At 44.5% G+C, this 106,389-nt stretch overlaps 3 protein-coding genes across 9 annotated transcripts; 1 reads left to right on the top strand and 2 right to left on the bottom strand.

Moving 5' to 3' along the window:
* Nucleotides 1–797: 797 nt before the first annotated feature.
* On the bottom strand, nucleotides 798–18,969 carry rilpl2 (Rab interacting lysosomal protein-like 2). 2 transcript variants are annotated; one of them, XM_068055533.1, is made up of 4 exons: nucleotides 18,457–18,969; nucleotides 4,435–4,586; nucleotides 3,087–3,179; nucleotides 798–1,067 (listed from the first exon to the last, which is right to left on the bottom strand). In XM_068055533.1, exons 1-4 carry the CDS (start codon nucleotides 18,763–18,765, stop codon nucleotides 1,040–1,042), a joined length of 582 nt encoding a protein of 193 aa, XP_067911634.1. In that variant the 5' UTR covers nucleotides 18,766–18,969; the 3' UTR covers nucleotides 798–1,039. The 2 variants fall into 2 exon arrangements, with proteins under 2 accessions (XP_067911634.1, XP_067911633.1); XM_068055532.1 differs by having other exon boundaries at nucleotides 799–1,453.
* Nucleotides 18,970–24,490: 5,521 nt separating this feature from the next.
* Nucleotides 24,491–80,962, bottom strand: rilpl1 (Rab interacting lysosomal protein-like 1). 3 transcript variants are annotated; one of them, XM_068054519.1, is made up of 8 exons: nucleotides 80,355–80,962; nucleotides 68,471–68,621; nucleotides 55,420–55,541; nucleotides 52,373–52,594; nucleotides 43,306–43,475; nucleotides 43,080–43,178; nucleotides 31,290–31,377; nucleotides 27,218–27,306 (listed from the first exon to the last, which is right to left on the bottom strand). In XM_068054519.1, the coding sequence occupies exons 1-8, from the start codon at nucleotides 80,640–80,642 to the stop codon at nucleotides 27,301–27,303; spliced, it is 1,146 nt and encodes a 381-aa protein (XP_067910620.1). In that variant the 5' UTR covers nucleotides 80,643–80,962; the 3' UTR covers nucleotides 27,218–27,300. The 3 variants fall into 3 exon arrangements, with proteins under 3 accessions (XP_067910619.1, XP_067910621.1, XP_067910620.1); XM_068054518.1 differs by lacking the exon at nucleotides 31,290–31,377 and having other exon boundaries at nucleotides 24,491–27,306; XM_068054520.1 differs by lacking the exons at nucleotides 31,290–31,377; nucleotides 43,080–43,178 and having other exon boundaries at nucleotides 24,491–27,306.
* A 5,099-nt stretch (nucleotides 80,963–86,061) lies between these two features.
* tmed2 (transmembrane p24 trafficking protein 2) lies at nucleotides 86,062–104,122 on the top strand. 4 transcript variants are annotated; one of them, XM_068054516.1, is made up of 5 exons: nucleotides 86,062–86,327; nucleotides 95,707–95,899; nucleotides 97,932–97,952; nucleotides 98,848–98,955; nucleotides 103,790–104,122. In XM_068054516.1, the coding sequence occupies exons 1-5, from the start codon at nucleotides 86,142–86,144 to the stop codon at nucleotides 103,852–103,854; spliced, it is 573 nt and encodes a 190-aa protein (XP_067910617.1). In that variant the 5' UTR covers nucleotides 86,062–86,141; the 3' UTR covers nucleotides 103,855–104,122. The 4 variants fall into 4 exon arrangements, with proteins under 4 accessions (XP_067910617.1, XP_067910618.1, XP_067910615.1 ...); XM_068054517.1 differs by lacking the exon at nucleotides 103,790–104,122 and adding an exon at nucleotides 100,842–101,107; XM_068054514.1 differs by having other exon boundaries at nucleotides 86,066–86,327; nucleotides 101,132–103,966.
* The last annotated feature ends 2,267 nt before the right edge of the window (nucleotides 104,123–106,389 follow it).

Here is a 106,389-nt window from a genome sequence, read left to right as displayed (position 1 = left end):
CACTTAGCCAGCTTCTGGAGCCTGTTTAAAGCGGCTCGAGCGAAGACTTTCCCCACTATGCTGAGCAGTGAGATTCCACGGTATTTGTTGCAGTCACTGCGGTCACCCTTGTTCTTAGAGGGTGATGATATTGGCATCAAGGATTGAACAAGGGTATAACGTTTGCAATTCTCCAGTCCTTGGGCACCACCCGAGTCTAAGGAAGACAGAAAAATCATAGCCAGTGCCTCTGATTTCCACCCTCACCTCCCTCAGTATCCCTGGATGCATCTCAAAGTTAGAGTTTTCCAGCACAGAAACAGGCCAGCCGTCAAACACCTAACTATTCTAGTCCCATATCTCATCTGGCCCTGGTGCTTTATCCACTTTAAGTTCAGACAGCCTATCTAATATTTCCTCTATCAATTTTCAACCCCTCTAGTGTCGGACTTTCCTCCTCCTTCAACGTTGCCTGGGTTGCATCATCTTCCTTGGTAAAGACAGATGCAAACTTTTCATTTAATACCTCAGCTATGGCCTCTGCCTCCATGTCTCTGATCAGCCCCACTCTTCCTTTTACCACCCCTTTATTATTTATATGCATATAGAAAACTTTGGGATTTCCTTTAATGCTAGCTGCCAGCCTCCCCTCATGCTCTCTCTTTATTGACCAGGACTACCCTCCTCCAAGTCACAGTTTTTTCCCCCTGGTGCTAATTAATGGAACTGAAATACAAGTCACTGCTATATTGTAAATCAATATAGTTAGCAGCTTGTGAGAAATTAAATATTTTGGGTCAAGAAAATACACATTTTAGGTAATTTAAATATGTAATTTAATTTTTGTTTTTATTTTATTCAGTCTCTGAGCATGTCATTGGGGTTAAAATTCAGTAAAATGGAAGAATAATACAAAGTTTTTCCATGGTTTGCACAAAACAAGCATTCAGGTAGCTTAATCCCAAGTTGATGGAGAACAGATTCGATGGGCTGACTGACCTCTGTGCTGTATGATTGAGTGCTTTATTTTCCATTAACTTTCTTGTCCACCTTCAGGGGTTTATTTGAAGCTAAACTCTTTCATATCTCTGGAGTTAATTACAAGAAACATGTATTAATGCTGTACAAATTCTGAAAAATTGATACACATCCAAATCAGGAGGTTTTTCTACACAATGAGTGATCAATAAATGCAATGGGCATCTCCATAGAGTAGTGGGGAAGAAAACATAGGTATTGTTTGAGTCAATCCCTAATTTGGTGGGTGGGATGCTGTATGATAGATCAGTTGAGATGGGCTGAATGGACTTCCTCCTCCTTCGTGCTGCTGTTTTGTGAATGGCCCCAATTTGGATTCATAAATTACTCAAGTCCATTCTGTTGCCAAGTTCCCAAAAAAATCCTTCCCAAATAGTCTTGTCGCATTTTTTTTTTTGCAAACTCTTTTCATTCAGCGTCTCTTTCAAAGGAAAATCTAATTATTGAAGAGAAAAAGTATTAGATCACAGTCAAATGTTTCTGCAATGGTATTGTGCCAACTCATAAACAAGTAAAACCCACATATATTGAATCCAAATTAAGTAACTTTCCAATGATTAGAAACCAAATTTTCCGAGTGCTAATTTGTTACACAGGTCATGAATGAGCCAATCCAGTGATTTGTAAATTATGTTCAAAGTTTATTCTTTGCCTGTTGAAGCCGATACTGCAGACAACTCTATTTTTATTACATATAAATGATTTGGATATAGACATGAGAAATTTGTTACCAAATTAGGGGCTAGTAAACTATGTATGTAATTATACACATCAGGTTAGTGGAGTGTGTAGATAGGTTTTTTTTTTAAATCAGTTAACAAAACTTACCCTAAATTCTTGAGTGGAAGAACAGACAGATCTAGGGATCTGTATGGATGAATCCTTAAAGGTGAGAGTGCCAATAGAAAAGATCATGTAAAGGCAAATGGGATTCTAGGTTTACTTACATAGGACATTGAACACAGAAGCAAGGGAGAAAGACTTTGTATGAAATATTGGATAATAGAGTATTGTGTGCAGTTTTGGAAACTCCATTACATATTTGTGACATGGAAAGGAGGGCTTGAGGATTAACTGGAATGAAATTAGGATCTGATTGAGGGTTTCAAGATTCTGAAAGATTTTGAGGGGGAAATAGTGAAATGTTGTTTCCAATGGTTAACAAATCTGTAACAAGGGGACACAGACTGAGGGTTATCACACAATGAATGAAAGGGAACATTTATTTTCACATGGGCATAATCTGCACTCTAAACATTAGCATGTCATTTTCCTTTTGATGACTGACCTGTGTATTTCCATTGATTTCTGTTTCTATTTTAGATTCCTGATGTATTTAAGTCTAGACCCGCAGATAATTTTTTTTCATAAATATTTTTTGTTGGTTTAAGCTGTATTGACTAGATGAACAAATGTCGTCCATGGCTCGGAGTAGCACTGTCTCAACTGAGTTGGAATTATAATACTATAAACTCTGTGCACATCTGCATTTCCAAATATAAAGTTTATCAGTGTCCTGATGAAGGGACTTGCATGAAATTTTGCCAGGGCTGTCTGATCTAGTGAACATTGATGCAGTTGATGTGAAAACCTTGAATCTCCCTTCAGCTGAAAGGTAACGCTGCAGGTTCAGTAACATACCAATTAAATTCTTCACCACACCACACCACACCTCCCTGCTCTTCCTGGAGTGGGATCAGGCTTGGTGGTTCCTGTTAGGAACACTGGCACTGTTTCAAATTTATTTCTTCATTGTCTTCCTATTCACTGCACAGCTACTGAGTATTTCAGGGTTTTATTCCTCCCACTCTGCTGTTTACTGGTTTGTCTGCACTGGAATAGTGCTGACACACTTCCTAGTATGCAGCATTTGTCATCGGAACACTGCTCGGAACTGGAACCATGGCTTTAGTCTGAGTCCAGGAAATTAAAATAACTGCCAAAAGCACTCGCTTGATCTACACTGTCTTAGTAATGAGCCCTGTTGTCGTTATTTTATGGACTGTAGTTTGAGAACCACTGCTATATTAGGCATCTGATTAGAACTGGATACAAATATATCTACTCACAGTCCGGCAAGTGTAGTTTGTCCATTTCCACCACTAGCACTTGATTCGTTGTCAATCTCCAGTACCTGCGGCTCCTCTCGAGCAATGATTCCACTGAGACAAGCACATAAACATCACCTCAACATAACTGACGAAAGATACATTTATTGTACTTCGTGACTGAAGCATAAAAGTGAAGTTTTTGTACTTATAAACATTAATCCTGATCATTAAAGACTTTAAAAAAAAAAAACTTTTCTACTGGCAGTTTCATCTTTAAAGATCCCTGCATCCATTTCCCAAGATAGTTCTGTCCCTCCACTCTAGAATTGGCAGTTCAATATATAGCTAAATGTTTAAATTAAAATTACAGAAAGTGAGACAATATAGTACCCCATCTCAACTGAGTACTAATGACTATCAAGTTCTTTTTGATTTGTTCATGGGATGTAGGCATTGCTGGCAAGGCCAGCATTTATTGCCCACTTCAAGTTGCCTGTGGAGGAGGTGGTGGTGAGCTGCTGCCTTGAATTGCTGCAGTCTGTGCCGGGAAGGTGCTCCCACAGTGCTGTTGAATCGAGGCGTTTCCAGGACTTTGACCAAGTGATGATGAAGAAATACTGATATGTCCAAGTCACAATGGTGTGTAACTCTGGAAATGTGGAGGTGTTGGTGTACCTGTTGCCCTGATCCTTTTATGTGATGGTGCTGTCAAAGAAACTTTGGCAAGTTATATGAACAATTTTTTAATTATTAGCAAATTTGCACCGTGTGCTCAGATCTCAGCCACTGGACTTGATAGTCACCTGCTCCTGCATGATTTTCCAGCAGGGGTCACTATTCTGAACAGGAAGCCAGGACAACTTTCCCCTCTTCAGGAAAAGGTGTTTGAGGTTTTGCACAGTTCCAGTGGGTCTGATCGTAGCAGCAACCTCATCAGCCCTATTCATCAAAATCTGCTCCAGCATACAGAGTTTGCACTCAGAAAGGTGTTAAAATGACAATCCTGCAGCAGAGAAAGTAAAAGAATAATTTGTACTTGGTGATGGGATTCCAAACTTGGGGATAAGCAGCAGGGACCCAAGCAGCGCAAGACCATCTCACTGCCATACACCATGACCTATTAGAGAAAATACTCGCCAGGGCAGACAGTATTAATAATGGGGCCACAGGCTTTTCCTGGTTTCAGAGCCTGTGTATTAAAGCTAATAATGAACTGAAGCCAAATACTGCAGATGGTGGAAATACTTTGCAGGTCAGGCAGCATCTATGAAGAGAGAACCAGTTAACATTTCAGGTCACTGATTTTTCAACACTGTACTGAAGGTCACTGACCTGAATCCTTATTGGTAATAAAGCTTGTACCTACCTTCCATAACACTGGATTTCCTCTTGTGTAACAAGTAGTTGAGCTTTCAGATGATTGCGTTCCTGCAGTACGTCTCTCAGTTCCTGTAATGTGAATCGTGGACGATTTGGGTCCTGCAGATCTATGAGAAGCTTGTCTGGTCCAACACTTTGCTGCATTCAGAAATCAAACTTTATTCAACTGATGAAAATGGCATATGAAAGCTCATAAGTTCAAAAGGACCGGTCAACTCACAATGGTCGAGGGTTGTTTTTGCGAGTGGAAGCCTGTGACCAGAGGTGTGCCACAGGGATCAGTGCTGAGACCCTTGCTGTTTGTAGTGTACATTAATGATTTAGATGTGAATAAAGGAGGTATGATCAGTAAGTTCGCAGATGACCCAAAAATTGGTGGTGTCGTAAACAGTGAGAAGGAAAGCCTTAGATTACAGGATGATATAGATGGGCTGGTAAGATGGGCAGAGCAGTGGCAAATGGAATTTAATCCTGAGAAGTGTGAGGTGATGCATTTTGGGAGGACTAACAAGGCAAGGGAATATACAATGGATGGTAGGACCCTAGGAAGTACAGAGGGTCAGAAGGTCCTTGGTGTACTTGTCCAGAGATCACTGAAGGCAGCTGCACAGGTTGATAAGGTGGTTAGGAAGGCATATGGGATACTTGCCTTTATTAGCCGAGGCATAGGATATAAGAGCAGGGAGGTTATGATGGAGCTGTATAAAATGCTAGTTAGGCCACAGCTGGAGTACTGTGTACAGTTCTGGTCACCACACTGTACGAAGGATCTGATTGCACTGGAGAGGGTGCAGAGGAGATTCACCAGGATGTTGCCTGGGCTGGAGCATTTCAGCTATGAAGAGAGACTGAAAAGGCTAGGGTTGTTTTCCATTGAGCAGAGAAGGCTGAGGAGGGACATGATTGAGGTATACTAAATTATATGGGGCATTGAGAGGTTAGATAGAAAGTAAGGAACTTTTTCCCTTAGTGGAGGGGTCAATAACCAGGGGGCATTGATTTAAGGTAAGAGGCAGGAGGTTTAGAGCGGATTTGAGGAAAAATGTTCTCACTGAGGCTGGTTGGAATCTGGAACACACTGCCTGAAGAGGTGGTAGAGGCAGGAACCCTCACAACATTTAGGAAGTATTTAGATGAGCACTTGAAACGCCATAGCATACAAGGCTACGGGCCAAGTGCTGGAAAATGGGATTAGAATAGTAAGGTGCTTGATGACTGGCACAGACACGATAGGCCGAAGGGCCTGTTTCTGTGCTGTATAACTCTATGACTTTAACAGTCCAGCACACAGGTCAATGGAGTAACAGCAGACGGTTTATTCAAACATAGAGCAAGGAGACATTCTATTTAATGTTTAAAAAAATTACCTATTGAGACACGTGAAGAGTGAAACACAGACTGTCAACTAGAAATTCCAATTCTGAGTCTCAACCTCATCTTGCAGTTGCAGTCAGGGTTTCTCAAGAAATCAAGTATGCTGTGTTTAGCCTGGTTTCCCTAAGGAGGGAGGGGGAAACTCACCATAGTGATATTCCTTACCATATCATGTTAGCACATAGTGGGTGAACAAGGTACAGTAGTGACATTGGTGGACATGTCTCTGTTCTGGACCATTCTACCTTCTGGATCCCTACCAAAAAACAGAATGTGGATGAAGGGTGTTGACTTCAGGTGTGGGCAAAAGAATATATTTTAGGTGTTAAAGGAGAGTTAGATGTAGTCCATAAACCAGAAGACACGGATTTAAGGTAATTGGCAAAAGAACCGGGGGAAGATGTGGGAAATTTATTTATTTTTTAATTATTTTTTCTTAGACTCCTCTGCCTGTCCCTTCTACCCTCACTTCTGACATGTAGGAGGAGCTCATGGATTTCTTCAATAAGATTGAGACCATTCAATCAGCTTCCTCTGCCACTTCCCTCCCTTCTCCTAGCCCACCAGACAAAACCCCCAAACTCGCATCATCCTCTATTTACTCTCCTATCTGCCCTCATGCCCTCTCCGAGCTCACCTTATCCATGAGACCCACCTCCTGCTTCCTCAACATTATTCCCTCTAAACTGCTGACTGCCTAACTTCCCCTCCTGGTTCCCATATTAGCTGTTATTGTTAATTGTTCTCTCTCTTTAGGTACTGTCCCTCTCTCCTTTCAATCTGCCATCATCAACACCCCCAACTTCAAAAAAACAACACTTGACCCCACTGTCTCTCAGCTCCATGTTTGAATCCCTCCAGTCAGGTTTCTGCTCCTGTCACATTACTAAACCGGCTCTGATCAAAGTCCCAAATGGCATCCTCTGTGACTGTGACAAAGGTAAACTTTCCTTCCTCATCCTTCTTGACCTGCCCGCAGCCTTTGACATGGTTGACCACACCATCCTCCTCCAACGCCTCTCCATCGTCTTCCACTGAATGGGACTATCCTTGCCTGGTTCCATTCTTCTCTACCTAATCGTAGCCAGAGTATCACTTGCAATGGCTTCTCTTCCCCCTCCCACATTGTTACCTCTCGTGTCCCCCAGGATCTATCCTTGGCCCCTCCTATTTCTCACCTTCATGCTGTCCATGAAGGCGACATCCAAAAATACGTGTTTTCACATGTACATTGATGACACCCAGCTCTACCTTACCACCACCTCCCACAACTCCTCCACTGTCTCTAAGTTATCAGGCTGCTTGTCTGACGTCCAGCACTGGATGAGCAGAAATTTCGTCCAATTAAATATTGGGAAGACTGAAGCCATTGCCTTCAGTCAATGCTACAAACTCCATTCCCTAGCTACTGACTCCATCTCTCTCCCTGGCAACAGTCTGAGGTTGAACCAGACTGTTTGCAACCTTGGTTTCCCCCAAGATGAGCTTCCGACCATATATCCACTCCACTACCAAGACTGCCTAATTCCACCTCCATAACATTGCCCGACTCCACCCCTGCCTCAGCTCATCTGCTGCTGAAACTCTCATTTATGCCTTTGTCACCTGCAGACTTGACTCTTCCCATGCACACCTGGCCAGCCTCCCACATTCTACCCTCTGTAAGCTTCAGCTCATCCAAAACTCTGCTGACTGTGTCCTTACCCCAAGTCTCATTAACCTATCAGCCCTGTACTCATTGACCTACATTCACTCCCGGTTAAACAAAGCCTCAATTGTAAAATTCTCATCTTTGTTTTCAACTTGCCCCTCCCTATCTCTGTAATCTCTTATAGCCCCACAATCCTCCAAGATCTCTGTGCTGCTCTAATTCTGCCCTCTCATGCATCCTCAATTTCAATCACTCCATTGGCAGCCGTCCCTTCAGTTGTCTTGACCCCAAGCCTTGGAATTCCCTCCCTAAACCTCTCCACCTCGCTACCATTTTTGCCTCCTTTTAAGGTGCTCCTTAAAACCTCTCTGACCAAACATTTGGTAATCTGCCCTAATATCTCCTTGAGTGTCCCAATGTAAAATTTTGGTTCATAATACCCCTGTGAGGTGGCTTGGGGCATTTTATTACATTTAAGGTGCTTTATAAATATAATTGTTTACGCAGCAAGTTGTTGCGATTTGGAATGCACCGAATGAGTGGTGGAAGCCAATTCAATAGTAATTTTCAAAAGGAAATTGGGTAAATACTAGCAAAAGAGAAATTTGCAGGGCTATGGGTGAAAAGCAGGGGTAGTGGGGCGAATGGGATATCTGTTTCAGAGAGGTGGCACAGGCATGATTGATCTCATGGCCCTCCCTCTTTGCTGTATTATTCTATTGATATACAGACAAAATTTTTACATTTCAATCTCCTTTGAGGTGTTAAAGTATATATACAAAATAAGGAAACTAGCTATATTCTGTTTTGTTTTACATGCCCTTTTTTATTTTAAATACACTCATCTCATCATTCAATGTCATGTCTACCTGTTCTATCTCCCTGGTAAATACCAAAGTAAAATAATTACTTAATATTTCTGCCATATCTCTATTGTTACCTGTGGTATTATCATGTCTTAATGGTCTTATTCCAATCCCAGCCTTCCTTCATTTATTGCTGTGTCTCTAAAATATTTTACTGTTTTATGTTCCTTGGTAACTTAATTTCGTAGTTCTTCTTTGCCTTTCTAATTATTTTTGACTTCTCTCCTAATCTCTTTAGATTATCTTATCATGCACTCCTCTGCTGTCTATGTACTTAATGTAAGCCTCTTTCCTAACCCTCAGTTGTTCCCTTATGTCTTTATTCATCCATGGAGTCTCACTGGAGTTCAGTTTGTTATTTCCTTTTAGTGGGATATATTTTTCCTGAACTCAACACCATTTTAAATGTTTCCCATTGGTGTTCTGCATTGTTGTTGGCCAAAGTCTTTGGAATACTCTTCCTCAAAAGGCGGTGGAAGCAGAATCTTTGAATATTTTTAAGGCAGAGGTAGATAGATTCTTGATAAGCAAGGGGGTGCAAGATTATCAGGGGTAGGTGGAAATGTGGAGTAATCAGTTCAGCCATGAACTTATTGAATAGCAGAGCAGGCTCGAAGGACCGAGTGGCCTACTCCTGCTCCTAATTCGTATGTTGGTAATATTGTTTCTCATTTTTATTTTCCCAAGTTTTATTTTTAGCCCCTCAAAATCAACTTTTCTCCAATCTATTAACCTGGTTTTTGTCATATTTATGTCCTTCTCTATTATCATAAAGTATATTATATTATTGTCAAGAAATGCTGGAAATATTCAGCAGGTTTGGCATCATCGGTGGAGAGAGAAGCAGAGTTAACGTTTCAGGTCAGTGACCCTTCTTCAGAACCAGCTTGTCTATGTCCTCTTGAAGTCTATCACTCTCCTCCTCATAGTTCACAATACTTTCACACAATGGATTCATTTGGAAGCCTGAAGAAATGCTGCACTTTGTTTTACACTAGGATCATTAGACACTTGATTGAAAACACATTGGAAGAATCAAGGGGTGCTAAAAGCAACCTCTATTGGAGATCACCTGCCTTAAGAGAAATGAACAACAGGAACCTTGGACTAAGGGGTGATGTTTACAGAGAAGCCACATGTCAAGGTTCAGAGATGTCAAGAGGTTGGTTTTCTGTTGGGGTTTGGATTGTTTTCGGTTCAGTTGGGGTGTGAACTGTATTAAAGACACTTGGTGTTTTGCCTGCCATAGAAAAAGACACCCCCAGCTCATCTTTCCTGCACCTCTCTAAGAGACCCTGAGAAGTCCAATGTGTCAACTCCTCTTTGCTCCTGTCTTTGGAAAAACCCTGTGATTCGTGTGTGCTGGTTGAAACCCCTGATGCCACATTTCTCCAGGAAAAACCTGCCAGATTATTTCTTGGTGTCGCCTGAAAAGAACTGCTCCAGAAAAGATCCCAGTGACCTGTCACCGTATACCCGGATGCCAGACCAAAAGGGACAATTGGCATCCTTCCATTTTTTTCTTCAAGAATTAGCAGTTATTTGGCCAAAGTATTCTTTTTTGTCTTTTTTTTGTAAAAGGCCTCTGCAGAGAGAATTTCTTTATTTTTTTCAGTGTGTGTGTGAGTTTGTGTGTGGGGTATTTAAAAAGGGAACTTTCATATTTCAATCTGCATGTTAATGCTTTGCTTCGTTACTGGATAAGTCTTGTTTTTATAATAAAATGATAATTTTGTTGTTTATTAAAGAAACCTGTTTGGTGTATTTTATTCTGGGTAAAGAGTAGAGTTTATGATTGACCTTATCGGTAACTGGGTAAACATTTAAATATATGTTGTGACCTCTGGAGAAGTGGAACGAGAAAAGACAGTGCACTCCGCCCACCTCGGCCGTAACAATATGGGTTCTATTTTTGTCTTGCTGATAGCTGTGTCCCTTTTCTCTATGACTTCTTCTTCTTCTTTGGCCTCCTTGTCTCGAGAGACAATGGGTAAGCGCCTGGAGGTGGTCAGTGGTTTGTGAAGCAGCGCCTGGAGTGGCAATAAAGGCCAATTCCAGAGTGACAGACTCTTCCACAGGCGCAGCAGATAAAATTGGTTGTCGGGGCTGTTACACAGTTAGCTCTCCCCTTGCGCTTGTCTCTTTATTCCTGCCAACTGCTAATTCTCTTTAACTCGCCACTCTTTAGCCCCGCCTTTATGGCTGTCCGCCAGCTCTGGCGATCACTGGCAACTGACTCCCACGACTTGTGATCAATGTCACAGGACTTCATGTCGCGTTTGCAGATGTTTTTAAAGCGGAGACATGGACGGCCGGTGGGTCTGATACCAGTGGCGAGCTCGCTGTACAATGCAATCTCGGGGAACCTGCCATCTTCCATGTGGCTCACATGGCCAAGCCATCTCAAGTGCCGTTGGCTCAATAGGGTCTATATGCTGGGGATGTTGGCCACCTCGAGGACGTCTGCGTTGGAGATACAGTCCTGCCACCTGATGCCAAGGATTCTCCGGAGGCAGCGAAGATGGAATGAATTGAGACCTTGCTCTTGGCTGACATACGTTGTCCAGGCTTCGCTGCCATAGAGCAAGGTACTGAGGACACAGGCTTGATACACTCGGACTTTTGTGTTCCGTGTCAGTGCGCCATTTTCCCACACTCTATTGGCCAGTCTGGACATAGCAGTGGAAGCCTGTCCCATGCACTTGTTGATTTCTGCATCGAGAGACAGGTTACTGGTGATAGTTGAGCCTAGGTAGGTGAACTCTTGAACCACTTCCAGAGCGTGGTCGCCGATATTGATGGATGGAGCATTTCTGACGTCCTGCCCCATGATGTTCGTTTTCTTGAGGCTGATGGTTAAGCCAAATTCGTTGCAGGCAGCCACAATCCTGTCGATGAGTATTTGCAGACATTCTTCAGTGTGAGATGTTAAAGCAGCATCGTCAGCAAAGAGGAGTTCTCTGATGAGGACTTTCTGTACTTTGGTCTTCGTTCTAAGATGGACAAGGCTGAACAACCTGCCACCTGATCTTGTGTGGAGGAAAATTCCTTCTTCTGAAGACTTGAACGCATGTGAGAGCAGCAGTGAGAAGAAGATCCCAAACAATGTAGGTGCGTGAACACAACCCTGTTTCACGCAACTCAGGATAGGAAAGAGGTCTGATGAGGCACCACCATGCTGAATTGTGCCTTTCATATTGTCATGGAATGAGGTGATGATACTTAGTAGCTTTGGTGGACATCCGATCTTTTCTAGTAGTCTGAAGAGACCACGTCTGCTGACGAGGTCAAAGGCTTTGGTGAGATCAATGAAGCAACGTAGAGGGGCATCTGTTGTTCGCGGCATTTCTCCTGTAGCTGGCGAAGGGAGAACAGCATGTCAACGGTGGATCTCTGCTTGAAAGCCACACTGTGCCTCTGGGTAGACATGCTCAGCCAGCTTCTGGAGCCTGTTTAAAACGACACGAGTGAAGACTTTCCCCACTTTGCTGAGCAGGGAGATTCCACGGTAGTTGTTGCAGTCACTGCGATCACCCTTGTTCTTATAGAGGGTGATGATATTGGCATCGCGCATGTCCTGTGGTACTGCTCCCTCGTCCCATCACAGGCAAAGCAGTCATGGAGTGCTGAGAGTATAGCAGGCTTGGCACTCTTGATTATTTCAGGGGTAATGCCGTCCTTTCCAAGGGCTTTTCCACCGGCTAGAGAATCAATGGCATCACTGAGTTCTGATTTTGTTGGCTGTTCGTCCAGCTCATCCATGACTGGCAGAGACTGGGCTGCATTGAGGGCAGTCTCAGTGACAACATTTTCCCTGGAGTACAGTTCTAGGTAGTGCTCCACCCAACGGTCCATTTGCTTGCGTTGGTCAGTGATCGTGTTCCCTGATTTAGACTTGAAAGGGGCGATCTTCTTGATGGCTGGCCCAAAAGCTCTCTTAATGCTGTCATGAGTCAGCTTTGACCACCTACGGCAAAAGTGCGAAGAGAAATGCAGACTGGTTTCAATCTCATAATGAAGAGCTGGAACCTGTCATAGCCGCTAAGCGCATTGCACTTTTGAACTACAAGAAAGCCCCCAGCGATTTAACATCCGCAGCACTTAAAGCAGCCAGAAGTACTGCACAAAGAACAGCTAGGCGTTGCGCAAACGACTACTGGCAACACCTATGCAGTCATATTCAGCTGGCCTCAGACACCGGAAACATCAGAGGAATGTATGATGGCATGAAGAGAGCTCTTGGGCCAACCATCAAGAAGATCACCCCCCTCAAATCTAAATCGGGGGACATAATCACTGACCAACGCAAACAGATGGACCGCTGGGTTGAGCACTACCTAGAACTGTACTCCAGGGAGAATGCTGTCACTGAGACTGCCCTCAATGCAGCCCAGCCTCTACCAGTCATGGATGAGCTGGACATACAGCCAACCAAATCGGAACTCAGTGATGCCATTGATTCCCTAGCCAGCGGAAAAGCCCCTGGGAAGGACAGCATTACCCCTGAAATAATCAAGAGTGCCAAGCCTGCTATACTCTCAGCACTACATGAACTGCTATGCCTGTGCTGGGACGAGGGAGCAGTACCCCAGGACATGCGCGATGCCAACATCATCACCCTCTATAAAAACAAAGGTGACCGCGGTGACTGCAACAACTACCGTGGAATCTCCCTGCTCAGCATAGTGGGGAAAGTCTTTGCTCGAGTCGCTCTGAACAGGCTCCAGAAGCTGGCCGAGCGCGTCTACCCTGAGGCACAGTGTGGCTTTCGTGCAGAGAGATCGACTATTGACATGCTGTTCTCCCTTCGTCAGATACAGGAGAAATGCCGTGAACAACAGATGCCCCTCTACATTGCTTTCATTGATCTCACCAAAGCCTTTGACCTCGTCAGCAGACGTGGTCTCTTCAGACTACTAGAAAAGATCGGATGTCCACCAAAGCTACTAAGTATCATCACCTCATTCCATGACAATATGAAAGGCACAATTCAACATGGTTGCTCCTCATCAGAGCCCTTTCCTATCCTGAGTGGTGTGAAACAGGGCTGTGTTCTCGCACCCACACTTTTTGGGATTTTCTTCTCCCTGCTGCTTTCACATGCGTTCAAATCCTCTGAAGAAGGAATTTTCCTCCACACAAGATCAGGGGGCAGGTTGTTCAACCTTGCCCGTCTAAGAGCGAAGTCCAAAGTACGGAAAGTCCTCATCAGAGAACTCCTCTTTGCTGACGATGCTGCTTTAACATCTCACACTGAAGAATGCCTGCAGAGTCTCATCGACAGGTTTGCGTCTGCCTGCAATGAATTTGGCCTAACCATCAGCCTCAAGAAAACGAACATCATGGGGCAGGATGTCATAAATGCTCCATCCATCAATATTGGCGACCACGCTCTGGAAGTGGTTCAAGAGTTCACCTACCTAGGCTCAACTATCACCAGTAACCTGTCTCTAGATGCAGAAATCAACAAGCGCATGGGTAAGGCTTCCACTGCTTTGTCCAGACTGGCCAAGAGAGTGTGGGAAAATGGTGCACTGACACGGAACACAAAAGTCCGAGTGTATCAGGCCTGTGTCCTCAGTACCTTGCTCTACGGCAGCGAGGCCTGGACAACGTATGCCAGCCAAGAGCGACGTCTCAATTCATTCCATCTTCGCTGCCTTCGGAGAATACTTGGCATCAGGTGGCAGGACTATATCTCCAACACAGAAGTCCTTGAAGCGGCCAACACCCCCAGCTTATACACACTACTGAGTCAGCGGCGCTTGAGATGGCTTGGCCATGTGAGCCGCATGAAAGATGGCAGGATCCCCAAAGACACATTGTACAGCGAGCTCGCCACTGGTATCAGACCCACCGGCCGTCCATGTCTCCGTTATAAAGACGTCTGCAAACGCGACATGAAATCGTGTGACATTGATCACAAGTCGTGGGAGTCAGTTGCCAGCATTCGCCAGAGCTGGCGGGCAGCCATAAAGACAGGGCTAAATTGTGGCGAGTCGAAGAGACTTAGTAGTTGGCAGGAAAAAAGACAGAGGCGCAAGGGGAGAGCCAACTGTGCAACAGCCCCAACAAACAAATTTCTCTGCAGCACCTGTGGAAGAGCCTGTCACTCCAGAATTGGCCTTTATAGCCACTCCAGGCGCTGCTTCACAAACCACTGACCACCTCCAGGCGCGTATCCATTGTCTCTCGAGATAAGGAGACCCAAAAGAAAGAAACATTCCTCTGATGTTTCCAGTGTCGGAGGCCAGCTGAATACGACTGCATAGGTGTTGCCAGTAGTCATTTGCACAGTGCGTGGCTGTTCTTTGTGCAGCGCTTCTGGCTACTTTAAGTGCTATGGATGTTAAGTCGTTGGGGGCTTTCTTGTAGTTCAACAGTGCAATGCGCTTAGCGGCTATGACAGGTTCCAGCTCTTCAAAGTGAGATTGAAACCAGTCTGCATTCTGCTTCACACGTTTGCCATAGGTGGTCATTGCTAAGTCATAGATGGCGTCTCTGATGTGGGCCCACTTGGTCTCTGCATCCCCTGTAGGAGTGTTTTGAGGACATTTTCAAGTGAATTTAGAAAGCTATGTAACAGCTGTGGATAAGAAATTCTGTTAGTGTTGACACGCGGGGGGCCCTTCTGCTTGGAGTGATGCAGCTTCTTTGGTTTGAGTCTAACCTTGCTACACACCAGGGAGTGGTCAGTGTCACAGTCTGCACTGTGGAAGCTGCGTGTGATTTGAACACTGTTTATAGAGGCTCGCCTTGTGACGATGAGGTCCAGCTGGTGCCAACGACGTGATCTTGGGTGTCTCCATGAAACCTGGTGACAGGGTTTAGTGTGAAAGAACGAGTTGGTGATGCAGAGGTTGTGATAGGTACACAACTCAAGCAGTCTCTGTCCATTCTCATTCATCCTTCCAATGCCACAGCACCCAAGGCAGGAGGGCCATGAGTCATGGTCGGTCCCAACCCTGGCATTAAAGTCCCCCAGCAGGAACAGGTGTTCGGTATTGGGGATGCTACTAATGATATTATGGAGTTCCTTGTAGAACTGGTCTTTAACTTCAGGTGGGAAGCAGAATGTTGGAGCATAGATGCTGAGTAGGTGTACTGGACCAGAGGCGGTGAACAGTCGGATGGACAGTATGCGTTCTGAGCCATTTGAAGGTGGCTCTATCATGCTGAGCAAAGAGTTTCTGATGGTGAAGCCCACTCCTTGCTGTCTTGGTTCTTCAGGACCCCTACCCTGCCAGTAGAAGGTGTAGTCTTGCTCTGTTAGAGATCCGCTCGCGGGGAGGCGTGTCTCCTGAAGTGCTGCAATGTCCACATTGAGTCTACTGAGCTCGTTGTTAATGATGGCAGTCTTCTGAGAGTCGTTGATTTGTGTAAGGTCTTTCGACAGGCCAGGACACATAGTTCTGACGTTCCAGCTTGCAAAAGGGTCAAGGATTTTCCATACGAGACCAGCGGAGGTGGGCCGAGGCCTCGCTGGGCCTTTGGCATGCACTGATTGTCGCCCCAATCCGGGCACTTCATATGGCCTGGGAACGAAAGCAGGGTGAATCTGCTGTACTCCAAAAGCGAAACCTGGTTGCAGATTACAAGGGTTCGCCCCCAGGTAAGCCAGGTTGACATTGGCTTTCCTGCCGTCAATGATGGGGTTATGATCTTTGCAAGCTCGCTCCGCCGCCACCCAGTCAGCCATGTCCCTTTTCTCTACTGACGTTATGTTATCCATAATAAGTACAGCTACTCCACCTCCCTATTTTCCCTCTCCATCTTTTCTAAATATGTTTTACCCTGCAATATTTAATCCCTAATCCTGATTTTTCTGTAGCCATGTCTTAGTAATCCCTACTATGTCTGGTTGCTCCCCTTGCATGATTGCTGCAGCTCCCCTGTTTTATTACAGACACTGCATTGCTGTACAGACATTTTAACTCATTTAATAGGATTTCCTCTCGCTTTATGCTTAACCATCTTTTTAGACTCCTGTTCTATAACTCTACTTTGCCATCAATGTCCTCCCTTATTTTATTCTTTCCTTTGCTGTCCTTCCCTGTTTTGTTTACATTTAAGCTGCTGATGTTTCTTGTAGATCCCTCCCCTCATCCTACTAGTTTAAAGCCTTTGCTAGGACACGGGCCCCAGGTGGAGCCCATCCCATCAGTACATCTCCTTCCGGTCCCAGAATTGGTGTTGGTCCCATGAAAAGGAACCCCTCTTTCCCACACCAGCCCTTTAGCAACCTGTTAATTCTCCTGACCTGTCTGCCAATTTGCACGTAACTTGGGCAATAATTCAGAAATTATTACCCTCAAGGTCCTGCTTTTAATTTAGAACCTAACTCGATACCTTTTCAGCAGGACCTCCTGCCTGGTCGTACCTATGTCTTTCGTTCCAATATGAACCACGACAACTGTATCTACCCCCTCACTTTCCAAGTTCCTCTCCAGTCACCGTGAAATATCCCTTAGCCTGGCACCAGGTAGACACCACACCCTTCAGGATTCTCGTTCTTGGCTGCAGAGGACACTATGTATCCCCCTAGTTAGGCTCCCTAACAGTCACACCCTCCCTTTCCTGAACCTGTGTTTTCCTCTGGAGTGTGACTGACCTATATTCTAGATAAAACTGTCAAATTCCTCCCCTTCCCAGTGGGTGGTTGTTGGTCGGCACAGACTCGATGGGCCGAAGGGCCTGTTTCAGTGCTGTATCTCTAAATAAATTAAATAAATAAATAAAACTTAGAATTCTGTGTGTTTAACAAAAGTGAGCAAACTATTTTTTTTTCTCAGTGGACAATAACTTGCAAATAGTTGGAATTCCTGCAATGTTTTGAAAGTAAGTTCATAACAGTTGAACTTTATGGGTGCTTTGAAAGGAAGTTGAACTTGTACAAGGACAGGAAAGCGAGCAATTTCAAGGAAACCACAGGGGTTTGACCTTTCTTCAGAGCAGCTTTTGAGTGACAGGGGAGACACGGTGTCTGGACACGTGACCATGTTCAGGAAGGTTCTTTTTTCACCTTGGATCCTTTAAAAATCCTGTGAATTGGACGAAGGGCAGGCATTTGAAATCTTTGCTTGACCTACCTGGAGCAAGAGAGAAAAGACCCAGAAAAGTGTTGCCTCGCTCTGTAAAGGAGACTTGCATTTCTTGAAAAGGAATCCTGTATTTGAAAAGTGGCAGATTCTTGTTGCCTCCAGTCTCTGAAGAATTCTTGCATCCAGTGAGATTCCTGCTGCCTCCTGTGTTGTAAGAAATCCTGAAATCTGAAGAATTCTTCTACTGCTAGACTGCTGCTTCAAAACCCAAGCAGACCTGTTGCTGCACCCCGATGGAAGACCTAAGTGACGCCTGCTGCAGTTAAATTGTCGTGAATGCCTCCCCATCAAAGACTGTTCATCAACCTCACCTGGAGAGAATTTGAGTGGCATCCCACTATTCAACTCTGGGACACCTCACCAGACCGAAAACATCCTACTAGAACATGATAAACTCAATTATTTTTATTATTCCTTCTATTCCTAGGAAACAGTTGTAAACCAAAAATCCTTTTTCCCCAGTTAACTGGTGTTTTCTTTTGAATGTATGTGTGTGTGCATGAGGGTTAAGAAATTAAGGAGTTTTTCACATATATTTCATTTGTAGTTAAGACCTATTAATTATTTTCTAATAAATTGTTGTTGTTGTTTAAAGAAACCTGGTTTGGTGTGCTTTATTCTGGGAGGAAAATACAGTGTTTAATTTGGCTATTCTTCAGTAGGTGGGAAACCTTATTTGATATGCTATGACCTGTGGAGCAGTGGCACTGAATTAACAGTGCATTACACCCACCTTGGTCATTTCAATCCTCTGCTACTTACTTTTAACCTTTTGAAAACCCAGTTTAGCCCAAGATTAGGAAGCAGGAATTTACAAGTGGCTGCCAATCTATAGATCCAGCAATCAGTCAATTTAGCCATCTTCCCTAGAGAGGAATGGCTTTAAAGGGACAGGCCTTAACTTGTTACGGTACCTCTACTTCAGTAGTGAAAACCGAGTCCAGACCCCAGACTAGCCACTAGCAATGCAATGGGAGGTCAGTTAGTGATAATTAAAGTTTTAAATATATCCATACCTCTTCTTCTGTGTCACTGACTTTATTCTGAAGCTCTGCAATAAGTCTTTCTGTTTCTGTTTTCAGTTTGTCTCTCTCAAGTTTTAATTCTTCCACAGTCGGGTTGTATTTGGTTACCAGTGTTTCAAACATTTCTAAAACTCTGAGTACCTTGAACTGCAATTCAGAAATTGCACATGATCTTTGCGAGCTGCTAGTTTTCATTAACTGCCGACCAACGACGTAAGATATATCAAAGACATCTTCAACAGTGAGCTCGAATGGATCTTTATCAAAAACTAAACTGGGACCAGACTCTGCATTTTCCATTGTTTCCTCAATCTCGCTTTACAGAATGCAATTAAAGCAAAACCAAAGCACTGACCTGTCTTAAAATTATAATAACATTCAGAGAAACAACACTTTTTTTGTATCGAGTCACAAAAAATTAGTCACCGATCATCTGAGGGATTTTGTTTCCCTCTTCCTTGTTGAAAATTCACCTTACTGGAAGGAGCTGGGAGGGAACCTTTCTTGTTTTGCTCAGGTTGAGGCTTTGTGTTCATGCCAGTTGCTTGGCAACAGCAGTTAGCGAGAAGAGATTGGATTTCCTTTGATGAAAGTTACAGACCTGATATACAATTAGGTACAAAGTGCCTTCCTGCACAGCACATCTGAATGTTTTCCTTTGTTTTAGCAATGTCTATCCAGGCGCCTGTCACACTTCAGAGGTCATATGTCAAAGTGACAAAAGTATTTTTAAGAAGAAAAATAAAGAAATTTCAAGTTGTCTTTTTCTGATCTCCTGATCTTGGGGTTAGACCAGGTTATCAAGAGGTTTTTAAAAAACAGCAGAATATAGCTCGTTTCATTTTTTTATATATAACTTTGACACCTCAAGTGAGACGGAGATGAAAGGCTTTGGTCTATATATCATAGAATCATATAGAAAAGAATGAGGCCATTCAGCCCATCGTGCCTGTGCTGCCACTCTGAAAGAAATATCCCATTCGTCCCACTCCCCCTGCTGTTTGCCGACATTTACCACATTCCCTTTTGAAAGTTACTATTGAATCTGCTCCCACTGATAATGTGCAAACTTTCCTCAGCATGCAGCAATTCAACTCTGATTGACCACAGGACCTTGTCGACCACCTTCCGTACATGAGGTGGTGAGCAGGGACATGTTAGCAGCTAAGGGTTACGACTGTGCTCCAGACCCTAGACTGATTAACATCAATGGTAAAATAAAAAAATTAAAATGCTTTACCTATTCGGAAAATACACGACTGTACTCCGAATGAGGGTCATACACTCAGAGCAAAGTTTTCAAGATTGGATTAGCAGCCATGCCTTCAGCTGCTGAGGCCCTTAGCTCTGGAATTCACTCTTTAAATCTCTCCACCTCTCGAACTCTCTCTCCTTTAAAATGTTCCTTTTTAAAATATTGCTTTAAAATTGACCTCACCTGTGCTAATATCCCCTTATGTGGCTCAGTGTCAAATTTTGTTTAATAATGCTCCTGTGAAGCATCTTGGGGCATATTACTACTTTAAAGGCGCTATATAAATGCAATCTTCTGTTGTCCATTACCATTCTCCAGCCCATAATCTAAGCTGCCATTTCAGTTCAACTGGGTGAGAGGTGAATGTTCGGCAGGGCTCCTGGTGTCCTGGATGACATTCATCTCTCAATCATCACCACCAAATATCAGTTGATCTGGCCATTCAGCTTTGTTGTTTGTGGGATTTGCTGTGCACAAATTGGCTGTCACATAACGAATATTTCCTCACATAACGAATCAAAATAATTAAAACAAGAAATGCTGGTTCCGAAGAAGGGTCACTGAACTGAAACGTTAACTCTGCTTCTCTTTGCACAGATGCTGCCAGACCTGCTGAGTGGTTCCAGCATTTCTTGTTTTTATTTCAGATTTCCAGCATCCGCAGTATTTTGCTTTTAATCAAAATAATTAGTTGGCTGCGATGTATTCCACCCCCCTACCGCACCCCCCCCCCCCCCACCCCGGTAGGTCCAATGCTTGTAGACTCCATACCTCACTCACAGAGCCTGTCTGTCTAAACCAGACACGTCACCAAAACACGCCTGAGTTGTGCACCCACTTTACCGACTACAATTCCACTCATTCTGCAGCAGGTGGCGGCCTTGCATTGACTGGCAGAACCAGTATAACATGTTCTCCCTTCTGTATCCCTCATTCCTCAATAACAACAAACTGCATCAGACTGCAACAGCCCAGAGACGTATCAAAGAAGCGTAATTAGACAAACTTTGACACTAACCTACGAGAGGAGACATGATGAAAGTTTGGTCAAAGAAATAGGTTAAACCTGCTTTTGGCCCATATCTCTTTAAGAGCTTTGGTTAACAAAAATCTATCAATCTCAGATTTAAAATTAACAACTGACCCCCAGCACTAACTGCCTTTGTGGAAGAGAGTTTCAGAAAGGGGGCACAGTTTCAGAATAAGGGGAGATGAGGAGGAATTTCTTCTCTCAGAGGGTCATTAAGCTTTGGAATTCTCTTCCCCCAGAGAGCAGTGGAGGCTGGGTCAGTAAATATATTCAAGGCTGAGAAAGACAGATTTTTGATCCATGAGGGAGACAAGGGTTAGGCAGGAAAGTGGAGTTAAGGCTACAATCAGATCAGGCATGACCTTATTGAATGGCAGAGCAGGGCCGAGGGGCCGAATGGCCTACTCCTGCTCCTATTTCTTATGATCTTGTGTTCTTTCAACCTGTGCATGCAAAAGTGTTTCTTAATTTTACTCCTGAAAGGCCTGGCTCTAATTTTTAGACTAGTCTTTTAGATTTTCCAACCAGTGAGAAGTGTTTCTCTCTATCGACCCGATCATTTCCCCTCAAAATCTTAAAAACTTTCATCAAATTACCCCTAATCTTCTAAATTCCAGGGAATACAACTTTAGTTTGTGTAATCTCTCCTTATAATTTTAACTCTTGGTGTCCAGTTATCAGTCTAGAAAACCTACACTGCACTCCCTCCAATGCCTATATATCTGCCCTAAGGTGTGGTGCCCAGAACTGCTCATAATACACCAGGTGTGGTCTAATCATAGAGTAGAATCATAGAATGGTTACAGCACAGAAGAAGGCCATTCAGCCTGTCATGTCTGTGCCAGCTCTCTGCAAAAGCAACTCAGAGCAACACACCGAGTCCCACTCCCTGGCCTTTTCCTCGTAGCTCTGCAAATTTTTTCTCTTCAGATAATTATCCAGTTGTCTTTTGAAAGCCCTGATTGAATTTGCCTGCTGTGCATTCCAGATCCTAAGCACTCACCTCACCTTAAATTGGTGTCCTCTGGTTCTGGATCCTTCAGCCAATGGGAACAGTTTCTCCCTATCTACTCTGTCCAAACCCCTCATGATTTTGAGCATTCTAGCAAATCCTTCTCCAACCTATCCACGTAAGTTCCTCATCCCTGGCACTATTCTCGTGAATCTTTTCTGCACCCTCTACTGCCTTAACATCCTTTCAAAAGTGTGGTGTCCAGAATTGGACACATTACTCCAGTTGAGGCTGAAGCAGTGTTTTATACAGGTTTATCATAACTTCCTTGTTTTGTACTCTATGTCCCTGTTTATGGGCGGCACAGTGGCGCAGTGGTTAGCACCGCAGCCTCACAGCTCCAGCGACCCGGGTTCAATTCTGGGTACTGCCTGTGTGGAGTTTGCAAGTTCTCCCTGTGTCTGCGTGGGTTTTCTCCGGGTGCTCCGGTTTCCTCCCACAAGCCAAAAGACTTGTAGGTTGGTAGGTAAATTGGCCATTATAAATTGACCCAAGTATAGGTAGGTGGTAGGGAAATATAGGGACAGGTGGGGATGTGGTAGGAATATGGGATTAGTGTAGAATTAGTATAAATGGGTGGTTGATGGTCGGTACAGACTCGGTGGGCCGAAGGGCTTGTTTCAGTGCTGTATCTCTAAACTAAAAACTAAACATCATTAACAACGAGCTCAGTAGACTCAATGAAGACATTGCAGCACTAGTAGAGCAAGACGACACCTTCTTCTGGCAGGGTAGGGATCCTGAAGAACCAAGACAGCATGGAGTGGGCTTCGCCATCAGCATGATAGAGCCTCCCTCAAATGGCTCGAAACGCATACTGTCCATCCGACTGCTCACCACCTCTGGTCCAATACACCTACTCAGCATCTAAGCATCTATGCTCCATCACTCTGCTCCCCACCTGAAGCTAAAGATCAGTTCTACGAGGAACTCTATAACATCATTAGCAGCATCCCCAACACCGAACACCTATTCCTGCTGGGAAACTTTAATGCCAGGGTTGGGGCCGACCATGACTCATGGCCCTCCTGCCTTGGGCGCTATGGCGTTGGAAGGATGAATGAGAATGGGCAGAGGCTGCTTGAGTTGTGTACCTATCATAACCTCTGCATCACCAACTCGTTCTTTCACACTAAACCCTGTCACCAGGTTTCATGGAGGCACCCAAGATCGCGTCGTTGGCACCAGCTAGACCTCATTGTCACAAGGCGAGCCACCTTGAACAGTGTTCAAATCACACGCAGCTTCCACAGTGCGGACTGTGACACCGACCACTCCCTGGTGTGCAGCAAGGTTAGACTCAGACCAAAGAAGTTGCATCATTCCAAGCAGAAGGGCCACCCGCGCATCAACACGAGCAGAATTTCTCACCCACAGCTGTTACAAAAATTTCTAAATTCACTTGTAACAGCCCTTCAAAACACTCCCACAGGGGATGCTGAGACCAAGTGGGCCCACATCAGAGACGCCATCTATGAGTCAGCTTTGACCACCTATGGCAAACGTGCGAAGAGAAATGCAGACTGGTTTCAATCTCATAATGAAGAGCTGGAACCTGTCATAGCCGCTAAGCGCATTGCACTGTTGAACTACAAGAAAGCCCCCAGCGAGTTAACATCCGCAGCACTTAAATCAGCCAGAAGTACTGCACAAAGAACAGCCAGGCGCTGCGCAAACGACTACTGGCAACACCTATGCAGTCATATTCAGCTGGCCTCAGACACCGGAAACATCAGAGGAATGTATGCTGGCATTAAGAGAGCTCTTGGGCCAACCATCAAGAAGATCGCCCCCCTCAAATCTAAATCAGGGGACATAATCACTGACCAACGCAAACAAATGGACCGCTGGGTTGAGCACTACCTAGAACTGTACTCCAGGGAGAATGTTGTCACTGAGACTGCCCTCAATGCAGCCCAGCCTCTACCAGTCATGGATGAGCTGGACATACAGCCAACCAAATCGGAACTCAGTGATGCCATTGATTCTCTAGCCAGCGGAAAAGCCCCTGGGAAGGACAGCATTACCCCTGAAATAATCAAGAGTGCCAAGCCTGCTATACTCTCAGCACTACATGAACTGCTATGCCTGTGCTGGGACGAGGGAGCAGTACCCCAGGACATGCGCGATGGCAATATCATCACCCTCTATAAAAACAAAGGTGACCGCGGTGACTGCAACAACTACCGTGGAATCTCCCTGCTCAGCATAGTGGGGAAAGTCTTTGCTCGAGTCACTCTAAACAGGCTCCAGAAGCTGGCCAAGCGCATCTACCCTGAGGCACAGTGTGGCTTTCGTGCAGAGAGATCGACCGTTGACATGCTGTTCTCCCTCCGTCAGATACAGGAGAAATGCCGTTGGGTTGAGCGCGGGAAAAAATTAAAGGACTCGGGCCCGGGTGGGATGTGGTCGGGTCAATTTCATACCCGAGCAGGTCTTTACCTCCAGCTCCACAACCCTCAGATATCTGCACTCATCTAATTCTGGCCTCTTGAGCATCCCTGATTTTAATTGCCCCACCATTGGTGACTCTGCCTTCAGCTGCCTAGGCCAGGGGATCAGCAACCTTAATAACAAGAGCCATTTAAAAAAATTTAGCCAAAAAAAAGCAATATCTTAAGAGCCACAATATTGTTATGCAAATGTCAATAATAATGAAAAACAGGAGACATTTCAACCACGTTTCAAAGGTTTTTACAAAAACTTTAATTGAATGATACTTTCTCACAAGTACAATGTTAATGAAAGTTTAAAATAATTAAAAGCCATTTTATTGCCATTAAAATGGGTTCAATCGATCAAGGTCAGGAGCCGAAAGTGTCCTTAATGAGCCGCAGGTTGCAGACTCCTGGCCTCAGCCCATGTCTCTAGAATTCCCTCCCCAAACTCCTCCCCCTCTCTCTCCTTCTTTAAGACACTCCTTAAAACTCACCTCTTTGACCGAGCTTTGGATCACCTGTCCTAACATCTCTTCTGGCTTGATGTCAAATTTTGTTTGAGAAGACTCCTGTGAAGTGTCTTAGGACATTTTGTGAAAGATTCTAAATAAATACAAGTTGTTGGCACAATCTTTCCTGTCACATGACAAAAGAACACGTGTCGTCTTCAGGTGAAGTGGGGTTAGAGGTCAGGTGTAATGGAATCAGAAGACAGTTATAATTCAATCCCCATTTGCAAGTCAATCATTCACTGTTCTTTATCTTTTCATGATGAATTCCTATGTCAGCTTTTAGAAAGTAAACTGCCCATGTGTACGTGTTGCTCTGTAATTTCACCCATGCCACTGGTGGGTGGGTATAGTTATACTGTGACAAGTTTACATACAGTTTCCATTCTAAATATGGACATAGAAATTTATAATGACAAAAATAGAGAGGAAATGCCCACAGATGCAAGATTTTTATTGCAGACAGATACATATTAGATGCCTATCAGCTGAAAAGATTATACTGTACTTTAATCAGCAGTCACTCTTTAGATAATACTTCACAATTACTTTGGCAAAACAGAAAGTATTTGCGAGTTGGAGCTTCCACATAGTATCTACATTATCTGCATCATTTTAAAGAAATATTAAAGATGCAAAATTAAAACCTACAGTTCACAAAATAACAAAAGTGAATCTACAGTCTATCCCACATAAGTATACATTTCATTTGAGCTTGAAAATTTGTTTGTAATCTATTTTTTTCAAAATGTACAATAACTAAGCAGAAACTAGCTGTGCTTCCACCAGTTTCATATTCAGTACAGATTAGAACACAGTGAACTGATCGCAGTGTCCTAAGTTCACAATAACCAATATCTTAGTTCAACCCATGTTGACCTGAGTGAATAGCTCAAAGCAGGATCGAGCCGATGACTTGTTGTCGCCTCCACAGAAAACAATGGCAGTTTAAATATGAACGGTGTCAAGACCTTGCTGAGAATCTGCTTCGCTCCTCAAGACAATCTCCGAGGTCATGCAGAATTTCTGCTAACCATGACTCATTTACCAGTGAACCCCTTATAATGAACCATTTATAGTGTCAGCTATAAATTTACAGTCAAGCACAAATGTGGCTTTAAACTATATGGCAGTTAAATAGTTGGAACAAGTCCAGAACCTCTACTGATTAGATTCCTTCAGCATGCACACAGGTTACTTCATGCAGTCATCTTCACTAATGGCAATTACAGGCTCAACAAACATTTCGATGAAAACTACCCATGCCATAATGTGCTGACACACTAACACCAGTGGTGATGCTGCAGTGCCTGTACAGGCAGGAGAATATCACTGCGGCACAAAATAGTGCATTGAATTCACTCAATATTCAATATTTCCAAGTTAGGGACATGGAGAAATCTAGTGATGCAACTGAGACTTTAGTGGAAAAAAAACAACTTTGATCATTGAAAAAACAATCAACTAGTTCCTCTTGCATGCTCTAGTAATTTTACCAACCTCTATCTGACATGGATGCTATGACAGATCTAACCGCTGCTTTGAGTGGTAAAAAGACAAAACAACTAAGAATAACACGTGGCACAACTGTGTCGAGTATATTTTACTCAGGCTGTATTCGATGGTCAAGTCAGCAAGTTTCCAACAATGAATTCTGTTTTTTTGCCACTGTAGGACTTTTTGTTGGTTCTGCAAGCACAACATTTTTTTCTGAGCATTGTAACAAACTTTGGCATATTCCATTTTGCTTTCCTCAACCAAAGATCTGTACAGTTTAAGCGATCTGCAAACTAGTACTGTACAGTATAAAGTTAATACTGAGATGAACTTCCCTTTTTTCAAAAACAATGAAATACAATGTGCAATATCTGTACACAGGTGCCTGTAGATGTATTATGCTGAGTCGAATGATACACAACATAAAGGATTGCCAGAAACGGAGAAAGCTTCAAATTAAAATTCTGTTCCATCTGATCATGTGAAATTCGTAAATGTGTTCCTTATTCTCCTCCTCCAGACTCCAATGCTTTGTCAGTTAAGTAATGAGACCATATATACTTGGGAAATAGACTGTAGGGTTCCTCAGAAAGCACTCATTAGAATTGTCTTTTTTGAGATGGTTATTAGGACATAGCAGCAGTATAATCCGCAAATAAATACCTTCTGGTTTTGGTGTATAACATTGCAGGTTCTGCATACACAAGAAAAGCCAATACTATTACCATTAGGATACTGTGAGGTCACCACATTAAATTACCTTTCCAAAAATAAGGTTAGTGATTAGAATACAACAGTTCACCACTGCTGGTAATCCAGCTCTAGCAGTCCATTAACAGTTAACCTGCACACGGACTTTCAATGTTAAATGTGAGGGAAAAGTCAATATCCAATATTTTTCATTATTCAAATGTAAAAAGCTGGGTTTCCAGATTCTTAATCCCAAGGATGTATCCAAGGGCTGCACTTATAGATGCTGTAACGCTTCTTGACCTTGTTCTGTGACGATTCCTTCCTGCTCTGAAATTCCCCAAATTCCACCAGATCCCTGCAATCGATGGCGGGTTTCTGCTCGTTTGTCCCGTGAAAATAAATTAAACCTGGGCAGGACACAAGAATAAATGTCTTTTATTTCACAGCAAAGTGTATTTCGAAGTCCGCATCATTTATTATTTCGTACTCCACTCAAAATAAAAATGGAATCAAATGGAACTCGCCTGTAAAATAATTCAGTAGAAAGCAGCATGTTGGTCACCACTGCTTTACTTTTAACAATTTACCTATCTCAGAACACTAACCATTAAAGGCTGGAAAACTCCCCAACCTCCTTCAGACCACATGGAAAAAAATCTTAAAACAAAACTACTGCTCTCCTCTAAGCTGCAAGGGCTTTTCAAAGAAAAGTCAGTATTTTTATTCAGTTTCACAGAATCATACAGCAAAAGAGGTGGATTTTCAGTTCATTGTGCCTGTGCCAAAAGAGTTATCCAATTAATCCCCCCACTCACCCCTGCAAAGTTTTCCTTTTCAAGCATAAATCCAATTCTGGAAGCTGATTCAATAGTAACTTTCAAAAGGGAATTGGGTAAATACTTGAAGCAGAAAAAATTGCAGGATGAATGGAAAAGTGGTGGTGGGGTGGGGTGGTGGTTGGACTAATCGGATAGCTCACAAAGAGCCAGGACAGGCATGATAGGCCGAATGGTCTCCTTGTATGTTCTAACATTCTATGGTTCCAACCATTAGTAGGTCTCCCAAGAAGTTGTCAGGTGTACCAAAACAAGAAATGCTGGATTCACTCAGCAGGTCTGGCAGCATCTGTGGAAAGAGAAGCAGAGTTAACGTTTCGGGTCAGTGACCCTTCTTCGGAACTGACAAATATTAGAAAAGTCACAGATTATAAACAAGTGAGGTGGGGGTTGGGCAAGAGATAACAAAGGAGAAGGTGCAGATTGGACCAGGCCACATAGCTGACCAAAAGGTCACGGAGCAAAGGCAAACAATATGTTAATGGTGTTTTGAAAGACAAAGCATTAGTACAGATTAGGTGTGAATATACTGAATATAGAACATCAGCAAGTGCAAACCTGAAGAAAAACAACCTGAAAAAAACAGTGGGTAAGCAAACTGAACAAACTAACATGAAATGAAATAAATGCAAAAAATGTAAAAAGGAATGCAAAAAAAAGGAAGAAAAATTAACTAAAAATGACTAAAAATGAAAGTAAAGTGGGGGGCTGTCATGCTCTGAAATTATTGAACTCAATGTTCAGTCCGGCAGGCTGTAGTGTGCCTAATCGGTAGATGAGATGCTGTTCCTCGAGCTTGCGTTGATGTTCACTGGAACACTGCAGCAATCCCAGGACAGAGATGTGAGCATGAGAGCAGGGGGGAGTGTTGAAATGGCAAGCAACCGGAAGCTCAGGGTCCTGCTTGCGGACTGAGCGGAGATGTTCCGCAAAGCGGTCACCCAGTCTGCGCTTGGTCTCCCCAATGTAGAGGAGACCACACTGTTTGTCAGTTCCGAAGAAGGGTCACTGACCCGAAACGTTAACTCTGCTTCTCTTTCCACAGATGCTGCCAGACCTGCTGAGTGAATCCAGCATTTCTTGTTTTTGTTTCAGATTTCCAGCATCCGCAGTATTTTGCTTTTATTATATAAGTTGTCAGGTGTAGTCTGGGTTCAGGAGTAGAGTTGTGACCTTTTGTTTCTAACATGGCCTGTCCCTTTAAGGCCATGACTCAAGTACTCATGTGGGAATACAGGGAATTACAGCAGCCCTTAAACTGCTCAGGTCAATTACAGATCAGTAAATTGCTTATAAATTTCAGGATCCAGGAAAACAATTGGTTCAGATGACAATTAATCAATTATACACTGTTTGGAAGGACTAAGTGATACAAAATGTATTTGACTAATGCTAAGTTGAAACTCTGCCCCTTTAAAGACCCAAAGTCTAACTGCTGTTAAGTAAGCATGAAGTGAGGACAGAGTTTAAGTGCTGTTCAGAATACACCCTGGAGTTCATACTATTTTTAAATTATGTGATGATTGATGAAGATGACTAAGGTGTACACACAAGTTCTGGCTCCTGGGTCAAATTATTAACTTTGCTTTTTTATACTTGTTTATCTACAGAAATTGAAATGTAATACCTGAAGTGTGATATGCATGGAAGGAGAAGTGTGCCAGTCAGTTTCAGGCATCTGGAACAAACCGTGCTAGGTGGAAGGTATGTACATGAAACATTTTATATTTTAAAGCTATTATATCATAGAATTGTACAGCATGGACAGGAGGAGGTCACTTGGCCCACTGTGCCTGAGTCACCTCTTTGAAAGAGCTATTTAATTAGTCCTACTTCCCTGCTCTATACCTGCATTTTTTTTTAAACATGGTTACTGACTTTAAATGCACTGAACTAACTAAAGTCACTCCTGCTGAGAGGCTGTTCCTCGGCTGGAGAGTCTAGAACACAGACTCTCATCTCAGGATAAGGACTGAGATTAGGACAAATTTCTTCACTTAATGGGTTGTGAATCTTTGGAATTCTCCACCCCAGGGGGCTGTAGTTGCTATATCGTTGAGTACATTCATGGCTGAGTTAGAGAGATATTTGGTCTCTCAAGGAATCAAGGGATGTGGGGACTGGGTGGGAAAGTGGAGTTGAGGGAGATCAGCCATGATCTTATTGAATGGTAGATCAGGCTCGAGGGGCCAAATGGCCTACTCCTGATCGTATTTCTGTTATTCTTAGACATGAACATTGAGCTTTAGATGATCTACTAAATTCCCCAATGCAAGTAGCCTTGTTGGTTTACAATAAACATTTTCAAACATGTCCACCTCTTCTACTGCTCTCAAACTAGACTGAGCTGATATCAAAGATCATCAGTGTTCTGAACCTGACCCAGGTCCCCTCGCAATTTAGAAACAATTAATTGTCTGAAATGATCCACCCACAGTGTATAAAACAAACATGACCAATAACTGCTAAATGAAAATAAATTAATACAAAGAATTTCATGAATATATTAATTCACAACTTCAGAAGTCTGAAGTGTTGGAAGGAAGAATAAGAACAGGCAATATAAACTAACTGGTACAATTTTTAAAGGAGATGCAGGGTAAGATATTTCAGTTCTGTGGAGAGACTAAAATATTGTTATTAACAATATTCATTAATAGTATATTTCAAAAGGGAACAGAAAAGGAAATATTTGCAGGACTTTGGAAAGAAGCAGGGGAGTCGGACTAATTGGACAGCTCTTTCAAAGAGCTGGCACAGATACGATGGACGGAATGGCCTCCTGTGCTGCATCATGCTGTGCATTATAACTGGAAATGAGACACAGCCACAGTCTCCCCCTCCCCCTCATCACCCCCCCCCTCATCACCCCCCCCCCCCCCGCCTCCCAACACCACCTCCCTTCCCACTCAAAATTTCACCTACTAGAATTGGATAGAGGCACTAATACAAAAGAAAAACACTCAGATGCTGAAAACCTTAAATAAAACAGAAAGTGCTGGAAATACTCAGCAGGTCTCGCAGCATCTGGGGAGACAGAAACAGCGTTAACGTTTCAGGTCTGTGACCTTCACAGGCTGAGCGTGCGGGGGCCGGGGAGGGGCGGTGGTGGGATGGGCAGCCAGCTATGTCTCTCACTCCTGTCCAATACACTACCTGATCCAGTGAGTCCTGGCTACAGGATCGACTGGGAAATGGGAACAAACTGTCAAAAAAACAAGAAGATCTAAAGTTCTGGCTTTATTTCTACAATAACATCCTTTATATTTCAGGTTTGCTATTTTTAAAACCAAATTTACCAATTTCTTAAATCAGATGCATTAAAAAGCAAGCACTAAAACACAGAGAAAGGTGCAGGTCAAAGGTTAACACAGAGACAGGCACAGGTCAAAGGTTAAAACACTGAAGACAAAATGGTTGATTATGCAAAACAATCACATGCATTCAGTGTTCTGATTGGCTGATTTATCAACCCTTCGTTCAACCAATCAGAATGAGGTCAGTTTCATGCAGGAAGCTAAAAAATGGGAAGATAATAAAATAAATGATCGTACAAGGGAAACAAGTCTTCTGATTGGCTGTAATGTGGGATCATCTGGAATCAATCCAGCTGCTACCATTGGCATTATGGCAGTAAAGATCCTGGTCAGAGAGTAACAGACACACAGAATAAACAGCAGGAAACAGGTCAAACAGATGCTCATTCCAGTACAGCACAGCAAGAGATTGTGATTGAACAGTTACTGCTTTCAAAATTAGTTCCAGTACAATGACAGAATTCGGTGAAACAGCCCTGCTCCAGCAACCTAAACATACAATATAGAGATTGATGAATGATCAGATCCACAGGGAGAACTAGTTACTTACAATGTAAAAAAAATTCATACGGTCGGTGAACTTTTAGAAAATAATAACAGTTAATTTATGCAGGAAAAAATGGAACAAACATGTTTGCCGAAACATGAACATTTCACAGTCTGCAGAAAAATGGAATAGGTGTAGCTTAAATCATCCACTCATATTTGCTGCATTATATTTAAGGGAGAGAGAACTGTGTGTCCACCTCATAATATCCAGCAACACTGCAGTGCAGCATGCAACATTGCACAGCACCTAGTGACACTGCAGGGCACCCAACAAATCCTTTTTTCCATTCTTCCATAGGATATGGGCTTTGCTGGCTGGGCCAGAATTTTTTGCCTACCCTAATTGCTCTCGAGAAGGTGGTGGCGAGCTGCCTTCTTGAATCACTGCAGTCCATGTGGTGTAGGTACACCCACAGTGCTGTTAGGAAGTAAGTGCCAGTATTTTGACCCAGCGACAGTGAAGGAACGGCGATATAGTTCCAAGTGAGGATGGTGTGAAGCTTGGAGGGGAACTTGCAGGTGGTGGTGTTCCCATGCGTCTACTGCCCTTGTCCTTCTAGGTGGAAGAGGTCACGGGTTTGGAAGATGCTGTTGAATGAACCTTGATGAGTTGCTGTACTGCATCCTGTAGATGGTACACACTGCAGCCACTGTGCGTCAGTGGTGGAGGGACTGAATGTTTAAGTGGGCGGATGGGGTCCCAATTAAGTGGCTGCTTTGTCCTCGACGAAATCGAGCTTCTTGAGTGTTGGAACCACACTCATCTAGGCAAGTGGAGAGTATTCCATCACACTCCTAACTTGTGCCTTGTAGATAGTGGACAGGCTTTGGGGAGTCTGGAGACGAGTTACTCGCCTCATATTTCCCAGCCTCTGACCTGTTCTTGTCGCCACAGTATTTATATGACTGGTCCAGTTAAGTTTCTGGTCAATGGTAACCTACATAATGTTAATCATGGGGGATTCAGCGATAGTAATGCCATGGAATGTCAAAGGAAAATGGTTAGATTTTCTCCTGTTGAAGATAGGGCTTTAAACTAAATAGTGGGGGGGAGGGTTCAGTTGCATGGAAAAACAGTAAGTTAAAGGAGAAGGTAGGAGTGCAGGTTGGTGGTAAGGCTGATTGTTACCAGAAAATAAAAGGAAAGGACAGAACGTGTGAACATCATATTGCACCAAGGAATCGTACAAGAGTGGGGAAATTTAATAATAGAACAAACTTAAAGGCTTTGTATCTGAATGCACGCAGCATTCGGAACAAAATAAGTGAGTTAACAGCGCAAATAGAGACGAATGGATATAATTTAGTGGCGATTACTGAGACGTGGTTGCAGGGAAACCAGGTTTGGGAATTGAATATCCAAGGGTACTCAGTATTTCGGAAGGATAGACAGGAAGGAAAAGGAGGTGGTGTAGCTTTGTTAGTAAAGGAAGAGATCAGTGCTGTAGCAAGAAACGATATAGGCACTGGAGATCAAGGCGTAGAATCAGTCTGGGGAGAAATAAGAAAAAGCAAGGGAAAGAAGTCACTGGTGAGAGTAATCTATAGGTCCCCAAACAGTAGTTCCGCAGTGGGACACAGTATAAACCAGGAATTACTGGGGACTTGTAAGAAAGGTACGACAATAATCATGGGTGATTTTAATATGCATATAGACTGGATTAGTCAAATTAGCAAAGGTAGCCTCGAGGGAGAGTTCATTGAATGTATTAGAGATTATTTTTTGGAACAATATGTTGTGGAACCAACCAGGGAGCAGGCTATTCTAGATTTCGTATTGTGTAATGAGGTGGGATTAATAAATGATCTCATTGTTAAGGATCCTCCAGTGAAAAGTGATCATAGCATGCTAGAATTTCAAATTCAGTTTGAGGGCGAGAAGCTGGAGTCCCACACGAACGTTCTGGAGTTAAACAAAAGTAATTACATAGGCATGAGGACAGATGTTGCCTGGGATGGAACATTTAAGCCATGAAGAGAGGTTGGATAGGCTTGGGTTGTTTTCACTGGAGCAGAGAAGACTGAGGGGTGACCTGATCGAGGTGTACAAGATTATAAGGGGCATGGACAGGGTGGATAGGGAGCAGCTGTTCCCCTTAGTTGAAGGGTCAGTTACAAGGGGTCACAAGTTTAAGGTGAGGGGCGGGAGGTTTAAGGGGGATTTGAGGAAGAACTTTTTTACCCAGAGGGTGGTGATGGTCTGGAATGCCCTGCCTGGGAGGGTGGTAGAGGCAGGTTGCCTCACATCCTTTTAAAAGTACCTGGATGAGCACTTGGCACGTCATAACATTCAAGGCTATGGGCCAAGTGCTGGCAAATGGGATTAGGTAGACAGGTCAGGTGTCTTTAATGCATCGGTGCAGACTCGATATGCCAAAGGGCCTCTTCTGCACTGTATTATTCTGTGATTTGGCTCCAGTCGACTGGGCAGGAAGACTACAAGGTAGGACAGTTGATGAGCAGTGGCAGCTGTTTAAGAAGATATTCAATTTATTCCCAACTAAAATATATTCCAAAGAGGAAGAAAGATTCTAGGAGGGGGAAAAGACATCCATGGCGAAGCAAGGAAGTTAAGGATAACATAAAGACAAAAACTAAGGCATACAATATTGCAAAGGCCAGTAGCAGGCTGGAAGATTGGGAAGCTTTTAAAGATCAATAAAGGGTTACTAAAAAAGTAATAAAAAGAGCAAAGGTAAATTATGAAAAAAAACTAGCGCAAAATATAAAAACAGATAGCAAAAGCTTCTATATGTATATAAAAGGGAAGAGAATAGCTAAAGTGAAAGTTGGTCCCTTGGAGGATGAGACTGGGGAGTTTATGGAAGGGAACACAGAAATGGCGGAGACACTAAATCAGTATTTTGCTTCAATTTTCACAGTGGAGGACACTAGTACCATCCCAATAGTAACAGGTAATGCAGAGGTTATAGAAAGGGAGGAACTTAGAACAATCATCATCACTAGGGAAAAGGTACTGAGCAAACTATTGGGATTGAAGGCAGACAAGTCCCCAGGGCCTGATGGCCTACATCCTAGGGTCTTAAAGGAAGTGGCAGCGGAGATAGTGGATCCATTGGTTATAATATTCCAAAATTCTCTGGTTATGGGAAAGGTTCCAGTGGATTGGAAAAAAGCTAATGTAATGCCCTTATTCAAAAAGGGAGGGAGGCAGAAAACAGGAAACTATAGACCAGTTAGTTTAACAGTCATTGGGAAATTGTTAGAATCCATTATTAAGGAAGTAATAACAGGACAATTAGAAAGTCAAAACGCAATCCATCAGAGTCAGCATGGTTTTATGAAGGGTAAATCGTGTTTGACTAATTTGCTAGAGTTCTTCGAGGCTGTAACAAGCAAAGTGGATAATGGGGATCCTGTAGATGTAGTATATCTGGACTTCCAGCAGCCATTTGATAAGGTGTCGCACAAAAGGTTAATACACAAGGTAAGATCACATGGGGTTAGGGGCAATTTATCAGCTTGGATAGAGGATTGGCTAAAACAGAGAGTCGGGATAAATGGGTCTTTTTCTGGTTGGCAAGATGTAACTAGTGGGGTGCCACAGGGTTCTATCCTCGGGCCCCAACTATTTACAATTTATGTAAATGACTTGGATGCAGGGATAGAAGGTACTATAGCCAAATTTCCAGATGACACTAAAATTGGTGAGATCGTAAGTTACAATGAAGAAATAAGAAATTTACAAATGGATATGGATAGGTTAGGTGAATGGGCCAAAATTTGGCAGATGGAGTTTAACGTGGATAAGTGTGAGGTTATCTATTTTGGTCAGAAGAATAGAAAGGCAAATTATCTAAATGGAGAGAAACTTCAGAGTACTTCAGTGCAGAGGGATCTGGGTGTCCTCGTGCATGAATCGCAGAAAACTAGTTTACAGGTACAGCAGGTGATAAGGAAGGCAAATGGATTTTGGCATTTATTGCTAAAGGAATAGAGTATAAAAGTGAGGAAGTGTTGCTGCAATTGTACAAGGCATTGGTGAGACCGCACCTGGAGTATTGCGTACAGTTTTGGTCCCCTTACTTGAGGAAGGATGTAGTTGCATTGGAGGCAGTTCAGAGGAGGTTCACTAGATTGATTCCAGAGATAGGGGGCTTGTCTTATGAAGCGAGATTGAGCAGTTTAGGCCTTTACTCTCTAGAGTTTAGAAGAATGAGGGGAGATCTAATTGAGGTATATAAGATGATTAAGGGGATTGACAAAGTAGACATAGAGAGGATGTTTCCTCTTGTGGAGCAATCTAGAACAAGAGGTCATAGTTTTAGGATAAGGGGTAGCAGATTTAAAACAGAGATGAGGAGAAATTACTTCTCTCGTGAATCTGGAATTCACTACCCCAGAGTGCGGTGGATGCCGGGACATTGGGTAAATTTGTGGAGATAGACAGGTTTTTAATTAGAAATGGGTTGAAGGGTTATGGAGAATGGGCAGGAAAGTGGAGTTGAGGCCAAGATGAGATCAGCCATGATCGTATTGAATGGTGGAGCAGGCTCGAAGGGCTGAATTGCCGACTCCTGCTCCTAGTTCTAATGGTTATTGCCTGGCACTTGTGTGGAGTGAATGTTACTTGCCACTTATCAGCCCAAACCTGAATGTTATCCAGGTGTCAATGCACATGGACACAGACTTCTTCAATATCTGAGGAGTCGCAAATGGTGAACATTGTGCAATCATCAGCGAACATCCCCACTTCTGACCTTATGATGGAAGGAAGGTCATTGGTGAAGCAGCTGAAGATGGTTGGGCCTAGGACACTACCCTGAGGAACTCCTGCAGGGATGTCATGGGACTGAGATGACTGGTATCCAACAACCACAACCATTTTCCTTTGCACTAGGTATGACTCTAACTAGTGGAGAATTTTCCCCCTGATTCCCATTGACTCCGGTTTTGCTAGGGCTCCTTGATGCCATACTCGGTCAAATGCTGCCTTGATGTCAAGGGCAGTCACTCTCTCCTCACCTCTTGTGTCCATGTTTGGACCAAGGCTGTAATGAGGTCAGCAGCAGAGTGGTCCTGGTGGAACCCAAACTGAACAGGTTATTGCTGTGCAAGTACTGTTTGATAGCACTGTCGACGACACCTTCCATCACTTTGTTGATGATCGAGAGAAGGCAATTGGCTGGATTGGATTTGTCCTGCATTTTCTGGGTAGGACATACCTGGGTGATTTTCCACATTGTCAGGTTGATGCAGTGTTGTAGCTGTACAACATCCAAACAGAGTGACTAAGTTGGATAAGCAGTGAGAAATCACCTGTTTTGAACAACTCGGGCAGGTACAACTAGAACAACCACATCTTATCCTCAAACACATCAGTTGGGCTGAAAAAGTTTCTTTGATCTGGAAAATATGGCTTTGCCATAAACACATTAACTGACTAATGAGACCAATGATTTATTTATTGTGAACATCAGTTAGCTCAGGAGAGTAGAGAATCTGGTATCATTCTCTTTACAGCAGAGAAGGTTAAGGAGGATTAAGGGAGATGTTCAAAATTATAAAGAATTTTGATAGAGTAAATAAGGAGAAACTGTTGCTCCTGGTGCGAGCAACAGTACCCAGAGGGCACAGATGGAAGGTAATTGGCAAAAGAACCAGAGAGGAGGAGAATTTATTTATTAAAAACAGCGAGTTGTGATGATCTGCAATGCACTGCCTGAAAGGGTGGTGGAAGCAGATTCAATAACATCTGTCAAAGGAGAACTAGATACATGCAGGGTGAAAATTGTGGGGCTATGGGGAAAGAGCAGGGTGAGTGGGGCTAATTGGATAGCTCTTTCAAAATGGGCCAAATGGCCTCCTTGTGCTGTGAGAAATAAATCTTGCTCCTGAGCAACATGTTTTAAGCTGATGAAAGTAGTAACCAGGCAGCAGGGTGCTGCATTGAGTGGGATCTGAGCTGTGGGATTGTCAGGCTGCTGCAGGGAGCATTGGGGGTGAAATCAGGATATGACTCATCCTCCGTCTGCTGATGTGTTTTGCCTCATCAGCACTGGCAGAGACTGGTGAGGTCACTCGAATACAGGATGTGTAAGGAAAGGGGAATTGAAGCACTTAGTAAAAATAATTTCCAGCAATCTCCGGTCTAATGGTGCAATTGAGCCCCAGACATCAGAGATTCTAGCTTCAATCCTTGCTGCGGGCAGAGTTAAAAGGAACGAACAAACTTGCATTTCTTCAGCGCCTTTCAGATTTTCAGGACATCCCAAAATGCTTTACAGCCAGTGAAACACTTCTATCGTGTAGTCACTGTTGTATTATAGGGAACACAGCAGTCAGTTTGTGCACAGCAAGCTCCCACAGACAGCAATATGATAATGACCAAATCATCTGTTCTTTAGTGATGTTGATTGAGGGGTAAATATTGGCCAGGACAATGGGGAGAATTCCCCTGCTCTTCTTTGAAATCGTGCTATGGGATCTTTTACATTCACCCGAGGGGGCAGACAGGGCCTCAGTTTATCGGCTCATCTGAAAGATGGCACCTCTGACAGTGCAGCACTTCCTCAGCGCTGGCCAGTCCTTGTGAGAGAATATCTCCCAACTAACATGATATTCTGTTTATGATGCTAATGAGCAGAAAGATGTGAATAGCTGAAACCCTTTTGCAGATCAACAAGTTAACAAATCACCTGAAATTCAGAGCCATGCTTTATATTGTAAAACCACAGACTAAGCCAAGCTCTTATTATGGGATGTACAAGGTTTGACGTGTGACTGTGACAATGCCAGGTCAAAGTGTTGGGTCAGCTGAGTCTTTCTTTGGCCTCCTTATCTCGAGAGACAATGGGTAAGCGCCTGGAGGTGGTCAGTGGTTTGTGGAGCAGCGCCTGGAGTGGCTATAAAGGACAATTCTAGAGTGACAGGCTCTTCCACAGGTGCTGCAGAAAAATTTGTTTGTCGGGGCTGTTACACAGTTGGCTCACCCCTTGCGCCTCTGTCTTTTTTCCTGCCAACTGCTAAGTCTCTTCGACTCGCCAAACTTTAGCCCCACCTTTATGGCTGCCCGCCAGCTCTGGCGAACGCTGGCAACTGACTCCCACGACTTGTGATCAATGTCACAGGACTTCATGTCGCGTTTGCAGACGTCTTTAAAGCGGAGACATGGACGGCCAATGGGTCTGATACCAGTGGCGAGCTCACTGTACAATGTGTCTTTGGGGATCCTGCCATCTTCCATGCGGCTCACATGGCCAAGCCATCTCAAGCGCCGCTGACTCAGTAGTGTGTATAAGCTGGGGATGTTGGCCGCCTCGAGGACTTCTGTGTTGGAGATACGGTCCTGCCACCTGATGCCAAGTATTCTCTGGAGGCAGCGAAGATGGAATGAATTGAGACGTCGCTCTTGGCTGACATACGTTGTCCAGGCCTCGCTGCCATAGAGCAAGGTACTGAGGACACAGGCTTGATACACTCAGACTTTTGTGTTCCGTGTCAGTGCGCCATTTTCCCACACTCTCTTGGCCAGTCTGGACATAGGAGTGGAAGCCTTTCCCATGCGCTTGTTGATTTCTACATCGAGAGACAGGTTACTGGTGATAGTTGAGCCTACGTAGGTGAATTCTTGAACCACTTCCAGAGCGTGGTCGCCAATATTGATGGATGGAGCATTTCTGACGTCCTGCCCCATGATGTTCGTTTTCTTGAGGCTGATGGTTAGGCCAAATTCATTGCAGGCAGCCGCAAACCTGTCGATGAGACTCTGCAGGCACTCTTCAGTGTGAGATGTTAAAGCAGCATCGTCAACAAAGAGGAGTTCCCTGATGACTTTCCGTACTTTGGACTTTGCTCTTAGAAGGGCAAGGTTGAACAACCTGCCCCCTGATCTTGTGCGGAGGAAAATTCCGAGTACTTGAACGCATGTGAAAGCAGCAGGGAGAAGAAAATCCCAAAAAGTGTGGGTGCGAGAACACAGCCCTGTTTCACGCCACTCAGGATAGGAAAGGGCCCTGATGAGGAGCCACCATGTTGAATTGTGCCTTTCATATTGTCATGGAATGAGGTGATGATACTTAGTAGCTTTGGTGGACATCCAATCTTTTCTAGTAGTCTGAAGAGACCACGTCTGCTGACGAGGTCAAAGACTTTGGTGAGATCAATGAAAGCAATGTAGAGGGGCATCTGTTGTTCGCGGCATTTCTCCTGCAGCTGACGAAGGGAGAACAGCATGTCAACGGTCGATCTCTCTGCACGAAAGCCACACTGTGCCTCAGGGTAGACACGCTCGGCCAGCTTCTGGAACCTGTTTAGAGCGACTCGAGCGAAGACTTTCCCCACTATGCAGAGCAGGGAGATTCCACGGTAGTTGTTGCAGTCACCGCGGTCACCTCTGTTTTTATAGAGGGTGAGGATATTGGCATCGCGCATGTCCTGTGGTACTGCTCCCTCGTCCCAGCACAGGCATAGCAGTTCATGTAGTGCTGAGAGTATAGCAGGCTTGACACTCTTGATTATTTCAGGGGTAATGCTGTCCTTCCCAGGGGTTTTTCCGCTGGCTAGAGAATCAATGGCATCACTGAGTTCCGATTTGGTTGGCTGTATGTCCAGCTCATCCATGACTGGTAGAGGCTGGGCTGCATTGAGGGCAGTCTCAGTGACAACATTCTCCCTGGAATACAGTTCTAGGTAGTGCTCAACCCAGCGGTCCATTTGTTTGCGTTGGTCAGTGATTATGTCCCCTGATTTAGATTTGAGGGGGGCGATCTTCTTGATGGTTGGCCCAAGAGCTCTCTTAATGCCATCATACATTCCTCTGATGTTTCCGGTGTCTGACGCCAGCTGAATATGACTGCATAGGTGTTGCCAGTAGTCGTTTGCACAGTGCCTGGCTGTTCTTTGTGCAGTGCTTCTGGCTCATTTAAGTGCTCCCGATGTTAACTCGCTGGGGGCTTTCTTGTAGTTCAACAGTGCAATGCGCTTAGTGGCTATGACAGGTTCCAGCTTTTCATTATGAGGTTGAAACCAGTCTGCATTACTCCTCGCACTTTTGCCATAGGTGGTCAAAGCTGACTCATAGATGGCGTCTCTGATGTGGTCCCACTTGGTCTCAGCATCCCCTGTGGGAGTGTTTCAAAAGGCTGACACAAGGGAATTTAGAAATTTTTGTAACAGCTGTGGGTGAGAAATTCTGCTCGTGTTGTTGCGCGGGTGGCCCTTCTGCTTGGAATGATACAACTTCTTTGGTCTGAGTCTAACCTTGCTGCACACCAGGGAGTGGTCGGTGTCGCAGTCCGCACTGTGGAAGCTGCGTGTGATTTGAACACTGTTTAAGGCAGCTCGCCTTGTGACAATGAGGTCTAGCTGGTGCCAACGACGCGATCTTGGGTGCCTCCATGAAACCTGGTGACAGGGTTTAGAGTGAAAGAACGAGTTGGTGATGCAGAGGTTATGATAGGTACACAACTCAAGCAGTCTCTACCCGTTCTCATTCATCCTTCCAACGCCATAGCGCCCATGGCAGGAGGGCCATGAGTCATGGTCGGCCCCAACCCTGGCATTAAAGTCCCCCAGCAGGAATAGGTGTTCGGTGTTGGGGATGCTGCTAATGATGTTATGGAGTTCCTCGTAGAACTGGTCTTTAGCTTCAGGTGGGGAGCAGAGTGTTGTAGCATAGATGCTGAGTAGGTGTACTGGACCATAGGTGGTGAGCAGTCGGATGGACAGTATGCGTTCCGAGCCATTTGAGGGAGGCTCTATCATGCTGAGCAAGGAGTTTCTGATGGCGAAGCCCACTCCATGCTGTCTTGGTTCTTCAGGATCCCTGCCCTGCCAGAAGAAGGTGTAGTCTTGCTCTGCTAGAGGTCCACTCGCGGGGAGGCGAGTCTCCTGAAGTGCTGCAATGTCTACATTGAGTCTACTGAGCTTGTTGTTAATGATGGCGGTCTTCCGAGAATCGTTGATTTGTGTAAGGTCTTCCGACAGGCCAGGACACATAGTTCTGACGTTCCAGCTTGTAAAGCGAAGGGCTGGTACCTTCTTTCCTTTTTTCGTGTTGTGTGGTGCGGTGTTTCAGTCCACCTTTCGGGCAATGACCCTGAGCTCCAAGCACCCATTGAAGCAGGTGGACTGTGGCGGGACAGAACCTTATTGACCGGGGGCTGCCCGGTTGGGTTGGGTCAGCTGAGTATCCGCGTGCAATCAGGAAGTGGTCACACCTTCATTTTACCTGAATTATTACAAGGAGGAGAATGCAGACCAGGTTCGAGGTTAGTTAGTACTATTTAGGTGAAATTTATCACTGGAGAGGAGCTGACTTCTCTCTGAATGAACGGGTTGCTGGTCGATTAATTGAACGTGCTACTGCCATGACGTTACTCGTTTGTTGGTGGGACTGACCTTTCGCTCTTAAAGGGACATGTGATGAACTGCTCACCTCCTGCTAAAAACCAAACCACACCGGTTCTTAATGGAAATTGGTCTCAATCATTTCAGACATCCAAGAAATAACACAGCAAATGTAACTGATGCTCTTAGAATTACGGAGCTCTGAATGAGTGACGTCTTATTTTGAACTTTTTAAATATAAATTTGATTTTAAAAAACTTGGAACATTTTTTTCTTTTTTTTTTCCACACACAAGAATTTTTCCCAGTGAATATTTCACGTAGATCAAGTAAAGCAAGTTTTAAGTATCTCTGAATGGAGATTCTGAGGACAGGTCGCATAATCTCAGCTTGTATTCCCTTGAAGGTTAGAAGATTGAGCGTTAATCTGATCGCGGTGTTTAAAGTGGTTGAGTAATTCGATTGCGTAGATACAGAGAAACTATTTCCTCTGGTGGGCGAATCCAGAACAAGTGGCACCATCTTAAAATTAGAGCTAGGCCATTCAGGGGTGAAATTAGGAAGTACTTCTTCACACAATGAAGGTAAGAAATAGGAGCAGGAATAGGCTATTCAGCCTTTTGAGCCTGCACCACAATTCAATATGATCATGGCTGATCTTCTACCTCAACTCCAAAGGGTAGTGGAAATCTGGCACTCACTCCCCAAAAGCTTGTGGATTCTGGAATAGTTAGAGCTTTCAAGACTAAGATCAACAGATTTTTGTTGTGTAAAGGTATTAGTATTGAGGGATCTGGAGCTAAGGAAGGTGGATGGCGGAACAGGCTCGAGAGGCTGAATGGCCTCCTCCTGTTGCTATGTAAATTGTGAAGTCATACACCATATTGGCAAAGCAGATCCAGGAGATTCAATGCCAGACATTAGCAGCTGTGTAGCATTCACTGGTTGAACAGCTATTGGATATTCGTGATTAATCTGGTGCACAGCCCTGATTGAGTGTAGACCAATGATAGGAAAGGGAAACAGTGGTTTACTATCATTGACAAATAAGGTCATCCAGTGACCTGCGCTACACAACTTCCATTTCAATTAGACACATGCATCAATTGAGCAGGAGAGCCAGACAATGAATCTTCCTGACAAAAAGAGGCTGGCTGGCTTTACTTACAGTCGCCTGATACCAGATTCTGGCTGGGTCGCCGTTTTTGGCTGCACGTGTGGGGTAGGGGGAGGGCTGGAAGGACCGTTGTCTTCCTCCGATTCCTCACTGTGAAAACAAGGCGGAGAATTAATGCAAGCTGCGGGTGACAAAGCGAAGGGTGACAAAGCGAAGGGTGACAAAGCGAAGGGTGACAATCTGAGCATGAAAACCGGGCTTAGAAACAATCCTCTACCTTTTGTAATAAGCCATCTCTTCCTGAAGGAGGAAAACCTTCGCCTTCAGTTCATTCCTCTCGTGCAGGACATCCCTCAGTTCTTGTAACGTGAAGCGAGGCCGGTTGGGGTCATTTAAATCTACAAGACTCTTATCCAATTGAAAGTCTTCTTCACTCATGGGTTCTGTCTGTAGAAAAGAGAAGTATTTGCCAATCTTTACCCAATGGTCATTGGTGAGAGTGAGAGCATCAATCACCGCCTTACGTTCCCAACTCAACATTTTGCTCAATAACACAGAACTCCACACCTTAGGCAGCATGAGTGGGGGTCATGACTCCTTCCCAATCATTTTGGAGGTCAGGCAACATGGCTTTGGGGAAATCACCTCTATTTTGTTCCCAGGAGCCTCGGTCACCTGTCTTCAGTCTCCAGGTTGACCAGTGAGTCTAAACATCCCCCAGCTCAGTCCCCTTCCTTTCTACCAAGCCGGCCAAATCCCAAGCTTGATCACTGCACTACCCCCCCACACCCCGATCAGTACCCCCAAGATTTCCACACCATTGGCAAAAAACACACAACGACAAAACAGTTGAAATTCTTCTGAAAGGGGCCAGCCTTTGTCTCCAAGGTGGAGACAGTAAAGAGCTGCACCAAATGTTGGTTATGATGTCACAAGCAAGCAACACAGCGACATCTACTGACTGCATATGTCATGGCACTGGGTTCTCGCAGCCCCTAAAGTAAAGGCACTGCCCCTTTAAGAGGGAAAGGTCTTGTTAGGACAAACAAATCAACAAAGCCGTATCAGAGTTATGCAATATCAAGTTTCTTTAGGTTACACAAGACCATCATCCATCATACACTGAACCAAAACACATTAGAAGGGGAAGAAATCTGTACAAAGTTAAAGGGTTTAAATGCACCAATTACACAGCAGTAGCTCAGTCTTTGCTCATCATAAAAACTCAATTGGATCACCGATGTCCTTCAGGAAAGGAAACCTGCCATCCTTATCCGGTCTGGGCCTATATGTGACTCCAGTCCCACACTCTGTGCTAGATGTTTCATGGCCTCTCAAATGGCTGAGCAACCATTTCAGTTGTACAAGCAACAGGCCTATGGATAGATCACCAAGGTCTCAGGGAGACTATCAACGTGTCCCACATACCAAGAACAATATAAACATATTCATGGAGAGTTTGTCAGATCGATCACCTTGTCGATCTGGAAAAGAGTGACCAGTAGTTGGGTCACATTTTAGCGCCAAGTTACAGTGCATGGCCCCTCCTCCAAAAACTACCCAGCTGTCAGAATGTGTGAAGCTAAAATATCTCATTCAGCAGTGCGGCAAACACCTGGAAATAATTCCGAGTCGGCAGGAGAGTGAGGCAGTCCAGAAGGATCACAGTTTGATGGAAGAGGCGAAATGGAGTTCAAAGGACAGAAATTACAACAGGTTCAGAGTAGGAAGTAGAGATTAGGTGGAGAGAGAAGCGGGTCAGGGGAAGAACTGCTGCTGATAAAATAGTGAGGTTATAAATTAGACCAAAGTTACACATACAGGGCCCAAAGGAGCAGCAAGTCCAATAAATAAATGATTACTTATATTTATATAATGGCTTCAACTCAGCAAAATCTCCCAATACTTCATAGGAAAGTTAGCAAATGGAATGTGACCATAAGCCACATAAGGAGATATTAGGACAGATGACCAAAAGCTTGGTCACAGAAGTAAGTTTTAAGGAACAGTTATAGGGAAGGAATTCTAGAGCTTAGGGCCCAGGCAGGTGAAGACACGGCCACCAATGGTGAAGCAAAAGAAATTGGGGATGCTCAAGAGGCCAGAATTGGAGGAGCACAGAGATCTGAGAAGGTTTTAGGGCTGGAGGAAGTTACAGAGATAGGGAAGGGACGAGGCCATGGAGGGATTTGAACACGAGGATGAGAATTTTAAAACTGAGGCATTGCTGAACTGGGAGCCAATGTAGGTCAGTGAGGACAGGGGTAATGAGTGAATGGGACTTGATGTGAGTTAGGACACAGGCAGCAGAGTTTTGGATGAGCTGAGGTTTACAGAGGAATGAGAAATGATCACTGCTGAGTGAGCAGCACGGGTTTTGGTGGGGTGGGGAAGTCTGAGTGTAAAAGCAATTCCAGACAACCATGTAATTGGTTGCTATGAACAGCCAGTTGTGGGCCAGTAGTTAGTGCAGCAAGGTGTGAATGGTAACACAGGACAACGTAGCAATGTTCAGGGAGCTTCACGGGTTCTGTCCCCACAGTGTGTCATGACTATCCCATCATTTTAGGTTGGACTGAGAACAACATTGTATACATCACAAAAATATACAAGTAAGGCAGATGAATTGAGGGCGTTGATTCATTGATTAACACATGGGAATATGATATAGTTGCTATCACAGAGACATGGTTGAGGGAAGGGCAGGACTGGCAACTCAATATTCCAGGGTATAGAATCTTCAGACGTGATAGAGGAGGGTGTAAAAGGAGGTGGCATTGCACTGTTGATCAAGGAGTCAATTACTGCAGTAAGGAGGGATGACATCTTAGAAGGTTCCTCAAATGAGGCCATATGGGTAGAACTTAAAAACAAAAAGGGGGCAATCACTTGGCTGGGTGTGTACTACAGGCCTCCAAACAGTCAGGGAGAGATAGAGGAGCAGATATGTAGCAAATCTTAGAGAGCTGTTAAAATAGGTAATAAGAGTAGGGGATTTCAACTTCCCTAATATTAACTGGGATAGTCTTATTGCAAAGGGCTAAAAGGGGGCGGAATTCTTAAAGTGCATACAGGAGAATTTTGGAGCCAGCACGTAGAAAGTCCGATAAGAGAAGGGACAGTACTGGACCTAATCCTAGGGAATGAAGCCGGACTAGTAGTAGAAGTGTCAGTGGGGGAGCATTTCAGGGATAGTGACCATAACTCTGTAAAATTTAAGGTAGTTATGGAAAAGGAGAAAGGTGGACCAGAAATAAAGGTACTGAATTGGGGGAAGGCCGATTTCAATATGATAAAACAGGATCTGGCCAAAAAGGAGGCTTATGGCAGATTCAGAGGGCTGAAAATAGCGGAAGTCCTCGAGGAGTATAGAAAGTGTAGGGGGGTACTTAAAAAAAAATTAGGAGAGTGAAGAGGGAGACATGAAAAAACACTGGTGGGCAAGATAAAGGAAAATATCAAGGCGTTTTATAAATATAAGGGCAAGAGGATAACCAGGGAAAGAGTAGGGCCCATTAGGGATCAAAGCGGCAATGTGTGTGAGAAGCCGGAGGACGTAGGTGAGGTTTTAAATGGATTACTCTTCATCTGTGTTCACTTTGGAGAAGGACGATGTAGGTGTAGTGATCAGGGAGGAGGACTGTGATATACTTGAACAAATTAGCATTGAAAGGGAGGAAGTATTAGCAGTTTTAGCGGGCTTAAAGTGGATAAATCCCCAGGCCCAGATGAGATGTATCCCAGGCTGTTATGTGAGGCAAGGGAGGAGATAGCAGGGGCTCTGACACAAATTTTCAAATCCTCTCTGGCTACAGGAGAGGTGCCAGAGGACTGGAGGACAGCGAATGTGGTACCATTATTCAAGAAGGGTAGTAGGGATAAACCAAGTAATTACAGGCCAGTGAGTCTAACATCAGTGGTAGGGAATCTATTGGAAAAAATTCTGAGGGACAGGATTAATCTCCACTTGGAGAGGCAGGGATTAATCAAGGATAGTCAGCATGGCTTTGTCAGGGGGAGATCATGTCTAACAAATTTGATTGAATTTCTTGAAGAAGTGACTAGATGTGTAGATGAGGGTAAAGCAGTTGATGTAGTCTACATGGACTTCAGTAAGGCTTTTGATAAGGTCCCACATGGGAGATTGGTTAAGAAGGTAAGAGCCCATGTGATCCAGGGCAATTTGGCAAATTGGATCCAAAATTGACTTAGTGGCAGGAGGCAGTGGGTGATGGTCGAGAGTTGTTTTTGCGTTTGGAAGCCTGTGACCACTGGTGTACCACAGGGATCAGTGCTGGGACCCTGACTGTTTGTAGTGTACATTAATGATTTAGACGTGAATTATCAGTAAGTTCGCAGATGACATGAAAATTGGTGGTGTCATAAATAGTGAGGAGGAAAGCCTTAGATTACAGGACAAAATAGATGGGCTGGTAAGATTGGCAGAGCAGTGGCAAATGGAATTTAATCCTGAGAAGTGTGAGGTGATGCATTTTGGGAGGACTAACAAGGCAAGGGCATATACAATGGATGGTAGGACCCGTAGGAAGTCGAGTGTCAGAGGGACCTTGGTGTACTTGTCCATAGATCACTGAAGGCAGCAGCACAGGTAGATAAGGTGTTAGGAAGGCATATGGGATACTTGCCTTTATTAGCCAAGGCATAGAATATAAGAGCAGGGAGGTTATGATGGAGTTGTATAAAACGCTAGTTAGGCCACAGCTGGAGTACTGTGTACAGTTCTGGGCACCACACTGTACGAAGGATGTGATTGCAATGGAGAGGATGCAGAGGAGATTCACCAGGATGCTGCCTGGGCTGGAGCATTTCAGCTATGAAGACAGACTGGATAGGCTGGGGTTGTTTTCCTTAGAGCAGAGAAGGCTGAGGGGGGACCTGATTGAGGGAGACAAAATTATGAGGAGCATTGATAGGTTAGATAGGAGGAAACTTTTTCCCTTAGCGGAGGGGTCAATAACCAAGGGGCATAGATTTAAGGTAAGGGGCAGGAGGTTTAGAGGGGATTTGAGAAAAAAATTTTCACCTAGAGGGTGGCTGGAATCTGGAACACACTGCCTGAAGAGGTGGTAGAGGCAGGAACCCTCACAACATTTAAGAAGTATTTAGATGAGCACTTGAAACACCATAGCATACAAGGCTACAGGCCAAGTGTTGGAAAATGGGATTAGAATAGATAGGTGCTTAACGGCCGGCACATACACGATGGGCTGAAGGGCCTGTTTCTGTGTTGCATGACTCTATAATTGACCAAAACCGACTATATTGTGAATACAAAGCATCTGCCTCGAGGCACTAGAGAATGTGCAAAAAAAATTACAACTGTAATATCAGAATTGAGAGGTTATAACTATCAGCAAAGACTGAATGGTGTGTGGGGGCGGGGGGGGGAGGGGGTTTCTCTGGAAGAGCAATGGCTGAGGGGTGACCTGATAGAGGTCTTTGAGATTATGAAAGGGTTTGATGGGGTAGACATCAAAAAGATGTTTCCATTTGTGGGGAAGACCAGAACAAAAGGGCCATAAATATAAGATCGTCACTAAAAATAATCCAACAGGGAATTCAGGAGAAACTTCTTTACCCTGAGAGTGGTGAGAATGTGGAACTCGCTACCACAGGGAGTAGTTCAGACAAGTAGAGTCTTAGAGAGATACAGCACTGAAACAAGCCCTTCGGCCCAACGAAGTAGCATAAATGTATTTAAGGGCAAGCTAGATTAACACATGAGGAAAAACGATTAGAAGGATATGCTGAAGGGCTGAGATGAAGTAAAGTAGGAGACGACTGATGTGGAGCATAAACTCTGAGATAGACTGGCTGGGTTGAATGGCTGGTTTTTGTGCAGTAATTCTAAGTAAAGTTAAAACGTCCAAATTAAATGTTTATATTAAAGATAATTTGTACCTACTGAAGTTGAAAGTCATAATTACAAATATTGGTTGATTTTATTTCCATATATATATATATATATATATATATATATATATATATATATATATATATAGTTATGTTTTCCAAATTAATATTACATCAGAGCTTTTGAAAGCAAGATCAAACGCTCTTATATTGTGCCATATATCTGGAAGTTCCTGCAGTGATATTGGAGACCTTGGGGAGATTTTAGACATGCAATCCCTCACATCAGGTGTAGGGCAATGTCAGCACTTATCTTCCTGCACTGGCCAGCTTCTTGTGTCAGAATGCAGAGAAAATACTGCAGATACTGCACTAGGACAGCACGAATATCTGAAATTAGAACATAGTTCTTTCCATCTGAGCACAGTACAGTAACTGGCAAGGTTAATTCTGACTGCAATGATAGACAACATCCACTGGGGAGAGGTCCTTTACCTGCTGCAGAACAGAAGGTTTCAAATGTTATGTGACACTGCCCTCACAGTTTATACACAACTCATACTGATATTATGGTATTTTAAAAATAATTCATTGTCAGTTTATGGGCATCGCTGTCAAGGCCAACATTTATTGCCCACCCGTTATTGCCCTTGAGAATGTGGTGGTGAGCCGCCTTCTTGAACCGCTGCAGTCAATGTGGTGTAGTTACACTCACAGTGCTGTTAGGGAAGGAGTTCCAGAATTTTGATCCAGCGACAGTGAAGGGACAGAAGATATATGTCTAAGTCAGGATGGTGTATGGCTTGGAGGTGATGGTGTTCCCATGATATTGCTGCTGATGTTCTGACTGGTGGTGAAGGTTGTGGGGTCAGGAGGTGCTGTCCAAGTTAGCTTACTAATGCAGCAGATGGTCATGCATTGAGCCACAGAGGGGCTGGGATGTGAAGGGGTTCAACACCCACCCCCCCCACACCAGTCTGGGGCTATCCAGGCGGACTCCGGTATCTGAAGCTCCTGCCTTAACTTTCATCTCAACTGTTGGAGCGCATAGTCAACCTCATTGGTCAAAATCCACCATTCAGGAAGCAGTCTTTCCCAGTTTGAAGGGCTGATTGGCCTATGTTTTTACAGAGAGGGAGCTGAAACACATGACATTTTCAAAGTGTTATTTGTATCTCAAAAAAAGTTAAATTCTGGAGTCAAACATACATTCTATCTTGTAAATTTTCCCCAGGGATTCTTTTTCGGTTTCACCTTGGCCATAGATCAACCCCTCCCCCCCTGCAAAAAACAATGGTAGGCTCCTAACTCCATTGGTTCAACCAGCCCAGAGTCAGCTGATGTCAGTAAAGCAACATTCCTGATTTTTTTTTGCTTTGAGTAGTTTTTATAAAGCTTAAAATGATTAAAGTTCTGAAAGTTTTACCATTGTGGGATTAAACATATTTTATACATGACTTTTCAAACTTTCCACTAATTACGAGAGAAATCAGCTTTAAAACCAAAACGTACCAGCATGCAGTTCAATCTTTGATGCACACACAGAATTAAATACTGCAACACAACCAAAACATTACCGTAAAATACTCCCTTTCATAGTCCTCAAAGGTTGGGAAGAAGGCCAGCTGCTGTACCTGAAGGTGAAGACAGCAACAGGTTTAAAGCTGGTGTTAGTGTGAAACAGGGTCACGCAACGAGAGGACGCAGAAACATTTTGAAAACCAGATCTTGCTCACAACCTGGAAACATACTTCCTATCACAGACACAGGGTATGAGTGCTACTTGTTTTTTAACTGTAGTCTTTTTGCAATCTAATGCTGAGGAGACATATTTAAGGCAAGTGCTTCAGGAAGAGGGGAAGACAGAAGGAATCCTGTTTCCCCTCCTCTTGTTGGTGAAATTAATCCAGAATATAAATGGGGCCGTGCAGTGAAATAGACCCTCAGCTTTGTCTCTGGGTCTGAGGCAGTTTTACACCAAATGTATTTCTGAAACTGCTGCAAAGAGCATTCGGCCCATCTTGCTTTTGCTGGCTCTCTCAAAGATCTATCCAATTATCCCAATCCTGTGTCCATTCCCTATATTCTGTGAAACCATAAAGAAAAGAACAAACTTGCATTTCTATAAGTTCTGATGAAGGGTCACTGACCTGAAACATTAACTCTGCTTCTCTCTCCATAGATGCTGCCAGACCTGCTGAGTGTTTCCAGCATTTCTATAACACCTTTCATGACCTCAGAATGACCCAAAGTACTTCAAGGTCAATGAAGTACTCCTGAAGTGCAGTCACAGCAGATTTATTTCACTGCTGTTCGTGGGATCTTGCCATGTGCAAATTGGTTGCCTCATTTTCCTACACAACAGTGACTACATTTTACAAACACTTTACCACTGAGATTGTGAAAGTTGCTACTGAAATGCAAGTCTTTTTAATGCTCATGGCTGCAGGTAAATGGAACTAAAGAAGTGGAAGGGCTGATTTCCCGGTGGGACTGAGCTTTGCCAAAGTACAGCACATTGGGAAGCTGCAGATGTTGTCCCACCATCCACATGGGAACTTGTAGGGAGCACACCAACGGTCGCCTGGGGGGGTGGGGGGGGGGGAAGGCTCCAGCTGGGAGCATCTAACAGGAATAATAGGACTGAGGTCTTTGAGACTGCCTGTTTCACTGTAAGCATTCCAAGTGCTTAATAAAGGATGAGGCCCAGGGTTGGACCTACATCAATGGCTGAGTGTAGGATTTTAAAAAAATTCTTTCTTGGGATGTGGGTGTCACTGGCAAGGCCAGCATTTGTTGCCCATCCCTAAATGCCCTTGACAACAGAGTGGCTTAATAGGTCATTTCAGAGGGCAGTTAAGAGTCAACCACATTGCTGTGGGTCTGGAGTCACATGTAGGCCAGACCAGGTAAGGATGGAAGATTTCCTTCCCTAAAAGACATTACTGAACCAGATGGATTTTTACAATAATTAAAGATATTTTCATGGCACCATTACTAAGACTAGCTTTCAATTCCAGATTTTAAATTGAATTTAAATTCCACCAGCTGCCGTGATGGGATTTGAACCCATGTTCCCAGGGCATTAGTCTGGGCCTCTGGATTACTCAGTCAGTGAACCTACCACGACGCTACGGGATACAATCAGACACAAGGCACCATAGCCAAGTCTATTCAACTATTTTCTTTCACCAGCTCTACCTGAAAGGCATTAATATTCCAATTTTTCCTGTATGAACCTTGAGCTGTTTGACCATTGGGGCGTCACGTCTGCCTGATCCCACCTTCACTTGGCAACCACACAAATGTACTTTCCAGCAGGTAACTGAATGCATCTTTCCTCTTTAGGGGTGTTGCGCACCAGCAAAGCTCAGAAATCAAATATGAACCCTTCCTATTTATTGAATAAACCTGCTAATCCATCGAGGATCCCAGGAGACTCTCAGAAACAGATTGAGGAAACAATATACCTTCACTTGCTCATCTCCATTCTGTATGGGTTGTCCCTGGAATTTCTCCCTCAGCTTCCCGATCTCCATCCTCATGTTTCCCATCTCCTGCTCCTTGGTCTGTAAAGTGGTTTCAAGCTCCACTTTCTGCTCGATCAGCCCTTTCCCCTGTGCATCGATCACCGTCACCTTGTGTCGCAGCTCATGGTTTATCTTCATCAGCCTGTTCTGTTGCAGCTGTAACTAAAGAGGACAGAAGGACAGGGACAGCACTCAGTGAAAGAGTCAGTGACACTTTACAATCCTACCTGAAAGATAACAAATTCTTCAGCCAGTCAGAGCAAAACTCTTCATCTCGACTTCACCACCAGCTCCTACACACTCTCAAACCATGAAGCCAGTCACCAGTTAGGATTTGCGAAAATTCGCACTGTTTGTTGACAAGTTACATTTGAGAGCAACGCCCAAGGAGAGGTTTGAAACAGTGATGACTCGATTCTCAGCCTGCAGGGTTCAGTATAAAGAATCAATGGATCAAGGGTGCACACACTCCCACTGTGCAGGACATATTCACCCATACCCTGAGCTCACTGTGACAGCACAACCCACTGTGTTAACAATTCACACTTCTTTTCCCCAACTTCCTCTCCCCTCAACTCTCACTAGGTTAAGCTCCCATCCTCTGGCTCCACGTCAAACTGCAGATTCTTCACTTTTGAGGCTGGCAGGTTATGTCTGTAGAGCTGGCTATTTAACTATATGGGGCCTCATGGCAGGACCCAATCCTGCCGCCAGGTAGGAGTGATTGGACACTGAGCTGAAGACTGAAGCAAATAGTTGTACCCCATCTACTGGCTTGGCTTAGTTTAACTAATTCAGCACTGTCCAGGGTGACGGCTGGGACCTTCCTGTCTCCAGAATGGGGAAGGAAAGAACTTGCATTTCTATCGTGGTTTTCACAATGTCAGGACCTCCTAAAGCACTTTACAGACAATTAAGTACTTTTTGGAAGTGTAGTCACTGTTGTAATGTAGGAAAATGATGCATCCAATTGTGCACAGCAAGCTCCCACAATCATAAATTTGATAATGACCAGAAGTGATGTTGGTTGGGGGATAAATATTGGCCCTAGGACACCGGGGTGAAGTCCCCTGCTCTTCTGCTGTGGGATCATTTAAATCCACCTAAGAGGGCAGACGGGGCCTTGGTTCAATGTCTCTTCCAAAAGACAGCACCTCTGACAGTGCAGCATTCCCTCTGTTCTGCACTGGGAGTGCCAGCCTCAATGATGCGCTCCAGTCTCTGGAGTGGGGCTTGAACCCATGGACTCATGACCCAGAGGCAAGAGTGTGATCCACTGAGCCACAGCTGATACCTTGTTTGAGAGTCACACTGGACAATGTCAAATGATCAGGTGACAGGCTAGGCTTCGTGCATAATATTAAACAGCAAGTATCACCTATTAGATCAATGGGAGCATCAAAGCTACAGTCAGGGATCACTGAACAGTGATCAGGGGGGGGTGAGGAACCCCTGCACAACTTTCCCTTTCCCTTATATAGAAACAGAAAATACTGGAAATATAGAACAGGTCAGACAGCATCTGTGGAGAGAGAAACAGATTTAATGTTTTAGGTTGATGACTTTTCATATCGAGGGATATGGCGATATGGGGAAAGTGGAGTTGATGTAAAAGATCAGTCATGACCTTACTGAATGGTGCAGTAGGCTCGAAGGGCTGATTGGCCGACTCCTGTTCCTATTTCTGATATTCTTATGTAGCACCTCTCACTAACCCAGCTGAGACAGACAAACTGAACAAAACATACCTTCTGGTCAGCTATTCCCTGTGACCTTGTCCTATCAACACCTTCTCTTTGGTTATCTCTTGCCCCACTCCCGCCTTATTTGCTTAAAACCTAATAAATTTTTAGCCTCTGCCAGTTCTGAAACGTTAACACTGTTTCTCTCTCCACAGATTCTGCCGGACCTGCTGTGTATTTCCAGCATTTCTTGTTTTTATTTTATATTATAAAACATACTTGGGACTTGGTTATGGTCCAGTTCCACACCACGTGGTGTTCACATTTCAAGCCATCCAGCGGCAGGTTCCTAGCAGACATCTTGCTACTCCAGAGGCTGCCTGGGAATTTATACAATATAACTAGGCAACCGTCCAAATCACACTCCATCCACAGTTGGACATTATTGTTGTTCCTTCATCACTGGGTCGAGGTCCTGGAACTCTCCACTTTCACCAAATGGACTGTAGTGGTTCAAACTGCCACTGCGGGATTTGAAGTTACGTTCTCTGGATTACTAGTCCAGTAATGTAGTCACTATACTACCAAACGCCACGATCAACACTCCTGTACTAGACCTCACCAGCCTGCTCTGAGAGACATCAAAGCACAACAGTAACTGCATAGCCAAAGTAGTGAGGCTTTGGAACATTTCTGAGACATGTGATAACGTACTCTGTTAAGTCCAAGTCTTTCTTTATGGCATTGGCATGACATAAGTAGGATGTAGCAACATCTGGCAACATCAACACAGTGGTTAGCACCGCAGCCTCACAGCTCCAGCGACCCGGGTTCAATTCTGGGTACTGCCTGTGTGGAGTTTGCAAGTTCTCCCTGTGTCTGCGTGGGTTTCCTCCGGGTGCTCCGGTTTCCTCCCACATGCCAAAAGACTTGCAGGTTGATAGGTAAATTGGCCATTATAAATTGCCCCTAGTATAGGTAGGTGGTAGGGAAATATAGGGGCAGGTGAGGATGTGGTAGGAATATGGAATTAGTGTAGGATTAGTATAAATGGGTGGTTGATGGTCGGCACAGACTCAGTGGGCCGAAGGGCCTGTTTCAGTGCTGTATCTCTAAATCTAAAAAAAATCTAAATACACTTCTATCCAAAGTATTCAGCTTTTATTGATGTCAGTAGGCTATCACTATACCAATGTTTTTGGGAGTAGGTTAGTGTGGAAGGCCCAACAATATCACAAGTACAAGTGATGTGCTCTGCATTGGAGGCTGTTAATCCCAGTCCGTGCTGAAAGGGCAAACACTTACTGCCTCGACATCTTCATTTTTCAGAGTTAATTCTCGGTCTTTTGCTCTGAGCTCGTCCCGCTGTTTGTCAACCACCTCCTTTAGCTTCTTCATCACTTGCCATTCCCTTTCTGACATCCCAGCTAAAAGACAAGTGAGAGATATTAGCAGAGGATAGTAAGTGGGAGCTACCAATCAGATAATTATTTTTCAACTCTCCAGTAAGTTGTTAAAATTCATTTTCAGGAATCTGGGCATCACTGGCAAGGCTGACATTTATTGCCCATCCCCATGTTTGCAGGGTTCTACGCTGTGTAGCTTGCTCAGCTGCTTCAAAAGACCTTGTGACTTGGTGGTGAGAGTGCTACCTACTGAGCCACAGTAACACAATGAAGTGTGATCAGATCGAGTACTCACATATTTGAATTACAAGTTCTTAGGAAATAAACAAATCTGTTGAACTGGTTGTGGCACATTGGACAATGTTGTGTTTTATGAGACCAGGAACATGTCATGTAAAATATAATATACTCAAGTTAAAATGTAGATGTGAGATTCTTTAAGGCTACAGAGAATATCTCTGTTAAATAATGACTGAGTTCATATAGCAATCACTTATGAGACTGCAGATATTCTGATTCTGATCCCTGAACTGCTCCATTTTAAAATATACTTTTTTGGAAGGCTGAAATAGAAATTTGATTGTGAAACGTGAAGCGAGACACAGGAAATATATACTAGACATTATCTTTAATAATCGATTGACAGATAAAATTCCATCTGGTTGTATTGCCAGCAGAGTATTGGAATGATTGTATATTGCAGAGCCGAATGATATTTAAGGGTGTGATTGCCTCAGCCAGCAAGTTTAGTTTAGAGATACAGCACTGAAACAGGCCCTTCGGCTCACCGAGTCTGTGCCGACCATCAACCACCCATTTATACTAATCCTACACTAATTCCATATTCCTACCACATCCCCACCTGTCCCTATATTTCCCTACCACCTACCTATACTAGGGGCAATTTCTAATGGCCAATTTACCTATCAACCTGCAAGTCTTTGGCATGTGGGAGGAAACCGGAGCACCCAGAGGAAACCCACGCAGACACAGGGAGAACTTGCAAACTCCACACAGGCAGTACCCAGAATTGAACCCGGGTCGCTGGAGCTGTGAGGCTGCAGTGCTAACCACTGCGCCACCCAAGTCAGCAGTTAAAGAAGTGAGCGTCTGATCTCATAACCCAAGGCCCAATTTACACTGTCCATTTCTGCCACAGTGATTTCGATATCAACCCCACTCTGTAGCAAATCAGTAAGACTGTTAGTACAATTTGAAACATAATGTGCTCTTGATTGTGGATACAATAAACAAACATCCGGTGTGACACTCGATGGAGTCAGTTGCCTGAAGAGAACAGCAGAGTCATTCCTCACTGGCTCTTCTTTGTGAGCAAAACTGATAAGCACCAAGTTCTGGGAAGCTTTGAATGTGGAGCTGAACCTACTCATTGAGCCCATTTCATTTAGGACCCGAAGGAGGGCAATTTTAACCTAACCCACTCATCAGGAAAATGATGGGATCAGGAACAATGCTGGTTTTACGCCCCGCACAAATTTACTCTATTGACGTCTGTGTAATATTGGACGGAGTGCAAAACCGGCATTCCACCCAATCACATGGAATTCCTGTTTGGCGAGTTGGGTTAAAATTATTCCCTCAGAGTCAGGAAAGTGGAGATCCACAACCCTCGGTCTGGGCTGGAATCCAGATCAGATCGTGCACACTGACAGTGCTCAAATTCACTTGCATCAATTATTATCATTGGACATTCTGCTGCAGGTAAAAACATACAAAATATGACTTGCAAAATAACTTGACCGTTGGTATTTTAATGCCATTTCACGTATTGGAGGTCAAATACAAGTCAAGGGCTGAGCAGAAGCCCAGAAGTGGATCTATATATTGAGATGTCGAGTTCAAACTTCACATGTGTATGACAGAGTCTCTCCTCAGCAGGTTCCAACTCACCTCTGGGTGCACGTAACATCTGTTAACCTATCAAGCCCTTGGAATAGGTGCAGAGGAGGGCCACAAGATTCAGTCCCAACTTAAAATATCCAGGGAACAAAAATAACTTTACAATTTAATACTGGAGGGGTGCTCGGATGTTTAGATGACAGCTTTTGAATTCTGTTGCTATTTTAGTTCTCACATCACATCCTAGGATACTGAAAATACAGCCTGCAGTCACAATGCACTTCAAAACGCCACTCACTGTTTGAAGCATTTTAGGATAAAGCACTCTATCTAAGTGCAGGTATTATTAGAAGAGCCAGAGTTTTACATTATTCAACAACCTGCTTCGTGTTTGAAGGAAAAGTGCCTGAGAACATCAAACCCATAAATTTACCAAATACAACTTGCATATGGGGAGGTGGTGGCATAGTGGTATTGTCAATGGACTAGTAGCCCAGAGACCTAGGGTATTGCTCTGGGGACATGGGTTCGAATCCCACCACAGCAGAAGGTGGAATTTGAATTTAGTTAATAAATCTGGAACTAAAAGCTACTCTAATGATGGCCAAGAAACCATTGTTGATTGTTGTAAAAACCCATCTGGTTCACGAATGTCCTTTAGGAAAGGAAATCTGCTGTCCTTACCTGGTCTGGCCTACATGTGACTCCAGATCCACAACAATGTGGTTGACTCTTACATCCCTCTGAAATGGCCTAGCAAGCCACTCAGTTGTATCAAACGAAGTCAATAAAAAAGAATGAAACCAGACGGACCACTCGGCATCAACCTAGCCACCGAAAATGACAATGACAAACCCAGCCCTGTCGACCCTGAAAAGACCTCCTTACGGGGGCTTGTGCCAAAGTTGGGAGAGCTGTCCCACAGACTAGTCAAGCAGCAGCCTGACATAGTCATACTCACAGAATCATACCTTATAGACAATGTCCCAGACACTGCAATCACTATCCCTGGGTATGTCCTGTCCCACTAGCAGGACAGACCCAGCAGAGGTGGCAGCACAGTGGTATACAGTAGGGAGGGAGTTGCCCTGGGAGTCCTCAACATCGACTCCGGACCCCATGAAATCTCATGGCATCAGGTCAAACATGGACAAGGAAACCTGCTGATTACCACCTACCGCCCTCCCTCAGCTGATGAGTCAGTACTCCTCCATGTTGAACACCACTTGGAGGAAGCACTGACGGTGGCAAGGGCACAGAATGCACTCTGGGTGGGGGACTTCAATGTCCATCACCAAGAGTGGCTCGGTAGCACCACGACTGACCAAGCTGGCCAAGTCCTAAAGGACATAGCTGCTAGACTGGGTCTGCGGCAGATGGTAAAGGAACCAACAAGAGGGAAAAACATACTTGACCTCGTCCTCAGCAATCTGCCTGCCGCAGATGCTTCTGTCCATGACATTACTGGTAGCAGTGCCCACCGCACAGTCCTTGTAGAGACCAAGTCCCGTCTTCACATTGAGGATACCCTCCGTCATGTTGTGTGGCACTACCACTGTGCTAAATGGGATAGATTTTGAACAGATGTAGCAATGCAAAGCTGGGCATCCATGAGGTGCTGTGGGCCATCAGCAGCAGCAGAATTGTACTCAATCACAATCTGTAACCTCATGGCCCGGCATATCCCCCACTCTACCATTACCATCAAGCCAGGAGACCAACCCTGGTTCAATGAAGAGTGCAGGAGGGCATACCAGGCGCAGCACCAGGCATACCTCAAAATGAGGTGTCAACCTGGTGAAGTTATAACACAGGACTATCTGCATGCCAAACTGCGTAAGCTGCATGCAATAGACAGAGCTAAGTGATCCCATAACCAACGGATCAGATCTAAGCTCTGCAGTCCGGCCACATCCAACCGTGAATGGTGGTGGACAATTAAATAACTAACTGGAAGAGGTGGCTCCACAAATATCCCTATCCTCAATGATGGGGGAGCCCAGCACATCAGTGCGAAAGATAAGGCTGAAGCGTTCGCAACAGTCTTCAGCCAGAAGTGCCGAGTTGACAATTCATCTCTGCCTCCTCCTGAAGTCACCAGCATCACAGATGCCAGATGCTAGTCAAAAACAAAAAAGGAAGCATTCGTAAGGCTGGAAGGTTAGGAACAGACGAATCCCATGAGGAATATAAAGACAGCAGGAAGGAACTTAAGCAAGGAGTCAGGAGGGCTAAAAGGGGTTATGAGAAGTCATTGGCAAACAGGATTAAGGAAAATCCCAAGGCTTTTTATACGTATATAAAGAGCAAGAGGGTAACGAGGGAAAGGGTTGGCCTGCTCAAGGACAGAGAAGGGAATCTGTGTGTGGAGCCAGAGGAAATGGGCGAGGTACTAAATGAGTACTTTGCATCAGTATTCACCAAAGAGAAGGACTTGGTGGATGATGAGCCTAGGGAAGGGAGTGTAGATAGTCTGGGTCATGTCGTTATCAGGGAGGTGGTGGTGTTGGGCGTCTTGCAAAGCATTAAGGTAGATATGTCCCCAGGGCCTGATGGGATCTATCCCAGAATACTCAGGGAGGCAAGGGAAGAAATTGCTGGGGCCTTGACAGAAATCTTTGCATCCTCATTGGCTACAGGTGAGGTCCCAGAGGACTGGAGAATAGCCAATGTTGTTCCTTTGTTTAAGAAGGGTAGCCAGGGATAATCCAGGAAATTATAGGCCGGTGAGCCTTACGTCAGTGGTAGGGAAATTATTAGAGAGGATTCTTCGGGACAGGATTTATTCCCATTTGCAAACAAACAAACTTATTAGCAAGAGGCAGCATGGTTTTGTGAAGGGGAGGTCGTGTCTCACTAATTTGATTGAGTTTTTTGAGGAAGTGACAAAGATGATTGATGAAGGAAGGGCAGTGGATGTTATCTATATGGACTTCAGTAAAGCCTTTGACAAGGTCCCTCATGGCAGACTGGTACAAAAGGTGAAGTCACACGGGATCAGAGGTGAGCTGGCAAGATGGATACAGAACTGGCTCGGTCATAGAAGACAGAGGGTATCAGTGGAAGGGTGCTTTTCTGAATGGAGGGATGTGACTAGTGGTGTTCCGCAGGGATCAGTGCTGGGACCTTTGCTCTTTGTAGTATATATAAATGATTTGGAGGAAAATGTAGCTGGTCTGATTAGTAAGTTTGCGGACAACACAAAGATTGGTGGAGTTGCGGACAGTGATGAGGATTGTCAGAGGATACAGCAGGATATAGATCGGTTGGAGACTTGGGCGGAGAAATGGCAGATGGAGTTTAATCTGGACAAATGTGAGGTAATGCATTTTGGAAGATCTAATGCAGGTGGGAAGTATACAGTAAATGGCAGAACCCTTAGGAGTATTGACAGGCAGAGAGATCTGGGCGTACAGGTCCACAGGTCACTGAAAGTGGCAACGCAGGTGGATAAGGTAGTCAAGAAGGCATACGGCATGATAATAAAAGCAAAATACTGCGGATGCTGGAAATCTGAAACAAAAACAAGAAATGCTGGATTCACTCAGCAGGTCTGGCAGCATCTGTGGAAAGAGAAGCAGAGTTAACGTTTCGGGTCAGTGACCCTTCTTCGGAACGGCATGCTTGCCTTCATCGGTCGGGGCATAGAGTATAAAAATTGGCAAGTCATGCTGCAGCTGTACAGAACTTTAGTTAGGCCACACTTAGAATATTGCATGCAATTCTGGTCGCCACACGACCAGAAGGACGTGGATGCTTTGGAGAGGGTACAGAAGAGGTTTACCAGGATGTTGCCTGGTCTGGAGGGCATTAGCTATGAGGAGAGGTTGGATAAACTCGGATTGTTTTCACTGGAATGACGGAGGTGGAGGGACGACATGATAGAGGTTTACAAAATTATGAGCGGCATGGACAGAGTGGATAGACAGAAGCTTTTTCCCAGGGTGGAAGAGTCAGTTACTAGGGGGCATAGGTTTAAGGTGCGAGGGGAAAAGTTTAGAGGGGATGTGCGAGGCAAGTTCTTTACACAGAGGGTGGTGAGCGCCTGGCACTTGCTGCTGGGGGAGGTGGTGGAAGCAGGTACGATAGCGACATTTAAGAGGCATCTTGACAAATACATGAATAGGATGGGAATAGAGGGATACGGACCCCAGAAGTGCAGAAGGTTTTAGTTTAGGCAGACATCAAGATCGGCGCAGGCTTGGAGGGCCGAATGGACTGTTCCTGTGCTGTACTGTTCTTTGTTCTTCAGCCAATTCGATTCACTCTGAGTGATAAAGAAACGACTGAAGGCACTGGATACTGTAAAGGCTATGGGCCTTGACAATATTCAGGCAATAGTACTGAAGACCTGTGCTCCAGAACTTGCCGCGCCCCTAGGTGTCATCGACAGTGCTATCAAGCAGCACTTACTTAGCAATAACCTGCTCAGTGACGCTCAGTTTGGGTTCCGCCAGGGCCACTCAGCTCCAGACCTCATTACAGCCTTGGTTCAAACATGGACACAAGAGCTGAGGTGAGAGTGACTGCCCTTGACATCAAGGCAGCATTTGACCGAGTATGGCATCAAGGAGCCCTAGCAAAACTGAAGTCAATGGGAACCGGGGGGAAAACTCTCCACTGGTTGGAGTCATACCTAGCGCAAAGGAAGATGGTTGTGGTTGTTGGAGGTCAATCATCTCAGCTCCAGGACATCACTGCAGGAGTTCCTCAGGGTAGTGTCCTAGGTCCAACCATCTTCAGCTGCTTCATCAATGACCTTTCTTCGATCATAAGGTCAGAGGTGGGGTTGTTCGCTGATGATTGCACAATGTTCAGCACATTTCACAACTCCTCAGATATTGACACAGTCAGTGTAAAAATGCAGCAAGACCTGGACAATATCCAGGCTTGGGCTGATAAGTGGCAAGTAACATTCGCGCCACACAAGTGCCAGGCAATGACCATCTCCAACGAGAGAGAATCTAACCATCTCCCCTTGACATTCAATGGCATTACCATCGCTGAATCCCCCACTATCAACATCCTTGGGGCTACCATTGACCAGAAACTGAACTGGACCAGCCATATAACTACCGTGGCTACAAGAGCAGGTCAGAGGCTAGGAATCCTGCAGCGAGTAACTCACTTCCTGACTCCCCAAAGCCTGTCCACCATCTGCAAGGCAGGAGTCAGGAGTGTGATGGAATACTCTCCACTTGCCTGGATGGGTGCAGCTCCAACAACACTCAAGAAGCTCGACACCATCCAGGGCAAAGCAGCCTGCTTGATTGGCACCCCATCCACAAACATTCACCCCCTCCACCACCGCACACAGTGGCAGCAGTGTGTACCATCTACAAGATGCACTGCAGCAATGCACCAAGGCTCCTTTAACAGCACCTTCCAAACCTACGACCTCTATCACCTCGAAGGACAAGGGCAGCAGATGGATGGGAACACCATCACCTACAAGTTCCCCTCCAAGTCACACACCATCCTGACTTGGAACTATACTGCCGTTCCTTCACTGTCACTGGGTCAAAATCCTGGAACTCCCTTCCTAACAGCACTGTGGGTGTACCTATCCCCACATGGACTGCAGCGGTTCAAGAAGGCAGCTCACCACCACCTTCTCAAGGGCAATTAGGGATGGGCAATAAATGCTGGCTTGGCCAGTGATGCCCACATCCCATGAATGAATAAAAAATATATATATTTCTGCAGGGCCTTTCACAAACTCAGAACATCACAAAGCACTTTACAGTCAATGAAGTATTTTAGAAGTATAGCCACTGTTGTGATGTAGGAAATGCGACAGCCAATTTGTGCACAGCACGCTCCCACAAACAGCAATGAGATAATGACAGATAATCAGGTCTTTAGTGAAGTTGATTGAAGGATAACTGTTGCCCAGGACAACAGGGGAAACTCCCCTGTTCTTCAAAATAGTGCTGTGCGATCTTTTACACGTACCTGAGAGGGCAGACAGGGGCCTCCCTCAGTACTGCAAGGGGAACGTCGGTCTAGATAGTGCTCAAGCCTCTGGAGTGGGGCTTGAACCCAAGACTTTCCGATTCAGAGGCGAGAGTGCTACCAACTGAGCCATGGCTAACGCAAGGAGGAGACTGTAGCACGGTTATCTGAAAGCTTGGTCAAATAGGTAGGTTTTAAGGAAGGTCTTAAAGGTGGAGAGAAAGGTAGAGAAGCAAAGAGGTAGAGAGGGGGAATTCCAGAGTTTATGGCCTAAGCAGCTGAAGGCATAGTTGCCAATGGTGGGGTGAAGGATGCACAAGAAACCAGAGGTGGAAAAACGCAGATATCTCAGAGGAATGTGGAGTTGGAGGAAGTTACAGATGTAGCGAGGGGCAAGGCCATGGAGGGATTTAAAGACAAGGATGAGAATTTTAAAAATCAGGCTGTTGTCAAATAATGAGATTATGTAGGTAAGCAAGCACAGGGGTGATGGGTGATGGTGCGAGTTAGGATATAGACAGCAGAGTGTTGGATGAACTGAAGCTTATTAAAGGTGGAAGATGGGACACCAGCCAGGAAAGTGTTGGAATAGTTGACTCTGAAGGCAACAAAAACACAGATGAGGCTTCAACAGCATTTAAGCTGAGACGGGGGCAGAGGTTGGCAAGGTGAAATTGGTGGCAAGGGAACAGAGCTTGTAGCGGAGACTGAAAACAATGGCTTTGGAATTCCCAGTGTTTAATTGGAGGAAAATGTGTCTCATCCTACTTTGGATGTTGGACAAGCAGTGTGACAAATCACAGGCAATGGAGGGGTCAAGAGAGGTGGTGGTGGTGAGGTACAACTGGGTATCATCAGCACTGAATAGATTTTAATTTTATTTGTGTTTTCCATAACTAGGTTTTCTCCCCCTTCATTGAAAAGTGCTGTTCAATAGCCAGGAGTTGGGACATTATTGTATGTATTATGGACTCTCTGTCCCTTGTGGGACCTACCAGGGAAGGAAGCACATGTACCTCTTCTAGTTCATCCTGCTCAGTTTTTAAAAAATTTATTCTTGGGATGTGAACGTGCTGGCAACTCCAGCATTTATTGTCCATCACTAATTGCCCTTGAACAGGTGGTAGTGAGACAGCTCCTTGAACTGCTGCAGTCCCCCCCGTGTGGTGTACCCACAGTGCAGTTAGGGAGGGAGTTCCAGGATTTTGACCCAGCAACCGTGAACAACCGGAGAAATAGTTCCAAGTCAGGATGTTGTGTGACTTGCAGGTGGTGGCGTTCCCATGTGTTTGCTGCCCTTGTCCTTCTAGGTGGAAGAAGTCATGGGTTTGGAAGGTGCTGTCGAAGAAGCCTTGGCGAGTTGCTGCAATGCATCTTGTAGATGGTACTGCTGCACTAGGTGCTGGTGGTAGATGGGATGCCAATCAAGTGGGCTGTTTTGTCTTGGATGGTGTTGAGCTCCTTAAGTGTTGTTTGAGCTGTGCTGATCCTGGCAGATACAGATAGGTGAAGTGAGTGGGCAAAAATGTGGCAGATGGAGTATAATGTGAGAAAATGTGAGGTTATCCACTTCGGCAGGAAGAGAGACTGGAGAATGTTGTGCTTCAGAAGGATCTGGGTATCCTTGTACATGAATCACAAAAAATTAGCACACAGGTACAGCAAGCAATTAGGAAGGCAAATGCAATGTTGGCTTTTTTGCAAGGGGGATGGAGAATAAAAGTAGGGAAGTCTTGCTACAGGTGAACAGGGCATTGCTGAGACCGAACCTAGAGTACTGCACACGGTTTTGGTCTCCTTACTTAAAGAGGGATATATTTGCATTGGAAGCAGTTCAGAGAAGGTTCACTGGGCTGATTCCTGGGATGAAGGGGTTGTTTTATGAGGAAAGGTTGAGCAGGTTGGGCCTATAATAGGAACTTAGAAGAATGAGAGGTGATTTTATTGAAACATATCAGATTCTGAGGGGGCTGAACAGGGTAGATGCTGAGAGGATGATTCTCCTCGTGGGGGAATCAATAACTAGGGGGCACAGTTTCAAAATAAGGGGTCTCCCTTTTGAGATGGAGATGAGAAGGAATTTCTTCTCTCAAGACAGTTGTTAATCTTTAGAATTCTCTTCCCCAGAGAGCAGTGGAGGCTGGGTCAATGAATATATTCAAGACTGAGATAGACAGATTTTTGATCTACAAGGGAGTCAAGAGTTATGGTGGGCAGATAGGAAAGTGCAGTTAAAGTCACAATCGGATCAGCCATGATCTAATTAAATGGCAGAGCAGGCTCGAGGGGCTGAATGGCCTACTCCTGCTCCTATTTATTATGTTCTTATGCAAGAGGAGAGTATTCCATCACACTCCTGACCTGTGCCTTGTAGATGGTGGACAGGCTTTGGGGAGTCAGGAGGTGAGTTACTCACCACAGAATTTCCAGCCTCTGACCTGCTCTTGTAGCCACAGTATTTATATGGCTGGTATTAAAGTTTCTGGTCAATGGTAACCCTCCATGTTAAATTCCAGGAAGCTTGTTATGGAAGGATAATGCTGGAGCCTATATTTATTCTGGTCTTTGTCCCATACTTCTAAATCCATGGCAACTACCTCGTTAAAGTCACGTGCCAATGGAAGGCTGACAATAGGACGTAATGGTGTCCTCCGATACTTTTTACAGATTTCACACTTTTCACTAATCTCTTCGATTATCCTCGTATACTCTTCAATCACACCTGCATCTTTTAGTGGTGTTTTTAATCTGTCAAGAAGGGTGAGCAAATTGTCTGTGTAACTTTAAGACAATTTGTCTTTTATCTCTCTGATTCTTAACACCTGATGCCATCAATACTTCTCTAACACTGACTAGAAACTTCAGGTTTTGTTAAGGGGATACAATAATGCCCTGACTGGGTAAACTGCAAATTCACTGACTTCCCAAATACAATGTCCTCCATTCTTTGTGTCACTGCAAAATGCCCGACTTGTTCTACCAGGGCAGCAGGAAATGACTGTTTCCCCAGGAGTTTTGTTTTAAGGCTGCAGACATTTGATCCAACAGGGAGTCTTTGTCCAAGAACTGATCCCCAGTTAGAACCAGGAGCCTGTCCATATGCAACACCCTGGCAAAATCTATCAATTTAAAAGCTAGCACAGAACCAGGGATCTCCAAACTGAATTTCCTCAGTCTTCTATACAGTTTGTTAAAGTCCATGATATATTCCTCTGTTGAATAACCATCTGTTATCCAAAATCTATCAAAGTCTGAAAATCTATCAAAGTCTGACCAAATCTCATACACATTCAATAGGTCATCTTTCTTGTAAATTTCATCCAAGAATTCCAACAGAAGATTCAACCCTTCATCAGTATGCAGCTGGCCAACATCCAGTTCACAAAACACTTTACTTCTGATTTTTCTTTTGGTGGGAAGTGACAACACTAAGGCCATACCCTTGTTTCCCCTTTGGTAGAGATGTAACCTGTTTCCACATATCCACTTCATTCTTCCACTGGTCAACTGGTTCAGACTCTGACAACGTCAGAGGGTAATCATACCCTGACCATTTACACTTGTTTTCTGCCATATTTTTCAATCTAGCCCTTGAGATTTTAGTTTTCTATCGAAAATAAATTCCTGTTTTCCAACCTTCAGCTTCAGGCAACCATCCTCTGCTACCATGTTAAACTCCAGAAAGCTTGTTATAGAAGGATAAGGCTGGAGCCCATATTTACTCAGTTTTACATTTATTGTGCAGGGTAACATGCAACTCCTCACTAAAACCCTCCAGTAGTCTCCTGGCCTACTCCTGCTCCTAATTTGGATGTTCGTATGTCTCAGTGAGTGTCTCCTAATAAGTGCTCAACTAAGACCTCAATTAACACCCTTCCGCTGCACATAATCAAACCATTGACACACAATTAACAGATTAACACTCCGGATCTTGATGGTGGGGGATTCAGCGATGGTAATGCCATGGAATATCAAGGAAAGATGGTTAGATTCTCTCTTGGAGATAGTCATTTCCTAGTACTTATATGACACAAATGTTACTTGCCACTTATCAACCCAAGCCTGTATGCTGTCCAGGTCTTGCTGCATATGGACACAGACTGCTTCAGTATCTGAAGAGTTGCGAACAGCACTGAATTTCATACAAGCATCAGCAAACATCCCAACTTCTGACCTTATGATTGAAGGAAGCAGCTGAAGATGGTTGGGCCTGGGACACAACCCCGAGGAACTCCTGCAATGATGTCCTGGGGCAGAGATGATTGACCTCCAACAACCATCTTCCTTTGTGCTAGGTATGACTCCAGCCTGTGGAGAGTTTTCCCTCCTGAAACATGAAAGGGTCTGTGAGGGTCACAGTGGCCAAGAGACAACCAGTCAACACAGCCCAGAAGAATGAAGCTTCAGGTATGGAGGAACAGGATACAGGCAACACTCTGGATCGAGGTGAGGGTTCAGCTTCTCAAATTGCCATGGTGGGATTCGATCTCGTGTTCTCTGGATTATTAGTTCAGTAACATAAACAGTACAACACTATCCCATACTGTGCAGGTGGGAGTAAACTAGTTCTGGGGTACTTGAAGAGGGGAATAAAATACACCTGTCATGGATTCTATTGCTTATACGGATATGCATTTTGTTTCCAACTCTTCAATATTTGATTGTGCTAATTAGAATCACACAATACTACAGCACAAAAGGAGGCCATTTGGCCCATTGAGTCTGTGCTGTCTCTTTCAAAGAGCAATCCAGTTTGTCCCACTGCTCTGCCATATCCCTGCAATGTTTCTCCTTCAGGCATTTATCCAATTCCCTTTTGAAGGTTACTATTGAATGAATCTGTGTCCACCATACTATAAGGCAGTGCATTCCAGACCCTAACCACTCTCTGTGTAAAAAGGTTTTTTCCCCATGTTGCCTAGTTTTCTTTGGCCAATCTCCTTAAATTTGGGTGATTAATTGTAAATATATGCATACAATTTCAACGGCAAACCCACTACTATGCCCCACATGGAATCATTCTGCTCTCTAAGTTCTGGGTGATTATTTCATGCTAGGTAAGGGAAGCAATCACTTCAAGTAACCAACCGCCGATGAATGGCGAGTTCAGAAATCATCCTTTTGTTTGTTTTTACCTTCCTGTTTTAGAATTTCTTCCTCGGTCAGGTTTACGTCTTTGTGTGAAAGGTTCATAGTCAGCTGTTTGTTCTCCTCTTGAAGTTTAGCAATCTGAGTGAGTAAATCCTGAGCCTCCCCTCGCCACACATCCTCGACCAGCACGAGCTCCTGATCAAAGACGGCAGCATTAGAAAGTTCATCAGACTCCGCGCCTGTAAACTCGCTCCCCTACTCTTCCGCCCCCCCCCCCCACACACTATTTATTAGTTGTTCCATGATACTTCAGGGAACGCCAACAATGCAGCATGAAAATGAGAATTACAGACAATTTGCACTGTGGAGAAAGTAAAGAATGCAAAGCTTTGTTTATATCAGTACTTAAGCGACAATTTTATGAATATAGGACATTGCATCATTAACTAAGTAATAAATTGAATTACAGGCAGATCTCATGGCACAGTGTGATCAGGGTCCTGAGCACAACTGTCAAGTGTAGTTACATAGAAATTACAGCAGAGAAACAGACCATTCAACGCAAATGGTCGCTGTTTATGCTCCACACGAGCTTCCTCCCACCTTAATTCATCACACCAACTGTCCTGTTCATATCTAAATGTATGATGTTTCACGCTATCACTCGAGCATCCTGACAGGGAGATTATCCAAATAGGTAAATCCAGGTAATTGTAACTATTCTTCACCCTGTTGATACAAAGCTTCTCCCTGTATCACCCTCCAGTATTGGCCACTTCTCCAGCCACATCATTCCTGCCTAGCTCCCTCTGCCTTGCTATGTACCTGCTCTCAGCATTCAAAAAACCTCCACCGAACCCTGCTCTTTGACCCATGCCCATGATCCCACAGCACAACCTTCTCCTTTCTCTTCCTCTGGTTGGCATTCATGGTTTTGTCCTCTGAAGACAAAGTGTTTTTGACATCTTTCTTCACAAGGAGAATGGTAGTTCCTTCACAGCACCTCCCAAACCTGTGACCTCTACCACCTAGAAGAACAAGGGCAGCAGGCTCCTGGGAACACCACCACCTGCAAGTTCCCCTCGAACTTACACACCAGCCTGCCTTGGAAATATATCACCATTCCTTCGTAGTCACTGGGCCAAAATCCTGGAACTCCCACCCTAACAGCATGGACTGCAGCGGTTCAAGAAGGCGGCTCACCATCATCTTCTCAAGAATATTTAGGGATGAACAATAAGCGGGGACACTCACATCCCAAGAGTAAAAAAACAAGCAAGAATGGCTGAATATCAGAGATTAATTTAATAAGCCTGGCATTTCTAGGACAATTTGATCATTTTTAATAGAACAAGACACATTATTATAAAGTAAGTACACCCTCTCCCCAGTAACTAAATGCAATACTTGTCCCACGAATCCTCCCCCAGACCATAGACAAATAGAAGGGTTGTTATGAAATCCTCCCTTATCACCCATCTTGCTGCCTTTCTTCTGTACTGGAGTTTTCTTCCAATGATCCTACTTAAAACAAAGATAAGACTGAAACCTGTCAACACAAGGACAGAAAGATGCAGTGCACTGCCCATTAACTATTCTGTGCTGGTGATGGCTGTGGCAATAGTCGAAGCACGACTGTCAGCTGATGTCAATCGCGGCCAAGACTGGAGCTTCACAATGTGCCCAAGTATCTTTATGGTTCAGGCTGGGGAAGGAAGGTTGAGGGGAATCAGCCAGCGTTCTGGGTCTGATCACCGTCCCGTGACCTGTGCAGGAAACCATGCATGCACAGATGTTGGGTGAAAAGTCATCAGGCTCAGGTCCTCTGGAACAGGCTGTCAACTCGTGTGGTCAACGCCAATTTGCTGAATTCCTTCAGAGCGCTGGAACTGTTTCTAGCTGGGTGGAGATCACCTCGTACAATAGGGTAGGTACTGCAGAAATTATCCTGTACTAGTTGATTGCCGAAAGGGGTCAGAGAGGAACGTCCAGAATTTATTTTCCCCCAATTGTCCCGGGTTTTCAATCTGGATTTTCATCTGTCCTAGGAGATCCGATGGTTTTGGGTCGGGTGGGGAGTGTAGATATTGTGATGCACAAGGGATTGTAGTCATTTGGGAAAGACTGGATGGATTTGAGGGTCTTTACCCATCTGTCATTGCCCTTATGTTCAGCTGCTGAATGGCAAAATGGGCTTTGGCAAAGGCTCATTATGAGCTGGCAGTTGGGGTGGGCAGAAGGATAACAGCCCTCAAACATCTCTCACCACAAGGGCAGTGGTAAAAGGAGAGAGAAAAGTAAAATAAAACAGTAACAATAATTCAAAGAACATCTGCGTCTGATAAATCCGGGAGTTGTAATTACCAATCCTGACCTTTACTTTACTGTCAACACCACAAAAAACAAGAGTGAGATTATTGCCCACAAATTCAAGGCCTTTTCAGATCACTTGCCAACTAAACAGCAATAAGACCGATTACCACCCTTTGCAGCAATTAGTCATTTCACACACCGAAAATGGCTACATGGTAAATTTATATTTGTTACTGGGTTTATATAATTAGGGTCAATGCAAACATGATCTACAATTTACAGGAGCTGTTGTGGAGGATAATTAGATTTTCATACGCACATTGCAGTTTTAGAAACATCATGTTATTAATACAAAACTGACCTCAACCAAGAGGACAGACAGTTATCCAATCACACCCTCTCAGTCAAGAAAGTTAGGGACATGCAGTTCGGCTCCTTTAAAGCTGGATCACGACAGAATTCAAGTTTTTCAATGTCCAACTGAGATATGCTAAAAATAAGGGACGCGAGGGGCTGGATACAGTTGTGCGTTTACCCAGTAACCTATTAGTGACCATGTCAAGTATATTCCTCCCAGTCAGCGTTTATTTTGGGAGCTGGCACGATGCAGGAGCTGCTGCCAGTTGTTCTGATGCACATGACATCCCAAAATAACAGCTCAAGACCAAACATGCAATCATGTTAAAATAGTCCTGTGACTGGCATCCTGCTAAAATTACACCAGAAACTCCAGTGACTCAAACAAAATCGGTCTGTTTTTGCTCTAACTTTCCAAAAGTTAGACAGAATTCACAACAGATAACTTCCCGCACAAGATAAGTTTTGCGTCAGCCACGGTTCAGAGAGTTTTACTCTCGCCTCTGAGTCAGAGATTGTGAATTCAAGACCCACTCCGGAGACTTGAGCACAAAATCAAGACTGGCACTACCAGAGCAGCACCGAGGGAGTGCTGCACCGTCGGAGGGAGCAGCACCGAGGGAGTGCTGCACCGTCGGAGGGAGCAGCACCGAGGGAGTGCTGCACCGTCGGAGGGCTGCACCGTCGGAGGGAGCAGCACCGAGGGAGTGCTGCACCGTCGGAGGGAGCAGCACAGAGGGAGTGCTGCACCGTCGGAGGGAACAGCATCGAGGGAGTGCTGCACCTTCGGAGGGAGCAGCACCGAGGGAGTGCTGCACCGTCGGAGGGAGCAGCACCGAGGGAGTGCTGCACCGCGGAGGGAGCAGCACCAAGGGAGTGCTGCACCGCGGAGGGAGCAGCACCGAGGGAGTGCTGCACCGAGGGAGTGCTGCACCGTCAGAGGGAGCAGCACCGAGTGAGTGCTGCACCGCGGAGGGAGCAGCACCGAGGGAGTGCTGCACCGTCAGAGGGAGCAGCACCGAGGGAGTGCTGCACCGTCGGAGGGAGCAGCACCGAGGGAGTGCTGCACCGTCGGAGGGAGCAGCACCGAGGGAGTGCTGCACCGTCGGAGGGAGCAGCACCGAGGGAGTGCTGCACCGTCGGAGGGAGCAGCACCGAGGGAGTGCTGCACCGTCGGAGGGAGCAGCACCGAGGGAGTGCTGCACCGTCGGAGGGAGCAGCACCGAGGGAGTGCTGCACCGTCGGAGGGAGCAGCACCGAGGGAGTGCTGCACCGTCGGAGGGAGCAGCACCGAGGGAGTGCTGCACCGTCGGAGGGAGCAGCACCGAGGGAGTGCTGCACCGTCGGAGGGAGCAGCACCGAGGGAGTGCTGCACCGTCGGAGGGAGCAGCACCGAGGGAGTGCTGCACCGCGGAAGGAGCAGCACCGAGGGAGTGCTGCACCGCGGAGGGAGCAGCACCGAGGGAGTGCTGCACCGCGGAGGGAGCAGCACCGAGGGAGTGCTGCACCGCGGAGGGAGCAGCACCGAGGGAGTGCTGCACCGCGGAGGGAGCAGCACCGAGGGAGTGCTGCACCGCGGAGGGAGCAGCACCGAGGGAGTGCTGCACCGCGGAGGGAGCAGCACCGAGGGAGTGCTGCACCGCGGAGGGAGCAGCACCGAGGGAGTGCTGCACCGCGGAGGGAGCAGCACCGAGGGAGTGCTGCACCGCGGAGGGAGCAGCACCGAGGGAGTGCTGCACCGCGGAGGGAGCAGCACCGAGGGAGTGCTGCACCGTCAGAGGGAGCAGCACCGAGGGAGTTCTGCACCGCGGAGGGAGCAGCACCGAGGGAGTGCTGCACCGTCAGAGGGAGCAGCACCGAGGAAGTGCTGCACCGCAGAGGGAGCAGCACCGAGGGAGTGCTGCACCGCGGAGGGAGCAGCAACGAGGGAGTGCTGCACCGTCGGAGGGAGCGGCACCGAGGGAGCACTGCGCCGTCCGAGGGAGCGCTGCACCGTCGGAGGGAGCGGCACCAAGGGAGTGCTGCACCGTCGGAGGGAGTGGCACCGAGGGAGTGCTGCAGCGTCGGAGGGGTAATACTGACTGGCCGCTGCACCGTTGGAGACGGTGTCTTTCGGAGGACCCCACTCTGCACTGTACAGCAACGTGTCATCCTGAAAACTGCATTCATAACAATCACTGTAGCTCAAAGCAATTCATTGACAGTCACTTTATGATGTTTCTGAGAACACATTAAAGCTCTAAATAATATGTGTTCTTTCTTAAGGTGCTAATTAGATGTGTAATAGTTTTGGTGATTACTGTTCCAAGTTTTATTCCAGGCTCAGTGTTCCTCCCTGTGACAAGCGGGAAGGGCTCTGAACAATTACAGCTTGCTCACTGGGTTCTGTTCCTCTCAGGAGTGTCCCATTTGCTCTACTGATATTAAAGATCAAGTTTAAAATCAAGAGTGGCAAGAATGTAAACTGGTTAACATAGAGTTGCGAATAGCACTGATGCATTTAAAGGAAAGCTAGATAGGTGCATGAGGGAGAAAGGAATAAAAGGACATGTTGATAGGGTGAGATGAAGTAAGGTGGGAGGTGGGTCATGTGGAGCATAGTTGGCCCATTTATGTCATACTTTCCATCAAAGTTTGAGACACTTGGTCTATTAACTCAGTTGGTGAAGGCCACCCAGCCCAGCTTGCTCTTGGACCTCCATCATGCCAGCTCATCTCTGCCAGTTGTCAGTATCAGCACTGTCATTGCTCCCAGCATTCGCAGGCTAGTAACAGGAAAAATCAGCTGGATTTCCCATTCCTGGTCACTATCCAGGGTGCTTTGCTGGAGAGTGGGTGTTGGACTCAGTTGTGATTTACCATCAGCCCTAACCAGATAACTTGTCCACAGTCATTGTCTAGACCACACATTTAAAAGGTGTCTCGATATGCACCTGAAGTCCTGTAACCTCCAGGGATACGGACCAAGTGCTGGAAAATGGGATTAGGCCGGGTGGTTTGTTTCTCAGTGGGTGCAGACATGATGGTCTCCATCCGTGACGTAATTTTTTTTTTTAACATTTTCTAAATATTTTAAATATCTGAAGAGGAGGAATGTGCAGGGGTTTGGGGAGAGGCTGGGGGAGTGGCAGTATGTGAATTGCTCCTTCTGTGCTGTAACTATTCTGTGATTCTAAATAGGGTCACAGATTACTAAAGCAAGGAAATTATGGTGAACCTTTATAAAACACTGGTTTGGCCTCAACTGGAATACTGTGTCCAATTCTGGACACCACACTTTAGGAAGGATATGAAGGTACTTGAAAGGGTGCAGAAAAGATTCACAAGAACGGTTCCAGGGATGAGGAATTTCAGTTACGTGGATAGGTTGGAGAAGCTGGGGTTGTTCTCCTTAGAGAGAAGGTTAAGAGGAAATTTGATAGAGGTGTTCAAAATCATGAGGGGTCTGGACAGAGTAGATAGAGAGAAACTGTTCCCATTGGTGGAAGGATCCAGAACCAGAGGATACTGATTTAGGGTAATTGGAAAAAAAACGGTGACATGAAGAAATACTTTATTTACACAGTGAGTGGTTCAGATCTGGAACACTGTGTCAAGAGTGTAGTGGAGGCAGATTCAATCATGGCTTTCAAAAGCAAACTGCATAATTACCTGAAGAGAAAAGAATTTGCAGGGCTATGGGGAAAAGGTGGGGGAGTGGAACTAGCTGAGTTTCTGTTGATTGTGCACGGCGCAGTGGTTAGCACCGCAGACTCACAGCTCCAGTGACCCGGGTTTGGTTCTAGGTACTGCCTGTGCGGAGTTTGCAAACTCTCTCTGTGACCGCGTGGGTTTCCGCTGGGTGCTCCGGTCAAAGTCCAAAGTTGACTGCTCCACAGTCAAAGACTTGCAGTTTGATAGGTAAATTGGCCATTGTAAGTTGCCCCTAGTGTAGATAGGAGAATAGTGGGGATGTGGTAGGGAATATGGGATTAATGCAGGATTAGTATAAATGGGTGGTTGTTGGTTGGCACAGACTTGGTGGGCCGAAGGGCCTGTTTCAGTGCTGTATCTCTCTATGACTTTAATGGCCTCCTGTGCTACAACCATTCTATGATTCTATGGAGCCTGGTCACTTTGTCGAGGTGCTTGAGTGTGTGTAGAACTGGACCCAGCAGGAGCCAATATGAGAGAAGAATGGGGAAGGAGACAAGATTGGCCTAGAAATACTGTTCAGTCAGACATGTTGAAACTAACTTTGAAACAGACTGCAGTTACACCTCCCAAGTAAGAAATAGAGTGGCGATAAAGCGTACATACTCTGGCGGGTGACAAGTGGTGTTCCCCAGGGATCTGTTCTGGGGCGTCAACTTTTTAACTGTGTTTGTCAATGACTTGGACAAAGCAATAGGGACTGTGGTGTAATGTGAGCAGGAAGTTGCAAAGGGACATCGATAGATTAAGTGAGTGGGCAAAACTGTGCCAGATGGAGTTCAATGTGGGGAAGTGAGGTAATTCACTTTGGACTTCAGAACGCTAAATTAAGTATTTTCCAAGGGGTGATAAACTAGTGACTGTAGAAGAGCAGAGAGATTATCGCATTATAGAAAGGATGTGGAAGCTATGGAAAGGGTGCAGAGGAGATTTACTAGGATGTTGCCTGGTATGGAGGGAAGGTCTTACGAGGAAAGGCTGAGGGACTTGAGGTTGTTTTCGTTGGAGAGGAGGAGGAGGAGAGGTGACTTAATAGAGACATATAAGATAATCAGAGGGTTAGATAGGGTGGATAGTGAGCGTCTTTTTCCTCGGATGGTGATGGCAAACACGAGGGGACATAGCTTCAAGTTGAGGGGTGATAGATATAGGACAGATGTGAGAGGTAGTTTCTTTACTCAGAGAGTAGTAGGGGCGTGGAATGCCCTGCCTGCAGCAGTAGTAGATTCGCCAACTTTAAGGGCATTTAAGTGGACATTGGATAGACACATGGATGAAAATGGAATAGTGTAGGTCAGATGGTTTCACAGCTCGGCGCAACATCGAGGGCCGAAGGGCCTGTACTGCGCTGTAATATTCTAAAAAAAAAAAATTTAGGGGCCCATGACAGAAATCATTTAAAGCAAGTGGACAGGTAGAGAAAAAAAAAATCAAAAAGGCTAGTGGAACGTTGGCCGTTATCTCAATGGGGCTGGAATACAAAAGTGAGGAAGTTATGTAATAGTGGTACAGAGCCTTGCTCAGACTCCATCTGGAGTAACTGTGTTCACTGCTTCTCATGAAGGAGATGCCTTGAAGGGGGTGCAGCACAGATTCACCAGAATGATATCAAAGAAAATAGGATAAAATTATGAGACCAGGGTTTGCATAAATTTGTCTTGTATGGTAAGAGTGAGGGGTGACCTGAGCAAGATGTTTACAATGATTGAAGGATTTGGTAGGATAGAGAGAGAGAAACTATTTTCTCTATTGGGGAAACCAGAACAAGGGACATAACCTTAAAATTAGAGCCAGGCTATTCAAGGGTGATGTCAGGAAGCAGTTCTTTATACAAAGAGTAGTGGAAATCTGGAACTCTCTCTTCCAAAAGGCTGTTCAAGCTGGGGGTCAATTGGAGCTTTCGAGACTGAGATCAATAGATTTTTATTAAGGTAAAGCAATCAAGGGAAATAGAGAAAAGGCAGGTAAATGGAGTTAAGATATAGATTGTTCAAGATCTGAGTGAATGAAGGAACAGGCTCAAGGGGCTGAATGGCCTCCTATTCTTAGCACAATAAAATGGCATTACTGTTGATTCTGTCTGATAAAAGGTTCATCAATTTTTTTTATTTAAATCAGTGGTTCTCAAACATTTTTAGTTTCAAGACCTCTTTTTAAATGGATTAGTAATCACCAACCGCCCCATTTAAATTGGGGAAAATGGCATCTTGGCGAATGTGCGTTTTGACAAGCTGAGTTTAAATATTTAAAAGACTGCCCTCTCATGAACAATGCTAACTCACCTGGCGTCCACCACCAGCCTAGGTAACTGTGGGTCTACCGGACGATTTTCCAGTCACTCTCAGCACTCTGGCATGCGTGCTCCACTCTGAGGCAAGACAACCAACACACCGTGCTGTAAATGTGGCGGCCGCACTCCACTTCTCTCTCCTGGCTCACGCCAAGCCCGCCTCCAGCTGCCGCTCAATCACATACTCTTGACCATGGTGTCCTGGGCAGTTGCCAACCTGTGAAGCTAGCCCTGCTCAGTCAGCACTTTCAGATTATTTTGCATTTGCCCTGAAGAGAGTCTCTCCAGACCCCAAGGGGTCTGCAGATCCATTTCTGAACCAGTGATTTAGATGACTCTGTTACGGGCGGCGCAGTGGTTAGCACCACAGCCTCACAGCACCAGCGACCCGGGTTCAATTCTGGGTACTGCCTGTGTGGAGTTTGCAAGCTCTCCCTGTGTCTGCGTGGGTTTCCTCCGGGTGCTCCGGTTTCCTCCCACATGCCAAAGACTTGCAGGTTGATAGGTAAATTGGCCATTATAAATTGCCCCTAGTATAGGTAGGTGGTAAGGGAATATAGGGACAGGTGGGGATGTGGTATATGGAATTAGTATAGGGTTAGTATTAATGGGGGTTGATGGGCGGCACAGACTCGGTGGGCTGAAGGGCCTGTTTCAGTGCTGTATCTCTAAAAAAAAAATTTTGCTATTGGGAACTTTCCTTTGCATAGAATGAACAGATTTCAGCAGCACATTCCCACTCATCTTCAACTCTAACTCGGTTTCCTAGGTTACCTTAGGTACAATGACAGACACAATAAAAAGGGTCCGAGGCGAGAAGCAGTGGGTCACTTGTTTTCCACAGGGCACCTACATGCAAAACCAGAATTACCACCTCATCCATGTGGCATTTTAGAACCGATATGCTATAGAAAATATCACTGAAGCCAAATTAATGCTTCAGTGTTGCTTCTTGTCTTGTGCAATTATCTATCAGGTCGAATTTTTCCTACCAATACTGAGTGACTAGCACTGGAACTCAAATTTACAGCTTCAACCAGACACAGGTTCAAAAGGACAAAATCTGTATCAGCAAAACTTTATTACTGGGTGTTTTCATTATCCAGCAAACACATCACAATCAATGGAATTAGTCACCAACACCCCTACCATTTATCCTCCAGCAAATGCTGCAAAACAAAGCTCCCAGAAATACCAAATGCAACACAAGAATTTTGTTTTCACCACAAACGACCTTGAGGATTTTGTTTCGCATGAGACTATTTCAATTGAACAATTATGTTTCAACTGCAAGGTTCATTCAAACTGCAGCAGTGGTTACCAAAACCTTTCTTCCGGAGGACCCGATTATTCCAACACACTCCTCCCACAGTCTACCCTCCCTAAAGTTGAGGTCATACAAAATTCTGCTGCCTGTACCTTAACTTGCACTAAGTCCCATTCCCCTATCAGCCCTGTGCTCGCTGACCAAATTGGCTCCCGATCAAGCAACGTCTTGATTTTAAAATTCTTATCCTCGTTTTCAAATTCCTCCATGGCCGTGCCCCTTCCCATCTCTGTAATCTCCTCCAACCACGTAACCCTCCGAGCTCTCTGCGCTGATCTAATTCTGGGCTCTTGAGCATCCCCAATTTTAATTGCTCCTCTAGTGGAGTGCAACTGTGCCTTCACTGGCCTAGGCCCTAAGCTCTGGAATTCCCTCCCTTTAAGACACTGCTTAAAACCTACCTCTTTTACCAAGCTTTTGGTCATCTGGCCTTATGCAGCTTAGTGTCATACTTTGTTTAATAATGCTCCTGTGAAGCACCTGAGGACGTTTTACTACGTTAAAAGGTGCTATATAAATATACATTGTTGTTCTTGGCCCCCTGTAAATATCGACAAACTTCCAGACACCCCCTGTACATATATACACACCTGGGGTACATACCCTTCAAATACTGACACACTCCCAGGGACCCCCTGGAAGATGAGGGGTAAGGAAAGGAGAGGAGACAGAGGCAGAGAAACAGAACCTGACATCATAAATTTCATCAGTTCTGATGCAAGGTCCTTGACCTGAAACGTTAACTCTGTTCTCTCTCCACAGATGCTGCTAGACCTGCTGAGTATTTCCAGCATTTTCTGTTTTTATTTCAGATTTCCAGCATCTGCAGTATTTTGCTTTTCCTTCAGGACAGGAAATAGTATGTGCGGAAAAAAATGCAAATTTTATTCTGCGCTTGATTACAAATGCTGAAAATACAGCACAGATTACACTGGTCAATTAGTAAAAATCTGACAGTCACTGCAGACTGTACCTACACCTGTAGCCCAGCTTGTTGTCACTGTGGGTCCATGGGTTCAGGTGTAAAGTTTAAATCAATGATCCTATTGTGTGAACAACTGAATTTCACTATCAAAGATGACAGTTTTGTTAGTTCATAGTTCCTTTTTGTGCAATATTCAGTGCTTTTTAGATTCCTGTTCTATCTCATTTACCACCCTGTAAATTACATTAGCATACAATGGATAAAGAATAGAAGAGAGGTTAGACAAAATATTCTTCACAATGATGGTGGATAGAATGTGGAAATCACAGCCACAAACTGTTGTCAAGGCAGAGCCCATTTTTAAAAAAAGGTCATTTAAAAGTTGCCTGAGGAAAAGGAATATTTGGTTAATATTAGAGGAATAAAGGTTATAGAGGAGTGAGCAGGAGAGTGGGATGAGACTGGGTGGGATATTGAAGGTAAGGGGAGCGGCCTGAGACTGGGTGGGATATTGAAGGGTATGGGGAGTGGGATGAGACTGGGTGGGATATTGAAGGGTATGGGGAGTGGGATGAGACTGGGTGGGATATTGAAGGGTACGGGGAGTGGGATGAGACTGGGTGGGATATTGAAGGGTACGGGGAGTGGGATGAGACTGGGTGGGATATTGAAGGGTATGGGGAGTGGGATGAGACTGGGTGGGATATTGAAGGGTACGGGGAGTGGGATGAGACTGGGTGGTACTGATTTTACGGCTTCAGCTGCTGTGATTTTGAGAACATTCTAATGTCCAAATTATAAGTAATGAACATTTACAATTGTTTGATCAGCTTCCGCCAGACTGTTATTCGAAATATTGCAATAAAGAGTTTTAGCAAAGCCATGATTTGTTGTGGCTTGGCTCGGCGTTAAGGGTGTTTGCCCGGGGTCGGGGTGGTGGGGGGTCACTGCCCTCCCTCGCTGTGGGTTTGAAATCAGACCGGGAGTGGTCCACAAGCAACAGCCCCTCTCCCTCTCCCTCACCTGCTGATGTTTCCTCTCTTTCTCGATCCGGTCTATCCTCTCCACCCGCAGCCGGTCCAGCTCCAGGCGCAGCTCGTCGATCTCTGGGTTCATCTGATTGCGGCTCACCAGCACCTCCAGCATCTCCAAAACCCGCACCACTTTGGGCATCAGCTTGGCGATCGCGTCGCAGCCGAACACGTCGATGATGCGCTCGAATTCCTGGCCGACCACCGCCGCAATATCGTACACATCCATCACCGACAGCTCGGTGGCCGTCTTGTCTAGGGCTGACATCCCTCCTTCCATCGCCCCTGGTCCCCTAAGCCCTCTCTGCTTCTTTCCCTTCTTCTCTCCCTCTTTCCTGCCTCCTTCCCCCCCTCCCTTTGTCTAGTATCTTCTCTCTATTCCGAAATTTCCTGCATTGAAACTTTTAAAATCCCCTTTTCTTCTTCCCTTTCTTTCCCTTTACCTCTTTTTTTTTTACTTTTTCTTCTTCAAACTCTTCTCTCCCCCCACCAGCACTTTCCCGCAAACATCCTGCTGGAAATTCCAATAAAGTGCAGTTGAAACCGACATTGCAAAGCCAAGTCACTGCAGGCAGAAGCCAGGCATTGCGCATGACCCTTCCCCCGGAGACGGGAGGGGCTGCATAGTTTTCCCAGACTTCAATCCAGCAGTAAGACGCTCCTGGGAAAACAGAGCTCACTTTCAGAGTGCTGCAAGTTCTGTCTGACAAGGTAACCTCTTCCCACCCCCTGAAGTCTCCAAGAATTAAATATTAAACTTCCCGATGCCGCTGCAGGGAGAAATAAAGCCATTAAAAATGTTTTCCTTCCTTTGATCACTTTTGTCTATTAGTTACAAACAGAAAGTAAGAACTGGCATCTCATGAACTCAGGACATCCCAAATCACTTTCACAGCACTTTGGAAGTGTAGTTATTGATGTACTGTAATGTAACAGCCAATTTATGTACAGCAAGACCCCACAAACAGCAATGAGATAACTGGAGAATCTGTTTTAGTGATGTTGCTTGGAGGATATTGGCCGCAACCTCTACTCTGCTTCAAAATGGTGGTCACGGGATCTTTTACTTCCAGCTGAAAAGGCAGACTGGGCCTTAGTTTAACATTTTATCTGAAAGACGGCACCTACAACAGTGCAGCACTCCCTCTTAAATCTCTCCTGTTCACAAACCTCTGACTCATTGAGGTGGAGTAATGCCAGGACTAACACTTTATACTAGAAATGGGGGCAGAGCGGAGTGGGGAATGTTGTTTGAGAGTGAAGAATCATCCAATCAGATAATCGTCTAATTGGTGTTGGGCAGGCAGGGCATCACGTGGATTGGTATAAAAACAGAAAATGCTGGAAATACTCAGTAAGTCTGGCAGCATCTGTGCAGACAGAAAGTTAATATTTCAAGTCTGTGACCTTTCATCAGAATGAGGATTGACATGTTGGGTGACCAATGGTAGAGGTGAGGTGTTTAACAGTGAGAGGTCATGTGATTAAACCTGCTGGACCAAAGCAACCTGCTATTGTGATTACGCAGCTTTGCAGCAAAGCCTTGCTGTGGATTAACAGATCTGGCCAGGATACTGTAAATTTTATGTAATATTTACAGCACAGAAACAGGCCATTCGGCCCAACTGGTCTCTGCCATTGTTTATGCTCCACAAGAGCCTCCTCCCACCTTACTTCATCTCACCCTATCTACATATTCTCTTCTCCCTCAAGTCCATATCTAGCTTCCCCTTAAAGGTATTTAAGGTATTCACCGCAACCACTTCCTGTAGCAGTAAATGGCATGGTTACTAAATAAAAAGGTGGTACTTTATTAGTTTACAAAAAAAATCAATTAATTCTTTTCACAAGATTAAGAATCAAAGAAAACATGAATTGATGAAAGGCTATTTGCCTTTATTAAGCCCACTCCTCCCATAGGCTATGTCCAATCCAATCTAACAGTAACTTTATCTGACACAAATTTATCCTTGTCTCCCAATATAAAAGAAAAGAAAAGACATGTATTTATATAGCACCTTTCACAACCTCAGGACATCCCAAAGCGCTTTACAGCCTATTAAGTACTTTTGAAGTACAATCACTGTTGTAATTCAAGCACAATGCTAGAAATACCTGTTTAATCTCCACCTTGCACCCTCTGTAAACTTCAGCTCATCCAAAGCTCTGTTGCCTGTATCTTTACTCACACCAAGTTTCAGTCACCCACCCGTCAGCCTGTGCTCACTGAAATACTTTGTCTCCTGGTCCAGCAACATTTCGATTTCAACATTTTTATTCTTATTTTCAAATCTCTCGTTGGCCTGACCCTTTTTTATCTCTGTAATCTCCTCCAGCCCTACATTCCTCTGGGATCTTTGCGCTCCTTCACTTCTGGTCCCTCGCACTTCCCCAATTTTAATTGCTTCGCTATTGACGGCCTCAAACCTTAGCTCTGGAACTCCCTGAACCACTTAATCTCTCTAGCTCTCTCCTTCTTCAAGACACTCCTAAATCTACCTCTTTGACCAAACTTTTGGTCACCTGTCTAATATCTCTTTACGTGGTTCAGTGTCAAATTTTGTCCGATTATGCACCTTGGGACATTTATCTACACTGAAGACACCACATGTTCTAGGGAAGTTGTTTTTTAGGTTTCAATGGCTTCCTGCTTTGACATGACATCATCAGAGTCCCAGCTATACACAGATCAAGGAATATGTGCTAAAAACAGGAAATGCTGGAAATACTCAGCAGGTCTGGCATCATCTGTGGAGAGAAATAGAGTTAAAGTTTCAGGTCTGTGACCTTTCATTAGAATGTGTGAATGGTTGTGTATGTACATGAATATATCTGTACAAGTGTGAACATGTGTGCATGAAGGAAAGACTGGGACCAACACAGCATCTTCTCAATGCTTCAGAAACACCCAAAATCACTTCACACACAATGAATTACTTTGAAGTGGTCTTACTTGTTTTGTAGGTGATTGCGGCAGCCAACATGTGTGCAAGATCCAACAAACTAGAAGTGGAATTTTGTGAAAGGGAAATCATGTTTCACCAATTTATTGGAGTTCTTTGAGGGAGTTCCATGTGCTGTGGATAAAGGGGAACCGATGGATGTATTGTATATAGATTTCCAGAAGGCATTTGATAAGGTGCCACATCAAAGGTTATTGCAGAAAATAAAAGCTCATGGTGTGGCGGAGCAGGCTCGAAGGGCCAAATGGCCTACTCCTGCTCCTATTTTTCTTTGTTTTCTGTGTAACATTTTGGCATGGATAGAAGATTGGCTCGCTAACAGGAAACAGAGATTAGGCATAAATTAGTCATTTTCTGGTTGGCTAAGATGTAAGGAGTGGTGTGTCACAGGGATCAGTGCTGGGGCCTCAACTTTTTACAATTTATATAAATGACTTAGATGAAGGGACCGAAGGTATGGTTGCTAAATTTGCTGATGACACAAAGATAGGTAGGAAAGTAAGTTGTGAAGAGGACATAAGGAGGCTACAAAGGGATATGGATAGGTTAAGTGAGTGGGCAAAGATCTGTCAAATGGAGTATAATGTTGGAAAATGTGAAATTGTCCATTTTGGCAGGAAGAGTAAAAACGAAGCATATTATCTAAATGGTGAGAGATTGCAGAGCTCTGAGATACAGAGGGATCTGGGTGTCCTCGTGTATGAATCGCAAAAAATTACTATGCAGGTACAGCAAGTAATTAGGAAAGCTAATAGAATGTAAAGGCTGGCTACCCGACCCGAACCCGACGACATATGTTGGTCAAACATGATTTCCCTTTCACAGAACCAGGCTGACTTTGACTAATTACCTTGAATGTTTTGAAATGCCCTGCTGTAACGTCTTTAATAATAGCTTCTAACATTTTCCTTAAGACAGATGTTCAGCTAACTGGCCTGTAGTTTCCTGCTTTCTGTCTCCCTCCCTTTTTGAATAAAAGAGTTACATTCGCTATTTTCCAATCTCATGGAACCTTCCCCGAATCGACGGAATTTTGGAAAATTAAAACCAACGCATCAACTATCTCACTAGCCACTTCTTTTAAGACCTTAGGATAAAGTCCACCAAGACCCGGGGACCTGTCAGCCTGCGGCTCCAACAATCTGCTCAATACCAATTCCTTGGCAATTGTAATTCTCTTGAGTTCCTCCCACCTTTCCATTTTCTGACTTAGAGCTATTCTGGGCAGCGCTCCCATGATACTGCTCCTCCGGTTGTGCAGTCTAAAGGCCTGCTACCTGACGAGACCCGACAACATGTTCGGCTTTCGGGCTCTGGTCGGGCCAGGTCTGGGTCGGGCTCGGGCCAGACACGCACGGTAAGTGCTCTGCCGGTAAGTATTAAAAATAAAAAAAACTTACCTGAGCTGGGAGTCCCAGACGAAACTGAGTCTGTGCAGTGAGTGAGTGACGTCACTATGATGTCATCACGCATGTGCTGCAGCTTCGTGGAGCTTCTCAGTCGGAAGTTAAGTAAAGGGATGGTCGGGTCAGGCTGGGGGCGAAACTGGAGGGACTCGGGCCCGCTGTGAATTGGTCAGGTTCGGGTTGGGTTCTTTTTAATTTTTTTTAAATTTAGAGATACAGCACTGAAACAGGCCCTTCGGCCCACCGAGTCTGTGCCGACCATCAACCACCCATGTTATACTAATCCTACACTAATTCCATATTCCTACCACATCCCCACCTGTCCCTATATTTCCCTACCACCTACCTATACTAGGGGCAAGTTATAATGGCCAATTTATCTATCAACCTGCAAGTATTGGCATATGGGAGGAAACCGGAGCACCCGGAGGAAACCCACGCAGACACAGGGAGAACTTGCAAACTCCACACAGGCAGTACCCAGAATTGAACCCAGGTCGCTGGAGCTGTGAGGCTGCGGTGCTAACCACTGCGCCACTGTGCCGACCTGAGCATGCCTTTAGTGCAGCCCTCCTTTGGTACAGCCCCTCCAACTGTACAGTGCTCCCTCAGTACTGACCCTCCAACTGTGCAGCACTCCCTCAGTAATGACCCTCCAATAGTGCAGCATTCCCTCAGTACTGACCCTCCGACAGTACAGCGCTCAATCAGTACTGACCCTCCGACAGTGCAGCATTCCCTCAGTACTGACCCTCCGACAGTGCAGCACTCCCTCAGTACTGACCCTCCGACAGTGCAGCACTCCCTCAGTCCTGACCCTCCGACAGTGCAGCACTCCCTCAGTACTGACCCTCCGACAGTGCAGCACTCACTCCCTTGGTTCTCCACAAGGACACATGGAGGGTCGGCCTAGATTCTGTGCTCAAGTCTCTGGGGTGTTTCTTGAACCCACAACCTTCTGACTCAGAGGCAAGATTATTAACAACTGAGCCAGGGCTATACTCTATTTAAGTAAGGAGAGTGGAATTAACCTGTCTGCGATAGTAAATGGTTTGGGGAGCATGGAGAGTAGGATTAGATATAGAAATTAGCCAATGGACAATCTCCAGTATGATGTCAACCTCAGTACAGATGTCGGACAATCAACATCAAAAGGCGCAGGCGCAGAACGGGACGTCTGGTCGGCGTACCTGCGCAGTATGCGGTGGTGTTTGGATGGGCGCGCAGGACGGGACGCCAGGTGGGCGCACCTCCGCAGTATGCGTTGGAATTCGGCTGGGCGCGCAGGCGCAGTGCGGACCGGTGGGTGAGCGGGTGCGCAGGTGCAGTGCGGACCGGCGGTTGACGTGACGTGGCAGAAGGTGAGGCGGGCTCGGCGCGGCGCGGCGTGGACAGGCCGCGGCTCTGAAGATGTTGACGCTAAGCGAGTGCTCGGTGTTGCTCGGCCTCCTCACCTACTTGTGTGGCGCTTCGGCCTACTTCGTTAGCATAGATGCGCACGCTGAGGAGTGTTTCTTCGAGAAGGTCACGTCCGGCACCAAGATGGGGTTGATCTTCGAGGTGGCCGAGGGCGGCTTCCTGGACATCGATGTGGAGGTAAGCGAGAGACCGGCGCCTACTAGGCCTCGGGCCCACCTCAGCTGGACGGAAGGAGAGTCCGTGAGACCCATCAGTCCACGTCGTGCAGCCTGAGGATTGCCCGGGTCCCCGTGGGTTATTGATTGACCTGCCCCCTTACTCGATCAAGGGCCACTCTTAGCTGGGTTTGTTATGAAATAAAGTCCGCTGCTGTCGCCAGGCAGCAGTTAAGGAGAAGGCCTCAATCCTGGATCTGGGATAAACCCTCCAGTCACTAGATAGTCGTCTGTTCAACTAATATGCATTTTATATATATCTATATATATATATGTATACATAATGAGTGTCTTAATGTGTATTGTAGAAAAGTATGTCTGGGCCATATGGCGGGATTGACAGGATGAGGTGGTTTTCCTGTAAAATATTAAATACGTTTCTGAATGGATTGCAGATGCTTTCTGTTCATATCTGTATTTAAAATGTTTAGATTCTGTTGGATGTGACGTTGACTACTTTGAAACTTTAACTCATAATGACTATGATCAGTTATCTGTTCGTTTATGTGGCTTTTCACCATAAAACATAGAGGCTAGGCTAAATGATCTCCTGTGTTGTATGATTCTTCGATAATGAAATTTATGAAGGGAGTGTCCATTTGTTTAAAATTGCATGTGGCAAAGGGAGAGGTACTTTTTGTGCCTGGGAATGTTCTTTTGGTAGGGAAGGGTTAAAGTCTAAAGACACGTAGATTCCATCACGTTAATTTGTAGAAGAGTTTGAGATACACCAAGAAGTTTTTCCACAGCTGTTGTGTCCCAGATACTGAGAACATGCCTCATGATTGGCTTAACATCGCCATGTGAAAGAAAATTGAAAATAGTTTTAATTGTACAGTAGTTGGCTTCGCAAATCCAAACTTTAAAAAAAGAACAAATATGTTTGTCTTCTGTTGAGGTTTTGGCAAGTAGCTGATATGGACATTTTTGTTCGCCCTTCCATTCATTTTCTGGATAATTCATCTGCTGTGTATTTGCAGCATTTTCTGTTTCTATTTCACTTAGATTATGAGCATGAATGTGCCAGTGATCAGAATTTAGTGCAGAATTATTGTTGCTGGCAGTGAGAGATAACAGCACATTGGTGAGCTAGTTCATTGTTCAGGTATGGGGTTGAATAGGACCAGGTTGACATTTTTGGTCGAGTTAATGCATTTACCTTGCTTGGACAAACATGGTTATTTTGTTGAGATCTGTAAGTCAAATTAGTGAGCAAAATGCAGGTAAAGTGTTTTGCGCGCCTAACACTGGTCATCTTTGCAAAGCTCTTTACTGAGGCCATTTGCAGAGCAAAACCTACATCAATCCTGCTCAGATGTTAATTGCGAAAGTGTCTCATTTTCTGTGTTTCAGTTCTGTTTTTGTCGAAAGACTGTGTGATAAATCACTTAATTCATAATCAGGCAGTTATTTTTATGAACAGTATATTGAAAATTTGATCAGTATCAACATTTGTGTGGTTACAGAAACAGCAGGAAATGAACAACAGGCCCATCTATATTTAAAAAGAGAAGATGGCTCAATGTTCGGGTGGAGACTCAGAACTGTTTCATAGTCAGGATCTTACAATGCAGAAGGAACCATTCTAGCCTATCATGCCTGCACCAGTGCTTTCAAAGAGCCATTCACTTAGCCCCATTGTTGTTCTCTTTCCCCATACCCTTATAATGTCTTCCCCCATGCCACCAAATATTTATCCACTTCCCTGTTAACAGCAGTTGTGGATTCTGCTTGTACTATTATTTCTGGTAGAGCAGCTCATGTCCTAATAATTTGCATTAAAAAGTATTTCTGGATGATCCATGTTTATACAATTACACATTAATGCTGGCCCTATAAATACTTGAATTGTGTGATAAAGCCTTAACATTTCTGTCTGTGTAAATGTAAAATGCTCCATTTATGTTGGTTCACGTTTTAAAAATATTTAGTTAATTTGCATGACTGGGGTTTGTGAGAAATGGTGTTCTGTGCTGTCTCCTCTCAAACTATATTGCTTTCAACTTTTTAAAATTTAGACGCACAGCGAGTGCAAAGTTCCTTGCCGATTGGCAATCCTGTGTAGCTTTCCCACCATTTTAATCTTAAAGGTTGACTTTCAGGGTTAAAAAGTGAGAGTCCAACATCCTGGAGCATCAGCAGTGATGATTGTTTTAAGGTGACCTCTGAAAATCATTGTAAATACTGGTCAACGTCCCTGGGAAATGTGCAAGAAGTGAGGCCCAAATCTAGTGTTCAGGTGAAGTGAGAATAGTTATTTGGTAGTATGGAACTTGAGTATTGCTGAAAAAGAGACATGTTGTCAAAGTTTTTCATTTTGCACTCATCAGGACAGACGCAAGAGTGCCAAATTTCAAAGGGACCAACAATTTATACTGCATGAGAAAAAGATGCTGATTGGTTGGCAAGTTGACTCTGGTCAGGGCGTTGTAATGGATAATGCAGCATGGAACTATTGTCCCCCACGTTTTTTGTTTAATTCAACAAAGGCGCAATGCCTGGACATATCTAACTTCTAGCAAGCGTAAGTGAGTCACATTGCGAGCCTGACTGATAATCATAGATTGGTTGTAAGTGTAATTCTTGGCAGACTCAGGATTGTTCAGTAAGTCCTGTCCAATTGTGGAATCACATCTAACATTAGACTTCTTTTTTGTTTCATGGGATGTGGCTGGCACTGGGAAGGGCAGCATTTGTTGTCCATCCCATATCCCTAAAAAAGGCAATATATTTCCATGTCAAGATGGTGTGTGGCTTGGAGGGGAACTTGCAGGTGGTGGTGTTCCCACGCATCTGCTGCCCTCCTTTTAGGTGGAAGAGGTCGCAGGTTTGGAAGGTGCTGTCGAAGGAGTCTCGGCGAGTTGATGCAGTGCATCCTGTATGTGGTACATGCTACTGCCACTGTGCGTAGGTGATGGAGGGAGTGAATGTTGAAGGTGGTGGATGAGGTGCCAATCAAGCGGGCTGTTTTGTCCTGGATGGTGTTGAGCTTCCTGAGAGTTGATGGAGCTGCATCCATCCAGGCAAGTGGAGAGTATTCCATCACACTTCTGACATGTGTCTTGTAGATGTGGATAGGCTTTGGGGAGTCAGAAGGTGAGTTACTCACTGCAGAATTCCCAGTCTCTGATCTGCTCTTGTCGCCACGGTATTTATGTGGCTGGTCCAGTTCAGTTTCTGGTCAGTGGTAACCCCCATGATGTTGAGAGTGGGGGATTCAGCAATGGTAATGCTGTTGAATGCCAAGAGGAGATGGTTAGATTCTTGTTGGAGAGCATCATTGCCTGGCACTTGTGTGACACAAATGTTACTTGCCACTTATCAGAATGTTGTCTAGGTCTTGCTGCATAGGGACACAGACTGCTTCAGTATCTGATGAGTTGCAAATGGTACTGAGCATGGTTTAATAATCAGCAAACATCTCTACTTCTGATCTTAAAATGGAGGGCAGGTCATTGACGAAGCAGTTGAGGATGTTTGAGCCTAGAACACTACACTGAGGAACTCGTGCAACAATGTCCTGGAACTGAGATGATTGGCTTCCAATAATCGCAACTATCTTCCTTTGTGCTAGTATGATTCCAACCAGTGGATAGCTTTCCCTTGATGCCCATTGACTTCAATTTGGCTAGGGCTTCTTGATATCAAGGGCAATCACTCTCACCTGACCTCTTGTGTTCTGAGTTCTGAAATTACGTGCTGGTTGAGTATGGTCAGTACTGTCCCTATTGCGAATAGCCGAAGGGACATGCTGTTTGACACAATCCACCAGTTGTTGGAACATACGGCCTATGTGCCTGGCATCACATTGACACTGGAATTCATAGACCACATTACTCATTTGTGTGGTAGGCAGAACGTCTGGTGGATCATATCAAACAGCACGTCCCTTCGGCTGTTCGCAATAGGCAGAGTACCAACCATCCTCAATCAGCCCATATTTGCAAAACTCAACGTAATGTCTAGCGTTAAATGTGATTCCTGGATTGGATAGCACTTACTGAACAATCCCAAGTGTGTTAAGAATTCCACCAGCAACCAATTTAAGATTCAGTCGGGCTCGCAAAGTGGCTCACTTGCGCTTACTAGAAGCTACATATATTCATATTCATATATACACAGGGACCGCGGTTGTGCCTTTTTTGAATTAAACAAAAGCGTGGCGGACAATCGTTCCCTGCTGCATTCTCCATGGCCATGCCTCAACCAATCAGAGTAGACTTGCCAACCAATCAGCACCTTTTCCTCATGCGTTATAAGTTGTTGCTCCCTTTGAAATTTGGCATTCTTGCGTTTGACCTGACCAGTGCAAGACGAAAAGCTTCGACAGCATGTCTTTTTTGTCAGCAATACTGAGGTGAAAATAGTTGGACCAGTGTGTGTAATTCAGTCCCCATTTTAGGGTTGTGCATTCTGTCCTGATTGCATAGAATTATACAGCATAGCATGAAGTCCACCATGTCTGTGCTGCCTCTCTGAATTAGTCCCACTCCCCTGCTGTTTCCACACAGCCCTTCACATTTTTCCTTTTCAAGTGTTTATCCAATTCACTTTCAAAAGGTACTATTGAATTTACTTCTACCACTGTTCCAGACAACGCATTCCAGATCACAACTCGCTACCTAAAGATGAAAAATCTCCATCTTCCCTCTGGTTGCACTGTAAATTCCAAAGTTCACCTTTTGCCTTTGCAAGTTGTCACACTGTAATTCCACTCTCCTGATAGTATGGGTGCTGCAGTGCCACTACTGGTAGGAGAGTGGAATTAGTGTGGCAAGGCTACGTAGGCAGGTTACATTATAAATGTGGAGATGGAACTTTTAATATAAGAAGTTGACTGCATGCAGGTGGAAGATTTTTAAAGTACTGCGATGTATATATGCACAGCTAATGACTGTTTTCCTGGAGGCTGGCTAAGTAGGACATCTTTGGGGTTGAAGTGGTTACAAGATGACAACTGTGGCAATAAAAACGGTGCTCTTGCAGACTTGGAAATCCAATACCTGGTGGACAGGTGACCAGCACTACAGGATGCTGGTGATTGAACAACCAGCTTTTCTCACTAATGGAGCCTAGAAAGTTAAACTTGTCACTGGGGGTTGGGATTCTTCCTAATCAGTGACAGGTAATTGTGTAAACCAGCGTCTGATCTAGTTGAGTGAACAAGTGGCAGGAGTTTGGTGGGTTGTGTGGTTTTCATGAGTTAAACTCCCATGACAACCCCTGCATACACATGGAGGCTCATAACCATTGGCTTTGGCAGTTTGGGCGTGTCTCTTTGTGTAGAGAGTGTGTTCAGTCAACCAAACTACCTGTGAGGGTGGCGCAGTGGTTAGCACCATGGCCTCACAGCTCCAGCGACCCAGGTTCGGTTTTGGGTACTGCCTGTGCGAAGTTTGCAAGTTCTCCCTGTGACCGCGTGGATTTCCACCGGGTGCTCAGGTTTCCTCCCACAGCCAAAGACTTGCAGGTTGAAAGGTAAATTGGCCATTGTAAATTGCCCCTAGTGTAGGTAGGTGGTAGGAGAATTGTGGGGATGTGGTAGGGAATATGGGATTAATATAGGATTAGTATGACTCATGGCCCTCCTGCCTTGGGCGCTATGGCATTGGAAGGATGAATGAGAATGGACAGAGACTGCTTGAGTTGTGTACCTATCATAACCTCTGCATCACCAACTTGTTCTTTCACACTAAACCCTGTCACCAGGTTTCTTGGAGGCACCCAAGATCACGTCGTTGGCACCAGCTGGACCTCATCGTCACAAGGCGAGCCTCCTTAAACTGTGTTCAAATCACACGCAGCTTCCACAGTGTGGACTGCGACACCGACCGCTCCCTGGTGTGCAGCAAGGTTAGACTCAAACCAAAGAAGCTGCATCACTCCAAGCAGAAGTGCCACCCGCGCATCAACACGAGCAGAATTTCTTATCCACAGCTGTTAAAAAAATTTCTAAATTCACTTGAAAAAGCCCTTCCAAACACTCCCACAGGGGATGCAGAGACCAAGTGGGACCACATCAGAGACGGCATCTATGAGTCAGCCATGACCACCTATGGCAAACGTGTGAAGCGGAATATAGACTGGTTTCAATCTCATTTTGAAGAGCTGGAACCTGTCATAGCCGCTAAGCGCATTGCACTGCTGAACGACAAAAAAGCCCCCAGCAAGTTAACATCCGTAGCACTTAAAGTAGCCAGAAGCGCTGCACAAATGACTACTGGCAACACCTATGCAGTCGTATTCAGCTGGCTTCAGACACCGGAAACATCAGAGGAATGTATGATGGCATTAAGAGAGCTTTTGGGCCAACCATCAAGAAGATCGCCCCACTCAAATCTAAATCAGGGGACACAATCACTGACCAACGCGAGCAAATGGACCGCTGGGTTGAGCACTACCTAGAACTGTACTCCAGGGAGAATGTTGTCACTGAGACCGCCATCAACGATGCCCAGCCTCTGCCAGTCATGGCTGAGCTGGACATACAGCCGCCAAAATCGGAACTCAGTGATGCCATTGATTCTCTAGCCAGCGGAAAAGCCCCTGGGAAGGACGGCATTACCCCTGCATTAATCAAGAGTGCTAAGCCTGCCATACTCTCCGCACTCTACGAACTGCTTTGCCTGTGCTGGGACGAGGTAGCAGTACCACAGGACATACGCGATGCCAATATCATCACCCTCTATAAAAACAAAGGTGACCGCGGTGACTGCAACAACTACTGTGGAATCTCCCTGCTCAACATAGTGGGGAAAGTCCACTCGAGTCGCTTTAAACAGGCTCCAAAAGCTGGCCGAGCGTGTCTACCCTGAGGCACAGTGTGGCTTTCGAGCAGAGAGATCGACCATTGACATGCTGTTCTCCCTTCGTCAGCTGCAGGAGAAATGCTGCGAACAACAGATGCCCCTCTACGTTGCTTTCATTGATCTCACCAAAGCCTTTGACCTCGTCAGCAGACGTGCTCTCTTCAGACTACTAGCAAAGATCGGATGTCCACCAAAGCTACTAAGTATCATCACCTCATTCCATGACAATATGAAAGGCACAATTCAGCATAGCGGTGCCTCATCAGAGCCCTTTCCTATCCTGAGTTGCGTGAAACAGGGCTGTGTTCTTGCACCTACACTGTTTGGGATTTTCTTCTCCCTGCTGCTCTCACATGCGTTCAAGTCTTCAGAAGAAGGAATTTTCCTCCACACAAGATCAGGTGGCAGGTTGTTCAACCTTGCCCGTCTAAGAGCGAAGACCAAAGTACGGAAAGTCCTCATCAGGGAACTCCTCTTTTCTGACGATACTGCACTAACATCTCGCACTGAAGAGCGTCTGCAGAGTCTCATCGACAGGTTTGCGGCTGCCTGCAACGAATTTGGCCTAACCATCAGCCTCAAGAAAACGAACATCATGGGACAGGACGTCAGAAATGCTCCATCCATCAATATCGGCGACCACGCTCTGGAAGTGGTTCAAGAATTCACCTACCTCGGCTCAACTATCACCAGTAACCTGTCTCTCGATGTAGAAATCAACAAGCGCATGGGAAAGGCTTCCACTGCTATGACCAGACTGGCCAAGAGAGTGTGGGAAAATGGCGCACTGACACGGAACACAAAAGTCCGAGTGTATCAAGCCTGTGTCCTCAGTACCTTGCTCTATGGCAGCGAAGCCTGGACAACGTATGTCAGCCAAGAGCGACGTCTCAATTCATTCCATCTTCGCTGCCTCCAGAGAATACTTGGCATCAGGTGGCAGGACCGTATCTCCAACACAGAAGTCCTCGAGGCGGCCAACATCCCCAGCTTATACACACTACTGAGTCAGCGGCGCTTGAGATGGCTTGGCCATGTGAGCCGCATGGAAGATGGCAGGATCCCCAAAGACACATTGTACAGCGAGCTCGCCACTGGTATCAGATCTGCCGGCCGTCCATGTCTCCGCTTTAAAGACGTCTGCAAACGCGACATGAAGTCCTGTGACATTGATCACAAGTCGTGGGAGTCATTTGCTAGCGATCGCCAGAGCTGGCGGGCAGCCATAAAGGCGGGGCTAAAGTGTGGCGAGTCGAAGAGACTTAGCAGTTGGCAGGAAAAAAGACAGAGGCGCAAGGGGCGGCGCAGTGGTTAGCACCGCAGCCTCACAACTCCAGCGACCTGGGTTCAGTTCTGGGTACTGCCTGTGCGGAGTTTGCAAGTTCTCCCTGTGTCTGCGTGGGTTTCCACCGGGTGCTCCGGTTTCCTCCCACCTCCAAAAGACTTGCAGGTTGATGGGTAAATTGGCCATTGTAAATTGCCCCTAGTGTAGGTAGGTGGTAGGAGAATGGTGGGGCTGTGGTAGAGAATATGGGATTAATGTAGGATTAGTATAAATGGGTGATTGTTGGTCGGCACAGACTCGGTGGGCTGAAGGGCCTGTTTCAGTGCTGTATCTTTTTAAAAAAAAAGAGGAGAGCCAATTGTGTAACAGCCCCGGCAACCAATTTTTTCTGCAGCATCTGTGGAAGTCTGTCACTCGAGTATTGGCCTTTATAGCCACTCCAGGTGCTGCTCCACAAACCACTGACCACCTCCAGGCGCTTACCCATTGTCTCCCGAGACAAGGAGGCCAAAGAAGAAGTATAAATGGGTGGTTGATGGTTGGCAGAGACTCGGTGGGCCGAATGGCCTGTTTCAGTGCTGTATCTCCCTATGACTATGGATGTGTCAGTGGTTTGGTTTGAAGACTCTCGGTTATGGGTTTTCTTGCATGTCAGATCTGTAGCCTTTCCAAAAATGTGCTTATGGGGTTTCTTGCACAGCTGTGATTTCTACATTTTTAAAGCACGATATACAGTTGCCGCTCTGAATATATTCAAATGATTTGGGAATTGTACTTCTAACCACTTCATTGCAGCCAGACACATGTACACACTTCCCCCTCCTGCCCAATAGCCTAGTGGTAAGGGGTGTGGTATAGTCCACGTGGATCATGCAAGGTCTCAGCTCTGATCCTCGTCTTTGTTGATTTCAGCCAAGGCAGCAGTTGGGGTGCTACAGCTGACCTACAGAGGGGAAAATGAGGATTCCCACTGTTGGCAGAGTTTACTATTAATTAAGCCTTGTAATAAAATTTGATGATTTCAATCTCCATTAAGCAGTTTAGATGGCTAGTTGGGGCAGTGACAAAAGTTTGCATCATATTACATGTGTGGAAGTTGTACATCTTTTATTATCAGTGCTTATTGTGTGTTATGCCCTTTTGGAGATGAAGAAAATGTATAATTTCTTCCCATGAATACGTAAAAATAAGTTTCACGCTTGCCAGAACTTGATGTAGTCAGAGATATTTCATTTTGTTTTCTGCAGATTACAGGACCAGATGGCAAAAATATTTATAAGGGAGACCGGGAGTCCAGTGGGAAGTACACATTTGCTGCGCACATGGATGGAACATATAAATTCTGTTTTAGCAACAGAATGTCCACGATGACCCCCAAGATAGTGATGTTCACTATCGACATTGGAGAGGCACCGAAAGGCCATGACATGGAGACAGAAGGTGAGATTTTATACTTGTTGGGAGGGGACAGAGATTTGTAACACTTGAGGGGCAAATGTTGGATATTTGCTTTTTAGTTAACTGGGGTCATTGAGAATTAGAGCAGCACACAGTGAAACGTTTCTCCACATTTGGGGTATTACACGAGGCTTGAGGTTAACTTTTTTTTCCTGCCTAAATTAAAAGGCAAATTTTGCAACAATTGAACATTCTTGTGTTGTAGGTGAAGTTGAAAAGAAATAGGTTTTGTCTGTCAAAGCTCATTTCCCCCTCCCCCACCCCCCCAGCAGCATTGTGATACTCACTATCACCCTTCTGCACTGTGACACATTTGCTTTCACTGCCCTGCATGTTGGGCTAATGTCCTTAGCTGTTACTCGTTGATAAATTATTCCAAAACAATTTCACTGAGTAAAGTTCTTCTGCTCTGATTTAATTTCACTTTTTAACCAATATCAATTTATAGCCTTAGTACTACTTTGCTGATTTAGTTTGAAGTAATATTCTGGGTTTGTGTTAAATATGCATTTAATACTTTATATTCCTTGATATGGTTCCTGTCCTTTTAGCACCTTCTAGACTATAGTCTAAACTCCTCTAATCTTGCCCTACAGATTCTCACATTTTCACGGAGTCCGTTATTCTTGCTCTTTTTTTGTGCTCACTACAGTGCGTACTACATGCTTTTGGTGTTGTAGTGACTTTATATGGATTTGTAGATACAGATTTCACTATTTTACAGTGACCATTGTCTTCAATCTGCTTTAATCTGTTTCCTTTTCTTTGTAGCCAGTTTCTCACTTCTCTCTGTGTGATGCACTTGAAATTTTCACTGCTACTGCAAGAACAGTGAAAGCAAAGCACCAAAGCTTCCTATGAATTATAAAACAATATTTTAAATTAATTTATTGCCCATCCCTAGTTGCCCTGAGACTCTTCTAACCACTTCAGAGAATGGTTTGATACAACTGACCGGCTTGCTAGGCTTACTTCAGAGGCAGTTTAAGAGTCAACCACATTGTTGTGGGACTGGAGTCATATACAGGCCCAGACTGTTGGGTCCAGAAATGTCCCTAAAGAGAATTATTGAACAAGTTGGGTTGTTACAACAACCAGTAGCTTCATGCTGACTTTTACTGGTGCCATCACTTGATTTCCAGGTTTTTTAAAATTAGAAAATGCTTTAATTGAAGTGTACCAAGGATATCCATGTGCCTGGTAGAATTCCACATGTGCACATCTGTAATCTTAATGTGATGGAGGATTATTCTATGTTGTACACTGAGCTTTGTTCAGTGGGATAATTAGAGATTAAACACAATGGGGATGACATTTTAAAACCGGTGTGAAATGCTGCAGATATATTCAAATTTATTTTCACTGTTTATTTCTTCAGGTGTAGCATTTTCTGGCCCATTATGTGAAGAGAAACGTTAGCTCATGCTTGAAAGTGCCAGTGTCAAAGGAAAAGTATAATGAACTGGTTAAACGCAACTGCTCTGAGCCTAAGGCTGCAGAGAATTCATAATCTTCAAGGTTTCCCTTGTGTGTGTCTGCACTATGGACAGAGAACACATTTAAAAACTTTCTACTGCCACTTGAGAAACCTGTTTTATTCTGGTCGTCATCATTATTTCTTTTGTTTGGCATCTTAAGTCTCCTGTTTCTTTTATAGTTTTGAAGCTGCACATTACAATATTCTACTCTACGTAATCGTTTGTGCTTAGATTGTCGGAGCTTTTATAACCTGTGCAAGTGCTTCCGGGACTCTGGAACATGGGTCTTGAGCAACCAGCTAATGTTAAATTGCTGAGACAATTAAGGGCAGAGCTTGTGTTGGTGGTCCTGGGGCCACTGGTCTCTGTCTGTCACAGCAGGTCTTGCAGTGGCACATGACCCACACTTCTGGAGCCCAGAGGTACTGGTGCAATATAAAAGTACCTTGTTTTTCACTTTGTTCCCCTACTGCTTACTGTTCCTTTACTTTGAACTTTTATTTATCCCGTGTCCTTCTGTTTATCCTTTCCTTCAGGTGGTGGGGATACTTGGGATGGTATGTCAACCAGTAAACATTTTTAATGCGTCTTTCTGCTGTCTCTTTATCTTTGTTTTGTAGTTTCCTTAAACTCCTGGCTAATGCAAAAATAGGCTTTTGAAACCTCTTTTGTATTTGTGAATGAATTCTTTGCAACTCCATTGTAGGAATCATAGTGTCAATCTTTCCATTGTTGTGTAATGGCTGTTTGTGCTAACGATACTAACCCAGGATTTAGGCAGAGTTTGAAAATGGGGAGTTGCTGCTGACATTTTGGAAGCGTTTACAGTAAAACTACACGGCAACCAGCTGTATAATCTTGCTTAACTTTCACCTTAAACCACAGCTATAGCCATTAGTGGGTTTGACAGTGGAATCTTGGGTCACTTTTGAGTGTTTATTTTTAAATTGTGACCATTTAACAGGGACTGTTGCTTTTTGTACTCTAAAGCGATAGAATATTTACTGCAGTCTTAATACTCAGATTAATAAATATTCTTTTGCTGCTCATTGATTTTGGTATCTCACTAAAACAATCTCAAAATATGCTTTAATTTTTAAGCCTTGAACAGCAGAGGGGGAATGTCACCATAACACCAATCAGATACTGTGCACTGCAGCTGTATCTGGTTTTTTTTTGAGCCATTTGTATTTTGCAACAGATTTGAAACTTGTGCTTGCCTGTTGAAAAAGTGTGATATTCTACCTTCCAAAATTGTCCCTTTAACTTTTTTCATTTTACATAATTTTCAAGTCTAATTCGCGATTGGTCTTGCTAGTCATTTTTGAGAGAGCACTTGCAAGTTTTGGAGCTTCAGAAAGTTGGCTGTTTGCTACGAGGAATGGCTTTAATGACTGAACATAATGGTGCATAATGGAGGAGGTTGCACGCTGATGTTGTTTGTTCATAAAGCTCACCAGAACAAGTTGGAAGAGATGATCAATGAACTGGCTGTGGCCATGACAGCGGTGAAGCATGAACAGGAGTACATGGAAGTGCGTGAAAGGATACACAGAGCAAGTATGTAAACCACTTTGTCTTTGTGCCATGTTTTGCTCTCTTCCGGGGGTTGTGACCTCTCCTGGTGCCCTTTGGTACCAGGCCTTGAGTGGGTGGTCTGTTTCATATGAGTCATTGCAGCTGAGCCCAATTCTGTCCACGTAGGCAGTGTCACTGGTTGACTGTCAGGGTGGGAACACAAACTGATTCTCCTGTCCCACTCTAAGGGTGCTGCTTCGTTTGAGATCAGCTAATGGCACACCCTGAGGATCAAAGCGCAGACCTATTGGTCTGCATGGCTGAGACGCTTGCTGCCCTCCGGTTTGTTTCATGTCTCACCATGTAGTGGACTTGGGTTCGCACCATTAACTCCTCAATTTTGTTCATTCGTTCTCAGGATGTGAGTGATGATGGCTAGGCCACATTTATTGCCCAGTCCTACTTTGAGGGTGTTAAGAGTCAACCTTATAGTGTGGGATTGAAGTCATGTGGGGCAAAGCAAGTTCACCTGAGGCAGATGGATTTCAGTTAGCAAATACGAGGTTATTCACTTTGAACCAAAAATGGATAGAACAGGGTACTTTCTAAATGGTGAAAAGCTAGAAACAGTGGAGGTTCAAGTACATAGATCATTAAAATGTCAAGAACAGGTACAGAAAATAATCAAACAGGCTAATGGAATGCTGGCCTTTATATCTTTAGGGCTAGAATACAAGGGATAGAAATCATACTTCAGCTATACAAAGCCCCAGTTAGACCACACCTGGAGTTACTGTGAGTAGTTCTGGGCACCACACCTTAGAACGATATATTGGCCTTGGAGTGAGTGCAGTGTAGATTTATAAGAATAACTAGACTTCAAGGGTTAAATTACGAGGAGAACAAATTAGGGTTGTATTCCCTGGTATTTTGATGGTTCAGGGGTAATTTGATCAAAGTTTTCACGATATTAAGAGGAACTAATGGGTAGATAGAGAGAAACTATTTCCACTAAAATAAAAGCAAAATACTGCAGATGCTGGAAATAAAAACAGAAAGTGCTGGAAATACTCAGCAGGTCTGGCAGCATCTGTGGAGAGAGCATCGGAGTTAACGTTTCAGGTCTGTGACCTTTCATCAGAACTGGTGATGTTTCCTTCTATAAAGGTTGGTCGAAATTTAGAACTCTTTTCAGTAACAGCAATTGATTCTAGATCAATTGTTAATTTTAAATCTGAGATTGATGGATTTTTATTAACTAAATGTGTTGAGGATACAGGGCAAAGGCGGGTATGTGGAATTAGGTCACAGATCAGCCACGATCTCATTGAATGGCAGAACAGGCTCAAAGGGTTGAATAATCTACAAGAAATGCTGGAACCACTCGGCAGGTCTGGCAGCATCTGTGGAAAGAGAAGCAGAGTTAACGTTTCGGGTCAGTGACCCTTCTTCGGAACTCCGAAGTTCCGAAGAAGGGTCACTGACCCGAAGCGTTAACCCTGCTTCTCTTTCCACAGATGCTGCCAGACCTGCTGAGTGGTTCCAGCATTTCTTGTTTTTATTTCAGATTTCCAGCATCCGCAGTATTTTGCTTTTATTATAGTTGAATAATCTACTCCTGTTCCAATGCTCATGCGTTTCTAGGAGGTTTGACAGGTTTCCTTCCCTGAAGGATATTCGTGAACTAAATGGGTTTTTATGACAATGCGGCAGATTTCATGGTTACTTTTTCTGGTGCCGGGCCATAAATCGGCGTATTTAATAAATGCAATTTCCCAACTTGCTATGGTGGGATTTGAACTCTAAGCCTCTGGTTTGCTAGTCCAGTGCCATAAACACTAGGCTGTCGCATCATTCCGTTGAGCCCGTCATTGTTCGGAGATGATTCCTAACGGGAAGTCACTGTCTGCCCTTGTGTCCATCTTAAGAGCTCGTTACAAGATGGCAAAAAAACAAAAACACGCCATTGAAGCACTACCTGTAGGAGAATGTGACGAAGAAGGACCAAACAACCAACTTATGGTTTGAAGAAAAGGATAACAAGAATTCATGAATTGAAGTGGATGAATCGGTGTGATCTCCTGATTACAAAACACAGCTGTTAGCGATGCTTACCAATTGAAAATCTGACCTGTATGGTTTTTTTGTGATTTTGTAGTACCATTGTTAATTGTGTGACTGGGTCAGTCCTATTTATTCTATTATGTTTTCTCTGCAGTCAACGACAACACAAACAGCAGAGTGGTCCTCTGGTCTTTCTTTGAAGCTCTGGTACTAGTTGCCATGACTCTTGGACAGATCTACTACCTGAAGAGGTTTTTTGAAGTCCGGAGGGTTGTCTAGCTGCCCCAAGTAGAAGTTCAGCATCGGAACCACAATCTGAAAACTATCTGGTCACAACAGCTTTTAATACTTTGTCACTTGACTGAAAACCTTTCACACACTGTGTTAATGGTCTTCATTTACTGCTGTTTATTTAAAACCCTTTGTAGTATAATATTGGGAGTCCATGGGTTTAAAAGAATAATTTGCAGAGGTCTCAAGTTGCATTGTAGTGGATTTTTAATGCTCCAAAACAGCTCAGATCAGCTTCTAAAAGGGATCCGACTAATACATAAGCCCACCTCATGTTTTTAAAACATTTTTGTTAGTGTGTAAGCAGTTTTTGTTTGCAGTGCTGTGCATCGATCTCCCCTGCTTTTTGGAACATTAGTAGTTCCCTACAGCTATTTTTTTTTTAAAGTGGCTCTGCATTTCTGTGGAAGATTTCTGCAAATTTACAATTCGTTTAGTACCTAAGGTATAGATTTACTGTAACCCTGTCCAGCCACTTTATTGTTGTCACACCTGGTTTTCTTTCTCCTTTCATTATCTGTTTTCACCATTGGAACCAAATTTGTCTCTGGGGGTTTGTTGATTCGTTATGGATGTGGATGTTTTTATAAAAATCCATATGAATATGCTTTTTATTTGCTTTGCTGTAATTAGTTGGTAACATTGATGATGGGCTTAAACTGAACAAAAAGGAAAAGCATTAGGTGTGTGGGTTGCTGATTAAGACGTGACTGGTGTGAATAAGTTGCTTATACTTGGTCTTTTGAAAATCTTTACACTCAATTTTGTACAGTTTATTTACGGTTATGGTTTACCTTTGTGTTTAGAGGTCAACTTATATTACTTTAGGGCAGCAAACCGTAGGTCCAGCAGATGATGAAGCTCCACAACCCCACAACTTTAAGCTATCAAAGGTTTTTATTTATATTAAAAATAAAGAGAATGCTACTTGATTCTGGAAATCCAGCAGTTTAAAATAATCCTCTGTCCTATGGGTTACACAGTGGCTTGATTGCCCTGGTTTGTTAACTCCTCACTGATGACCTGATGATCTTTTTAGCGTCTAATCTTTGGCCCTGATGTGAACAATGTTTTGTTCCCATTGCTATCTTTAGTTTCTAGGCTTCAGAATGTTTGTGAAATTAATGGTAGGTGTTTCCCCATTAACTGAAGCATTCTGCATTGTAAAACCCCAGATAAAGCTCCAAGGAACAGTGAACGGATTTTGGGAGAGGGTGGGTGACATTTTTATATAAAAACAAAGTTCCAACTAACATTAACTCCAGAACGGCAGTACATTTATATATTTGAAACAATTCCAGAATTTGAATTTATGATGGAAAATTTATATTTAAATTACCATTCAGAACTGATTTTCATAGTCATTTTGAGAAGGTTGCAGGTCTTCAGTGGCTGGAAATATTATTGTATAAATAAACGTCTGTCATTTTGGACCAGGGAGCATCTGCAATGACTTGGAATTTGACTGGTCGACACTCTGCCTGGGAGGACTTTTGATGGATAAAAACTTGTGGGATTGTGCGACTTTCAAAAGAACAGGTTTATAAAACTTCACCTTTTAAAAAGAAACAGCTGTCTGCCAATTTTCAAAATGTTTCTGTAACATCACATCTTAAATGGATTGGATGTGATATGATGTAAATTAAAGTCGAAAGTGTGTCTCCAATAAAATGGCCCCAAGCCAATGAGTAATTAAGGCAACATTCTCTTTTAAAGATCTACGAGGTGCGGAGAAGCAATGGTCTTTATACGTGCTTGTATTCTGTCCTTTGTAAATGTGTTGGCACCTGTACTTGTACAGTCAGACATCATTACAGAAAATTAAATTCCAAATGATTTTTTTAAACTCAAAAGGAAACAGTATATCCATAAATATAAAAACTTGCCAAATCTTGTGATCCCATTCTTTAATAATTTCAGATGCTTTATGTGCTGTTTTATTAGACATGATCCAATGGGCTCAAACTGCTGTATCTTTCAAAAGCAGGAGCTAACCAGTGCTGTATAACTGAGAGGACCTTCCTTCCCTCCCTCCCCTGCCCCCTTCCCTTGCCGGTCCCAACCTCTGAATCACCCTCATGAGAGTGCAGATTTGTGAATAATTTTGAGCCAGTATTAACATGGTTACTGAAAGTCTGTAATTTGTCAATGGCGAGTATTATTGGTTTGGTGATCTGGTGCAGCAAGAATCACTGAGTAGACACAATGATTGTTTTATTTAGTGCCACACATGCAGTTTTACCACATCTTGTAATAAAGTTGGCCAAATTAGTTCGAATAAAAAGTAGCATGGGGAACTTGCAAATACTGGGAATCAAACAAAAATTCTAGAATTAGTGAGGAAAAACTAGTCGATGTTTGTGGGGTGGGGGCACAGTCTCAATGAAGAGCAAAACACTGATTGCTCACCGTTTCTCCTCTTTACAGATGCTAGGATTCATGCTGCAGATAAGTTGGTTTATGTAATTGGTCATTAAACAGAGCTCTGTCTATTTAATGTTTTTCAACTATTCCTGTACAGCTGCCTCCACAAAGACGCCTTGGTCTTCCAACTTTGAAAGATTCAGTACAGCGACAGGTATCTAGCTTGTGGTAACCACTCAATTGATCGAATTGATTTCCAATCCTATTTGTATTACTTTCCACAAAAGTGTACTTTCAAATGAGAAATATATGCATTAAAGTAATTTACAGTAAATTGGGACAATCCTGTTGAATTTCCTCAACCAAAATGGGGAATGGGAGGTGTCCAAACTGCATGTGGTTGTTTTTGCCGTCCTTATGTATTTTTTGGTTCTGCAGATTTCATTGCAATGGATTTTTATAAATCTGTCGCCTAAGATTTTGAAATGCATTGCTGATTTTCTTTATTCTAATAACTCCATCCTCCAGTTGCCTTGTCGGAACACATGGGTCTGGGCTATAGGACTGTTCTTTCCTCATTCAATGCTCTTATCGATCGTGAAGGTCAACTGTTCTTTCAGTGACCTTGCAATAAGAATGAAATTAACAAACTTGCAAAATCATTACATTTAATATTGGAATGATACTCTGTATGGTACAAGCCATACAGTTCAAAATGAATTTGAGCCTTGGTCTGTGTTACATTAGCTGATATCAGGGGACAGTAATGGGATCACAGCAATTGCCCTCTGCTCATGAGATAAATTAGAGTTCCTACCCTGTGACCATGTTGGAGCGTATATTGGGTGAGGATAGGATTGTGCTTGGCTGTGATGATCCTCCTCTGGTCCTAAAACCTACTGTAACTCACCTTTTGTGAATGACCACTGTAACGAGGTATTACTGGCCGTGATGGCGTTGTACCTCACCTTAAAGTTACTACTTTCAGGACAGATGGGGAGTAAATTGGGAGACTGGAAACTGAAATGAATAAGCTGACTTTCCATCACACTTTTAGAATCTGCCCTGCTCTCAAGTACTAACCCTGTGAAGCCTCATGATTATTTGTTACTGTGACTTGTTTCCCACAAACCTAGCAACCGTGCATCACTTTGGAGGACGAGTGTTCAGACCACAGGTTGTTTCTCAGCGTTTCTTGAAGTAACTGCTGTTCATTGGCGAGAGGTACAACTTTTTAAAAAAAACTTGCATTTATGCAATTTTTTAGTTGTCCCAAAGCACTTCACAGCCAATGAAGTACTTTTTTGAACTGGAGTCACTGTTGAACTATTGGAAACACAACAGCAAATTGTACATAGCAAGCTCCCACAAAACATCAATGTGATAACGACCAGATAATCTGTTTGGTTGAAGGGTAACTGTTTTCCCTAGGAAATCAGGGAGAGTTCCTCTGCCTTGAGATAAAGTGCATAGTTGGGCTCTCGTAATGTTAAAGAGATTTGATTACTGAGCCAAGCCAATATACTTCAAAATTTGAGGCTAAAAGCTCATGCTGTTTGGTCCTGTAACTTGAACCTTTGTCATGTAACTGTCCTTGCACCTGCTTTAATGCAGCCTTGCTCCATATGCTCACAAGTGGGGAACATGAGCGCTGGAAGTTAATTTCTGTAACTTTTAAAACAAAATCTTGTAATAAAGTTGCTCATTGAAGTTTACAAGATTGAATACATTCAGTAGACTTACCAATATCTCTTGGTTTGCTTTTTTTCCAAAATTCTGATCCCAATATCAAAGTGGAATCCTTTTTTACCAATCAGGTTTTGTACAGCGTGCTGTGGGAGCTGAAATGAAGCAGACCTGGACTAGCTGCTCTTTTTAATAAAATATTGAAATATTAAATAAAAATATCTGGACAACTTCTTAAATTACTTTTTCAGTCTGTAATTTTTTTTACATCCATTCTTTTGTCATCCCTTCACTCTGCTCCACAATTCCATCTCTCTAGTCCTTTCCTCCTCTTTTCCCCCCAATTCCCACTCTCTTTAAACACTACTGTGCATTATGGTATCCTGTTAGTGCCCTGTCCAGTATTTGTCAGGGCAGGATGTAGCAGGCATTTTTTTGCCCATTGGGGTACATTTGGCCGTGAAGTTCTGCAATTAACGACAACATGAGCTCTGCTCTGGATCACCTCCCCGTGTTCAGCTGTTAACTGGAGGCTCCACATACAATGGTGGACTGTAATGCCTCCACTGCTGGAAGTGTGTAATTACTGTTTTTATTCACTATGAAATGTTAGTAGTTCTGGCATAGCCAGCATTGGCCCACCCCTAATTGTCGTCGAGAAGGTGGTGGTGAGTAGCTGCCTTGAACTGCTGCAGTTTGTATGGTGCAGGTACATCCACAGTGCTGTTAGGTCGGGTGTTCCAGAGTCTTGACCCAGCAACGATGAAGGAATGGTGATATATTTCCAGTCAGTATGGTGTATGACTTGGAGGTGAAATATAGGCGGTGTTCCCATGTGCCTGTACCCTTTGGTGAAAGGGGTTGTGGATTTGAAAGGTGCTGTTGAAGAAGCCTTGGCGAGTTGCTGCTGTGCAGGTTGTAGATAGTACACACTGTGGCCATGGTGTCCTAGTGGTGGATGGGATGTTTCTTGAGTTCTTGGAGCAGACTCATCCAGGCAAGTATTCAGGAGAGTATGCCATCACACTCCTGACCTATACCTTATAGATGGTGGCTAGGCTTCGGAGAGTC

Source organism: Heterodontus francisci, chromosome 23, assembly GCF_036365525.1.
Source record: "Heterodontus francisci isolate sHetFra1 chromosome 23, sHetFra1.hap1, whole genome shotgun sequence".
Taxonomy (NCBI): domain Eukaryota; kingdom Metazoa; phylum Chordata; class Chondrichthyes; order Heterodontiformes; family Heterodontidae; genus Heterodontus; species Heterodontus francisci.
Note: the sequence above shows the minus strand (reverse complement) of the source record. Positions and strands in the feature narration are given on the sequence as shown.

Excerpts from the sequence above, each read along its gene's own strand:
- rilpl2 (XM_068055533.1), bottom strand. The coding sequence starts at position 18,765 with ATGGAAAATGCAGAGTCTGGTCCCAGTTTAGTTTTTGATAAAGATCCA. Across the intron at positions 4,587-18,456 it reads TCAGTGACACAGAAGAAGAG|CAAAGTGTTGGACCAGACAA; the intron begins GTATGGATATAT and ends TTCTGAATGCAG. Across the intron at positions 1,068-3,086 it reads CAAACTACACTTGCCGGACT|AGATATGAAAGAGTTTAGCT; the intron begins GTGAGTAGATAT and ends AATTAACTCCAG.
- rilpl1 (XM_068054518.1), bottom strand. The coding sequence starts at position 80,642 with ATGGAAGGAGGGATGTCAGCCCTAGACAAGACGGCCACCGAGCTGTCG. Across the intron at positions 43,476-52,372 it reads ATGGAGATGAGCAAGTGAAG|ACAGAACCCATGAGTGAAGA; the intron begins GTATATTGTTTC and ends TCTTTTCTACAG. Across the intron at positions 27,307-43,079 it reads GAATCTGGTATCAGGCGACT|GTTTAATTTATTTTCACGGG; the intron begins GTAAGTAAAGCC and ends TGTCCTGCCCAG.
- tmed2 (XM_068054514.1), top strand. The coding sequence starts at position 86,142 with ATGTTGACGCTAAGCGAGTGCTCGGTGTTGCTCGGCCTCCTCACCTAC. Across the intron at positions 86,328-95,706 it reads TCCTGGACATCGATGTGGAG|ATTACAGGACCAGATGGCAA; the intron begins GTAAGCGAGAGA and ends TGTTTTCTGCAG. Across the intron at positions 97,953-98,847 it reads TGGTGGGGATACTTGGGATG|CTCACCAGAACAAGTTGGAA; the intron begins GTATGTCAACCA and ends TTGTTCATAAAG.